This window comes from Channa argus, chromosome 1, assembly GCF_033026475.1.
Source record: "Channa argus isolate prfri chromosome 1, Channa argus male v1.0, whole genome shotgun sequence".
Lineage (NCBI taxonomy): Eukaryota > Metazoa > Chordata > Actinopteri > Anabantiformes > Channidae > Channa > Channa argus.
The window spans coordinates 2,641,990-2,770,576 of NC_090197.1; the positions used below are offsets into that span (position 1 = coordinate 2,641,990).

Consider the following 128,587-nt stretch of genomic DNA (forward strand, 5'->3'; position numbering starts at 1 on the left):
AAGCAAATGAGGTTTAAGGACGGGCAGGCGATTACATCGGACAAATTAAAGGGTATTTATATTAGTGGGTGGGGGACGAACTAGCGATAAATGAGTATAGCAGATCACACAAACATGGACAAACATGGAAGAGTGGCCAAGCAACACAAAGCAAATAAAAGGAGACAGGCTCTTTGGTCTTTGAGGTTTGATAGAAAAGGCTGAAACTGAAAAATATAAAATATGGCACTTACCAATTGTTGATGTTGTTCCTAGGGAATAAAAAGTTAATGCAACAATACTGAACATATGGCACGGCAGCCATTTTGGATAGAAGCAGGGTGAGAAAGAGAGAGAGTGTGAAAGAGATGTCCCATTAAGCTTAAGCCCTGTGGGGCATAGGACCCAGTACAAGGCACCTTCAATACAAACACAGGCTGCACAGACTAATTTCACAAATACAAACCAAGTGTCCTAAAATTAGGCAGAACTAACCAAGTTAAGTCATCCAGGACAAAAATCCTAAGGGAAACTGCTAACAGCTGGTCATATCTGGTTTTAGTTGCCAACAGCCATCTAGGCAGCCAGATGAAGGAAATGAATCCAAACCTACAAGAGCTGCCAAACTACTGTGTTGACCCAGGCAGTTCCTTAACTGAGGAAAGAAACAAGGTAAACATCCCACAAAGATGCTACAAAAAGCTAATAAAAAGCCAACATGACAAACCAAACAGTAAGCTAACATGCTAATACAATGACTGATTATAAATGCATGACATCTTCAACTCACGATAGTTACACAGGATGTGGCAGCTGGCCACACGCGACGGGCGGAAATAAATGAGGGCACGGCAGCCAGGTAAAGACTAATGTCAGGTCAAAAATGGCACCAATATATTTACATAAACAATGCAATGGAAGTGATGTTTGAGAGACAGAGCAAGAGATGGTACAGCAGCCAAACAAGATAAAAAATATTTGATTTACAGTTCATAGATCTACCTCGAAAAAAAGAAAAAGAAAAATGTGAGTCTGAGTTTTCATGCACATATGCACAGATCCACCAGTGCTCAGGTTTAATGAGATTCACAGGCGGGTCTCAAAACTACAACTGTTTCTGGTGCAAAGTCACAACGCTGCTACTTTAGAGGTTTTACTTAAATACTTTGACCAAATATGCAATAAATCTTAATCACTTCTGTGCCAGTAAACCATTTAAACTAAGCATATTTACTCAAGTCCAGAGTCCTTTGTACTCACCTGTGAAAAGAAAAGTCATGAGCCGACCTGAAGGTTTCAGGTTTCGAAGAAATCTCTGTGTTGGTTGTCTGAATGATGAGTTTATTCCATTTGTTTATTCATTTTTACTGTTTCTCAGCAAAGATTCGGACCAAAGTTTATCAGTTTGCTTGTTTTGTTATAATTTAGTTTTTCCATTCAGCTTCTATGCAACTTAATGCTTTTTGTTTTGGTTTGAATTTTCATTTTTGTAATGTGAGACTTGGATTCCACAATCTCCAACTGTGGAAACGGTAGATGAGGATGTGGTGCAGTCAGGTGGTGGTTGTTGTTGCACTCGTTGTTCATTGTGTCCTTCCAGTGGTGGTTGTGGCAGCACTGACTGGTAGGAGTCCAAGCCAGCGTCCAGTTTCAGTGCCGTGATCTGTGGAGAAGACACACTGGGAGAATATGGTGGTGGTGTGTGTTTTCTACTGAAGCGTCATCTGTTCTGTGTGGAACAGTTATCATGAGTTTTTTTGTTTTTTTTTCTTTTCACTCTTTTTCATTCTTTCCCTAAACTCTACCTCATTTTTGTTTTTTTGTAAGTTACAGATCTGTTTGTCTTTTCTGACACTCTCTCTTTTTTTTTCGCCTTCACTTTTCATAATCTTAACATTTGGAGTAATCTACTGTTTTCTATTGTGTCCGATTGCCCTGTTTTTTCTCCATTCTCTCACTGTCACTCAGCTCCTAAAGCTTAGTCCTAGTGTGCACTTCCTGCCACACTTCCAGTAAACCAATGTCAAAACTCTTAATTCTACTTTTGGACATGTCCTGTTCAAGTGAACAGCGACTCTTCTCTGTGAACTGCTCTGCCCTGTAATAACCTGTGACTGGGTCTTGAGAATGATAAACTTAGAAGGCAAAGAGAGACAAACAATTCACTTCCCCTAATATTAGTCACCATACTTGGTTTTCATACTGTCTACAATCGGACCCTGCGGGGTTCAAGTCCCTTTACTTCCCTGGTTTCCCATGGAAGTCCATGCATGGCCTTCAACACAGACGTCTCTGTGAGGGTGAGGGTATCTTTTACAAGCTCCCAATACACAAGCTTTGTGACCATCACTTAAAGTCTCTAATCACTGACACCTGTTGGCCCCTGTGTCCAACTTGGTTATTGACACTTATCCTCCCTAATCAGCTAGGAGTCACTCAATTTGATCAGATTACATCAACCAAGAATGGCAAGTTGAGCTCAACAGAATTAATTTAGGAACTTATTTACAACTCACCCAGTATCCATGTTGACCAGTGTTCATTTTTAGTTTGTGAATCTGGTGGCAGTGATCAGAGGATCAGCTGTGTTCAGTTCTCCTTCTCTACACTGATTCTTTCAGCGGAGGTTGAGGCTGGAATTTCTTTTCCAGGATGCGTGAAAACCACTGTTCACCTCCGCTCACAGATCCTGCCGACAACTTCAAATTGGAAGCAAAAGTGACAATATCTGGTCTTAGACACCTCAAGTGTAATCAATAAAGAACCTTCAACACTTATTTTCCATCTGGAAATAAGGACTCATACCTGAGGATACTTTTCATCGACTACAGCTCCGCCTTCAATACGTCATCCCCCACAAACTCACCCACAAACTGTCCACACTTGGTCTACACCCCACCTTCTGTGACTGGCTCCTAGACTTCCTGACTGGCAGGCCTCAGTCTGTCAGGATTGGTAATAGGACTTCAGCCAGACTCATCACAAACATTGGCCTCCACAGGGTTGTGTACTCAGCCCCATCCTCTACACCCTGTTCACCTATGACTGTGTCGCCTCCCACAAGGACAACATCATCCTGAAGTTCGCGGACGACACCGCAGTGATAGGATGCATTGCTGGCGGTGACGAGGCAGCCTACAGGAGGGAGGTGGCCAGTCTGGTGTCATGGTGTGGAGACGACAACCTCACCCTCAACACGGACAAGACGAAGGAAATGATAGTGGACATGAGAAAGGAGAGGAGAACGCATCAGCCACTGTTCATCCGGGAGCTTGAAGTGGAGAAGGTGAGCAACTTTAAATACCTGGGTGTCCACATCACTGAGGACCTCACTTGGACACCTCACGTCACGCAGCTGGTCAAGAAGGCCCAACAGCGGCTGTATTTTCTGAGGAGGCTGAGGAAGTTTGGCATGTCGCCTAAGATCCTCAGCAACTTCTACAGCTGCGTCATTGAGAGTGTCCTGACCAACTGTGTGGTACGGCAGCACTAATGCCATGGACCGCAAACGCCTGCAGAGAGTGGTGAAGACTGCGCAGAAAATCACCAGGACTCCACTGCCCTCTCTGCAGAGCATCTACCACCACAGAGTCCACAGGAGAGCTGCTTCCATCCTCAAAGACCCCTCCCACCCCCAGCATGGACTGTTCACACTTCTACCCTCAGGACGGAGGTACAGAAGTAGGAAATGTAGAACCTCAAGGCTGAAGAACTCTTTCTTCCCCTCTGCCATCAGACTCCTAAACAGCTGACAGGAGTTTGCAACCATGAACATAACATAACATAACATAACAAAACTGTTACACGGACACAACTGCTTACGAATCACATTTTGTATTTGCACACTAATTTTTTTCAGAACTGCACTACCTCACCTTTATTGCCTTATTGCTCTTATTTTGTTTGCTCTTATTTTTATTTAATTGTATTTTATTTTATTTCTATTTTTTGTCAACTCTCATTTTACTTACTGTGTGACATTTAGTGTGGACGGCAAAGTAAGAATTTCATTGTACAGGGAAACATGCGTTCTATCTGTGAATATGACAATAAACACTTTGAATCTTGAATCTTTGAACACTCACAATGTCTTTTAGGGTTTTATTATCTGAGTTTTAAGTCTCCATCGTAAGAAATTCTAAACATCATACATCACACATTATTTTTATAACCTTCTAAATTTAATAATTTATTCAAACTTGATTTTCCATCACAGACACAGACTCCTACATCATTCAGGTCCAGTTCAAGTGTGTTTGTAGAGCAGCATCAGTGGTGGATCTCCACCATTTTCCATTTCCTGAGGATGTTACTGTCCTGGAGTTTCTCTGGTCAGTCAGCACCATCTAGTGGACAGGTAGTAGAACTCCATCATCTGACACTGGATTTCTGAAACAGGTTCCACTGGTTTTGACGTCACCTGGGTGTTTTTTTAGACTTGTACTCTGAAGTTATGAGGATGTGATGGCGTCCTCAGATCAAATTCTCACAGACACCAGGACTGAGGAGGGACAATGAGCAGCTTCTTCTCTACACATGAAGGTGGAAAGTGTCTGGAAGTGGACCTGAAGTGAGTTCAGCAGGTGAGAATCCTACCAGAGAAATGTGTAAATGTGTGATGAACAGGATCACTGGGATCACATTGTGTTATATCACTGTTTGACTGCACAGTAGAAATGTTTCTGGATGATGATGCTCTGTTTCCTAAGATCTGTTGAATCCTTCACATTTTGATTCTTCAGAGTTTCTCTCTGAGTTAAAGGAGAGTGGATTGAGAAGGATTTGCAGGTTTTACTGTCAGTGGTTCTCAGGTAGAACCAACAGCAGTTTGATTGTAATCTGAGCTCAGAGTGTCAGAACTGGTCGGACAGCTTGGATCAAACTGGCTGAGCTGCATTTTATCCAAAACACAACCATCTTCCAACACTGAGACATACTTGGTTTGACTGAAAGCTCTTTAGCACAGTCCATGTGTGGACTGTCCCAGAGGCTGAAATGTTATGGGGAGGAGGGGAAAAGACTGTCCACATCCAACATTACTGAGGGTTTTTCATTCATGGAGCTGATTCCTGGTCAGTATCATCAATATAACTAATGTTAATAATCAGGCTTTTAATGTGAAAACAGTGCTGAGTGTGTTATTTGCTGTAGCTCTACATGGATCACGAGAACAGCACAGATGAAATCAGTGACAATAATCAGTCTGTTAACTACTAGTTCTTGATGTAGGTTCTAAGTTTCAGCACTAGAGGGAGACATTTACAAGAGGACGTGCTGATGGGGGTTGAAGGTTTTGTCCTTGTGAGGAAAAGCACACAGAGCTCAGTTAGATCTTCGTTTTCCTGAGGGGATCAGAGGATGGATTAGAGGCAGATGTGTCTGTTTTAACAAGAAGATCTTTAAGATCAGTGACTGTTTGAAGACCAGGTTTTATTTGGATCTGTGTCAGTGGCTGCATGTGGTCTCAACTGAATATTTTTGAATTAAATAAACACATTCAAATGTTTAAACCTTGACCACTGATAACAGACTGTGAGGTTCCAGAGGTCAGAAATAGAAAACACTGTTTTATCTTCCGTTAAAGGGAGTTTTTCCTCTCCACTGTTGCCTATGGCTTGCTCCAGGGGGAATTGTTGGGTTCTCTTTATATATCTTTATAATCTTGACTTTATTCTGTAAAGTGCCCTGAGATGACTTTGTTGTGAATTGGCGCTATATAAATAAAGTTGAATTGAATTGAATTGAATTTTATCTGTTTATTAGCCTTTAGTCCTCATCAGGTGACAGCTGAGGAAATGAGCAGATTCCAGCTCATTTACTAAGATAATGTAGGTCTGCTACATGATCAATGAGTGAAGTTTGTTCTATTAATGTACATGATTCAACTCTACTTTATTTATACAGCTTCAAATCACAACCACAATCATCTCAAGGCCCTTTACACAGTAAAGTCAAGACTTTAGAGAAGAAACCTCTGACACAACCAGGATCAGGTTGGTGGCTGTCTGCTTCATCCAGCTGGGGAGACAGAGACAGAGACAAGAAGTAACAAAGAAAACACTGGACAGGTTGGTAGAACCAGAAACTGAACATTGGAAACTCACAGCTGCTTCAAGGGAACATTGTCAGTGTTGTTGCTGTAAAGACTGAGCTCAGCTCCCAGCAGGTGTGGACTCTGCTATGAATCAGTGTGAGGACAGAGAGGAGGGAGTCCCTCCCTCTAAAACCACTCTGTGTGGGGGACATGAGAGCCAGACCAAAGACCAGAGGTGAGATGAGGATCTCTAACTGTCCATGACTCTTGTCCATGTCAAATCAGTCCACCATCATTATTCCCACTCACTGTCACATCTGCCACTCAGCTCCTCAATAACAGCTTAGAAGAACTAATCATCAACTACTAACTGTCTTAGTTAACAAAGAGCCAACCACTGATTAGTCAACTAAGCAACTAAGATGAGACAGCATCTTTCATCAGATTCCACGTTGATGAACAGGAGAACGTTCCTCATCCACTGTCTTCTTACTGACTTTCTATCTGCTTCTAACATTTCAGCTGCTGACAGTCTGCTCACAATTCATCTGCTTTCAGCTTCAAACTACTTTTCATTTGTCTCTTGTTTGTTTGAATCAGGATGAAGAAGCAGAGACCAGACTCTGCTGAACCCAGCTGGGTCTCTGTGAGGAGTGATAAGTCTAATGATCGTGGGATTAACTTTAAAGATGAACAACCTGCTCATGGAAGGTAAGAAATGTTTTAGTTATTGTCAGACTCACGACTCTAAGATTAGAAGACTTCTCTTGGTCCCGAGCTTCATAGTTTTTGTTACATTTTGTTAAATAAAGCAGCACATGAAACAGCACATGCTGCTTTTGCCAACCTGAGTCCAAGTCAAAGTCAATACAAGAACACAGGAAATCTGAGAGACATGCAAGCAAAATATCATAAACATAACCTGTGACATATAAGATAATGAAATAGAAATCTTCTGCTGAGCTAAGGGCGACTGTGGCACAGGAGGTAGAGCAGTTGTCCAACAATCCCAGGGTTGTTGGTTTGATTCCCAGCTCCTCCTGTCACATGTTGAAGTGTCCTTGACACTTAGTTGCTCCTGGTGAGTTCAGGTCAGCTGCATAGCAGCTCCCCCATCAGTGTGTGATTATGAGTGTGAATGGGTGAATAAGCAGCAGTGTAAAGTGCTTTGGGTCCCAGTAGATAGAGAAGCTCTATATAAGTGCAGAGCATCTAATTCACTTTCATGAACTAAAATCAGGATGGAATCAATTGCCAATAGAATCACATCTTTGTGATCTTTGGGACTATTTCCTACAAATAATATTAATGTAACTCAAAAGGAAAGTTATGATCAACAAGGAAGCTTCTCATCAGTGGTCACCTGCCACCTGCACTCGTTTCAAAGACCTTTCCTCACTACTGCATAACCAGCGTACTGGCACAGCCAAATGGAGAGCACCAAGTAAAGCTACACCACTGAGCTGGTAATGAGTTGCTGAATAACTGACTGAGCAGCAGTGTCCATGTCAGTGGTTTGTCTAAGACCCTAATCAGACACAACGGGTTTTAGTAGTTGTGTTTCTTTTCAATGAGTGAATCGCTGCTTTTGCACCTCTTGTTTCTCTGCTCTACAGGCCTCGTGATTTTTGCAGGAATGCAAGAATGTGTCCAGCTGAAAAAAGAGTTTTATAGAGCACAAACATATACAGACCAACAGTCATAGATATAGATAATAATGTTATTTTTGACACAAACAATGTCAATTTGAATACAAATAATATAATTATGTCAGTATAATGAAGTGAAAACGTAAAATGGAAAAGATCATGGTCCCTGACTTTAGTTTTTTCCTGTTTCCCCAGCTTCACTTCCTGTTTCCAGCTTTTATTTTGTAGCCCAACAGCCCTACTTCCTGTCTTTAGCCTTTTCGGTTATGTCACTGCTCATCATCAGCTCTATGATTTTAACTTCTTCCCTGCCAGTTGGTCTTTTTATGCTCCTCATGCTCTCATGCTCCTGGACATTTGGCTTCCTGTTTGGACTCTTAACTTCCCTGTTTTGCTGAACTTCTGTCTTTGGACTCTGTTTACCCTATTTTTGGTTTGAGGTTTGATTATTTACTTGTCCCTGTCCGTCAGCCTCAGTTTAACACTTTGTTTGTTTGTTCCTCCCTGTGCATTTACCTTAGCACTAGTGCAGGGGTCTCCAACACACCACTCACCAAAAGCTTAATGAAAGCTACATTTTTCTTTTACCCAATTATTACCTCATCTAAACCAACAACCTGTCTGCTAGACCCTATTCCAACTAAGCTGCTCAAGGAAGCTTTACCCTTAATAGATACGTTTGTATTAGATATCATCAATCTATCTTTAGAAACAGGCTATGTACCACAGGCCTATAAGGTAGCTGTAATTAAACCACTACTTAAAAAACCCTGTCTTGACCCAGGTGTTTCAGCCAGTTACAGACCAATATCTAATCTCCCTGTAGTTGCAAAACAATGATGTGACCACATGTTCAGGAATAATTTGTATGAAGACTTTCAGTCAGGATTTAGAGTTCATCATAGTACAGAAACAGCACTGGTAAAAGTCACCAACAATCTTCTCATGGCCTCAGATAATGGACTAGTCTCTATACTTGTTCTGTTAGATCTTAGTGCTGCATTCGATACCAACGATCACAGAGACTTTTGGAGACTCTGATGTGAAAGCACGTATTGTTCTCACTCTTCTCAAAAAGCAGTGGGTGCTGGTGTAGACCCCTCCCACATTCCAAAGCCCAGGCCCAGTCCTCGTGCAGCCCCTCACAGCTGCAGTAGGAAAACCTTTACAAGTTTTTTTGGGTTGAAATAAACTATCTGAATAAATGTTACAAAACATGAGAAGCTCTCTGCCATTTTCTTTTTGTAAGAGCAGCTCTCAGGGGAACAAAGCCAAAAGTGTCTTGAATATATAATTTAGCCCTTTAGTTTTTGTCTAGTCCAGATTCTGATTGCACCTTTTTGGTTAGTTATTTCCTTCTCTAGATCGTTTTGAACATCCACTTTGGTTTAGTATATTTTCTCCAACATTTCCCATCTATGTATTTATGTATGTGTCCTGTTTCCCTGACTTCCCAGCACAGTTCAATTTAGTTATCTTCCCTCTGTTCTGATTTACAGTTTTGGTTTAGTCTGTTGCTTTTTCTGTGTGTGGTTTCCTGTCGTCCTTGTGGAGCGATTTTCACTTGTTTTCACCACCTTAGTCCCAACAATAAAACCCCTTAACATTAAAACCTCCTCTTGCCGTCTCCTTACTTGGGTCCTAATACTCAACTCATGACAACTTGTCCAGATGAGTGATATATTCCATCCAGATTTTTGGCTGCAATGACGTAATGAGCTCAGACCTGCATTGTTACTGCCCCCAAACCAGGTTGCAATGCTGTTTTGAGCCACCAGGTGGAGCAGTGTGAGGACACTGCAGAGTTTGTTATGATCCTTACTTTCTGTCCAATCAAAAAACCCTTTGTTTTTCTGTCATTGAGCTGCATTGTGTCTGTGGTCTGTTTGCCCACTGGCTGCACACAGCAGCAGAGTCTTGCTGTTAACTGTGTCTGTTATTTAGTATAACTGCTGCTGTGCAGCTGAACCTTCATTAACCACAATATCATCAGACAATACAATCACACACATGTCTAGATTTCCAACTTTTGGTAGATTTGCACACACTGAAACAACTAGTGCACAGAACCTGTTGTATATCAAGCAAATTAAACATTTACCATCATAGTAACTTTAAAATGTAATGAATCAACAGTCTGTCCACATTCAGCCACTGTACTGCAATTTTCAGTGTTTCGCATTGGTTCACATGAAAAAATTCCATTTCACTTGTTTACTCATCCATCCAGTCATTTCTATTTTCTCCCCAGAGTTGAGCAGCAGAGCTCAGAGGTTCACAGTGATCAGTTTGCCCAGCAGCATCAACCAGACCTGGACTCCATATTTATGGTCTGTACATGTCCAATCACACTTTGACTATGAACTACATAAAACCCAGACTGAATGTTCAACAACCATTCAGGTCCTAACAGAGTCCATGCTGCTGTGTTCAGACCAGCAGGTCTTCAGACTCACAGATGAATCACATGTTGTCTTCTACCAGTTTAAATGAAATGTCCACTTCTCATTCTGTTCCAGCTGCTGGAGGACAACATTGTCACTTTTGTGAAGAACCAGCTGAAGGAGATCCAGAGGGTCCTGAGACCAGATTACCCAGAATTTTCAGAGAGTCAGAGGGAGGATGAGGAGGATGAAGAGCAGAGGAGGAGCAGCAGAGAGTCATTTGTGAAGATCACAGTGAACTTCCTGAGGAGAATGAAGCAGGAGGAGCTGGCTGACTGTCTGCAGAGCAGTAAGAGGATTTGAACAGATTTAACATGATGGAAAGAGGAAATGGAAACAGCAGGAGAGAGGTTTCCATTTCCAAACTCTGCTGTAAATATGCTGCACACATCTGTATCAGATCAGAGGCTGTTTGTCCTCCACTGATGATAAAACTGATGGAGGAAGAAAAACTCTACAGACACTTAAATGTTTAGATTCTCTGATTTTCTGAAGGATCCACTCACTGATTTCATTTCTTCTTTGTTCATTCAGGATTTCATGCTGCAGTGTGTCGACGTAAACTCAAGTCTAACCTGAAGAATAAGTTCCAGTGTGTGTTTGAGGGGATCGCTAAAGCAGGAAACCCAACCCTTCTGAATCAGATCTACACAGAGCTCTACATCACAGAGGGAGGGACTGGAGAGGTCAATGATGAACATGAGGTCAGACAGATTGAAACAGCATCCAGGAAACCAGACAGACCAGAAACAACCATCAGACAAGAAGACATCTTTAAAGCCTCACCTGGAAGAGATGAACCAATCAGAAGAGTGATGACAAAGGGAGTGGCTGGCATTGGGAAAACAGTCTTAACACAGAAGTTCACTCTGGACTGGGCTGAAGACAAAGCCAACCAGGACATACAGTTCACATTTCCATTGACTTTCAGAGAGCTGAATGTGCTGAAAGAGAAAAAGTTCAGCTTGGTGGAACTTGTTCATCACTTCTTTCCTGAAACCAAAGAAGCAAGAATAAGCAGGTTTGAAGAGTTCCAGGTTGTGTTCATCTTTGACGGTCTGGATGAGTGTCGACTTCCTCTGGACTTCCACAACAATGAGATCCTGACTGATGTTACAGAGTCCACCTCAGTGGATGTGCTGCTGACAAACCTCATCAGGGGGAACCTGCTTCCCTCTGCTCGCCTCTGGATAACCACACGACCTGCACCAGCCAATCAGATCCCTCCTGAGTGTGTTGACATGGTGACAGAGGTCAGAGGGTTCACTGACCCACAGAAGGAGGAGTACTTCAGGAAGAGATTCAGAGATGAGGAGCAGGCCAGCAGAATCATCTCCCACATCAAGACATCACGAAGCCTCCACATCATGTGCCACATCCCAGTCTTCTGCTGGATCACTGCTACAGTTCTGGAGGATGTGTTGAGAACCAGAGAGGGAGGAGAGCTGCCCAAGACCCTGACGGAGATGTACATCCACTTTCTGGTGGTTCAGTCCAAACTGAAGAACATCAAGTATGATGGAGGAGCTGAGACAGATCCACACTGGAGTCCAGAGAGCAGGAAGATGATTGAGTCTCTGGGAAAACTGGCTTTTGAGCAGCTGCAAAAAGGAAACCTGATCTTCTATGAATCAGACCTGACAGAGTGTGACATCGATATCAGAGCAGCCTCAGTGTACTCAGGAGTGTTCACACAGATCTTTAAAGAGGAGAGAGGACTGTACCAGGACAAGGTGTTCTGCTTCGTCCATCTGAGTGTTCAGGAGTTTCTGGCTGCTCTTCATGTCCATCTGACATTCATCAACTCTGGAGTCAATCTGCTGTCAGAACAACAATCAACATCTCTTTTGTCTAAACTGTTTAGACCTGATCTAAAACTTCTCTACCAGACTGCTGTGGACGAGGCCTTACAGAGTCCAAATGGACACCTGGACATGTTCCTCCGCTTCCTCCTTGGTCTTTCACTGCAGAACAATCAGACTCTCCTAAGAGGCCTGCTGACCCAGACAGGAAGTGGGTTACAGACCAATCAGGAAACAGTCCAGTACATCAAGGAGAAGATCAGTGAGAATCTGTCTGCAGAGAAAAGCATCAACCTGTTCCACTGTCTGAATGAACTGAATGATGGTTCTCTAGTGGAGGAGATCCAACAGTCCCTGAGATCAGGAAGTCTCTCCACAGATGAACTGTCTCCTGCTCAGTGGTCAGCTCTGGTCTTCATCTTACTGTCATCAGAAAAAGATCTGGACGTGTTTGACCTGAAGAAATACTCTGCTTCAGAGGAGGCTCTTCTGAGGCTGCTGCCAGTGGTCAAAGCCTCCAACAAAGCTCTGTATGTGCACATAGACTATTTCAGATTAAGTGGATTGTTGTTGGCATGACAGAAAACTAATGTTTGTAACTGGTTTCTTTGGTTTTACTGGATTATTTTTAGACTGAGTGGCTGTAACCTCTCAGAGAGAAGCTGTGAAGCTCTGTCCTCAGTTCTCAGCTCCCAGTCCTCTAGTCTGAGAGAACTGGACCTGAGTAACAATGACCTGCAGGATTCAGGAGTGAACCTGCTGTGTGATGGACTGAACCAACACCACAGACTGGAAACTCTGAGGTAAGATTAAAGCTACTTTTTTTAAAATGTATCCAATAAATTGTTTTAGTGTTTCTTTATCTGAACTTTGTTTTAACTAACTAAAAATATAATTCAGACTAAGTGGCTGTAACCTCTCAGAGAGAAACTGTGAAGCTCTGTCCTCAGTTCTCAGCTCCCAGTCCTCTAGTCTGAGAGAACTGGACTTGAGTAACAATGACCTGCAGGATTCAGGAGTGAAGCTGTTGTCTGCTGGACTGAAGCAACATCACTGCAGACTGGAAACTCTCAGGTCAGGATTCTGATTTTTGTAAACAGTCATTTGACAAGCTATCGTGATGAAGAGGTTTGCTGACAGCAGATTGTCAGCTGGGTAATGTTTTTGTTCTAACCACAGAAACTTGACGTGTTTATAAAGTAAAATTGCTCAACTATATTCAGTTGGACTCCAACATGTTTGGTCTGAAGAGAATAATCCCCACAACCAATAAAATATCAATAATTGAAGTGGACACAGATGAACTAATGGAGAGCGTTTACTTCGGACTAACTACAAGGCTCCAATGTCATTGTATTATTGCCAGAAATGAAAGGAACAAATGATGGACATTAGTTACTATAACACACATGAGATTCTGCAGATCATAAGCAGGAAAATATGTTTTCACTTGTGTAGCAAACTCCTCTGACCTCTCCAGTATCCTTGCAAAGGCAAAGAGCAGGTCCACAACCTGACTTGGTTCCATGACCCACCTTAATTCTAGTTTCTACAGTTGGCTGTTTAGTTGGTAAAAAAGGTGGAGCATGAATTTGAATGATGACATTTTATAGCCTTAATTTAGTTTATGGTTATGTCTCCAGCAAATGAATAAAGTCTGTGTGTGTGTGTGTGTGTGTGTGTGTGTGTGTGTGTGTGTGTGTGTGTGTGTGTGTTTAGTCTGTCAGGTTGTCTGATCACAGAGGAAGGTTGTGCTTCTCTGGCCTCAGCTCTGAGCTCCAACCCCTCCCATCTGAGAGAGCTGGACCTGAGCTACAATCATCCAGGAGACTCAGGAGTGAAGCTGCTGTCTGCTGGACTGAAGGCTCCACACTGGAGACTGGACACTCTCAGGTATGGACAGGTGGACAGACAACAGCAGCTCTCACACTGATTCTCTGTGTCTCTGACTAACTGAGGAACTCTGGTTCATGTTTAATGGTGAAGATGAGTGAAGGTGGATGAAGCTGATTCTGACTTTGTCTCTTCCTCCAGGGTGGATCATGGTGGACCACAGAGACTGAAACCTGGTCTGAGGAAGTGTGAGTGTGTTTTAAGTTTGATTCCTGAGAACTGAGAACAGCTGCACATGTTCCACTAGATTTGAAGCTTTCTTGACTGAAGAACAAAGATGAATTTCTGTTTTTTGTCAGTGTGGCTGGAAAGATGTTAGAATTCAATCAATCAATTTCAAATCCACAAACACAACAAAGTGAACACAGTGATCCAACAAAACTAAGAAATATATTTTATTAACAGTGGAGCCAACAGAAAGTGAACTTTGTTTCTTCTGGGTCTTTTGACTGTCACTGTGTCTTTATACAAGAGTTTTGTTACCTTCAGGTGCTGCTCGGTAACTAGTACTTCACAGGTTTGACCAATGGAAGTTGTGTTCAAGGACCCCTCACTTTCTTCTCAGTGTGTTTAATAAATCAGAGCTAAGGTGGCTTGTAGCAGAGTATGTGGTGGAGAGCATGCGGACAGAATCCTCATTAGCCACATTCAGACCAAGTTGATTCAGTCAAAGACTGAAGACTTCAGGCTCTGTGAGGAGGACACATGAATGTTTGGGTCGTCTGTGTGAGAGCACTGGCGCTGACCTGTCATGAAGAGCATTAGAAATATGTGATTTGTAGGTGATATATCAGTGTTTTACTAATTGAGGTTTTTTACTTTGAATCTTAGAGCCGATGTTTTGTGAAAGTAACACAAAAGTAACTTCAAAGTAATGATATTGTCTTAGGAGGTAATATTGTAAGTTAATGAACAGTTGGAACTAACGTGTAATATGACTTTTGAGCAGTAAGTGTCTGTGACTCAGTGCTTATTGTTGCCCTGGAACAGTACAAGAATACAGGTGAGCCCTCAAATGAAAGTGGTCTATTCAAAAGTGCCTAAAGTTCATCAGAACAGGTTTGTGTTTAGGCTGAGGTGAAGGAATTCATCCAGCTATTCACTACCTTCATCCCAATGTTTCCCCTGCTGCCTCTTCACCAGCACCTGCATAGACCTGAAGCTACAGATAGTGATGGAGCCAGTGGTTAACGGGAGCTTCCTCCTTATAGTAACAGTTGTTGTGGTTGCTGGAAATGATTGAAGTTGGAAATACAGCTTTACTGCTTAGGACACATTCATTTCAGGGACATTTACAATTAGTAATTCAGACGCTTTTATCCAAAGGTACAAGTCAGCAAAAATCAGAAGAAGTGTTTATCTTTCATGAAAGCACAAATAACTTTTTCCTAAAAAATAGATTTAAGTGCATAGGAAGATGTGGAAAAGTTCTGTTTTCAGCAGTTTTTTGAATATTGGGAGTGAGTTTTCTAAACGTGCAGAGTTTGGAAGCTCGTTCCACCATCGTGGGATCACTGAGCTGAAGAGTTTTGCTTGGTGTCTTCTGTGGGAAACCAGACGTTGTTCACTGGCAGAGCACAGTGGACGGGAGAGATTGTGGACCTGAATGAGGGAGTTTAGGTAAACAGGAGCTGTAGGCAAGAGACAGAGCTTTGAACCTGATGCAGCTACAGGAAGCCAGTGTAGAGATCTGAAGAGGGTCTAGATTAAAGCGACTGGAGCCTTCATGTAGTGAACCTGGCTTAGTCACACACAATCTATTTGTTTGACATCAACAAGGATTGATTCTCTACATGTGTGATTCATTTTGAAAAACCAATGAACCTAACATGCATGTGTTTGACTGTGGGAGGAAACTGGAGGAAACCCACACAAGCAGGGGAGAACATGCAGACTCCACACTGAAAGGCTGCAGCTGGCAGGGGATTTGAACCGGGGACCTTCTTGTGGCAGTGGTAACCGCTCAACCACCGTGCTGCACCACCTTAATTAAACAATGCATAAATTGCTTGAAGAAGTTTTGTATTTCAAATTCTAATGTGCAGCAATTTCTTCAAAGCTCAGAGATTCTCTTTATTTTAGATCCAAATGGGATTTTTTCAATTCAACTAGTCTCCACTTTACTGCAGGACAGACATTCTTGGCTTATGTCCATGTGTCAATGGCTGCTGACATCCGCAGCACCTTCAGCTCGTCTTGTAACACAGTGTCAAGGTCAAGTTGCTTCCCACCACAGATTAGTTTTATTCAGACAGTGAAAGAGAGGGGGCAGGGCTGTCAGAGAGAGGAGGGGGAGTGCAGCTGCTACCAGCTTATTGATACTGGAGAACATGGACACTCACTGGCCACTTTATTAGGTACCTGTACAATCCAACACGGCAGCTCGGCCACAAATTCCAAACATATATACAACATATACCAGTGTGTGGATATTGAAACTTTTTCAAATATTCAGTATACACATGTATTGATAAATCAATACTATTGACAACACTAATACAGACACCAGGAAAAAGTTTGCAACAGCTTTAAAACACATGAAGCTTCACTAAACACCAGGAGGAGAAAAATAGACTTCAAGTGGAAAAAAACACAGGTGTTCCAGAGTTGACTTGTGTCTAATGTGTGTATGATGTGGATTTCATTGATCCATTTCATAAAATGCTCAAGTGGATTGTTGTTCTAACTGGATTGTTGAATTTCACTTGAAATGGAGTCAAACATTCTTCACAGTTGAAGATGAAATGGAAGTTGGAATGATTTACTTTCAGTCATTGTCAGTAAAGTTGCTGATAAATCAACAGATGATAAACTGCAGCTGTTTGTGTCTTGTTCTCTCCATCAGATGCCTGTGAACTGGAACTGGACCAAAACACAGTAAACAGAAAACTACAACTGTCTGACAACAACAGGAAGGTGACACGTGTGGAGGAGGATCAGTCATATCCTGATCATCCAGACAGATTTGACTTCTGGCCTCAGCTGCTGTGTAGAAATGTTCTGACTGGTCGCTGTTACTGGGAGGTCGAGTGGAGAGAAACAGTTTATATATCAGTGAGTTACAGAAGAATCAGAAGGAAAGGAGACAGTTATGACTGTGTGTTTGGAAGGAACGATCAGTCCTGGAGTCTGATCTGCTGTGATCGTGGTTTTTACTATATCATCCACAATAACAAACAAACATCCATCTCCTCGTCCTCTGTCTCTCACAGAGTAGCTGTGTATGTGGACTGTCCTGCTGGCTCTCTGTCCTTCTACAGTGTCTCCTCTGACAAACTGATCCACCTCCACACCTTCAACACCACATTCACTGAACCTCTGTATCCTGGGTTTGGGTTCTGGTTCTGTCCTGGTTCCTCATTTTCTCTGTGCAGTGTGTAGGTGTGAGAGTGTCTCCTGTGGACAGAAACTCTGCTGACTGAAGATCAGCTGCTGAAATCAAAGTTCCCTCTGTTCACCATCACACACACTCTGCACCATTGATACTTGGACTTAAGAGAAACATTTGGATGGTTCTTTCATTACTGCCAATCATTTAGGTTGGTGTCAGGTTTGTGTTGATGATGAAGAAAATGTGTTCACTCTTGCACCAAGTCATCCATCCTGTCCACCCTGAGTGTTTGTGTTTTCCTAATTAGAACTTCAGCACTAACAGCAAAGAAAGAGAAAAAGAATGGGCAGGATGCACAGACTGTGATCCTGCCTCCGGTAGAAGTAGGAGAATAATGACCACTCTGATGTGGACGCTCGACTTGTGTGGTTAGTGTGGAGCAGAGTTGTGTTGTTGCTCCTAACTCCATGAATATATGATGTGGGACATCACAGCCTTTGACCTGCTTCAAACAGGAAAGAAGCATTTCACTTATCTAAAGAAGTGGGAAACCGTCTATTACATCTTGGTGACGAGGATGGGATGGACATTCTGCTGATCATTACCTGAGTCCAAACTGAAGGGTACTGCCGGCCCAGGAACAAACGGAGGCCTGGATCCCGCCTGATGTCAGGGACAGGTGGTGGACAGCAGATGCTCCATTCCAGCAATAAGGGAGAACAGCTTTAACCTTCATATTATGTTAAGGGTCAATTTGACCCATTTCAGTTTTCTTGTTGACCAAAGTACTAGTTATCATTTCTTTTTCTTTATGAAGTTTGTGACTTTTCCTCATCTGGGGTCATGAACTGGTGTGTAAAATATGGACACTTTGATGTGTCCTGGAATGTCTGTGCAGACTTTGTACACAAAGATGATGTTGCGGGTCATTTTGACCCGGACACTTTAATGTGGGTAGGAAGCTGTTCAGATCCAAATTCAACATGTCTCTTTTATGAACTTTTGAGGTTTTGATTGCCTAATTATTTATTTTTTGATTGCCTCATTCAGACCCAAAGAAAAAAAAAATCTTTCGAGATTGTCTCTGGAGACATTTTACATGATATCTCGTGTGATCCGATTTTGACAACTGCGACACCAGAGCTGGTCGACGTGAAAGAGACAAACTAGCTGCAATCAGAGATGTATTGGATAAATGGGTCCAAATTCTACCCTTGTTGTACAAGCATGGCCCCCATGTTACTCTAGATGAGCGCCTTGTTCCATTCAGGGGTCTCTGTCCCTTGCGACAGTATATGCCCAGCAAGCCGTCCAAGTACGGCATCAAAATATTGGCAGCCTGTGATGCAAAATCTAGCTATGCATGGAATATGCAAGTGTACACTGGAAACTACCTGGAGGAGCATCTGAGAAAAATCGGGATACGTGTGGTGATGGAGATGAGTGAAGGGCTGCTAGGTCATAACATCACTTGTGACAACTTCTTTACATTCTACCGCCTTGGAGATGAACTTCAGAAGAAAAAGCTGACTATGTTGGGAATAAGCAGAAGAAATAAGCCAAAATTTCCCAGTGAAATTCTGAAGAGGCAGGGAAGATCTCTGCATTCCTCAATATTTGTTTTCACTGAGAAAGCAACAGTAGTTTCATACTGCCCAAAGAGAAACAAGAATGTTCTTGTCATGAGCACAATGCACACAGATGCATCTCTGAGCACAAGAGAAGACAAGAAGCTACAAATGATCCTGGACTCCAACTCCACCAAAGGAGGAGCTGACAATCTAGTCACAGCGACATACAGCTGCCAGCGTAAAACAGCTCGTTGACCCTTGGTGATTTTCCATAACATTGTGGATGCGTCTGCTTACAATGCCTATGTCCTGTGGACTAAAATCAACCAGCAATGGAATGCTGGCAAATTGTATCGACACCGGCTTTTCCTGGAAGAACTGGGCAAAAGCCTTGTCACTCCCAAAATCCAGAGGCGAGCCAGGCCAGCTCGGTCCCTAGCAGCTGCAGCTGTCATTGAAAAGGTCAAGTTTGTGCCATCCAACCAATCTGCAATGGATCCAATGGATACAGGCGTAAAGAAATGGAATAGATACCAGAACTGTCCCTCCCAAAAGGACAGTAAAACAAGCACCTTTTGTGTGAAATGCAAGAATTACATCTGCAGAAAGCACAGTTACATTATGTCCATCATTTGGACAACATTGAAAATCTCAGAAAATGGGGCAAGTTAAAAAGAAAAAGGTTTTCCTTCTTCACAAACACAACTAAATAGTTCTTAGAATTAGTTCTGGAGTTTCAAATTGTATTGTATGTCTGTTTTTTAAATGTTAATCTAATGGAACATAAAGTTGCTGTTTTTAACCAGTTTTTTGACAGTTCTGAGTGGATTTAGACAGTGCAGGTCATTTTGACCCGCAACATAATCAATGTGATTTTTTCAACATACAAGGGTTAAGAAGCATTTCTTTTTAGTAATAGATCACAGAGGTTGCGTAAAGCTTGTGTGATAGCAACTGTAATATTCTTGTAAAGCCTGTGTGGTAGTGAACAATTATCTGTGTAATTCTATGTGTTCTGTCAGAAAAAGGAAAACAAGGCAAAAAGGTGAAATAAGGGAAAATAGATACATTTAAATATAGAAATACATAGATAAGTCATCTTCCGCATATGAAAGTATAATGTCTGGTTTTGGTTCCATTTGAATAAAATGGGTGTATGACTGACTCAATACAGACGAAAACATAAATAACCAGATATAAAATGACTCCTTTAGTGTCTAGTTTGCACAACACACTGTGCATACTACTGTATAGGGTAGTTGGTCAGAACGAATGTGACATACAAACTACCTGGCTGAAGGGATTCATCTGAAGTTAGTGTATGTGTGATAAGATCCAACCATACGATGAGATGGGAAGATCAGTATGAGAGAGTAAATTGTGTGTGATTGATAAGCCCATAGAAAGTTGAAGCACAAACCACAGTGAGTCTAGAAAACATGGGGAACAAAACAGGGACATTAGAAAAATGATCTGATCCTCTTACAGGCCCTGCTGAAATAATGGCAGATAAATGGGGAGAAAGTGTGATTAAGGATAATAATAATAATAATAATAATAATTCATTTTATTTATAAAGCACTCTCAAACTGCTATACAAGCAGATTAAAACCAAGAATAAAAGGTAGGATGAGAACCTCCCTGAATAAAACATCATAAACATGTAAAACATAGAAACTTATAAAACATAAAATAACACAGCATAATAAAGAAAAAGTAATGATCACTTTGCTTCGGATGTGAGCAGTGCCCAACAAAAACTCTAGCATCAACCCTATCTTACCTCAGCAAACCAAACAAATACAAAAATAAATGACAGCATGTATAACCTGAACCTCTAACCTGAAACAGGAGAATAAAATTAGTAAAACCAAACTCACCTGGTGATCAATATGTACAGAGAGTTATATATATACTTACTGTGAAACTGGAAACTGTGGCTGTTACTCACCATAAAGTAAAGTAGATGAGGAGGACGAGGAGGAGGACAATGAAGGTGACACCTACTCCAACCACCAAAATTGGTCCTTTTTAAAGTTGCAGCAAGACAAGTGAGAGTTAAGAATTAGTGACACTGGGGATGTTAAAATGCAAGAGAGAACAGTAGAGATACTGCAGTCTGAACAAATAACACATCATTTACAGATGAGCTTCCAACAACATCCAACAGCAGTATTAGAATTATTAGTTAGTTATTAGTTTTTAATACAACAAAGTACTATTACCTCTACTTTACTATGGTATTACACCAATCAGCCATAACATTATGACCACCTGTGCAATTGAATGTAACCCAGTACAGCAGCTCTGCCATACAAGGTTATCATTTGTCAGTTTGCAGGTTTTCACTGTCAGAAAGGTGATAATTCTACTGTGTGTTTATTATTGAGGTCAAAGTCGTACTGGAGTGCTGTATACGAAGAGGAGGTTCAGAGAGGGGACAGGACCACTCTGCCATGTCCCAGTGATGGGAGATCACATTGTCCAACATGGCACATCAGGTCTCTGTCCACTGTGGACAAGACGTTCACTATAACAAACGTGCAGCTCGGTGACTCTGGACTTTACCTCTGCGATGGAAAACCTGCCGCTTATCTGCATGTGTTCAGAGACTAGAAGGTCTGTGGTAGGTGAGACAAACTGAAACTACACAAAGAGACAGAAAGAAAATAAACACATTCCTTGTTTATTGATGGTGATTGTACTTGTTGTTTCTCATGCAGCTTCTTTATCAGCTTCACCATCATCAGCATCTGGAGAACGAGAGGATGAGTTTATGCAAATATTTTACGCTGTAACTGTCATTACATGTTACTTTATGGTATTTTTCTATTTAATATGTAGCAGCAAGTCCTGCATTCGGGAAAGAAAAATGCTTATTTGGTTCCTTCTGAGTAAAAAAATGTCTCTTCATTAAAATAATTTCTGGGTAAAAACCTCAAAACCGTGTTGTCATCTGCTCCCTGGCTGATACCTTTTGCACTCCAATAATTCTGACGTATCACATGGTCTAATCCAAAATGGTTGAAGCCCAGTAGCCCCCAGCTGGTTGTGTAAAGGAAAAGCATATTACTATTTTTATGGTGAGATTTTCTTTCATGAATTTTCTTATATTTCAAAATGAGCACTTACTCTGTTAAAGCAACTTTTAGACAAGAATTACTTCCTTTTTTGCATTTTACTTAAAAAATGTGCAGAAAATCACATTTGAAACAGCAGCTACAAAGGGGAATTTAGTGGTAAATCCCTAAATGTTCTTGGAGCAAAATGCGTTGTGCTAGATGGCTAAAAGGAAGCAGAGTACTGAATATGTGCTGCACAAAAGGGAACAGTTTGAAAAAATAAACACATGAAGATGGAGAAAAGTTCTTGTTTTTCCCCAATTGTGAGCAATTTACACTCATTACACATTACATTTTGTTTGTTAGAGGCAGAAGGTCGCTAGTTTGAATCCCACCCCACCAGGTGTGGCCCCGCCCAGCCACCAAGTTCCATCTTGGTGACGGCCCCAAGCCTGGACATGAATGGGAAGGTTACGGCAGGAACATGCTACATTTTGTTAAAGACATTTCAAAACTGGGTCCATCATTTCTTGGGTCAGACATTATAGGGCTGATTTGTGAAAAGCTAAAATAGTAGCTTACATTACACTGACAGTGGCTGGACCCAAGCAAACCATTAAAGTAACAATAATGAACATGAGAAAGATGCTGTACAGAGACTGAAACTCTGAAGCTGATGTGTTTGAATGACGTGGTTCATGGTGGGACACCTGGGAACATGTGTGTGAGGTTTGAGGTCATCTAGTGGCTGGATGGAGTAAGACAGGAGACAGAGACCAAATCTAACAGAGAGTGGCCACACGGAGCTGCTTTACACCAGATGCTGTTTCATACATTATCACACAGCACTATCGCTTCAAATATCTGACTGTCTCACAGAGTCTCGCGTCCTCCCCGTACAATCTGATGTCCATTATTATTATTTCTCTCTGTTGTTTCTTTTCCTGATCATTGCAGTACTGGAATCTACCGTAGATGGGGAAGGTAACTTCAGTGAGAGGAAATAAGCTGGTGTTTGAACATTTTGTCTGAATTTAGAGAGAATTCCTTTGTGTGACATCAAACTTCACACCTTCTCTGCAGGCACCACTGCTCTCAGCACTTTACACAATGACCTCCACCCTTTCCTGTGTAATGTACTGCACTTTATTATAGAAACAACACTCAACATTTATAGTCACACGCTGCTGTTGAAAAAAAGTTTATATTTGCTGCAGATGAGTGATAGTTTATGATGAACACATACTTTGACATTTCATTTAAAATGCTTTTTCATTCAGTTATGATTCTCTACTTGAATCCTTCATTGCTGCGGTTGTCGTTATTCATTTTCACGTCATGAATTCAGTTTAATCATTATCATATCTTTTAATAATTTCCCCAGAAGCATCACTGTTTCCTGCTGATACTGGAGACAGTGCATAAATACGTCTTCTACCACTTCCTGTTTATCACATATAGTCACAGTCCTGTTGCATGTTCATCTTATGTGTCCAAATGTCATCAGTCAGGACGTCTACTGCTACCTTCCTTTGGATGCTGTAATAAGGTCTGTACCTTGGCTCTCTGTGTTTCATTTCTGCACCATTTCTAACTTAGTTCTAAATTTGACTATACTTTTAACGTCACCTATTTAGTCCCACATTCACTTCTCTTTTCTCGGTCATTTCTTTTGCACACTGTAGCTGTCCTCTGGTTCACCTGCTCTACATCTGTATTACTGCCATTGTGCAATGCATTAAAAAAACATCCACAAAAACAGAAAATGTCACACTTTCAAGTGTTTCTTCAATTTTGGTAGGACCCAAAGGAGGAGAAGTAAAACAGACCATGAACTAAAACACTCTGGGGGGAAAATATAAACTAAATAACAGTGCGAGGAAACTAACTCGGTAACTAAGGGGAGGCAGACGGAAACAAACGAACACTCAAACATAAAACCAGGGCCTAACAAGCAGAGATAACTGGAGATAAAACCTAAACACTGAAACAAACGTTCAATCATTCATTAATATTATTATTGCAGATGTGAATAGGAAGGAACTGCTCTCCATACTTTGTTTCCGGGGCAGAGTCAAGTGTTTTAGTCACCAAATTCAGGTGAGAATGTGTCCTGAGGAGGACATATTGTTGGGGTGGTGCATGGAGGTGGACCCAAGTAAAAAAAGAGACAGGGAATGAGGGTAAAATGGCAAATAATAGAACTCGGGGAAAGCATGACCAACAATCACTGCAAAGGAAGGTCAAAATCCACAAAGACAAACGTGGACAAAGTGACTGACTGCAAAAAAGGCAGGAGACAATTAGTAAACAGGGTGTAACTACATAAAACAGCAAATAACACATGGTCCTAACATGAGAAGGACATGTTAGATCAGGTGGATCAGTGCTCAAAAGGTGAAGGTAGAGACTCATTTATGTTCTGTTAAACTACCCCGACATGTTTTACTTCCATGAAACAGTATCAGCTAGTACTGAACTGAGGTGGGACAAATAAAAAACAGGGCCAAGGGGGAGGGTCTGCAGTGTGACCCTCATGCTGTGCTGATAAAATGGTGTATTAATGTGGCTAATGGCAGCAGACCAGTTTATGTTGCAGATGAGTTTGATGAGATGAGTCACTGTCATTTCCCCCTCATTGGTTTCTCTTCTGTGTAAATGTAAATCACACAGTTTTTAGTTTGTCAGTCACTTCCTTCCTGTACTAAACTCCCTCTCAACATTCAGCTGGTTCATCTTGGTTATTGTCTTTTCCAGAACCTTCTCGTTTGCTTCTGTTCGCCAACTCGTCCTCTGGGATTCTGACACACTCTCTGCTACTGGTGGAGAAAGCAAAGCTTTCTGAAGCAAATATGTTGAAAATGCTTCAGTGTTTTGAAGCGTGTGACTCAGTTAAACATAGCGACATCTGCTGGTCAAATCTTTGGTTCTACATGCAAATGGCCGAAATCAATGGCCAGTTGATCAGAATACAAGAGGGATCATTTGTTTAGTAAAGTCTGTCTTATGAAATCAGATCGACAAACTTTGACTCAGATGTAGATCTGACGTTCACAATTGGTGCGACACCTTTCTGATACGCGAGTGATGTAACAAAGCTTTATTTGGGGTAGTCACCAGGGTGAAGCGAGGCTTCGACACATGTTGTCACGATACTTCTGCTTCGAAAGCCCGATGTGGGTTCAACTATAGTCTGCTCTGAATGACACATCCCTATCACCCTGGATTGTCACCCCACCATCTCAGCCCCATCATCTCCCTGCTGCACCTGCTCAGCTGCTCCGCTCGACCATTGCTGTAATTATTATTGAAAAGTGAGCTCACTTCCTCCGAAGTCGTATATTGTTTAATCCCGGCACATTTCCCCGGCCCGGGTTTCCTCATACAGCAGTTCTCCTTTCCTGCCCATTGCTCACCGTAGCTCCGCACACACCCTTCACCTTATTGGGTTTGCACTTCCTCTCACCTAAAGCATATGTGATGTTCACAACAGCCCCTCAGAGCTTTGTGCTTTGAATGAAGAAGCTTTCGAAGTAAATGATCCACTGAGCGTTTTCAGCCTGGACACAAATAGTGGGCTGATGTCTGTCTGGGTAAAAGAAGCAGGGAAGTGGTTACAAACAAACCTCAGTTGCTTAATTGCAGCTTGATGATGGTAAATGATCGAGCTGCAACAGTCATGGTTAAACCACAATGCTTTCACAAGCTTTTAAAGTGGCACACGTGAAGTTTCTGCTGCCGATTTTAGAAAAAAACCCAACGAGTTGTATCATGTTTCCACAAAGAAAGTGACACTGCTGTTGCTATGTGGTTGCTGAATGTGTGCTGAAACTGTCAGTCTAAATATACTGTGTTACTGTGTTATTACTGTGTTACTGTGTTATTACTGTGTTACTGCAGCATCTGCATTTCCCACAGATACGCTGTCAGGTTAACAGTGTGGTAGACAAAGTGCTGATAGGTCAAGGTTTGATTCCTGATGGTTAAGATGCAGCTGATTAATGAGGAGTCAGGCTCACATTAAACCAGACATGTGAAACTGAAGTCTGTCAGCTCTGTCCGACAGTGTGGATGTGAAATATTGATACAAATACGCAGGAAGAATTAAGGCAGAAATGAATAAAAAACGGAGGCAAGGAAATGTGTGAGGATCATCATCAGATCGCTCCCACTGTTCCCACCCAACTAATGTGACATTTCCTGCAACTTTGAATGTTTGAGCCGTAGCTACTTCAACAATTATCTGTTAAAACCAGCAAAAACCATTTGCCTTAAAAAAAACACTCATAGTTACTTTGAACATCTATTATACGTGACCTTGGTCACATCATCAACTCAGCACCTTTTTGTGAATTGCTGCCTCCTACTGGTGTAGCAGTGTCTGTACTGAAGAATTTTCCACAGACAGACTGATACGCTCTCATTTGTCACTGTGGGTTTTACTAGCACAGCCACAGAAAGCTCAGTTCCTGTTCTCAGCTCAGACTGTGCTGAGTGTTTGTTCAGTCGCTGTCAGGATGAAGGTGACTGTCTACAGCTGCTGGTTCTTCCTTGTTCTGGGCTCTAATGCTGCAGCAGGTAACAACAAACTAGTTATTAGTTACTAGTTATTAACTGTGGAAAATCCTCTGTTGTTATTGGTTATGTTTTTTAACAATGCTTAAGTTGTTATTAGAGCATCATCTACAAAATACAGTTTGTGTGTGTGTGCTTGCTACTTAAAGTACACACACACACACACACACACACACAAACACACACACACTAAAGGGCTGTTTCAGGGTTAAGTCTTTACCTCTTTAACTTATCTCGACGAGTCTCCTCACTTCATTGAGACTGGACGGTTTGGTGTAAAGAGCCAAAGACAAAGCACAGGCCACGCAGATAGAAGTACGTGTGTGTGTGTGTGTGTGTGTGTGTGTGTGTGTGTGTGTGTGTGTGTGTGTGTGTGTGTGTGTGTGTGTGTGTGTTGGTCTTCAGCGACTCTATTATGAGACATTCAAAAATATTTGACTAATTTTAGCTGCAGTGCAGAAGCGAGTATCTGAGGAGTCTGCTGATGGTGTCAAAGTGATAAAACTTTCAAGTTCCCAAAGTCCAACTCTTGTTATCATCAAATCTGCTGATGATTTTTGAATTAAGAGGTTTTCTCTGTAAAATGTCCCACAGAACTGACAGACTCAAACTACTTTCTCTAACCGACAGTGAAAAGAACAATTTCACTCGTCTACAGATGCTAAGAACAGATGCTAATTTCCTTTTTTCTTTTGTTTTACAGAAATAATCCAGAAAGTATTTGAGGAGAAGCAGCAGATCTCGCTGCCTTGTCCTCCCCCTGTGGATGCTAAAGTGACCTGGAGCAGAGAGACAAATGGACACAAAGAGGACATACTGACGGCTCACGACAGAGACGAAAAACACATCAATGACCCAGACAAACGATTCAGCTCGTTAGGAGACAAGTCTCTGTACATTAGCAGAGCTGCAGTGTCAGACAGTGGAACTTATTTCTGTAATAATAAAAAAGCTGTGGAACTGACCGTGATCCCATCAGGTAACATCACACTTCATCACAGTTTCATCTTTGTGGGTTTCTCCTCTTGAATCAACATTATGTCTCTGTCCTTTCCAAGTTTCATGTTTGTAAACCAAGGATAATTAAACTGAAGTAATGTTTGAGTGTTTTTCCTACTCTGTGCTATAGCGACAGTCATAGTCAGAGACATTATGTTTCCAGCTTGTCCATCCATTCATCTGTCGTGTTTATGTGAACTCAATATCACAGTAACACCTGGAAAGAATTTCAATACCTCTGGCACAAAGGTCCACTTGGAACCAGAGATGAACTGATTAGAATCAGACTCTGGGTAGAAATGCATGTAAACTGCAGTTTAAACCAGCCAATCGTACAACTATGATGCAGTAGATGTAGTTATTAGCGTTATAGTTTTTGACATCACACATACGCACAAACAATTTAGAGGAAAACACAAACATTTATTAAAAGACAGAGTTTAGCTAATTATTTGAGTCAAACAAATTGGATTTTTAGAGTCATTTAGAGGAACTGGTCCTGGCAGTGTGCAGCAAAATGTGCACTTTCTACATGCACACTGGACTTATGCTAACAATGGTTAAAATGGGTACCTACATTTTTGCACTTCCTCTTCCTCTGCTCAAGTGCAGAATGTGCAGAGCGGCGCGTCCGTCAGCTGCCGTCTCTGTGACGTGTTCAAGTGCCCAGACAAAGCTAAGAGGGAAGAAGCAGCAGTCGCTGTTTGACGTCAGCTTGGTTGGTAGAGACTGGGCACAAGGGCAACTACATAACCAGCCTGGTTCTGGTCAGAAGCCTGTAAATCCAGTTTGTTTCCACAGAATCAACATCTTGGTCCATTTGAAGAAACAGGCACCTTAGTCACCTTTTCTCTGCTTCCATATTGGTGTCTGCTTACATGTCTTTCTGTGCTAAAGTGTGTTTTTGTGCCCTGTGTCACACTGAAGGTGAAAAGCCACAACCCACAACCTCAACTGTGTCTGAATCTCTAAAAAGACAAGGAGCAGAAACCCTTTCTTCACCTCCTACTGTGGACAAAACTGATACAGTTACAACACAGAAACGACACAGAAAACATGGCAATAACAAGAATTCAAAGAGTAAGAGGAAACTCAACATCAAAACATTTTCATCCAACACCTACAGTCAGCAAAGCATTTCTACTTTAACACGGTCAAAGTTTCCTTTCAATGGAGACGGATCATGTTAAAGACCAAATTAAACTGTGGACATCTGGAATGTATTTACCGTCCATGTTTAAAATCTTTTAAAACATGATTTATGTTTCCCCCACACAGAACCACCAACACCAAAACCAACAACAAAACCAAAACCATCAACATCAACTACTACTACTACTACTAGTACTAGTACTACAATAGCTACTGCTACAACAACAACTACTACTACTACTAGTACTACAATAGCTACTGCTACAACAACAGCTACTACTAGTACAAGTACTACAATAGCTACTGCTACAACAACTTCTACCACATCACAACCAAACCCAGGTAAAACTACAGAGATTAAACTGAATTAACTGTAAAATCATTTCCACCTGCAGAGTTTGTTTCTAAGCTACTGATGCAGAATCTTGCACATCATCACACTCTGCTGTTTACTGTAGAGGCAGCACGTCAGTTGTTTTAAACTTTTACTTTGTCTATCTACAACTAAAAACCTGAAACCAGCAGCTGCTTTGATGGTTGGAGTAACTGTCCCCTTCACTGTCCTCATCATCATCATCATCACCATCGTCTACTTTACTCGGAGACGCAGGTGTAAAAGACGAGGTGAGTAACAGTGGTAGGATTTAAAATCGTACTTACAACATTAATTTGTAGGAACATTTTTTTCTAGTTTTAAAAAAGTATTTACTTTTGCTCTGTAAGTAACATGTAGATAATCTGCTTAGTGCTTTTACTTGTGTGAAAGATTTGAAGTGGTTCTTGTAGTGAAGACTATCACTGCTCGTTTGGTGTGAACATGCTCTGAACTGACATTTCCTTGTACCATGGACAGTCACTGTGCATGTGCAAGATCTGAGGTGGAGTTTGGACAATATTCCCAATGATCATGACTTTTTAAATGAAGAACCTGAGCTTGGAGGAGGTTATAAGTGCAAAGGGAGATGCAACCTTTTTTTAACCCAGTCCATGATCATTTTTGTTACTTGTGACGATGAAGGAACCATTTGAAAATAACGGGCTGCAAACTTTAAACTCAGCTGTCGAGCTGTGCTGATATTTGGATCACAGTGTCCCAGGTGTTTGACATGAACTGAAGCTAACACGTTAGCCAGCTGGGCTCCACACGTCTGCCCAATTCCCTGTTAGCACACACAACAATTCAATATACAACTCTGATCATTTTAATGGAGTAAAGCCTTATTGAGCCAGATCTTATGACAAGTTTATTTTTTTGCAGAAAATGAAGAAATATACCACGTTTATGATGATATTCAGGACGGACCTCCAAACGGTGAGAAACGAGAAGTGTTGTCCGTCAGGATCAATACTGATATAAAATGGAATCCTCCACTGTTCTCTGCCCAGAGAATGTGACATCAGACCATGTTGAGTGTAGGAGGATGGAGACGCCATCTCGTGAGGTTGTGCTCTGTCTACCTGTGTCTGCTACTGACCTACTGTGGCAACACTTTTCAGAATCATTAAAGTGAAAACAAAAACTCCAGCAGAAAGGTGGAGGATCCTCACAACAACAAAAACTTCATTGTCAAGTGACGTCAACTTCATATCGTGACAATTACCTCTCTGACCTGCTGCTCTAACTACTTATTCTTCATTTGGAAGTTTTTTAACATATGATGCCATGTTTATAGAGCACGTAGCAAAAAGCTAATTTGCTAATTTTGTGTTTTTCTTTTTCTTGTTTGGCAGCTGTAGGACCAGCCACCTTCAGCATGACACCTTTTTCAGGTACATAACGCTCCTTCACTCACCGCCTCTCTTACATTTAGAGCAGCCAGCAGTTAAAAAGCCTTTTAAAAGTCTTTTTTTCTAAATGTTTTAACAGGTGCATCAGATCAAACTGAACCCACATATTCCACCATCTGTGAATATCCACCAACGGAAATCAAAATGGGTAAAACCTGAATTGATACTAACAGTTTAACAGTTGTTGTGTTTACATGCACAACAAAAAACTACCAGGGTTCAGGATGAGAGGAAACTAAACCTGAGAGGTTGGTGCCGACTTATAATAATGATGATGTTTAAAAAGTTCAAATTTACTCTAACTGCAAAACACAATCACTTCTAGTGATGAAGCTGCAGTACATCACTTTATTCTAATCTCTCCAGACCTTTTTTATTTCTGGTTGTTTGACACTGAGCAGAACCTGAAGGACTGTGCACAGTGTGACAGAGCAGAGGCCGGTGATGTTGATGCTGTAGCTTAAAGTTAAAATCCATGTTTCCACATCACGTGATGATTGACCTGCAGCACATGTGGGGACTGATGTGCATGTGTGTTCTGGTCATTTACTCCTGATTGCACACTGTGTCTAATGTGTGTATTATTTTCAAATACAGCGACAGAGTCTCCGTACTCGTTGATCAGCGGCACTGTGGTCGATGGAAATAATAAAGGTAACTTTACTCATTCTGGCTGATTGAGTGTCACACATGAGACCAAACTGTATCAAGTGCACATTATACTAACATAACTGTGATGAAGCAGCCATATCGCCGACTCTGTGATTACTATTCTTTCTTCTTTCACAGGTCAGACCGAGCTGAACTACAGCACCTATGTTTTACTGGACAAATCCCAAACCCCTGCAAACAACCACGACCATCTTTAGTCACATCTGGATACTGTGCAGCTGTTAAGAAATGAAAATGTGAGACGTGTTAGCAGGAAAAAGCCTTTACCCTGAACTGAACATGTAAATAACTTTTGACGTTGAGTTTCGCTCCTGTTTTTGTAGCATCAACCTCATGATGCACTGAGAGAAACTGCACAGTCACATTCGTCCTCCTCACTGTCTCATGCCTGCTCACTCCCTCCTTTGTTGGAGTTTCCCTCCATCTCTACCTGCCCCGCCCGGCTCCACCCACTCCTGCACCTGCAGCTCATCACTCTCAGTATATAAGACATCCAGACGCTCCCACTCTGTCACAACCTGCAAGTCTCCACCTTTTCAGTTGCTGCTTTTCCTGCCGTCCTTTTAGACTTGTTCTTCTGTTGATGCATTTACCTGCTCCCTCGATCACCTTGTTGGCTCTGCCCCCGTCTTTTGGTGATGTGGTGTTAGATGGTTCTCCTGAAGCATTTGAACTAAACTGTAGCAGCCTCTGCTGGTCAGGTGCTGGTATTACACATCTTGTTATTTTCATGAGAAACAATGTGAAAATTCGTGCAACATGTTTCCCTGAATGTACCTGTTGTATAGAAATGTTTTATTAAATAGTTTTAAAACATTTAGTCACTTCTCTGTAAAGCTGATTGTAAGTGATGAGATCTGTAGAGATTTTGTGGCTGTTTGCACAATTCAAATAAAATGCAGATGGCCCTGATATGTGCATTAGGAGCAATAATGTTTTACATTTTGGTAGCAGTTTTCATATTTATTAATAAAGGTCAGTGCAAATTTTCAGTTGCTCATCACTGTTTCCTGTGTTGTGCTACGCTTCAGTTTATTGAAACAAATTTGTGTAACTGCTATTAAAGCTATAGTTTGTATTAGTTTTAGATTTGTTTGTTTTTGGGGGGTGGGGGGCAGTTTAGTCAGACTCTGGCAGCTGTGCAGACACAACCCTTCTGACCAATCAGATTTCATTATTGCTGTCACTGCATCATTGTAACTGTAGGATGAAGTAATGAACAAACCACCTGTTACAAATGCAGATTATCTGTAATTATCCTTTTTTTACTATTTATTATTTTAGACAATTTGAGACCATCAGGACTTAGTTTATGGAAGCTTTGTTTCACCGTGTAGAGTGGACAACACAGCTGCTGCTGACAGACGTTCGGATGAGACGTCGGGCTACAATTTAGTGTTTGTCATCATGCATCATCATGCACTGCCCCCCCACCGCCCACTCCACCCCTGCACATCATGGCACTGACTCAGGAGCTTCCTTCACACTTCTCTATTTCTATTTCTGCAAAGTAAATGTCTCCTCTGTTTTCCAGCGGTAACTCCTGTTCTCACGCTCTTAAAGCCTCGATTGCATCAGTCTCCTTCTAGATTCCTCCAGTGTCTAGAAAGTAGCACAAAGTCTTTCAAAAAACGAACACCCTCAGGTCTTATGGTCAGATTTGAGTATTTTTACCCTGTGGCTTAAATGCAGACTGATTGAGCTTTGACCTCAGTGACTCAGATTCACACAAAACGTGTTGAACCTGGTTCAAGATGTGAAGAGGTTCACTGTTCAGCTCCTACATGCAGCTGCACATAAAAGATGACTCTTTGGAGCCTTGACCCTAATTCTTGATTTACTGAAATGCAGAGATGTTAACAGTTTCAAAGTATCTGCAAAACATTAAATGTAATTTGGATTGAATTCACATGAAATGTTTAATCAGCATAAAAAATGATGACATCATCACTGGATGTCTCCCACCCACGTCCACAAATAGAGAAAAGGCCAATACACACCCAGAGTTTCCTGTTCTCAGCCCGCACACACACACAAACCGTTGTCAGACATCACTGTGATCACTGTGAGGCAGGATGATGGTGAACGTGGAGACGTGCCTGTTAGTCTTGGTTCTGGGCTGCAACGTCGCTGCAGGTAACGACAACTTTATCTTTTATCTCAGTTTTTTTCTGCTTATTTCCTCTACCTCTTCTTCAATGAAGGATTCAAGTAGAGAATCATAAATGAATGAAAAAGCATTTTAAATGAAATGTCAAAGTATGTGTTCATCTTAAACTATAACTCATCTGCAGCAAATATAAACTTTTTTTCCAACAGCAGCGTGTGACTATAAATGTTGAGTGTTGTTTCTATAATAAAGTGCAGTACATTACACAGGGTTACACAGGAAAGGGTGGAGGTCATTGTGTAAAGTGCTGAGAGCAGTGGTGCCTGCAGAGAAGGTGTGAAGGGATTTACCACTAAATTCCCCTTTGTAGCTGCTGTTTCAAATCTGATTTTCTGCACATTTTTTAAGTAAAATGCAAAAAAGGAAGTAATTCTTGTCTAAAAGTTGCTTTAACATCATTATCATCATTTTGAAATATAAGAAAATACATGAAAGAAAATCTCACCATAAAAATAGCAATATGCTTTTCCTTTACACAACCAGCTGGGGGCTACTGGGCTTCGACCATTTTGTATTAGACCATGTGATACGTCAGAATTATTGGAGTGCAAAAGGTATCAGCCAGGGAGCAGATGACAACACAGTTTTGAGGTTTTTACTAAGAAATTATTTTAATGAAGAGACATTTTTTTACTCAGAAGGAAAGATGTTTAAGATGGTGGTGAGACCAGAGATGTTGTTCGGCTTAGAGACAGTGGCACTGAAGAAAAGAGAGGAGACAGAGCTGGAGGTAGCAGAGCTTAAGATGTTGAGGTTCTCTTTGGGAGTGATGAGGATGGACAGGATCAGGAATGAGGACATCAGAGGGACAGATCATGTTAGATGTTTTGGAGATAAAGTCAGAGAGGCCAGATTGAGGTGGTTTGGACATGTTCAGAGGGGAAACTGTGAATAAATTGGTAGAAGGATGCTGAGGTTGGAGCTGCCAGGGAGGTCTAGAGGAAGACCAAAGAGGAGATTTAGGGATGTAGTGAGGGAGGACATGAAGTTAGTTGGTGTGAGAGAAGAGGATGCAGAGGACAGAGTTAGATGGAGGCACATGATTCACTGTGGAGACTCCTGAAAGGGAGCAGCCAAATATCAGCCATGATTGAACATAACTGTCTAATAGGCCTCCTGCTGTCAAAAACCCTGCTCTTAGCCACTGTGGTAGCTCAACCAATACTGCTCCTACCACGTAAGCTGATCCTGAGTAAATGTTAACCCGTTTTCCTTTTGCCCATTTCAGAGCTTCTATCATTGCTACCAATTCAGCTGTCTGTGCTGATGGCTGTTTTGTGACTGGCCCTGCACTGACAACTTCATACTGATCTTCTTTAGTCCTTCTGACCACTCTATAACCTGCTTTTAGTCCTTCTGTGCTATGCCTGAAACAACATTCATCTGTAAACACCATCTCTGCTTCGCCTTTTAGCATTTCTGTTTGGAAATCTGCTCTAGCTTTTGTCTCTATCTGCACTCTGTCTTTACACATGTGCGGTTGCCCATCCACCATATGGTCTGCAATGTTAATACCGTCGTGTGTGTATATGATATTTGGTTGGTCTAGAACTTTTAGAATTCTTTGTTGACGTGTGTTTGTCATTGTGAAAGCTGCTGAGTTTATAAATGCCATGATGCTATGTGTTGTTAACACTATCAATTGATGTCCCATCACAATGTGCCGTTTTCTGGATCAGCTTTGCTTCTCCTGCTGTGTGTCATGCATGCTGCCTGATGATCTCAAGATCATCTAACTTTTTACTAAGCCACCTCTTGTATTCTGTTGCTTCATGTACATTTTTAAGTTTTTTATTTTTATTTTTATTTATTAGTCCTGTATTAGTGTTTTTCCCTCTTAATTTCTTCCACTCTGCATAATAATTATCTAATTGCTTTCTTTTACTTTTAATTTTATCCTGCTCTATTCCACTAATAATTTGCGTCTGTGCGTCCAGCTGCAAATACTCTCAGCATTCCTCACATTCTTTAGCGCACTCCTCCTCCATGCTTACCTACTGTGTGTGTGTGTGTATGTGTGTGTGTGTATCACCTATCCTCTGTGTGATCTCCAGCTCCTCTTCTTTGTCTCCTTCTTGTGTTCAGGTCAGGCGTTTTGTATGGAATTCACCCGAGCAACAACCCTTAGAAAATAATACTCTGTGTCTTTTACTGTTTTTGTTGACACTGTAAGGTTTCAATACAGTTAGACACTTTTCTCCTTTTGAACACCATTAATTTAACTCTGGAGGATTTGGACGGAGCCTATCCCGTCGGGATTTTCCACACCCAGCCACATTGGTCCTGGTCAGGTCCCAGTCTTGGTTGCCAACCTAGCTTTTCCACATGTGACTTCTTTACATTAATTTCCTAGGATTATACTGGCAGTGGCCCAGTTGGTCAATTCGTTATATCGAGCGCTTTTTGCATGTCACAACTCTTATTCCATTTCTTTAATTTCACTTCTTTAATTCTACTTCTTTTAATTAAAATTTTTCCTTTTGCATTTGTCCCTTTTCTCCAAAGCATAAACCAATTCCTTCCCTTTTATTTAGTTTATCCAATGTTGCAGACTTTTGTTAAAAAGGTGCCTGCTTACCTTTTGTGGCTGCTTACCAGCTAGGGAAGTTATCAGGTCAGGCTTTGTTCCTCCCTCAGGGAAAACTCCCAGTCCGTCTCTGGATCACGTCGGGGTCACCAAATTGTCGCCTGCTCAAAATCAGGAGAGGACTACGACTGTCTTTTAAGATGCTTTATTCTACGATAACAATTTTAATACTATAATCTAATTAATACAAGGTACAAATGCAAAATGTACGGAGCTCCGGGTCAGAGTTCTCTTCCCTATAAAACAACACACAGTGTCAGGGCAGAAGTCTGACCAGGAGTGTGTCTCTTTCCAGGTTTTCTTCCTTATCAGGAGATGTATACATGAAGAGTTGTTTCTGTTCTTCAGTGGCCCCCTGGTCTTTCATCTGCAAGACAACTCACATACATTCTTCACCTTATATCTCACACTCCCCCACTCACTGTGCTCAGGTTTACTAATGTTTATACAACGTTCTACTCATGTTATATTCTATACACTTCTCTACGCTATAATAAGACATCTTACATATGAAACTACATTATTAATACAAGTAAAACAAAAATTATATGGTATATTCAAGTGATATTCCCCACAAGGTCAAAGGCTGTGATGTCCCACATCATATATTCATGGAGTTAGGAGCAACAACACAACTCTGCTCCACACTAACCACACAAGTCCACATCAGAGTGGTCATTATTCTCCTACTTCTACCGGAGGCAGGATCACAGTCTGTGCATCCTGCCCATTCTTTTTCTCTTTCTTTGCTGTTAGTGCTGAAGTTCTAATTAGGAAAACACAAACACTCAGGCTGGACAGTATGGATGACTTGGTGCAAGAGTGAACACATTTTCTTCATCATCAACACAAACCTGACACCAACCTAAATGATTGGCAGTAATGAAAGAACCATCCAAATGTTTCTCTTAAGTCCAAGTATCAATGGTGCAGAGTGTGTGTGATGGTGAACAGAGGGAACTTTGATTTCAGCAGCTGATCTTCAGTCAGCAGAGTTTCTGTCCACAGGAGACACTCTCACACCTACACACTGCACAGAGACAACGAGGAACCAGGACTGATCCAGAACCCAGGATACAGAGGTTCAGTGAATGTGGTGTTGAAGGTGTGGAGGTGGATCAGTTTGTCAGAGGAGACACTGTAGAAGGACAGAGAGCCAGCAGGACAGTCCACATACACTGCTGCTCTGTGAGAGACAGAGGACGAGGAGATGAATGTTTGTTGGTTATTGTGGCTGACAGAGAAACCATGATCAGAGCAGATCAGACTCCAGGACTGATTGTTCCATCCAAACAAACAGTCATAACTGTTTCCTTTCCTTCTGATTCCTCTGTAACTCACTGATATAAAAACTGTTTCTCTCCACTCGACCTCCCAGTAACAGCGACCAGTCAGAACATTTCTACACAGCAGCTGAGGACAGAAGTCAAATCTGTCTGGATGATCAGGATATGACTGATCCTCCAACACACGTGTCACCTTCCTGTTGTTGTCAGACAGTTGTAGGTTTCTGTTTACTGTGTTTGGGTCCAGTTCCAGTTCACAGGCATCTGATGGAGAGAACAAGACACAAAGAGCTGCAGTTTATCATCTGTTGATTTATCAGCAACTTTACTGACAATGACTGAAAGTAAATCATTCCAACTTCCATTTCATCTTCAACTGTGAAGAAAGTTTGACTCCATTTCAAGTGAAATTCAACAATCCAGTTAGAACAACAATCCACTTGAGCATTTTATGAAATGGATCAATGAAATCCACATCATACACACATTAGACACAAGTCAACTCTGGAACACCTGTGTTTTTTTCCACTTGAAGTCTATTTTTCTCCTCCTGGTGTTTAGTGAAGCTTCATCTTTAAACACAGGTGTTTCAATGTGTTTTAAAGCTGTTGCCAACTTTTTCCTGGTGTCTGTATTAGTGTTGTCAATAGTATTGATTTATCAATACATGTCTATACTGAATATTTGGAAAAGTTTCAATATACACGCAGGTCAGCGCCAGTGCTCTCACACAGACGACCCAAACATTCATGTGTCCTCCTCACAGAGCCTGAAGTTAAACCTCCTTCCTTTATAGACCAAATGAACTGCAGCTAAAAACTCACCTCTTCAGTCTTTGACTGAATCAACTTGGTCTGAATGTGGCTAATGAGGATTCTGTCCGCATGCTCTCCACCACATACTCTGCTACAAGCCACCTTAGCTCTGATTTATTAAACACACTGAGAAGAAAGTGAGGGGTCCTTGAACACAACTTCCATTGGTCAAACCTGTGAAGTACTAGTTACCGAGCAGCACCTGAAGGTAACAAAACTCTTGTATAAAGACACAGTGACAGTCAAAAGACCCAGAAGAAACAAAGTTCTGTTGGATCACTGTGTTCACTTTGTTGTGTCTGTGGATTTGAAATTGATTGATTGAATTCTAACATCTTTCCAGCCACACTGACAAAAAAACAGAAGCTAAATCCTGAATGAAACTCTGGAGAAATTCATCTTTGTTCTTCAGTCAAGAAAAGCTTCAAATCTAGTGGAACATGTGCAGCTGTGTTTTTAGGAATCAAACTTAAAACACATTCACATCTCCTCACACCAGGTTTCAGTCTCTGTGGTCCACCATGATCCACCCTGGAGGAAGAGACAAAGTCAGAATCAGCTTCATCCACCTTCACTCATCTCCACCATTAAACCTGAACCAGAGTTCCTCAGTTAGTCAGAGACACAGAGAAACAGTGTGAGAGCTGCTGTTGTCTGTCCATCTGTCCATACCTGAGAGTGTCCAGTCTCCAGTGAGGATCCTCCAGTCCAGCAGACAGCAGCTTCACTCCTGAGTCTCCTGGATGATTGTAGCTCAGGTCCAGCTCTCTCAGATGGGAGGGGTTGGAGCTCAGAGCTGAGACCAGAGAAGCACAGCCTTCCTCTGTGATCAGACAACCTGACAGACTACACACACACACACACACACACACACACACACACACACACACACACACACACAGACATTGACTTTATTCATTTGCTGGAGACATAACCATAAACTAAATCTAGGCTATAAAATGGCATCATTCAAATTCATGCTCCACCTTTTTTACCAACTAAACAGCCAACTGTAGAAACTAGAATTAAGGTGGGTCATGGAACCAAGTCAGGTTGTGGACCTGCTCTTTGCCTTTGCAAGGATACTGGAGAGGTCAGAGGAGTTTGCTACACAAGTGAAAACATATTTTCCTGCTTATGATCTGCAGAATCTCATGTGTGTTATAGTAACTAATGTCCATCATTTGTTCCTTTCATTTCTGGCAATAATACAATGACATTGGAGCCTTGTAGTTAGTCCGAAGTAAACGCTCTCCATTAGTTCATCTGTGTCCACTTCAATTATTGATATGTTATTGGTTGTGGGGATTTTTCTCTTCAGAACAAACATGTTGGAGTCCAACTATTATAGTTGAGCAACTTTACTTTATGAACAAGTCAAGTTTCTGTGGCTAGAACAAAAACATTATCCAGCTGACAATCTGCTGAGTCAGCAAACCTCTTCATCACGATAGCTTGTCAAATGACTGTTTACAAAAATCTGAATCCTGACCTGAGAGTTTCCAGTCTGCAGTGATGTTGCTTCACTCCAGCACACAACAGCTTCACTCCTGAATCCTGCAGGTCATTGTTACTCAGGTCCAGTTCTCTCAGACTAGAGGACTTGGAGCTGAGAACTGAGGACAGAGCTTCACAGCTTTTCTCTGAAAGGTTACAGCCACTCAGCCTGAAGTAGATTTTTATTCAGTTAAAACAAAGTTCAGATATAGAAACACTAAAACAATTTAATGGGGAAACTTTAAAAAAATACCTTTAAACTGACCTGAGAGTTTCCAGTCTGCAGTGATGTTTCTTCAGTGCAGCAGACAACAGCTTCACTCCTGAATCCTTCAGGTCATTGTTACTCAGGTCCAGTTCTCTCAGACTAGAGGACTTGGAGCTGAGAACTGAGGACAGAGCTTCACAGCTTTTCTCTGAAAGGTTACAGCCACTCAGCCTGAAGTAGATTTTTATTCAGTTAAAACAAAGTTCAGATATAGAAACACTAAAACAATTTAATGGGGAAACTTTAAAAAAATACCTGTAAACTGACCTGAGAGTTTCCAGTCTGCAGTGATGTTTCTTCAGTGCAGCAGACAACAGCTTCACTCCTGAATCCTTCAGGTCATTGTTACTCAGGTCCAGTTCTCTCAGACTAGAGGACTGGGAGCTGAGAACTGAGGACAGAGCTTCACAGCTTTTCTCTGAAAGGTTACAGCCACTCAGTCTAAAAATAATCCAGTAAAACAAAAGAAAACAAGTTACAAACATTAGTTTTCTGTCATGCCAACAACAATCCACTTAATCTGAAATAGTCTATGTGCACATACAGAGCTTTGTTGGAGGCTTTGACCACTGGCAGCAGCCTCAGAAGAGCCTCCTCTGAAGCAGAGTATTTCTTCAGGTCAAACACGTCCAGATCTTTTTCTGATGACAGTAAGATGAAGACCAGAGCTGACCACTGAGCAGGAGACAGTTTATCTATAGAGAGACGTCCTGATCTCAGGGACTGTTGGATCTCCTCCACTAGAGAACCATCATTCAGTTCATTCAGACAGTGGAACAGGTTAATGCTTTTCTCTGCAGACAGATTCTCACTGATCTTCTCCTTGATGTACTGGACTGTTTCCTGATTGGTCTGTGATCCACTTCCTGTCTGGGTCCGCAGGCCTCGTAGGAGATTCTGATTGGTCTGCAGTGAAAGGCCAAGGAGGAAGCGGAGGAACAAGTCCAGGTGTCCATTTGGACTCTGTAAGGCCTTGTCCACAGCAGTCTGGTAGAGAAATTTTGGATCAGGTTTGTCTCTAAATATAAAAAACCACCGCAATGATGTTTCTTTTTCTGACAGCAGATTGACTCCAGAGCTGATGAATGTCCGATGGACATGAAAAGCAGCCAGAAACTCCTGAACACTCAGATGGATGAAGCAGAACACCTTGTCCTGGTACAGTCCTCTCTCCTCTTTAAAGATCTGTGTGAACACTCCTGAGTACACTGAGGCTGCTCTGATATCGATGCCACACTCTGTCAGGTCTGATTCATAGAAGATCAGGTTTCCTTTCTGCAGCTGCTCAAAAGCCAGTTTTCCCAGAGACTCAATCATCATCCTGCTCTCTGGACTGCAGTGTGGATCTGTCTCAGCTCCTCCATCATACTTGATGTTCTTCAGTTTGGACTGAACCACCAGGAAGTGGATGTACATCTCAGTCAGGGTCTTGGGCAGCTCTCCTCCCTCTCTGGTTTTCAGCACATCCTCCAGAACTGTAACAGTGATCCAGCAGAAGACTGGGATGTGGCACATGATGTGGAGGCTTCGTGATGTCTTGATGTGGGAGATGATTCTGATGGCCTGCTCCTCATCTCTGAATCTCTTCCTGAAATACTCCTCCTTCTGTGGATCAGTGAACCCTCTGACCTCTGTCACCATGTCAACACACTCAGGAGGAATCTGATTGGCTGCTGCAGGTCGTGTGGTTATCCAGAGGCGAGCAGAGGGAAGCAGGTTCCCCCTGATGAGGTTTGTCAGCAGCACATCCACTGAGGTGGACTCTGTAACATCAGTCAGGATCTCATTGTTGTGGAAGTCCAGAGGAAGTCGACACTCATCCAGACCATCAAAGATGAACACAACCTGGAACTCTTCAAACCTGCTGATTCCTGCTTCTTTGGTTTCAGGAAAGAAGTAATGAACAAGTTCCACCAAGCTGAACTTTTTCTCTTTCAGCACATTCAGCTCTCTGAAAGTCAATGGAAATGTGAACTGTATGTCCTGGTTGGCTTTGTCTTCAGCCCAGTCCAGAGTGAACTTCTGTGTTAAGACTGTTTTCCCAATGCCAGCCACTCCCTTTGTCATCACTCTTGTGATTGGTTCATCTCTTCCAGGTGAGGCTTTAAAGATGTCTTCTTGTCTGATGGTTGTTTCTGGTCTGTCTGGTTTCCTGGATGCTGTTTCAATCTGTCTGACCTCATGTTCATCATTGACCTCTCCAGTCCCTCCCTCTGTGATGTAGAGCTCTGTGTAGATCTGATTCAGAAGGGTTGGGTTTCCTGCTTTAGCGATGCCCTCAAACACACACTGGAACTTCTTCTTCAGGTTAGACTTGAGTTTACGTCGACACAAAGGAGCATGAAATCCTGAATGAACAAAGAAGAAATGAAATCAGTGAGTGGATCCTTCAGAAAATCAGAGAATCTAAACATTTAAGTGTCTGTAGAGTTTTTGTTCCTCAATCAGTTTTATCATCAGTGGAAGACAAACAGCCTCTGATCTGATACAGATGTGTGCAGCATATTTACAGCAGAGTTTGGAAATGGAAACCTCTCTCCTGCTGTTTCCATTTCCTCTTTCCATCATGTTAAATCTGTTCAAATCCTCTTACTGCTCTGCAGACAGTCAGCCAGCTCCTCCTGCTTCATTCTCCTCAGGAAGTTCACTGTGATCTTCACAAATGACTCTCTGCTGCTCCTCCTCTGCTCTTCATCCTCCTCATCCTCCCTCTGACTCTCTGAGCATTCTGAGTAATCTGGTCTCAGGACCCTCTGGATCTCCTTCAGCTGGTTCTTCACAAAAGTGACAATGTTGTCCTCCAGCAGCTGGAACAGAATGAGAAGTGAACATTTCATTTAAACTGGTAGAAGACAACATGTGATTCATCTGTGAGTCTGAAGACCTGCTGGTCTGAACACAGCAGCATGGACTCTGTCAGGACCTGAATGGTTGTTAAACACTCAGTCTGGGTTTTATGTAGTTCATAGTCAAAGTGTGATTGGACATGTACAGACCATAAATATGGATTCCAGGTCTGGTTGATGCTGCTGGGCAAACTGATCACTGTGAACCTCTGAGCTCTGCTGCTCAACTCTGGGGAGAAAATAGAAACTTTAAGGAAATGTAATGACTCATAAACAAAGTGAGTAAAAAGTAAGTGTTCATGTGGACACCTTCATTTCAGGACAAATGGGAAACACTGAGTAAAAGTTGCAGTACAGTGGCTGAATGTGGACAGGGTGTATACCTGTATATCCTGCACATATTAAAAGATGTTTCTTGTCTTTTAAGCCTGAAGGTGGTAATTGAAGGACAAAAAGGTCTTGTTTGCTTTACAGGTCAGTTGCATGAACTTCTGAATGTCAGGATTCAGTTTGAAATTCTTACCTTCCATCAGCAGCTTGTTCATCTTTAAAGTCAATAGAATGAATCTTAAACCTGTCAGTCTTCGTGGAGACCGAGCTGTGTATCATCCTGATATAAACAAGTGACAAAGTATTTGAAAGCTAAAAAAGAGATGATTTCTGACTGAATCTCATTTGCAGTTTTCCTGTTTTTGGTTTGTCGCTGACTCAATACAAAGTGTTTGTGCTGTAAACGTCTGAACTGTGATAACAGTATTTGGAATCAACCTTAATAAACTGCAGATGTTATGTGACACAAACAAGACACTGAATAAAATCCAAGTCTTCAGTTCACTAAAGCTCACATGGACATTGTCTTGTCAGGGTTATGACTAAAGTCGTGTTGCCACCAACAACTGTGAAGGTGATAGAAAGGGAGATGAGCAGCTGGTCAGACTAGATCAGGCTGATCACTGTGAACCTCTGAGCTCTGTTGCTGAACTCTGGAGAGAAAACAGAAACTTTAAAAGACGACTTCACTGATTTTGAACTGGCTTCTTTTGCTTCTAGTTTGTGTAGTAGATGCACATAAATGCCATTAAACTTCCACCTGACATCACTTTATCAAAGTTTTCCTCGACTTCTACCAGAAAAACGCCTCTAGATGACATCACTTGGAGGAGCAGATTATGTCATCGTGTTGGTCAAATTATGGAATTTGTAATCATGGTCAACCTGCTTCTCCAGATGACATCATCCAAACACTTAATAATGAAAAAATCCTCTGGGTGATAAAACTCTTTTATCAGCTGGACACATTCTTGCATTCCTGCAAAAGGCCTGTAGAGCAGAGAAACAAGAGGTGCAAAAGCAGCGATTCACTCATTGAAAAGAAACACAACTGCTAAAACCCGTTGTGTCTGATTAGGGTCTTAGACAAACCACTGACATGGACACTGCTGCTCAGTCAGTTATTCAGCAACTCATTACCAGCTCAGTGGTGTAGCTTTACTTGGTGCTCTCCATTTGGCTGTGCCAGTACGCTGGTTATGCAGTAGTGAGGAAAGGTCTTTGAAACGAGTGCAGGTGGCAGGTGACCACTGATGAGAAGCTTCCTTGTTGATCATATCTTTCCTTTTGAGTTACATTAATATTATTTGTAGGAAATAGTCCCAAAGATCACAAAGATGTGATTCTATTGGCAACTGATTCCATCCTGATTTTAGCTAATGAAAGTGAATTAGATGCTCTGCACTTATATAGAGCTTCTCTATCTACTGGGACCCAAAGCACTTTACACTGCTGCTTATTCACCCATTCACACTCATAATCACACACTGATGGGGGAGCTGCTATGCAGCTGACCTGAACTCACCAGGAGCAACTAAGTGTCAAGGACACTTCAACATGTGACAGGAGGAGCTGGGAATCAAACCAACAACCCTGGGATTGTTGGACAACTGCTCTACCTCCTGTGCCACAGTCGCCCTTAGCTCAGCAGAAGATTTCTATTTCATTATCTTATATGTCACAGCTTATGTTTATGATATTTTGCTTGCATGTCTCTCAGATTTCCTGTGTTCTTGTATTGACTTTGACTTGGATTCAGGTTGGCAAAAGCAGCATGTGCTGTTTCATGTGCTGCTTTATTCAACAAAATGTAACAAAAACTATGAAGCTCGGGACCAAGAGAAGTCTTCTAATCTTAGAGTCTTGAGTCTGACAATAACTAAACCATTTCTTACCTTCCATGAGCAGGTTGTTCATCTTTAAAGTTAATCCCACGATCATTGGACTTATCACTCCTCATAGAGACCCAGCTGGGTTCAGCAGAGTCTGGTTTCTGCTTCTTCATCCTGATCCAAACAAACAAGAGACAAATGAAAAGTAGTTTGAAGCTGAAAGCAGCTGAAATGTTAGAAGCAGATAGAAAGTCAGTAAGAAGACAGTGGATGAGGAACGTTCAACGTTGGTTTTATAGGGAGGGACTCCCTCCTCTCTGTCCTCACACTGATTCATAGCAGAGTCCACACCTGCTGGGAGCTGAGCTCAGTCTTTACAGCAACAACACTGACAATGTTCCCTTGAAGCTGCTCAGCTGCTGAATTCACATCCAGTCACAGAGACTTTGGAGCTTTAGCTGGAAACACAGAGAGAAGATCAGAGAGAAATGAACAATGTAAAGTTTTATTGAACATCCTTCAAATTAGACCTTGTTATTATTCATCAAGGCTTGTGGACTATTTTCCTGTTATTTGTGCTAATTATTGTGATCAGGTCAGTGACTGTTGACATCTGTTGGTGCTGCTCAGCAGCGACTCAGGCTCGACACTCGCTCGGCTAACAGGGGATATTCTTACTATTCTTATTATCTATTTTAGTCTGATTGACTGATTGTTTTAATAGTATGAGCTTTGGGAATGGCAGGTCTAATCAAGTGTGTGTTTCTGAGACTGATTATTCTCAGACAGTTCCCGATAATCTGGACAACTTCTAACGGTGGGAGCCAGCTGCTGACCTACAGCTGTGATGCTCTGCTGGCACTCTGCCCAGTGACGTACCAGCCTTTGGTTAGAGGAGAGCAGGCCACGAGGAGTCAGAGAGATTGTTGGAGGGCAAAGAGAGGAAGAAACAGACATCATCTCAGAAGAGGAAATAAACCACTGATGCCTTCTACTTTGCTTTGACACATACACTTCCTGAAGAGGAAAGTGGATGAACTCTGAACCCTATGAATACTGTGCTTTTTTTTGTCGCTTCAATAAACAGAGTATTGTTGTTGCTGTTGACTTTGATATGGCTGATTTGGTGAATGGATGTGATTGGAATAACAGTGATTAAACCTCATGGGGTCTGAAGTGTGTACTTCTCCATCAGTGTCCTCAAAGCAAATACTGCATCTGTTGGACTCTTTCTAGGCATGAAACCATATTGCTGCTCACAAATGTTCACCTCTGCCCTTAGCCGAGCTTCCAGTACTCTTTCCCACAACTTCATTGTTTGGCTCATCAGCTTTATTCCTCTGTAGTTGCCACAGCTCTGCTCATGTCCCTTGTTCTTCAAAATGGGCACCAGTACACTTCTCCTCCAGTCCTCAGCATCCTCTCACTCTCCAAGATCTTGTTAAACAAACTAGTCAAAAACTCTACTGCCACCTCTCCTAGACACTTCCATACCTCCACAAGTTTGTCATCAGGACCAACTGCCTTTCCACTCTTCATCCTCTTCAACGTCCTCCTCACTTCACTCTTACTAATCTTTGCTTCTTCCTGCTCCACACCAGTCGCCTCTTCTACTCTTCGTTCCCTTTCATTTTCCTCGTTCATCAAATCTTCAAAGTTCTCCTTCCATCTTCCCATTACACTCCTGGCACCTGTCAATACATTTCCATCCTTATCTTTAATCACACTAACCTGCTGCACATCCTTCCCATCTCTATCTTTGTCTGGCCAACCTGTACAAATCCACCTGTCCCTCTTTAGTGTCCAACCTAGAATACAAGTCATCATATGCTCTTTGTTTGGCCTTTGCCACCTCTACCTTCACCTTACGCTGTATCTCCCTGTACTCCTGTCTACTCTCTTCAGTCCTCTCAGTGTCCCACTTCTTATTAGTTAACCTCTTTCTCTGTATACACTCCTGAACTTCATCTAACTCACTACAGAATTTCTCGTTCTCTTCTAAATCACATCCTACCTGTGGTTCATAACCACTAACAACATTGAACATCACCCATTCAACTTCCAGCTTCAGTCTCATCAACCTGTCTGATGCTCTTTTCACCTCTAGAACATTCCTCACAAACTCCTCTTTCAGGATAACTCCTACTCCATTTCTCTTCCTATCTGACCCATGGTAGAACAACTTGAACCCTGCTCCTAAGCTTCTAGCCTTGCTACCTTTCCACCTGGTCTCCTGGACACACAGTATGTCCACCTTCCTTCTCTGCATCATGTCAACAAACTTTCTATGCTTCCCTGTCAGAGTCTCAACATTCAAGTCCCTACTGTCAGTCCTACATTCTTAGCTTTCCTCTTCTCTCTCTGCCTACAAACATGCCTTCATCCTCTTCTTATTTATTCAGAGTAACAGGCCTAAACATTCTATTAATTAGTGAGTAGCTGTTTTTTCATTTGCCTATTTTAGCTTTAATACTGGAGGAAGTGATAAGTTAATATCTCTTTCTTCTTCTTCGTGGATTCAATATTTTAAATATTGAATTAGATGCTGTCGATAACTGAAATGTACAAATCTAGTCTGACTTCGTTCAACAAACTTTCAAAAGGGAAATTTAGTGTAAGAAAAGTCATAGCAATGAATGAAAAAAGGACAAAGATCTGTATTACATATGGTTTAAGTATGTTGAGTTTAGGAACCTTAACAGGTTTTATTTATGGTTAAAAGAAACCATAAATGTACAAGTGTAGTCCAGATACGTTCAACAAACTATGACGAATTAGATGCAAAAAAAAAACTTTTCTAAAAATAATTTAAAACTAAGAACAAAGATCAGTGTTACTATAGAGACTTGTAGATGATTTTTGATGCATCATAAATACAGGATATTAGCAAACGAAAAAACAGGCTAGACTGAAAAACTCTTAATCAAAATTTAGAGGTTGTTCATGCAGTGGGAGGACCAGATGTCACTAAAAGTGGTTTGAAGTGTGTCCGACAAAATTTGAGGAAGCTATTGGAATAAAAATCTGTAACACCTTATCAGTACATGTTGCATATTTTTATCCAAAAATAGGAAAAAAACAGGCTATAATATCTTATTTGTGTTTTATTCAAAATCTAAGGGTTGAGATTATATAGTAGTAGGAGGATTATGTGTCAATAAAAGTGGTTTGGACTTTGTCAGTGAAACAATAAATAAGCTATTGTGGGAAAGAATGATGTAACATCTTATAAGTCCATGTTACATGATTTTATCCAAAAGTCACCTGTATGTAATGAGTTGACTCAAATGAGTATGAAGTTGGTTCAAGGAAACGAGAAATGAGAGGAATGAGAAAAAACTGTCATTTCCCTGTGAACCATCTGCTGGCGAAAATCTTTTTAAATAACTTTACTTTAAACACAGATCGTGGGGTAAAGACAACACTTGTGCTTGATCAGAAACATTTGTACGTAATACAAAACCAATCTGGTGGAGATTAAACTGTCAGCACCACTTGTTATCTGATCTCTGCTCAACACAAACAGCAGCTTTTCACACAGACAAACCTTCAACTAGTGATTTTTACAGTCCATCAAACTGCAGCTGAGAATCTTTTACACACTGAAATTGTTACTTACCAAAGATTCACACGGAGAAAAGATCTCAGCCACAACACGGACAAAGTGAAAGTAAGAACTAAGTACTGCAAACAGGAAGTAACCAGGAAGCTTGTTCAGAGCAAATAACCGACTATTTACTACTTCCTACTTACTATATAGGATATTAAATGTTTAGTGAACTATAAAGTCTTTTTTTTCTTTGACACTAACCAAAAATGAACTCGGTGCAGTTAATTACAGGGTTTCTGACCTCAGAGATGTTTTTTTTTCTGGTTAGGCTGAAAAAGGTTTGAAATTTTAAAGTACCAGACAAAGCACACAGCAAGTATGAATGTATTTAAGGTTGTAATGTAGTAAATGTAGGTTTTGTACAATATAAAATATGAATAATAAAACCTGATCTGAAATATGAATTTATCTTATTAGTAAAATTCAGTTCCAGTTTTACCTATAGTTTTACCTGTGTATAAATACACGATCTGAGTATTTCATCCATAACTATGAAGCAGTAAACGCTGTTCTCCCGGAACCTTCGAGGAGCTGTTGTTTTCCTCCGACATCTTTATGTGTCGGAGCTCCGCTGCTTAGTTTCCTTCTCCTGCTCCATCAGTCAGTTTCTCTGTTAAACACAACATGACACTTTGAATGAGTTTCATTTCAACTTTATTCCCGTTCGGACGTTTATCTTGTCTTTTATTTGGTGTTTTCGGGGATAAAACTAATGTGAAAGCAGATAAACTAAAGTCAAACCAACATGTTCCTGTGCTTCACTCCCGGAGCGGTGGAGGGTTTCGGCGGTGTGGACCCTCGGAGCAGCCCGCTGTCAGAGATGGAGACACTGCGGGTGTAAGTTAACGAGCGACTGACGGCGGCGGTGGAGGACATCCTGGGGGTGTTCGGGAAAACTGTGGCCCGGTACCGGGAGCAGCGACAGCTGGACAGCCTGAGGTCCATGGAGGACAAGTGGAACCGGGCAGCAGGTCGCTTTGTGTCCCATAGCATCAGATGTGAGGATTTGCTGCTTTTCTTTGTCATTTGTTACAGTAAATGAAATATCTTTACGTTGTTGATGGTTTATACACAGGCACATTGTGAGGGACATTTTCACTCTTAACTTTCAGTTTGCTTTTTGTCCTCTGCCTGTCTTCAGGACCTATGCAGTCTTCTTCATGGATAAAGAACTGCCATGAAGACCCGATCCTGGGGGTCCAGCCGGACCAGAAGTTGAGGGTGAGGACTGTGGAGGATCAGAACCAGAGTTTGATCCAGCTGAAGTGGTCAACTCCTTGCTGATTGTTCTTACAATGAGGACAGTGGAGACTACTGGCCAGAGGCCGTACTGGTGCTTCACCTGTGACCGGGTCTTCAGCCAGCTGTCCTGCTTCTACAAACACCCCTGTCAGAGGAGACACCTCATCTCCACTCTCGTCAATCCCACCTGACCACCTAAAAACACGACGGGGATTCTGTAGCTTTGCAAATGAAACAGTCAACATGTGGTGGAAGTTTTCACAGGTCCACTCTTGAGGACAGAGGCTGAGTCTAATTTTACTGCTGCAGGTGTCTGGTCTGTGTGTCAGCATGTGTAACACCTGAGTGGATCTGATTGGACCTCGGTGTGTGAGGTGTCAGGTGGGTTTAAGGTGAGAGGAGCATGAAGAAGTTCACAGCTCAGCTTTGTTCTGACAGAAGAAGAAAGATTAGTTCACGTGATTTTTCTGCTGTTGATATGAAACAGATCAGAATATTGATCTTTGTCTTTTTATTCTCAGTGCAACAGATGGAAACAGGACTTTAAATTAGTTTTATAATAACTTTGAAGCATAAACCAGTTATTTTAATTACTATGACTTTACATAATTTCTCAGGACATATATTATATTTTTTATCCACTGGACTGTTTGTTAATTTATTTAAATGATTGATGATTGTTGTAATCTTTGTGTTTTCTCCCTCTTCTGTTGGGGGTTGGAAGGTGGGAGATAGAAACAGATTACTGGGCTTAGTGTTTCTGAAACATGGATGATCTACACTCTGTTCTGGACTGGAGCAGTTGGGATTAAGGGTCTTGCTCGAGGACACCACAGTGTTGCTGATGGGGGAGGATGAGGGGTCTTTTTCACTTACCCACCCATCCTGCTGGGGCTGGTGACTGAAGCAGGGACCTTCCAATCACCAGCTCACTTCTCTCACTGAAATAAGAAGATTTCAGACACAGATTCATGAAGCAGTCTCTTGGTTTGGACTCCGTCTAGTGGCTGAATCGTGATGGTAACTCTGATATCTGGGCAGTTTTTGGGCTCAGTGTTGCTGAAAGTCACTATTAACAGGCTGAATGACAGAGGTCACATACAGTTGTTGTACTGGCTGAGGCCTAATGTTTAGATTGTTACTGTTCACACTAACTAATGAAACAGACCCTGGGACTAAATGAAAATGTAACAATTGTTAAAAGCGAAAACATCAGGTCTTAAAATCAACTTATTAACTGTGACTGAAATAGATGTTTGACCTTCTACAAACAATATTTGCAACAATCTTGCAGTTTCTCCAAGTCATTAAATAGAAAAACTGAATCTTTTAATCTGTTAGTCATATAAATACAATTACAAATCATTTCTTTAAGTACTAAAGTAATTACTAAAGTCTTGCACCACCTGAGTGCTTCTACCTCTGCTCTTATATGTCCCTATGTTCCTGCCTCTTCTGGAAGAAAGTGTCCACATGAAGCCAAAGTCTGCTGGTCAAATCATTGGTTTTACATGTAAATGAGTGAAAGAAATGATGAAACAGTTGAAGTTTTATTGCTGCCATTGTTTTTGTGGTTCAGTCTCATTAAATCAGGTCAACAAACTCATCAACTCTGAGTGAGCAGAATGTGAAGTAGATGTGATGTTCAACTACAGCATGGACACATTCTGATATGAGTGAGACTTAAAGAAGCTTCATTTGGGGCAGTCACCTGATTTTTGTGTGGTGAAGTGAAGCTTAAAGACAACATGACAAGATGCTTCTGCTTTGAAAGTTGTGTGCTTCGAGTGGAACATCCCTCTTTTTGAAAAACAGTCTTTGTTACCATGTTTATGTTAGTATGTTATTACCATAAGCAAAGTGACTTGATCCTGTTTAAGGTTATTGTTCACACTAAGTAGTTATTTTACTACTTATTTTTCTTCCTGCTCTGATTCCTGCTTTTTAAAGCCACTGCACATGTTCAGTAGTGTTTCTCTCTCTGAGCCCAGTCACTGTCTGTTAGACTTTTCACTCCCAATCAGCACATTTGTCAACAGGTTTCCTCACATCACTTTCAGCTTTGTCTCTGAGGATAAAGTGGTTGGAAAGCTGCTCTCTGAATCCATCCCTGGGACTAATGATCATATTCAGCTTTTTCCTTCATCTGTTCTTCACTTTCTAAAGAGCAGAGAAGAGGCAGCTGCTCCTTCATGCTGAGATCAAGTTCAAGAAAGTTTGACTCTAAATGTTGAAGCTAGTTTTTCTTCCACCATGTTTGTTCTGTGTGAGGATACAGAGAGCAGCACACACATTCAATCCTCTGAACTGTGACCAGAGCTTTGAACCATGTTTCAATCCTGACTCATTGTTACTGCAGCTCATCACAGACTGGAGATGAAGAGAGTTCATAGAAAGATTTTTCCAAAGAGATTTGGATCATTTTGTCACTGTCCTACATTTTAACACATGATCCTATTAGCTCCTAAAAATGACTCTGATGTCACTGTATTAGAAAGAAAATCTATCTCACGTTTCTGTCGGCTGTGATCCATCCAACCATTTCCATTGATATACTTGCTGTGTCTGTGACCATTGTGTCCACAGACCAATCCAGGACTCTTCATGCTGATTCAGCTCGGTGACAAAGTCCTAACAGAAAGTCAATAATCAGTTCTTCTTTCATCATTCAGTTTTTCTGTTCTAGTAACATCATCATGTGACTCTGTTTGAAGGAACATTTGAATCTGTTACAACTTGGAGAAAGAGAAAAGTTGTAACAACCATTGATTGAATGGAACAAAAGTTCATATTTTCTATCAGCAGAATGTATTTGTTGTGTTTCAATAAAATGTAACTGTTTATTTTACATTTCATTGTTCGTGCAGAAACTTTTTGAATCATTCACATCTTTTTCTTTTCTTCATTTAACTGAGATCAGGGCTCCTGGTTATAGTTCATCAAAATTCTCCCATATTCATGTGACTTTTCATTGTCTATAAAAACTGACAGCAGGTCAGAAACACAATGAACAGATTCATCAAAGATCACACACACACACACACACACACACACACACACACACACACACACACACACACACACACACACACACACACACACACACACTCACCTGTTCTTCTTTTCTGTCTGATCCTCTGTTCTCACAGTCTTTTCTGCTCTCAGTCCAATTTTTCTTCTCAGTGGATTTAAAGTAACAACTGGATCCAAATCTCTTCCATCCTTCAGGACACAACTTCCCTTAATGTCAAACAAATGTTTAAAGACAGATTTCATGTCATTCAGTATCAGGATGATGATGATCTGTAGTGTCACTGTGTAAAATAAGATCTTAATCTGCTGCTTTTCTCTTTCAGCTTCAGTTTAGAAAGACGTTAAAACTCAGATTTTTAAGTGATGACCTGCAACAGAAATATCCACATAGAAAAATGTTCAACAAAATGTAACAACTCTAACTGAACATAAAGGCACATTTAAGTCATATCATGGAAATTAGTTTAATTCTGGTTTTTGGTTTTAATTTTTTAAACTTTTCTCATCTTTAAGTTTGTCTTTCAGCAGCTTTATTTCATCCTGTAACTGACTGTTGGTGACTGACGTGTCTTAAAAACAACATTACAACAATATGAATCCTGTCAAGCTCAATCTTGTGTATAATGATATTTGGTTATGATTTCAAAATCTTACATATTTTGTCCTGGAGCTCATTGTAGCTTTTGTTCAGGTTGTCAATCCTGGATTGAAGCTCTTTTTCTTTGGTGACTGAATTAAATGATGAGAAACACAAAAGCAAAGAAACAATGACTCTCTGTAACTGAGTATTGTTGACTGCTGTCTTTGTATTAGAACAGTAGAAAAACACTATGATAACATGGAAACATTGTGAAGTTGGATCCTGAAGTTTTACCCTGAAGCTGCTTGATGAGATGCTGTGACTGATTGTATCTGTGACTCAGGTTGTTGAGATTCTTCTCCAGATCATATTTCTCCAAAGTCACTAAAATATCTGGAGGGAAAAACCAAATCCAAACAGATCAAAACTATGAAATCATTGTGTTTTAAATACAGCATATTGAAGTTTCCTGAGCACGTTAAAGTGTCACTGTCACACTTAATAACACTAGTAACTTGTTGAAGCCACTGTTCTTTAACCTGCTGTGATAAACTCACTCAGGGAGTCGTGACTAGAGCCAACAAAGAACCAACACAAATGTCTGTAACGTTAAATACTTGTTTTTAAAGGATTTCAACTTCACCAAGTGCTGTGACTTTAAACAGAACCAGAAATCACTTTATTTCTACTGTCGTCACAAAGTAGATGTTGTTCTGTGAACATGTTGTTGTGTTGTGAACATTTTACTGAGAAATTCAATAGCAACATAAAACTATTGTAGTAATCCATAATTCTATGGATGATAGAACCCAGGGATGTAGTATAGATGGAAATAGAAGAGGACCGAGATCTGATCCCTGCAGCACATCAATGGAGACGCAAAGTAACCAAGTTCTAACAGCTCGAGCTTTAGGTGGTCACGACTTTATCCTGTGTTTCTTTGAAATGATTGGTCGTCTGTGGGTTTTTCAAAGCCTGTTTACTGATGGAACAGCCACTAAGAAGATGGAATCCACTGGATTTGAATTCTCCTCACAAGCTGACAATTGGTTGTTGCTCAGAGAGCAGCCCAGCATCTGTGGACAGTCTTTAATAATCCTATGGTTTAGGACACTGTGTGTGATGAGCCCAGAGCTGATCAGGACTAAATGATTAACAAGTTCAACAACATTCATTTGTAAGAAACATGTTTCTAACATCATTTCTAGGAGAAAATAAAACCTTCAACATTATGGAATAAAAGTCCTCACAGCGTGTGATGATCCCAGCCAGAATCAGAAGATACAGAACTCCCAGAGACACTGTAAAAACTCTGAAACTGCTGTTTCTCCCAGCTGGAAGCTTCTTCTCACTGTGTGGTTCTACAGAGACAAAATCCACAGACACATTTATTTCAGAATTGTTGGCCCTTTCTTGACAGCAGTGTTCCAGTGTTCTCATGCTATTGAATGCATGGTTATCAGTCATTGTCACAGCCACAGTTATGCTTTAGTAGGTCACCTACTACCTAATGGCACAGTTGTTAGGATCAAGATGTGAGGGGAAATGCTGACATCTAGTGGCCGTAGTCAGTCTTTGTAGAGAAGGTCGGGGTGGATATGAAGGCAACAAAACACAGGGCTTTGAATCATCATACTGATCTCCATCCTCCATCATCTCCACCTCCATGTTCTCTCTCTCTCCTCTGATATATTTCACCCTCAGATCAGAATCAGTTTGAATTTCTGTCGACATGTTGATGAAGAGCTAAAAACTAAGTGAACTTCTTTGTGACCAGTCTTCACTGTCTGTTTCTGTCTGAGTCAGGCAGCTTTGAACAGACAGCATCAAGGAAGTAGCAGCAGGACAAACCACAACCACTGACACTTTAAATACATTAGTTTCTGTCTGATCAATGCATTTGAACTAAAAAACCTAATAAACACAAAGCTAAAAGTTTTGAAACGTTGTCTCGTCCTTATGTTAAGATATAAGGTTTTCTGTTGAGCGCAGGAACAATTCGTTCACTCTGCATGTGGAGATAAAGTAAAAATCATTCTGGTCTCTTTGGCCACACAATGAAACGTTTATTTAGCAAAAGAACAGCTTTGTCGGCTCTGTCCATCCGACACGGTCAGTCATAACGTGACAACAGTTTTCTTCTTCTCATCCCTAAAAGGTGTTTACCGTAATACAGGTAATGAGAAGGTACAGAACATTTTGGGTGTAACACTACCGTATACAATGAGTAAAGAGCGCATATGATGTACAGACCTCAACACCCCCACTCATTCTTAGCTCATCAACTTAACACTTATGCACAAACATCTCAAGACTATTATATTGTCTTGATCATATGGTACAATATAGACATTCTTAAGTAACAAACATGTCTTCAGTAAACATAGACAACTTCAGTTTAGTGGCTGGTTTTGTCATTATGTCAGCAACCATCTTTTCACTTGGGCAATATTCTAGATTGACTCTGCCACTGTTGACAGTTTCCCTCGTAAAGTGGTACTTGATGTCAATGTGTTTACACCTCTGCCTGTTAACTGGGTTTCTGGCTAGTGCTATAGTACCTTGGTTGTCTTCGTACACTATGGTGCTTGTATATTCATACGAATCAATCCCTGTGAGTAGTTGTTCCAGATAGATGCTTTCCTGTATAGCTGATGCTAAGGACACATATTCTGCCTCACAAGTAGACAGTGCTACTGTTGGTTGTTTCCTTGTCTTCCATGCAATCAGACCACTGTTTTTGCTTAGACTGATACAATAACCTGATGTACTGCGTCTGTCCGTAGTGTCTGATGCCCAGTCAGCATCACTGTACACTATTAGACCCAATTTTCCCGTCTTTCTCTTAAAGTACAAACCTTGTTTTTCTGTACCCTTAAGATATCTGAACACATGCTTCACTGTGTTCCAGTGGGCTTCTGTTGGTTCAGCAAAATGTTGTGACAGTTTACTGACCACAAAACTCAGATCTGGTCGGGTGCAAGTGGACAGGTAGATTAAGCTTCCCACTGCCTCCCTGTACATTCTTGGGTTATTCATTTTCTTTGCATTTTCTGTGAAGTCTAGTTTTAGTTCACATGGAGTTTCCCTAGGTTTACAGTCTTGCATGTTAAACCTGTTCAGTATTTTTGACACATATTTTTCTTGTGACATCTTTACTCTTCCTTCTGTCTGTTCAAAATCGATCCGTAAGAAGTGTTTCAGCTTTCCCATGTCTTTCATTTTGAATTTTTCAGTGAGCATCTTCTTTACATCTTTCAGTATGCTTTCACTGTCTGCTGCTGTGATCAGATCATCTACCCATATTATTAAGATCACCTTCCCATTATTGTTCTCCCTTGTGTATACACAGTTGTCAGCTGGATTCTGTCTAAAGTTGTTTTCCACTAAGCAAGTGTGTAACATAGCATTCCAATTTCTCCCTGATTGTTTGAGACCATAAAGTGATTTCTGTAATTTACATACAAGTTTGTCACCTGTTTTTGACCTTTTTTCGTAGCCTTCTGGTTGTTCAATGTATATTTCACAGTCAATTGGTGCATGTAGGTAGGCAGTTTTAACATCCATCTTGAACTGCCTTCTGCATGACCACTCTTACACTTGTCATATCAGCTGTGGGTGAAAATGTCTCCTCATAGTCAGTTCCTGTACTTTTCACGTCCATCAATGTCCGTTTTTATTGCGTAGACCCATCTCCCTCCCACTGTCGTTTTCCCTGGTGGTAGCTGTGTGAGTGTGAAGGTTTTCCTCATAGTTCTGGGGTATGTTACATATCATTCTGTAACAAAAGTCAACACACATTTTAAGATTGTCCTCTGAGTACTCGGTCTCAAATCCCAATAGATGTGTTGGTTTCCTCCTAGTTCTTGGTGGGTTTCTTCTGATCATTTCTGTGTGTTTATCTGGGCATGTGGGCTCACTTTGTTCAGGTAAAACTTCATGAACATCCTTTCCATCTTTTTCCACCATTACATCATTTCTGTCTTGGTTTTGAACCACAGGATACACATTCTCATACCCTGTGTGCGATTCAGAAGTTTGTGTTTCCTTCTCTTCGGTCGCTTTAGTTGTAAATTTCACCAACCTGTGCTTCTGAATCTTTTCTGTGTCTGGGTAGTACACTAAGTAAGCCGGGCTGTTTTTATCATAGCCAATGAAAATACCCTGATCACATCTGGAGTCTAATTTTCCACTCTCTTGCTTGTAAGCAAAACATATAGATCCAAATTTTTGCATCTTGGATAAATTTGGCTTCTTGCCTGTGAACAACTCGTATGCTGTTTTCTTTGTGTACCTATTGTAGCACCTGTTCCTCACGTACGCTGACGTTTGCATGGCATAGTTCCATAACTTATTGGGTAATCCACTCTCTATTAGTAAGCATCTACTCATCTCATATAGAGTTCTCCAACTCCTCTCTGCAGTGCCGTTTTGATGAGGGGAGTAAGGTGCAGAGGTTTCATGCCTTATCCTGTTCTTTGTTAGCAATGTTTGGAAGTCTCGGCTTGTAAACTCAGTGCCATTATCCAAACGGATGCATTTTACTTCTCCATATGGAGGCTTCTGTCGTCTATTAGCCTTATTAGCTCAGGATAGCAATCTGCATTTTTTCGTGCGTCTTCGGCTAGTTCTTCATCATTAGCATTAGCAGGCACATTCAGGATAGTGTCTTTTAGCTTTAGCACGTGCAAATATCCTAAGAATCTTGTTTCCCAAAGCTCATACTTAGCTTCTGTGCCGTCGAAGTAAAGTTGGGGAGTCGTGATCCCGGTCGCTCGACTTGCCATTTTATCAGTTTCTCTGTTCTTGCTAAATCGGCTTCTTTATCGCGCGTAATGCGTCGCGCCAAAAATGTCCGTAAAAGAGACTCTTAAGACGTTCACTTATCTTCCACTCTGGGCCCATAACCTGTTGAGCGCAGGAACACTTCATTCATGCTGCGAGTGGAGATAAAGTAAAAATCATTCTGGTCTCTTTGGCCACACAATGAAGCGTTTATTTAGCAAAAGAACAGCTTTGCCGGCTCTGTGCATCCGACACGGTCAGTCATGACGTGACAACAGTTTTCTTCTTCTCATCCCTAAAAGGTGTTTACCGTAATACAGGTAATGAGAAGGTACAGAAACATTTTGGGTGTAACACTACCGTATACAATGAGTAAAGAGCGCATATGATGTACAGACCTCAACATTTTCACTCACTTGCAGCTCTTTATGTATTAATATCATTCTATTGGTCCAAAGCTGCTTCCTGTCTCATCACAAAGTGCAAATAACCACAGAGCAATTAAGGCAGAGTTGAATAAAAAACGACGACGGAGACAAAAAACACATCAATGACCCAGACAAACGATTCAGCTCGTTAGGAGACAAGTCTCTGTACATTAGCAGAGCTGCAGTGTCAGACAGTGGAACTTATTTCTGTAATAATAAAAAAGCTGTGGAACTGACCGTGATCCCATCAGGTAACATCACAATGTACAATATGTTGTGTAACTGTAGTAACGTGCCGATTCCTGTTGGACAGTAGTAAAGTGTTTGATCATGTAGTGACGTCCCAGTTTAGGAACAGGTCTGTCCTCTTGTTTTCTCACAGGACGAGTTCTGCTACACTGAGATGAATAATACACTTCTTTGCTTTGAACATTAATATCAGTAGATAATTCTGCTCACATGACATCAGTACATGTTGACACATTATGAAATCAATTGTTCACCAATCACTTTGCCTTTGTTGTGTACAGCAGCAGTAATATTAAATGCTACTCAAAGAGCCGTCGTCACTCTGAAATGTTCCCCTGATGTTGGAAGATCGGATCCAGCGTGGACTCGAGAAGTCAAAGGAAAAACCAAAAGTGTGTTTGGTCAAGGTCAGGACGGGCAGACTGAAGACCACAGCAGGTTGTTAGGACCCACAGAGACATTGTACAGACAGTCGTCCTCTAGCAGTTGGAGTATTTAGGACGTGAGCAGAAAGTTGGTGAAGTTGGTAACAGCTGCCATTTGGGCCTGAAATTACAGTGATGCTACTGTGAGTCGTGTAGGAACAAACTACCTCCAGGACTCGTTGTGTCATAAATAAACTTCTGTTCTATCTTCCAGCTGCGTCTGCACAGCAGTTCTTATGGCTTCTTGGAGTGTTCCTACCTCTGCTCCTCATTTTGACCGTCCTCTTCCTCACATGGAGACATACGATCAAAAGACGAGGTGAATAAAAACTGAGAGTGAAAACGTGCATCTGTGGATAAGACGTTTAATCAAAGGACAAGATGTTGTTTCAAATGTCCTCAAATAACCACTTGAACACGCAGGAGAAAAGAAACATTTACAAAATCATCACCATCCCTTATTAGTCTGTACCACGTCCACATTTGATGTTTTGATCAGAAAAGGTGACGTACTGACACTCTTGATTGACAGGAGGTGAACAAAGAGACACTGTCTACGCTGAGATAGCAGACAGACCAATGTTTGAACTGCAACAAGGTGAGAAATTTGTCGTCCCTTATTTTAAACACTGACCTGCAGCTAAAGTCGTCTGTTCCATTTGTCTTCGCTCCTCTAGTCCACATCCTGGTTCAGTAAGAAAGACACTGAACCCCATGTCTATGAAATCAAAGCTGCGGTGTCTGAATCAGTCCATCCTGCTCTGATACAGTTTTTACAGTCTGCACAGCCCTTCAAGTAATTGTAGTTATCAAATTACAATAAACAGGAAGCTAATAAACCTCTGCTCTTCTCTGATTGGTCAGTAGGGTGAGGCTCGCTCCAACACTAGAAGTAAATATCTCTGCAATGCTGCCAGTGATGTGCAGTGAATCTGTGTCACATGAGGCTGAGACAGCATCTCTACACATGGAGCAAGCTTCTATGAAAATATGTAGGAAAAACTTTTACAACATTTTGTTGTAAAATAAAAATATATAAAACATATAAGACAGTTGTGTTAACATTTAAGATTCAAATGTCAAAACCTTCTTAAACATTTATCCAATATTTGGAAAGTTTTGCTTAAACCATAATTATTATAATTTCTTTTTTAGAGACAGTTTCATAAACCATATGTGTCTCTGTGTGTCACAATTCAAACTGACTTTAAAAACTACATTTCAAGTTTTGCATCAGCTTATTGTTTTCACATGTTCTAAGAGATTTTAAAACCTCGCTCTTATCCATCAGGGCATCCAGAGCCAACGAGCGACCACTCGTCCACCAGAACAATTACATCACCTGCTGTGACAGATTCAGGTGGGATTTTCTTACATTAGAGCAAAAACAGCACAATAAATAAGGTTTGACACAGTTTTGGTGGGAAATGAAATAATACAGTGAAGTTTAAAAGTAAATGTTCTGATATTAAGTCTAAATTAAAGTAAAGTAAAATAGTGCAAAAGTTTTTTATTTATGTTTTTCTTATTGTTTTTTAATACTGAAGACAATTTTTCAATATCTTTATTTGTTACTCATGGAAGGTCAATGACAGAAATGATTTGCATTATGTTCCATATAGTGAACATGTGGTTTTAATACTTGAACAAAAAGAAAAACAAAACAGAAGAATATTTTTTTTTTAGTATCTAACCCTATTTTGAATAGTTGTTTCACATTATTTCTGTTCAACAGATGTTAAGAAAAAGAAGAAGGAGAAGAAAAGATCTGAAAATGGTTGGTTGGTCAACATCACATCACCTTTTGTCTTCCATACTCCACAGTCTTTAGAAAAGTCGAGTTCTGTTTGGAAAAGTGTGAATGTGTGTGGTCTCCCTCAGCTCTGTTGTTGGTGGCTGTGGTGGGTTTCGGTTTAATGATGCTCCTCCTGGCTGCAGTCTGTCTTTTACTGATAAGCATGAAGTGCAGGAGGAAGAACAACAGATATGCAAGTGAGTGGTCAGACATACGGAAACCCACAAGTGCCATTATCATTATTTTTTTGATCTTTTATCAGCTCCCAGTAAACTTGGGGATTTCCGGCCCCCTGACATCTGAGCCCTGTTGCTGATCCAGCCTCTGATCCCAGCTGTGTGATTTCAGGTCTGTTTTCATCTTTGAACCACATGTTTCTCTGCAGAGTACGCTGTGTTTGAGGGTCCGTCTCTGCCGGAGGAGACGATTCGCTGCGCGTCTCTGGGTCGACAGAACTGGAGGGAGAGACCCAGCAAGACGCCACCGAATTGAGACCACTAGGACATCATCTACTCCTCAGTCATCACCAGACCTGCTGCCTGATCCTGAACAGAACAATGTTTTAAACTACTGGCCTCAGTCATTGTGACTTAAATAAGAATAAAACTGATTTACATTTTGCTTAAATGTGATTTTACTTTAATACAAAAATACAGCAACAGTTCGCAACTATTTCTCAACAATGTCCTTTATTTTAGGAATCTAGGAGATTGTGTTGAAAAGAAACTTACAGATTCGGAGACGTTTTTTTTAATCAAATAACTGAATAAAATTTTGAAAAAGTGCCTCATGTCTCCGACGGTCGGAGGTTGGCGTCCGGCTCTCCCCACGTGTTGAAGTGTCCCTGGGCAAGACACTAGAGCTCGAACCGCCCATCCACATCCCCAGTGCCGCTTCTAAGCCCAGTAAAATTGCAGAGGGTTTCGTCAGGAAGGGGATGCAGCCTAAAATCAACATGCAGACCAATGATCTGCTGTGGCGTCCATGAACTTATGGGAAAAAGACAAAAGACAAGAAAAATCATAATAATAAAAGATGAAAAAATATGAGTTTAATCATTATTTGATTTCCAGAATATTTTATATATAATATATTTTATTACATTTATTACATAATTTGTCCTTCGACCCCATGCTGAAGGTAACGAGACACAAACAACAACTTCAACGACAAAAACAACACCTTTAAATACAACACCGCTAATAACCAGAACTACATCACCAAATAACTCAGGTAATAACTAAATTATACAGAGAAACCATTGAATAAAAGATGAATTTGTTACATTAAACAGGTTTAAATGACAAATTTGATTATTATTGTCGTCTACATAGGCAGCACGGTGGTAAAGCGGTTAGCACTGCTGCTTCACTGCTAGAAAGTCCCTGGTTCAAATCCCTGTGTGGCCTTTGTGTGTGGAATGTGCATGTTCTACCCAGGATAATAGGAAACAGACAATGGATGGATTTAATCCACATCAAATTTGTTGAAACACTAAACTGAATAAAAGTATATTTGTAGTATCTAGTGTAATTAAGTTGTACCTATGATAATACTGCTGTTGGATGTTGTTGGAAGCTCATCTGTAAATGATGTGTTATTTGTTCAGACTGCAGTATCTCTACTGTTCTCTCTTGCATTTTAACATCCCCACTATTAGTGTTATTACTACACTATTAGTGTCAGTAATTCTTAACTCTCACTTGTCTTGCTGCAACTTCAAAAAGGACCAATTTTGTTGGTTGGAGTAGGTGTCACCTTCATTGTCCTCCTCCTCGTCCTCCTCATCTACTTTACTTGGAGATGCAGGTATAAAAAACATGGTGAGTAACAGCCACTAACTGAGATCTAATGTGACATCAGTTTTTTGCGGTGTTTCCACCATCGGCATCAAAGGCAGCATTTTTTTTCACAGATTCTTTTGCATTCTTTGCAGAAAATAAACAAACACATCACATCTATGATGAGATCAAGGACAGATCAGTGCATCGGCCTGCAAATGGTGAGAAAAGAGAAGAGTTAAAACCACTTTTCCAGCGTCATCTCTGCCTTTCAGCAATATAGCAAATAACCAATTCATCAGTTTACATAACAGCTTGTAGTCGTCAGTTGAGAAATGAATCGAGCAGTAATTCTCATCACATTCAGTGTTTACTGAAAATAATACAGAGTGACATCAGAATCACTTTTCACAAATTTACTTTTTGAGAAACACAAGATGTAGGAAGAAGGAGCCACATACAGATGGTTGTGACAACTGAGTGAAATTCATCAATCCATTTCTTACACAGACTCAATATCACTGCTCATTCACATGGAAACGCTGCATAAATGAAAGAAAAACAGTCCCGACATTAACAACTGGGTGAAGTTTGAACAGAATGAAGAATATATTAATCAGTCACTGTGACTGGTCCTCTGTCCTCTTCCGTCTCCTGTGATTCACTGCTGAGCAGCAACAGCTGGTTCAGGTGACTCGAGGCTCCACCAGAAGTTGCTTAGTTACCAGGTTATGTGACAAATCAGGTTAAATTGTTAGTGTAACATATAAACAGCTGTTATTTTAGTGTATTCACAGTAATTAACAGTTAGACAACAAACTCACTGTGGTTAACTCGTATATCAGCGGTGTGTGACCAGTCTACAGTGTTTTAGAACTTCTTCACAATCAGAATATATAGGGGTCAAAGCCCTTAAAATGGAGGCTTCTCTTTTGTTGGAAATGGTTAAAGTTGTGTAAACTGTGACAATAGTTGGTGGATGTGCGACACAGAGAAAAAGAAATGTAACAGATTTTACTCCCAACAGAAAGAAAAACTGAAATATAAATGGTGAAATGATTATCTCTTGTTAATTATTAGGAATTTGTCTCTGAGCTGAATATAAATGAGGAGTCTTGGATTGATTTAATGACTCAATATACTTCAGGAGGATGTCAGTGGGAATGGGTGGATGGATCAGCGCTGACAGTAACATGAGACAGTTTTTATGTTTATTACACTGCCATTAGTCATTGTTAGGAAATATTAGCTGTTAAAATGTAGAACAGTGACAGATGTGACACAGCCTCTAGATGTGGAATCACGTGTAACAAAGTAAAAGTCACTGTTTGGTTGAACATGAGTCAGGATTGAAACATGGTTCAAAGCTCTGGTCACAGTTCAGAGAAAGACGAGGACTCAAACAGTTCAACTTTATTTTCCATGTCGACCCACCAGGACAGTCCAGACTCTCTGAACAAAGAACTTAAATAACCTCTTAGTGTGAACAATAACCTTAAACAGGATCAAGTCACTTTGCTTATGGTAATAACATACTAACATGAGCCTGGTAACAAAGACTGTTTTTCAAAAAGAGGGATGTTCCACTCAAAGCAGACAACTTTCAAAGCAGAAGCATCTTGTCATGTTGTCTTTAAGCTTCGCTTCACCACACAAAAATCAGGTGACTGCCCCAAATGAAGCTTCTTTAAGTCTCACTCATATCAGAATGTGTCCATGCTGTAGTTGAACATCACATCTACGTCACATTCTTTACTGAACCAAAAAAAACAATGGCAGCAATAAAACTTCAACTGTTTCATCATTTCTTTCACCCATTCACATGTAAAACCAATGATTTGACCAGCAGACTTTGTCATTTTAGTTGTGTCAAACATTTTCAAATGCTGAACCATTTTTAACACACTTGCTTCAGTGCTTCAAAAAGCTTCATTTCCACCCTGTAAGTTTTCTTACAGGCACTGACAGCTTGTGACTCCATGCACTGTAATGCTTTTCCATGAAGCAACACTCAAAGTCCAAGAAACGCCTTTAAAACATAAAACCTAACCCTAACCTGAAGCAGGACAGCTGGCTGAAGACCCGGTCACAGGTGAAGCACCAGTACGGCCTCTGGCCAGTAGTCTCCACTGTCCTCAGTGTAAGAACGATCAGCGAGGAGTTGACCACTTCAGCTGGATCAAACTCTGGTTCTGATCCTCCATAGTCCTCACCCTCAACTTCTGTTTTAATCTGAGCAGCCGACGCACCAGATTCTGGATCATTCTGGTTCAGCTGGACCCCCAGGATCCAGGAAGAAGACTGCAGAGGTCCTGAAGACAGGCAGAGGACAAAAAGCAAACTGAAAGTTAAGAGTGAAAATGTCCCTCACAATGTGCCTGTGTATAAACCATCAACAACGTAAAGATATTTCATTTACTGTAACAAATGACAAAGAAAAGCAGCAAATCCTCACATCTGATGCTATGGGAAAACAAAGCGACCTGCTGCCCGGTTCCACTTGTCCTCCATGGACCTCAGGCTGTCCAGCTGTCGCTGCTCCCGGTACCGGGCCACAGTTTTCCCGAACACCCCCAGGATGTCCTCCACCGCCGATCGTTAACTTACACCCGCAGTGTCTCCATCTCTGACAGCGGGCTGCTCCGAGGGTCCACACCGCCGAAACCCTCCACCGCTCCGGGAGTGAAGCACAGGAACATGTTGGTTTGACTTTAGTTTATCTGCTTTCACATTAGTTTTATCCCCGAAAACACCAAATAAAAGACAAGATAAACGGGGAATAAAGTTGAAATGAAACTCATTCAAAGTGACATGTTGTGTTTAACAGAGAAACTGACTGATGGAGCAGGAGAAGGAAACTAAGCAGTGGAGCTCCGACACATAAAAATGTCGGAGGAAAACACCAGCTCCTCGAAGGTTCCGGGAGAACAGCGTTTACTGCTTCATAGATATGGATGAAATACTCAGATCGTGTGTTTATACACAGGTAAAACTATCACAGTGTTTTGACTAGTGTCAAAGTGTTTTGTCAGACAAAAAGACTTTATAGTCCACTAAATATTTAATATCCTATATAGTAAGTAGGAAGTAGTAAATAGACGGTTATTTGCTCCAGACAAGATTCCTGGTTACTTCCTGTTCCCTTTATTTAGTTCTTACTTTCTCTTTGTCCGTGTTGTGGCTGAGATCTTTTCTCCGTGTGAATCTTTGGTAAGTGACAATTTCAGTGTGTAAAAGATTCTCAGCTGCAGTTTGATGGACTGTAAAAAGCACAAGTTGAAGGTTTGTCTGTGTGAAAAGCTGCTGTTTGTGTTGAGCAGAGATCAGATAACAAGTGGTGCTGACAGTTTAATCTCCACCAGATTGGTTTTGTATTACGTACAAATGTTTCTGATCAAGCACAAGTGTTGTCTTTACCCCACGATCTGTGTTTAAAGTAAAGTTATTTAAAAAGATTTTCGCCAGCAGATGGTTCACAGGGAAATGACAGATTTTTCTCATTTCCCCTTTTCTTTGTGTTGTTTCCTCGAACCAACTTCATACTCATTTGAGTCAACTCATTACATACAGGTGACTTTTGAATAAAATCATGTAACATGGACTGATAAGATGTTACATCATTCTTTACCACAATAGCTTATTTATTGTTTGACTGACAAAGTCCAAACCACTTTTATTGACACATAATCTTCCTCCTACTATATAATCTCAACCCTTAGATTTTGAATACAACACAAATAAGCTATTATAGCCTGTTTTTTCTTAATAGTTTTGACACTTATTGTCTGACATATGTCAAACCAACAGTTTTTCAGAAAGGCCTCTTCCTACCACATACACAACCTACAGATTTCTGATGACTAGCACACAACATGGCCCAGTGGCCTGTTAAACCCTGTTTTTAGACAACAGCTGTGTAATAAAGACATAGATCAGATCTAAAAAGGTCACTTTTGAGATTTAATGTAATTGTTGTTTTCTAGATATTTTAGATCAACTTTATACTGAGTCCACTCAGTACATGCACATTTTCTATTTTTGGATAAAAACATGCAACATGTACTGATAAGGTGTTACAGATGTTTATTCCAATAGCTTCCTCAAATTTTGTCGGACACACTTCAAACCCCTTTTAGTGACATCTGGTCCTCTAACTGCATGAACAACCTCTAGATTTTGATTAAGAGTTTTTCAGTCTAGCCTGTTTTTTCATTTGCTAATATCCTGTATTTATAATGCATCAAAAATCATCTACAAGTCTCTATAGTAACACTGATCTTTGTTCTTTTTTTTTGCAGCTAATTCGTCATAGTTTGTTGAATGTATCTGGACTACACTTTATTTATGGTTTCTTTTTACCATGAATAAAACCTGTTAAGGTTCCTAGACTCAACATACTTAAACCATATGTAATACAGATCTTTGTCCTTTTTTCGTTCATTGCTATGACTTTTCTTCCACTAAATTTTCCTTTCGAAGGTTTGTTGAACGAAGTCGGACTAGATTTGTACATTTCAGTTATCGCAGCATCTAATTCAATATTTAAAATATTGAATCCACGAAGGAGAAGAAAGAAATATTAACTTATCACTGCCTCAAGAATTAAAACTAAAACAGGCAAATGAAAAAACAGCTACTCACTAATTAATAGAATGTTTAGGCCTGTTACTCTTAATAAATAATAAAAGGATGAAGTCATGTTTGTAGGCAGAGAGAGAAGAGGAAAGCTAAGAATGTAGGACTGACAGTGGGGACTTTGAATGTTGGGACCATGACAGGGAAACATTGAGAGTTGGTTGACATAATGCAGAGAAGGAAGGTGGACATACTGTGTGTCCAGGAGACCAGGTGGAAAGTTAGCAAGGCTAGAAGCTTAGGAGCAGGGTTCAAGGTGTTCTACCATGGGTCAGATAGTAAGAGATATGGAGCAGGTGGAGTAGGCGAGATGTTCAATGTTGTGAGTGGTTATGAACCACAGGTAGGATGTGAGTGAGAAGAGAAGGAGAAATTCTGGAGTAAGTTAGATGAAATGATGCAGAGCATCTCCAGAGGTTAGAGATTGGTGATTGGTGCAGATTTCAATGGACATGTAGGTGAAGGGAACAGAGGTGATGAGAATATGATGGGCAGGTTTGGTCTTCAGGACAGGAACACAGAAGGACAGATGGTGGTTGACTTTTCAAAGAGGATGGAAATGGCTGTAGTGAACACTTTCTTCCAGAAGAGGCAGGAACATAGGGTGACATATAAGAGCGGAGGTAGAAGCACTCAGGTGGACGACATCTTGTGTAGACGTTGTAACCTGAAAAAGATCAGTGACTGTAAAGTGTTGGTAGGGGAGAGTGTAGCCAGACAACACAGGATGGTGGTGTGTAAAATGACTCTGGTGGTGAGGAAGATGAAGAGGACAAAGGCAGAGCAGAGGATGAAGTGGTGGAAGTTGAAAAAGGAAGAATGTTGTGTAGTTTACAGGGAGGAGCTGAGACAGACCCTCCTACTCGGTGTGTCATCAGGAAAGAGGAAAGTGGACAAGGAGAGAGGTGGCAGTAGAGTTTCTGACTAGTTTGTTTAACAAGATCTTGGAGAGTGAGAGGATGCTGAGGACTGGAGGAGAAGTGTACTGGTGCCCATTTTGAAGAACAAGGGACATGAGCAGAGCTGTGGCAACTACAGAGGAATAAAGCTGATGAAACAAACAATGAAGTTGTGGGAAAGAGTAGTGGAAGCTCGGCTAAGGGCAGAGGTGAACATTTGTGAGCAGCAATATGGTTTCATGCCTAGAAAGAGAACAACAGATGCAGTATTTGCTTTGAGGATGCTGATGGAGAACTACACACTTCAGACCCCATGAGGTTTGATCACTGTTATTTCAATCACATCCATTCACCAAATCAGCCATATCAAAGTCAACAGCAACACTAAGAGTCTGTTTATTGAAGCGACAAAAAAAGTCATTCAGCTCAATGACTTTAGCCAAGTCACTGGAGTCACACATATTCTTCCTGGGTGGTTCATGTTTGTGATGGCTTTCATCTTATCCCAGATGTTCTTGGAATTCCCAGTAGAAACTGATCGTTCCATGACGTCTTTTTGTAGCTATGATCACACTGTCACTGGGTGGAACATAAACAGCACATAAAATAATGCATCCACATTCTCTCTGTAGGTAACATGGTCTTAAACTCAGGCTCAGCAATTCAGTGTCCGGGCTGCACAGTGTCTCTCTTACCGTATGTTGTCAGCACCACCTGTCATTCAGATAGATCCACACTCCACCTCCTCTAACTTTGCCTGAGTCATCTGTCCGGTCCAAACGAATCAGGGAGAAGCCTTCTACCTCACAGATCTGGAAAAGACTGATTAGGTCACATTTCCATGAAAAACATGGATCAAGAATCACAGTATTCATAGGGTTCAGAGTTCATCCACTTTCCTCTTCAGGAAGTGTATTTGGATAAACAAAGTAGAAGGCATCAGTGGTTTATTTCCTCTTCTGAGATGATGTCTGATTCCTCCTCTCTTTCCCCTCCACCAATCTCTCTGACTCCTCATGGCCTGCTCTCGTCTAACTAACAGCAGGACATCACAGCTGTAGGTCAGCAGCTGGCTCCTGCTGTTAGAAGTTGTCCAGGTTAATGAGAACTGTCTGAGAATAATCAGTCTCAGAAACACACACTTGATTTGACCTGCCATTCCCAAAGCTCATACTATTAAAACAATCAGTCAATCAGACTAAATAGATAATAAGAATAGTAAGAATATCTCCTGTTAGCCGAGCGAGTGTCGAGCCTGAGTCGCTGCTGAGCAGCACCAACAGATGTCAACAGTCACTGACCTGATCACAATAATTAGCACAAATAACAGGAAAATAGTCCACAAGCCTTGATGAATAATAACAAGGTCTAATTTGCAGTGAAGGATGTTCAATAAAACTTAAAAAAATTTTCATTTCTCTCTGATCTTCTCTGTGTTTCCAGCTGAAGCTCCAAAGTCTCTGTGACTGGATGTGAATTCAGCAGCTGAGCAGCTTCAAGGGAACATTGTCAGTGTTGTTGCTGTAAAGACTGAGCTCAGCTCCCAGCAGGTGTGGACTCTGCTATGAATCAGTGTGAGGACAGAGAGGAGGGAGTCCCTCCCTCTAAAACCACTCTGTGTGGGGGACATGAGAGCCAGACCAAAGACCAGAGGTGAGATGAGGATCTCTAACTGTCCATGACTCTTGTCCATGTCAAATCAGTCCACCATCATTATTCCCACTCACTGTCACATCTGCCACTCAGCTCCTCAGTAACAGCTTAGAAGAACTAATCATCAACTACTAACTGTCTTAGTTAACAAAGAGCCAACCACTGATTAGTCAACTAAGCAACTAAGATGAGACAGCGTCTTTCATCAGATTCCATGTTGATGAACAGGAGAACGTTCCTCATCCACTGTCTTCTTACTGACTTTCTATCTGCTTCTAACATTTCAGCTGCTGACAGTCTGCTCACAATTCATCTGCTTTCAGCTTCCAACTACTTTTCATTTGTCTCTTGTTTGTTTGGATCAGGATGAAGAAGCAGAGACCAGACTCTGCTGAACCCAGCTGGGTCTCTATGAGGAGTGATAAGTCCAATGATCGTGGGATTAACTTTAAAGATGAACAACCTCCTCATGGAAGGTAAGAAATGGTTTAGTTATTGTCAGACTCAAGACTCTAAGATTAGAAGACTTCTCTTGGTCCCGAGCTTCATAGTTTTTGTTACATTTTGTTGAATAAAGCAGCACATGAAACAGCACATGCTGCTTTTGCCAACCTGAATCCAAGTCAAAGTCAATACAAGAACACAGGAAATCTGAGAGACATGCAAGCAAAATATCATAAACATAACCTGTGACATATAAGATAAGCAGTTGTCCAACAATCCCAGGGTTGTTGGTTTGATTCCCAGCTCCTCCTGTCACATGTTGAAGTGTCCTTGACACTTAGTTGCTCCTGGTGAGTTCAGGTCAGCTGCATAGCAGCTCCCCCATCAGTGTGTGATTATGAGTGTGAATGGGTGAATAAGCAGCAGTGTAAAGTGCTTTGGGTCCCAGTAGATAGAGAAGCTCTATATAAGTGCAGAGCATCTAATTCACTTTCATTAACTAAAATCAGGATGGAATCAGTTGCCAATAGAATCACATCTTTGTGATCTTTGGGACTATTTCCTACAAATAATATTAATGTAACTCAAAAGGAAAGATATGATCAACAAGGAAGCTTCTCATCAGTGGTCACCTGCCACCTGCACTCGTTTCAAAGACCTTTCCTCACTACTGCATAACCAGCGTACTGGCACAGCCAAATGGAGAGCACCAAGTAAAGCTACACCACTGAGCTGGTAATGAGTTGCTGAATAACTGACTGAGCAGCAGTGTCCATGTCAGTGGTTTGTCTAAGACCCTAATCAGACACAACGGGTTTTAGCAGTTGTGTTTCTTTTCAATGAGTGAATCGCTGCTTTTGCACCTCTTGTTTCTCTGCTCTACAGGCCTCGTGATTTTTGCAGGAATGCAAGAATGTGTCCAGCTGAAAAAAGAGTTTTATAGAGCACAAACATATACAGACCAACAGTCATAGATATAGATAATAATGCTATTTTTGACACTAACAATGTCAATTTGAATACAAATAATATAATTATGTCAGTATATTGAAGTGAAAATGGAAAATGGAAAATGGAAAACATCATGGTCCCTGACTTTAGTTTTTTTCCTGTTTCCCCAGCTTCACTTCCTGTTTCCAGCTTTTATTTTGTAGCCCAACAGTCCTACTTCCTGTCTGTAGCCTTTTTGGTCACGTCCATGCTCATCATCAGCTCTATGATTTTAACTTCTTCCCCGTCTATTTAAACCCGACTTTCCCAACAGTTCACTGCCAGTTTGTCTTTTTATGCTCCTCATGCTCCTGGACATTTTGTCTTCCTGTTTGGACTCTGTTTACCCTATTCCTGGTTTGAGGTTTGATTATTTACTTGTCTCTGTCCGTCAGCCTCAGTTTAACACTTTGTTTGTTTGTTCCTCCCTGTGCATTTACCTTAGCACTAGTGCAGGGGTCTCCAACACACCGCTCACCAAAAGCTGAATGAAAGCTACATTTTTTTTTTTTACCCATAGATCTCACTGAGCTAACTTCAATTATTACCTCATCTAAACCAACAACCTGTCTGCTAGACCCTATTCCAACTAAGCTGCTCAAGGAAGCTTTACCCTTAATAGATACGTTTGTATTAGATATCATCAATCTATCTTTAGAAACAGGCTATGTACCACAGGCCTATAAGGTAGCTGTAATTAAACCACTACTTAAAAAACCCTGTCTTGACCCAGGTGTTTTAGCCAATTACAGACCAATATCTAATCTCCCTCTAGTTGCAAAACAATCACATGTTCAGGAATAATTTGTATGAAGACTTTCAGTCAGGATTTAGAGTTCATCATAGTACAGAAACAGCACTGGTAAAAGTCACCACCCATCTTCTCATGGCCTCAGATAATGGACTCATCTCTATACTTGTTCTGTTAGATCTTAGTGCTGCATTCAATACCAACGATCACAGAGACTTTTGGAGACTCTGATGTGAAAGCACGTATTGTTCTCACGCTTTTCAAAAAGCAGTGGGTGCTGCTGTAGACCCCTCCCACATCCCAAAGCCCAGGCCCAGTCCTAGTGCAGCCCCTCACAGCTGCAGTAGGAAAACCTTTACAAGTTTGTTTGGGTTGAAATAAACTATCTGAATAAATGTTACAGAACATGAGAAGCTCTCTGCCATTTTCTTTTTGTAAGAGCAGCTCTCAGGGGAACAAAGCCAAAAGTGTCTTGAATATATAATTTAGCCCTTTAGTTTTTGTCTAGTCCAGATTCTGATTGCACCTTTTTGGTTAATTATTTCCTTCTCTAGATCGTTTGTTTTTCACACCCACTTTGGTTTAGTGTAGTTTCTCCAACATTTCCCATCTATGTATTTATGTATGTGTCCTGTTTCCCTGACTTCCCAGCACAGTTCAATTTAGTTATGTTCCCTCTGTTCTGATTTACAGTTTTGGTTTAGTCTGTTGCTTTTTCTGTGTGTGGTTTCCTGTCGTCCTTGTGGAGCGATTTTCACTTGTTTTCACCACCTTAGTCCCTACAATAAAACCCCTTAACATTAAAACCTCCTCTTGCCGTCTCCTTACTTGGGTCTTAATACTCAACTCATGACAACTTGTCCAGATGAGTTATTTATTCCATCCAGATTTTTGGCTTTAATGAGGAAATGAGCTCAGACCTGCCTTGTTACTGTCCACAAACCCGGTTGCATTGCTGTTTTGAACCACCAGGTGGAGCAGTGTGAGGACGCTGCAGAGTGTGTGACGATCTGAACTTTCTGTCCAATCAAAAACCCTTTGTTTTTTCTTTTTTTTGTCATTGATCTGCATTGTGAACATAATTCCAGGTCCAGGTCTGTGGTCTGTTTGTCCACTGGCTGCACACAGCAGCAGAGTCTTGCTGTTAACTGTGTCTGTTATTTAGCATAACTGCTGCTGTGCAGCTGAACCTTCATTAACCACAATATCATCAGACAATACAATCACACACATGTCTAGATTTCCAACTTTTGGTAGATTTGCACACACTGAAACAACTAGTGCACAGAACCTGAACGTTCTGTCTGAGACAGAGACATGATCAGCAATGAATCACAGCAGAGAAAGGACAGAGGCTGATTTTCATGTTCTTTAGAACTTTACTGAACTTCCCCTCTTTGATAACTGCTGATCTCTGTCACTATCAACTCTCCAGCTGTTGGTGGTAGTTTACACATAAGTCAGTGAACTGAAGACTTACACATTATCCAGTATGTTCTTTATGTTTAAGGTTGGGGTGACGTGTCCAAATATTCGATTACAAAAATACATAGATTTACAAAGCAGCAGACAGAGGAGGACAGGGATCAGTGATAGGGACTGATTTCATGTTCATTCTTCTATTCTGTTACAGTAACTGAACTGTTTACTGAGGAAATGGAGATGCACCACATTCCTTTAACTTGAATGGAACAAACTCCTGCTTTACGTCCAACTCTTGGCCTATTTTTGGGGAATAATGTCCTGCAGTGCATACTTTGAATTATTCTATTGACATATAAATGATCAATTAAAAATGTTTAATTTTTAGTAAATTAAATGTTATGTAATATTATTATGTTATATATAATATTATTATATAGAAATTGAAAAATAAAAAAAGAGCTTAATGGGAAAATAATTGATAGGTTAGTTGATAAATAAATGATCGACAGATGCAGTCTGTAAAAAGTAAAAAAATATTATAATGATCATCACAGTTCACAGTATTTATTGAGTCAAGTTTCAGCAACATACAAAAAAAACATCAACTACAAATTAGATGATAACTGTGGTTTTATGTGATTATACTGAGAGTATTTTAGTCCCAGGTTCCTTCTGGGTACATGTCAAAGTGTCTTTGGACAAGACACTGAATCCCCAAGTTGTCCTTGATGTGTGCTCCTTACTTATTTTTATTGGGGTCTACTGTGCTCTGCCAATGAACAGCATCTGCTGGTCCCATCACTACACAAAAGATCCCAAGCAGTCGCTTTGGATAAAAGCATATAACAAATGACTAATTGTAATTTCCCTTAAAGGACGACTTCAATTTTTAAATTGTTCTCTGTGGCTTTAAATGGTAAATGTTCTGCACTTATAAAGCACTTTTCTACCTATTAGCACTAAAAGCACTTTCACCTATTCATACTTACAATCACACCGATGGGGGAGCTGCTATGCAGCTGGCCAACACTCACCGGGAGCAACTAAGTTGGAGTTCAGTGTTTTGCTCAACGACACAGATGCTAAGGTTGATTCCAAATACTGTTGTCACAGTTCAGACGTTTACAGCACAAACACTTTGTATTGAGTCAGCAACAAACCAAAAACAGGAAAACTGCAAATGAGATTCAGTCAAAAATCATTTCTTTTTTTAGTCTTCAAATACTTTGTCACTTGTTTATATCAGGATGATACACAGCTCAGTCTCCATGAAGACTGACAGGTTTAAGATTCATTCTATTGACTTTAAAGATGAACAAGCTGCTGATGGAAGGTAAGAATTTCAAACTGAATCCTGACATTCAGAAGTTCATGCAACTGACCTGTAAAGCAAACAAGACATTTTTGTCCTTCAACTACCACCTTCAGGCTTAAAAGACAAGAAACATCTTTTAATATGTGCAGGATATACAGGTATACACCCTGTCCACATTCAGCCACTGTACTGCAACTTTTACTCAGTGTTTCCCATTTGTCCTGAAGTGAAGGTGTCCACCAGGTGTCCACATGAACACTTACTTTTTACTCACTTTGTTTATGAGTCATTACATTTCCTTAAAGTTTCTATTTTCTCCCCAGAGTTGAGCAGCAGAGCTCAGAGGTTCACAGTGATCAGTTTGCCCAGCAGCATCAACCAGACCTGGACTCCATATTTATGGTCTGTACATGTCCAATCACACTTTGACTATGAACTACATAAAACCCAGACTGAATGTTCAACAACCATTCAGGTCCTAACAGAGTCCATGCTGCTGTGTTCAGACCAGCAGGTCTTCAGACTCACAGATGAATCACATGTTGTCTTCTACCAGTTTAAATGAAATGTTCACTTCTCATTCTGTTCCAGCTGCTGGAGGACAACATTGTCACTTTTGTGAAGAACCAGCTGAAGGAGATCCAGAGGGTCCTGAGACCAGATTACCCAGAATGCTCAGAGAGTCAGAGGGAAGAGGAGGAGGATGAAGAGCAGAGGAGGAGCAGCAGAGAGTCATTTGTGAAGATCACAGTGAACTTCCTGAGGAGAATGAAGCAGGAGGAGCTGGCTGACTGTCTGCAGAGCAGTAAGAGGATTTGAACAGATTTAACATGATGGAAAGAGGAAATGGAAACAGCAGGAGAGAGGTTTCCATTTCCAAACTCCGCTGTAAATATGCTGCACACATCTGTATCAGATCAGAGGCTGTTTGTCCTCCACTGATGATAAAACTGATGGAGGAAGAAAAAATCTACATACACTTAAATGTTTAGATTCTCTGATATTCTGAAGGATCCACTCACTGATTTCATTTCTTCTTTGTTCATTCAGGATTTCATGCTGCAGTGTGTCGACGTAAACTCAAGTCTAACCTGAAGAAGAAGTTCCAGTGTGTGTTTGAGGGGATCGCTAAAGCAGGAAACCCAACCCTTCTGAATCAGATCTACACAGAGCTCTACATCACAGAGGGAGGGACTGGAGAGGTCAATGATGAACATGAGGTCAGACAGATTGAAACAGCATCCAGGAAACCAGACAGACCAGAAACAACCATCAGACAAGAAGACATCTTTAAAGCCTCACCTGGAAGAGATGAACAAATCAGAAGACAGATGACAAAGGGAGTGGCTGGCATTGGGAAAACAGTCTTAACACAGAAGTTCACTCTGGACTGGGCTGAAGACAAAGCCAACCAGGACATACAGTTCACATTTCCATTGACTTTCAGAGAGCTGAATGTGCTGAAAGAGAAAAAGTTCAGCTTGGTGGAACTTGTTCATCACTTGTTTCCTGACACCAAAGAAGCAGGAATCTGCAGGTTTGAAAAGTTCCAGGTTGTGTTCATCTTAGATGGTCTGGATGAGTGTCGACTTCCTCTGGACTTCCACAACAATGAGATCCTGACTGATGTTACAGAGTCCACCTCAGTGGATGTGCTGCTGACAAACCTCATCAGGGGGAACCTGCTTCCCTCTGCTCTGCTCTGGATAACCACACGACCTGCAGCAGCCAATCAGATTCCTCCTGAGTGTGTTGACATGGTGACAGAGGTCAGAGGGTTCACTGACCCACAGAAGGAGGAGTACTTCAGGAAGAGATTCAGAGATGAGGAGCAGGCCAGCAGAATCATCTCCCACATCAAGACATCACAAAGCCTCCACATCATGTGCCACATCCCAGTCTTCTGTTGGATCACTGCTACAGTTCTGGAGGATGTGTTGGAAACCAGAGAGGGAGGAGAGCTGCCCAAGACCCTGACTGAGATGTACATCCACTTCCTGGTGGTTCAGTCCAAACTGAAGAACATCAAGTATGATGGAGGAGCTGAGACAGATCCACACTGTAGTCCAGAGAGCAGGAAGATGATTGAGTCTCTTGGAAAACTGGCTTTTGAGCAGCTGCAGAAAGGAAACCTGATCTTCTATGAATCAGACCTGACAGAGTGTGGCATCGATATCAGAGCAGCCTCAGTGTACTCAGGAGTGTTCACACAGATCTTTAAAGAGGAGAGAGGACTGTACCAGGACAAGGTGTTCTGCTTCGTCCATCTGAGTGTTCAGGAGTTTCTGGCTGCTCTTCATGTCCATCTGACATTCATCAACTCTGGAGTCAATCTGCTGTCAGAACAACAATCAACATCTCTTTTGTCTAAACTGTTTAGACCTGATCTAAAACTTCTCTATCAGACTGCTGTGGACAAGGCCTTACAGAGTCCAAATGGACACCTGGACTTGTTCCTCCGCTTCCTCCTTGGTCTTTCACTGCAGACCAATCAGACTCTCCTACGAGGCCTGCTGACCCAGACAGGAAGTGGATCACAGACCAATCAGGAAACAGTCCAGTACATCAAGAAGAAGATCAGTGAGAATCTGTCTGCAGAGAAAAGCATCAACCTGTTCCACTGTCTGAATGAACTGAATGATGGTTCTCTAGTGGAGGAGATCCAACAGTCCCTGAGATCAGGAAGTCTCTCCACAGATAAACTGTCTCCTGCTCAGTGGTCAGCTCTGGTCTTCATCTTACTGTCATCAGAAAAAGATCTGGAGGTGTTGGACCTGAAGAAATACTCTGCTTCAGAGGAGGCTCTTCTGAGGCTGCTGCCAGTGGTCAAAGCCTCCAACAAAGCTCTGTATATGCACATAGACTATTTCAGATTAAGTGGATTGTTGTTGGCATGACAGAAAACTAATGTTTGTAACTGGTTTCTTTGGTTTTACTGGATTATTTTTAGACTGAGTGGCTGTAACCTCTCAGAGAGAAGCTGTGAAGCTCTGTCCTCAGTTCTCAGCTCCAAGTCCTCTAGTCTGAGAGAACTGGACCTGAGTAACAATGACCTGCAGGATTCAGGAGTGAATCTGCTGTGTGCTGGACTGAAGCAACATCACTGCAGACTGGAAACTCTCAGGTCAGGATTCAGATTTTTGTTAACAGTCATTTGACAAGCTATCGTGATGAAGAGGTTTGCTGACTCAGCAGATTGTCTGCTTTTTGTTTTAACCACAGAAATTTGAAAAACTTGGTTATAAGAAACTGAATGAGTAAATTTGCTCCACTATATTCAGTTGGACTCCAACATGTTTGGTCTGAAGAGAATAATCCCCACAACCAATAAAATATCACTAATTGAAGTGGACACAGATGAACTAATGGAGAGCGTTTACTTCGGACTAACTACAAGGCTCCAATGTAATTGTATTATTGCCAGAAATGAAAGGAACAAATGATGGACATTAGTTACTATAACACACATGAGATTCTGCAGATCATAAGCAGGAAAATATGTTTTCACTTGTGTAGCAAACTCCTCTGACCTCTCCAGTATCCTTGCAAAGGCAAAGAGCAGGTCCACAACCTGACTTGGTTCCATGACCCACCTTAATTCTAGTTTCTACAGTTGGCTGTTTAGTTGGTAAAAAAGGTGGAGCATGAATTTGAATGATGACATTTTATAGCCTAGATTTAGTTTATGGTTATGTCTCCAGCAAATGAATAAAGTGTGTGTGTGTGTGTGTGTGTGTGTGTGTGTGTGTGTGTGTGTGTGTGTTTAGTCTGTCAGGTTGTCTGATCACAGAGGAAGGCTGTGCTTCTCTGGCCTCAGCTCTGAGCTCCAACCCCTCCCATCTGAGAGAGCTGGACCTGAGCTACAATCATCCAGGAGACTCAGGAGTGAAGCTGCTGTCTGCTGGACTGGAGGATCCACACTGGAGACTGGACACTCTCAGGTATGGACAGATGGACAGACAACAGCAGCTCTCACACTGTTTCTCTGTGTCTCTGACTAACTGAGGAACTCTGGTTCAGGTTTAATGGTGGAGATGAGTGAAGGTGGATGAAGCTGATTCTGACTTTGTCTCTTCCTCCAGGGTGGATCATGGTGGACCACAGAGACTGAAACCTGGTGTGAGGAGATGTGAGTGTGTTTTAAGTTTGAATCCTGAGAACACAGCTGCACATGTTCCACTAGATTTGAAGCTTTTCTCCAGAGTTTCATTCAGGATTTAGCTTCTGTCTTTTGTCAGTGTGGCTGGAAACATGTTAGAATTCAATCAATCAATTTCAAATCCACAAACACAACAAAGTGAACACAGTGATCCAACAAAACTAAGAAATACATTTTATTAACAGTGGAGCCAACAGAAAGTGAACTTTGTTTCTTCTGGGTCTTTTGACTGTCACTGTGTCTGTATACAAGAGTTTTGTTACCTTCAGGTGCTGCTCGGTAACTAGTACTTCACAGGTTTGACCAATGGAAGTTGTGTTCAAGGACCCCTCACTTTCTTCTCAGTGTGTTTAATAAATCAGAGCTAAGGTGGCTTGTAGCAGAGTATGTGGTGGAGAGCATGCAGACAGAATCCTCATTAGCCACATTCAGACCAAGTTGATTCATGAAGAGGTGAGTTTTTAGCTGCAGTTCATTTGGTCTATAAAGGAAGGAGGTTTAACTTCAGGCTCTGTGAGGAGGACACATGAATGTTTGGGTCGTTTGCGTGAGAGCACTGGCGCTGACCTGTCATGAAGAGAATTAGAAATATGTGATTTGTAGGTGATATATCAGTGTTTTACTAATTGAGGTTTTGTACTTTGACTGAATCTTAGAGCCGATGTTTTGTGAAAGTAACACAAAAGTAACTTCAAAGTAATGATATTGTCTTAGGAGGTAATATTGTAAGTTAATGAACAGTTGGAACTAACGTGTAATATGACTTTTGAGCAGTAAGTGTCTGTGACTCAGTGCTTATTGTTGCCCTGGAACAGTACAAGAATACAGGTGAGCCCTCAAATTAAAGTGGTCTATTCAAAAGTGCCTAAAGTTCATCAGAACAGGTTTGTGTTTAGGCTGAGGTGAAGGAATTCATCCAGCTATTCACTACCTTCATCCCAATGTTTCCCCTGCTGCCTCTTCACCAGCACCTGCATAGGCCTGAAGCTACAGATAGTAATGGAGCCAGTGGTTAACGGGAGCTTCCTCCTTATAGTAACAGTTGTTGTGGTTGCTGGAAATGATTGAAGTTGGAAATACACCTTTACTGCTTAGAACACAGTCATTTCAGGGACATTTACATTTAGTCACTAAGGTGTGATGTCACTTTATTAGGTACCTGTACAATCCAACACGGCAGCTCGCACACAAATTCAAAACATATATATTGAAACTTTTTCAAATATTCAGTATAGACATGTATTGATAAATCAATACTATTGACAACACTAATACAGACACCAGGAAAAAGTTGGCAACAGCTTTAAAACACATTGAAACACCTGTGTTTAAAGATGAAGCTTCACTAAACACCAGGAGGAGAAAAATAGACTTCAAGTGGAAAAAAACACAGGTGTTCCAGAGTTGACTTGTGTCTAATGTGTGTATGATTTGGATTTCATTGATCCATTTCATAAAATGCTCAAGTGGATTGTTGTTCTAACTGGATTGTTGAATTTCACTTGAAATGGAGTCAAACATTCTTCACAGTTGAAGATGAAATGGAAGTTGGAATGATTTACTTTCAGTCATTGTCAGTAAAGTTGCTGATAAATCAACAGATGATAAACTGCAGCTGTTTGTGTCTTGTTCTCTCCATCAGATGCCTGTGAACTGGAACTGGAACTGGACCCAAACACAGTAAACAGAAACCTACAACTGTCTGACAACAACAGGAAGGTGACATGTGTGTTGGAGGATCAGTCATATCCTGATCATCCAGACAGATTTGAGAACTGTCATCAGCTGCTGTGTAGAAATGTTCTGACTGGTCGCTGTTACTGGGAGGTCGAGTGGAGAGAAAGAGTTTATGTATCAGTGAGTTACAGAGGAATCAGAAGGAAAGGAAACAGTGAAGACTGTTTGTTTGGATGGAACAATCAGTCCTGGAGTCTGAGCTGCTCCGATCATAGTTATTCTGTCATCCACAATAACAGAATAATGTCTGTCTCCTCCTCGTCCTCTGTCTCTCAAAGAGTAGCAGTGTATGTGGACTGTCCTGCTGGCTTTCTGTCCTTCTACAGTGTCTCCTCTGACAAACTGATCCACCTCCACACCTTCAACACCACATTCACTGAACCTCTGTATCCTGGGTTCAGGATCTGGTCTGGTTCCTCATTATCTCTGTGCAGTGTGTAGGTGTGAGAGTGTCTCCTGTGGACAGAAACTCTGCTGACTGAAGATCAGCTGCTGAAATCAAAGTTCCCTCTGTTCACCATCACACACACTCTGCACCATTGATACTTGGACTTAAGAGAAACATTTGGATGGTTCTTTCATTACTGCCAATCATTTAGGTCGGTGTCAGGTTTGTGTTGATGATGAAGAAAATGTGTTCACTCTTGCACCAAGTCATCCATACTGTCCACCCTGAGTGTTTGTGTTTTCCTAATTAGAACTTCAGCACTAACAGCAAAGAAAGAGAAAAAGAATGGGCAGGATGCACAGACTGTGATCCTGCCTCCGGTAGAAGTAGGAGAATAATGACCACTCTGATGTGGACGCTCGACTTGTGTGGTTAGTGTGGAGCAGAGTTGTGTTGTTGCTCCTAACTCCATGAATATATGATGTGGGACATCACAGCCTTTGACCTGCTTCAAACAGGAAAGAAGCATTTGGTCAGAAAGATTGTACATATTTAGGCCATGTGGTATATTTTGTCATGTTAAGTTCTGTCTACAATTCTTCCAAGATCTAGTAACACTTATCTAAAGAAGTGGGAAAACGTCTATTACATCTTGGTGACGAGGATGGGATGGACATTCTGCGGATCATTACCTGAGTCCAAACTGAAGGGTACTGCCGGCCCAGGAACAAACGGAGGCCTGGATCCCGCCTGATGTCAGGGACAGGTGGTGGACAGCAGATGCTCCATTCCAGCAATAAGGGAGAACAGCTTTAAGAAGCATTTCTTTTTAGTAATAGATCACAGACAGAGACAACTGTAATATTCTTGTAAAGCCTGTGTGGTAGTGAACAATTTTCTGTGTAATTCTATGTGTTCTGTCAGAAAAAGGAAAACAAGGCAAAAAGGTGAAATAAGGGAAAATAGATACATGTATAGTAGTGAGAAGTACCATCCTCAATAAATAAAGAAATTAATCAATTTAAATATAGAAATACCTAGATAAGTTCAATTCAATTCAATTCAACGCCAATTCACAACAAAGTCATCTCAGGGCACTTTACAGAATAAAGTCAAGATTATAAAGATGTATAAAGAGAACCCAACAATTCCCCCTTGAACAAGCCATAGGCAACAGTGGAGAGGAAAAACTCTTTTTAACGGAAGAAACCTCCAGCAGAACCAGGCTCAGGGTGGACGACCATCTGCCTCGACCGGTTTGGGTGAGTGGAAAGGGGAGAGAGAAAAGAACAGAGCAACAAAGCAAAAACAAATCATTGGGCAGGTTGGTAGGACCAGTAGCTGCACGCTGGAAGACACACAGCTTCAGACAAAGAGAGGGGGACAGAGAAGGACAAAGACAACTACGGGAGAGAACACACAGAATTGTGGGGTGAGAGTAGAGGAGAGATGGTCAAGAGGAGGAAAGGAGCTCAGTGCATTGGGGGGTGGGTCCCCCAGCAGTCTAAGCCTATAGCAGCATAACTATAACTAACTATAAGCTTTATCAAAGAGGAAGGTTTTAAGCCGAGACTTAAAAGTAGAAAACTCTTGCTGCAGCATTTTGGATTAATTGCAGGCTCTTTAGTTACTGGGGCATTCTGAAAGTAGGGACTTACAGTAGTCCAACCTAGAAGTAACAAATGCATGGACCAGTTTTTCGGCATCACTTTGAGACAGGAGGCTCCTAATTTTGGCAATGTTCCGTAGGTGGAAGAAGGCTGTTCTAGAGATTTGTTTTATATGTGAGTTAAAGGACAGATCCTGATCAAAAATAACTCCAAGGTTCCTTGCAGTAGTACTGGAGGCCAGACTTATGCCATCTAGAGTAACAATATGGTTGGACATCATGTCTCTGAGATTTTTGGGCCCAAATACTATGACTTCAGTTTTGTCTGAGTTTAGAAGTAAAAAATTGTGGGACCAATTTCATGTTCCAGTCTCTGTAATAAAATGTTATGATCAATGGTATCAAATGCAGCACTAAGATCTAACAGAACAAGTATAGAGATGAGTCCAGTATCTGAGGCCATGAGAAGATCGTTGGTGACTTTTACCAGTGCTGTTTCTGTACTATGATGAACTCTAAATCCTGACTGAAAGTCTTCATACAAATTATTCCTATGAAGGTGATCACATAATTGTTTTGCGACTACTTTTTCAATTATTTTAGAAATAAAGGGGAGATTAGATATTGGTCTGTAATTGGCTAAAACACCTGGATCAAGACAGGGTTTTTTAAGTAGTGGTTTAATTACAGCTACCTTATAGGCCTGTGGTACATAGCCTGGTTCTAAAGATAGATTGATGATATCTAATACAAACGTATCTATTAAGGGTAAAGCTTCCTTGAGCAGCTTAGTTGGAATAGGGTCTAGCAGACAGGTTGTTGGTTTAGATGAGGTAATAATTGAAATTAGCTCAGAGAGATCTATGGGTAAAAAGCAGTCTAACAGGGAGTGGGGCCTTATCGATGACTCTAGCACTGCTGTACATGAAGATCTATCTGTAATTTTTGGGGGGAGGATCTGGTGAATTCTTTCTCTAATAGCTACAATTTTATTCATGAAGTCATTGCTGCTCAGAGTTAAGGGAAAACTAGGCTCAACAGAACTATGGCTCTTAGTCAGCCTGGCTACAGTGCTGAACAGAAACCGGGGGTTGTTCTTGTTTTCTTCTATTAATGATGAATAATATGCTGTTCTGGCATCACAGAACTTTTTTGTACATTTTTAAACTATTTTTCCAGGCTAAATGAGATTCTTCTAAATTTCTGGAACCACTTCCTTTCCAACTTTCGTGTTTCCTGTTTTAAGTTGCGTGTTTGTGAACTATACCATGGAGATCACCTCTTCTGGTTTACTGCCTTCTTTTTTAGAGGGGCAACACTATCGAGTATTGTACATAGTGAGGCTGCAGAATTGTCAGCAATAATCTACTTGTGCAGGAGAAACATTAAGGAGACTACTTTCCATTGTATTGACAAATGGTGAAGCAAATGATGAAAGAATCATTTCTTTAAATTTGTTGACAGCTTTTTCACTTAAGCATCTGCTATAGTGGAATTTTTTCCTAACTGCTGTATAGTCCATTATTGTAAATTCAAAAGGAACAATTGGACATACAAACGGCACTGGTCTATGAAGAATATGAAGCAATTCAACCACAAGAGCCCCAAGGTGCTTATGCCATAGAAATGACACCTGGTGCAGTAAGTCCACAATACGAATGCAAAGGTGAAGACATTAAACACAATCCTTTAATAAATTATGTTAGAGACAAATCATACAAAGATGACTTGCATGAGGTTAAGCCTAGAGTACACGAATCCTACAAGTCTATCCCAGTAACTGCTACAGAACCATCAGACTGACACAGGAGAATTATACAAATATCACAGAATTGCTTGTGAAGAGTCAGCAGTTGTCTCTACTGCCACAAAGGGAAATACCGTTGTTCCATGGAGACCCTCTTGAGTTCCGATCATTTATAAAAGCCTTTCAGCATGCTATTGACTCCAGAGCAGACAGCAGTGTGGACAAGTTGTACTTTTTGGAGCAATATACTAGAGGAGAACCAAGGAATTTAGTAAAAAGCTGCCAACACATGGCTGGAAATCGTGGGTATAGAGAAGCAACAAGATAACTTCAAGACAGGTATGGAAATGAACTAAAAATTGCATCAGCTCTAATGGCAAAGGCGTTAAAATGGCCTCAAATTAAAGCTGAAGATGGAAAAGCACTAAGCTCCTTTTTTCTGTTTCTCCTGAGTTGCCGAAACACTATGGAAGATGTTGCATATATGAAAGAACTTGATAATCCGACAAATATGAGAATCATACTCTAAACTGCCGTATAAAGTCAGGGACAAGTGGAGAGCTTTTGCATTTGATATACAAGAAACCAGAGGTAGCAGAGCCAAATTTGCAGATCTGGTGAAATTTGTAGATCGGCAAGCAAAAGTCATTTTGGATCCACTGTTTGGTGACTTGCTGGACAGTTCTGCAGCTGACAAAAACCAAGGGGAGGTACCCCGAAAGACAAAGACAGATACAAAGAAAGGAAGTAGCTTTGCTGTTAGTGCTTTATCAGTTGAAAGTGAGCGATCCAGCATTCCTGAGTTCAAGCAAGATGTTTCATTTTTCAGCTCTGCCTTCACAAAACCATGTCTGCTTTGTGACAAAAATCACAGTTTAGAAGAATGTTATAAAGTGAAACCAAAAGGGGAAAAGATTGAGTTCTTGAAAAAGGCAGGTCTGTGTTTTAGACGTCTTCTCAAGGGTCACAGAAGTAAAGATTGTAGACGGAGAACGACCTGTCAGTCCTGTGCTCAGAAACACCCTGCTATGTTACATTTTGAAAGATCAGATGAGTCTGGTACAAGGAAAGTTACAGAACAAATGACAGAAGACCCAGATTCTACAGCAGTTTCCAGTGCAATGGGAACCATTAAACCAGAAACAAGTGCCTGCACTGGGGCTGGGGACGACTGCATCCTTGCCATTGTGCCAGTCAAAGTGAAGTCAAAGAAAAGTAGCAAAGTGGTGGAAACATATGCATTTATGGACCAAGGCAGCTCTGCTACTTTCTGCACTGATGCATTAGTTAGACAGTTGAACCTACAAGGTAAACAAACTGAACTTGAGCTGAAAACTACGGGTCCAAAGCAGCGTGTGGAAAGTTATATTCTCACAGACTTGGAGGTTAGTGGGATTGACAGCAGCAACTTTATTGATCTTCCTACAGTATTTACACACAGGCAGCCATTCCGGTTTCAAAAGAGAACATACCAACACAAAATTACACAGAAAAGTGGCCTTATCTCAGCAAAGTCAAGTTGCCCAACATAAATGCTGACATAGGACTTCTTATTGGAGCCAATGCTCACAAGGCATTAGAACCATGGCAGGTGATTAACAGCCAAGACAATGGACCATACGCTATAAGAACTGCACTTGGGTGGGTTATGAATGGTCCACTGAGAGAACATCCTGACAGTGTCACAGCAAATAGTGCATGTTAAGGTTGCAGTCCATCGCATTTCTGTTAGTAATATAGAACAATTACTTATTCAACAGTTCAATCAAGATTTCCCTGAGCACATAAGTCAGGAGAAGCTGGAGATGTCCAAGGATGATATACAGTTCATGGATTCTGTAAAAAGCTCTGTGTATCATGCAGATGGTCATTATTATGTTGGACTCCCTAAGAGAAATGCTCACCTCACAATGCCAAACAACAAGAATGAGCAAAACAGAGAGCTCTCATTCTCAAAAGAAACTTTAACAAGAATCCAGCATTTCATGAAGAGTATACTGATTTCATGAATCAAATAATTGACAAGGGATATGGAGTCAAGGTCCCCGAAAAGCAACTGATCCAAAACGAGGGAAAAGTGTGGTACATCCCACATCATGGGGTCTACCATCCCCAAAAGAAAAAGTTAAGAGTTGTCTTTGACTGTGCTGCCAGTTTTAAGGGAACCTCATTAAACACTGAGCTGTTACCGGGTCCTGATCTTGCTAATTCTCTTGTCTCTCTCAGACATGAGCAGATGGCCTAATGGAGACACAGAACATAATTTGGCGGAATACAAAATGACTGTACACCTGTTTGGGGCCACATCGTCCCCCAGTTGTGCAAATTTTGCATTAAGAAAAACTGCAGAAGATGACAGAAACAACTCGTCACCAACAGCTGTAGATACAGTGCTTAACAATTTTTACATAGATGACTGTTTGAAATCCGTCAGCAGTGTAACTGAAGCTGTTGCCCTGTATTCACACTTTAAAGCCCTATGTCTCTCAGGAGGGTTTAACTTGACAAAATGAACAAGCAACAGCAGAGAGGTTCTAGCAGCCATAGCAGAAGCTGATAGAGCCGTGGAAGTGAGGGCAGTAGATTTGGCACATGATGTCCTACCAATAGACAGAGCACTTGGAGTATTATGGTGCATCGAATCTGACTCCTTCAAGTTCAGGATTCAAGTAAAGGACAAGCCCTTCACTAGAAGAGGAATCATGTCAACCGTGTGTTCCATCTACGATCCATTAGGATTCCTTGCTCCATCCATACTTCCTGCAAAAATAATGTTGCAGCAGTTATGTAAAGAGAAGTGTGGTTGGGATGAGGAGATACCAGAAAGATATCCTCAGAAATGGCATCAATGGCTAAAGGATCTGAACCAATTGTCTACCTTTTCTGTGAAAAGATGCATAAAGACAGAGGACTTTGGAAATACAGCTACAGCCAAACTCCATCACTTCTCAGATGCAAGTGAAAATGGATCTGGTACTGTATCTTACCTCCAACATGCAAACGAACAGGGTCAAGTCCACTGTGCATTAATACTGGGAAAGTCAAGAGTGGCACCCTTGAAACAAATGACAATCCCACGACTGGAACTAACAGCAGCGGTCATGGCTGTGAATATAGACAAAATGATAAGAAAGGAGCTACAATTTGACTTACAAGACTCAATATTTTGGACAGACAGCACGACAGTCTTGAAATACATTGAAAATGACACCCTGCAATTTAAAACAGGTTATTCACCATGCGAGAGTCAACAACGTCATACAATGGAGATATGTGAGATCTGCAGTGAATCCTGCAGATTGCACATCATCTCACAGCTGCTCAGTTGATGAATCACCAAAGCTGGATAACTGGACCGTCTCATATACAGGAGCCAGAAGCTCTCTGGCCACATAACCCTCATCAGTTGAAGGTAGATGAAGATGATGCTGAAGTTAGGAAACCAGTAATTTCAAACCTTATTCATGCAGATGATAGTACAGATCCACTCAACAAACTCATCACATACTACTCCAGCTGGTACAAGTTAATAAAGGCAGTAGCATCGATGTTGAAGCTTAAATCTACTCTGATGCAGCTGAGCCAGAAACGGAAGAAACTGTTAGCACCAAGTGGATACAGTTATGCAGACACACACACTCTGATCATGGAGGTATTTGGGAGCGACAGATCCGGTCTGTGATAAAGATTTTAAAATCAGTCCTCAAAGAACAATGTGTCGACGATGAGTGCTTTCAAACTTTGCTGTGTGAAGTAGAAACTATACTCAATGACAGACCAATCACAATGTCATCAGATGACCCGAATGACCTTGAGGCCTTGACTCCAAATCACCTTTTGTTGCTAAAAGGACAACATGCACTACCACCAGCACCAGGACTGAAGCCGTAAGTCTGTGAACGTTACATGAGTAGTGGAATACGAGTCAAAACGTTTTGTCTGGAAGGTGTTATTCTTAAGAAAGAGCCCCAACAAGTGGCCTTTAATAAACGTGCTGCTGCCCTGATGATGTAATAATAAATAGTAAAAAAGGATAATTACAGATAATCTGCATTTGTAACAGATGGTGGGTTTATTACTTCATCCTACGGTTACAATGATGCAGTGACAGCAAAAATTACATCTGATTGGTCAGAAGGATGAGCCTCGAATTTGTGTCTGCACAGCTGCCAGAGTCTGACTAAACTGCTCCCCCCCCAAAAAAACAAACAAATCTAAAACTAATACAAACTGTAGCTTTTATAGCAGTTACACAAATTAGTTTCAATAAACTTAAGCGTAGCACAACACAGGAAACAGTGATGAGCAACTGAAAATTTGCACTGACCTTTATTAATAAATATGAAAACTGCTAGCAAAATGTAAAACATTATTGCTCCTAATGCACATATCAGGGCCATCTGCATTTTATTTGAATTGTGCAAACAGCCACAAAATCTCTACAGATCTCATCACTTACAATCAGCTTTACAGAGAAGTGACTAAATGTTTTAAAACTATTTAATAAAACATTTCTATACAACAGGTACATTCAGGGAAACATGTTGCACTGATTTTCACATTGTTTCTCATGAAAATAACAAGATGTGTAATACCAGCACCTGACCAGCAGAGGCTGCTACAGTTTAGTTCAAATGCTTCAGGAGAACCATCTAACACCACATCACCAAAAGACGGGGGCAGAGCCAACGAGGTGATCGAGGGAGCAGGTAAATGCATCAACAGAAGAACAAGTCTAAAAGGACGGCAGGAAAAGCAGCAACTGAAAAGGTGGAGACTTGCAGGTTGTGACAGAGTGGGAGCGTCTGGATGTCTTATATACTGAGAGTGATGAGCTGCAGGTGCAGGAGTGGGTGGAGCCGGGCGGGGCAGGTAGAGATGGAGGAAAACTCCAACAAAGGAGGGAGTGAGCAGGCATGAGAAAGTGAGGAGGACGAATGTGACTGTGCAGTTTCTCTCAGTGCATCATGAGGTTGATGCTACAAAAACAGGAGAAAAACTCAACGTCAAAAGTTATTTACATGTTCAGTTCAGGGTAAAAGCTTTTTTCCTGCTAACACGTCTCACATTTTCATTTCTTAACAGCTGCACAGTATCCAGATGTGACTAAAGATGGTCGTGGTTGTTTGCAGGGGTTTGGGGTTTGTCCAGTAAAACATAGGTGCTGTAGTTCAGCTCGGTCTGACCTGTGAATCAAGAAAGAATAGTAATCACTGCTTCATCACAGTTATGTTAGTATAATGTGCACTTGATACAGTTTGGTCTCATGTGTGACACTCAATCAGCCAGAATGAGTAAAGTTACCTTTATTATTTCCATCGACCACAGTGCCGCTGATCAACGAGTACGGAGACTCTGTCGCTGTATTTGAAAATAATACACACATTAGACACAGTGTGCAATCAGGAGTAAATGACCAGAACACACATGCACATCAGTCCCCACATGTGCTGCAGGTCAATCATCACGTGATGTGGAAACATGGATTTTAACTTTAAGCTACAGCATCAACATCACCGGCCTCTGCTCTGTCACACTGTGCACAGTCCTTCAGGTTCTGCTCAGTGTCAAACAACCAGAAATAAAAAAGGTCTGGAGAGATTAGAATAAAGTGATGTACTGCAGCTTCATCACTAGAAGTGATTGTGTTTTGCAGTTAGAGTAAATTTGAACTTTTTAAACATCATCATTATTATAAGTCGGCACCAAACTCTCAGGTTTAGTTCCCTTTCATCCTGAACCCTGGTAGTTTTTTGTTGTGCATGTAAACACGACAACTGTTAAACTGTTAGTATCAATTCAGGTTTTACCCATTTTGATTTCCGTTGGTTGATATTCACAGATTGTAAAATATTCGGGTTCAGTTTGATCTGATGCACCTGTTAAAACATTTAGAAAAAAAGACTTTTAAAAGGGTTTTCAACTGCTGAACCACTTCAAATCTTTCACTCAAGTAAAAGCACTAAGCAGATTATCTACATGTTACTTACAGAGCAAAAGTAAATACTTTTTTAAAACTAGAAAAAAATGTTCCTACAAATTAATGTTGTAAGTACGATTTTAAATCCTACCACTGTTACTCACCTCGTCTTTTACACCTGCGTCTCCGAGTAAAGTAGACGATGGTGATGATGATGATGATGAGGACAGTGAAGGGGACAGTTACTCCAACCATCAAAGCAGCTGCTGGTTTCAGGTTTTTAGTTGTAGATAGACAAAGTAAAAGTTTAAAACAACTGACGTGCTGCCTCTACAGTAAACAGCAGAGTGTGATGATGTGCAAGATTCTGCATCAGTAGCTTAGAAACAAACTCTGCAGGTGGAAATGATTTTACAGTTAACTCAGTTTAATCTCTGTAGTTTTACCTGGGTTTGGTTGTGATGTGGTAGAAGTTGTTGTAGCAGTAGCTATTGTAGTACTTGTACTAGTAGTAGTTGTCGTTGTAGCAGTAGCTATTGTAGTACTAGTACTAGTACTAGTACTAGTAGTAGTAGTAGTAGTTGATGTTGATGGTTTTGGTTTTGTTGTTGGTTTTGGTGTTGGTGGTTCTGTGTGGGGGAAACATAAATCATGTTTTAAAAGATTTTAAACATGGACGGTAAATACATTCCAGATGTCCACAGTTTAATTTGGTCTTTAACATGATCCGTCTCCATTGAAAGGAAACTTTGACCGTGTTAAAGTAGAAATGCTTTGCTGACTGTAGGTGTTGGATGAAAATGTTTTGATGTTGAGTTTCCTCTTACTCTTTGAATTCTTGTTATTGCCATGTTTTCTGTGTCGTTTCTGTGTTGTAACTGTATCAGTTTTGTCCACAGTAGGAGGTGAAGAAAGGGTTTCTGCTTCTTGTATTTTTAAAGATTCAGACACAGTTGAGGTTGTGGGTTGTGGCTTTTCACCTTCAGTGTGACACAGGGCACAAAAACACACTTTAGCACAGAAAGACATGTAAGCAGACACCAATATGGAAGCAGAGAAAAGGTGACTAAGGTGCCTGTTTCTTCAAATGGACCAAGATGTTGATTCTGTGGAAACAAACTGGATTTACAGGCTTCTGACCAGAACCAGGCTGGTTATGTAGTTGCCCTTGTGCCCAGTCTCTACCGACCAAGCTGACGTCAAACAGCGACTGCTGCTTCTTCCCTCTTAGCTTTGTCTGGGCACTTGAACACGTCACAGAGACGGCAGCTGACGGACGCGCCGCTCTGCACATTCTGCACTTGAGCAGAGGAAGAGGAAGTGCAAAAATGTAGGTACCCATTTTAACCATTGTCAGCATAAGTCCAGTGTGCATGTAGAAAGTGCACATTTTGCTGCACACTGCCAGGACCAGTTCCTCTAAATGACTCTAAAAATCCAATTTGTTTGACTCAAATAATTAGCTAAACTCTGTCTTTTAATAAATGTTTGTGTTTTCCTCTAAATTGTTTGTGTGTATGTGTGATGTCAAAAACTATAACGCTAATAACTACATCTACTGCATCATAGTTGTACGATTGGCTGGTTTAAACTGCAGTTTACATGCATTTCTACCCAGAGTCTGATTCTAATCAGTTCATCTCTGGTTCCAAGTGGACGTTTGTGCCAGAGGTATTGAAATTCTTTCCAGGTGTTACTGTGATATTGAGTTCACATAAACACGACAGATGAATGGATGGACAAGCTGGAAACATAATGTCTCTGACTATGACTGTCGCTATAGCACAGAGTAGGAAAAACACTCAAACATTACTTCAATTTAATTATTCTTGGTTTACAAACATGAAACTTGAAAAGGACAGAGACATGATGTTGATTCAAGAGGAGAAACCCACAAAGATGAAACTGTGATGAAGTGTGATGTTACCTGATGGGATCACGGTCAGTTCCACAGCTGTTTTATTATTACAGAAATAAGTTCCACTGTCTGACACTGCAGCTCTGCTAATGTACAGAGACCTGTCTCCTAACGAGCTGAATCGTTTGTCTCGGTCATTGATGTGTTTTTTGTCTCTGTCGTGAGCCGTCAGTATGTCCTCTTTGTGTCCATTTGTCTCTCTGCTCCATGTCACTTTAGCATCCACAGGGGGAGGACAAGGCAGCGAGATCTGCTGCTTCTCCTCAAATACTTTCTGGATTATTTCTGTAAAACAAAAGAAAAAAGGAAATTAGCATCTGTTCTTAGCATCTGTAGACGAGTGAAATTGTTCTTTTCACTGTCGGTTAGAGAAAGTAGTTTGAGTCTGTCAGTTCTGTGGGACATTTTACAGAGAAAACCTCTTAATCCAAAAATCATAAGCGGATTTGATGATAACAAGCAGTGAAACACACAATATCACCAGAGTTGGACTTTGGGAACTTGAAAGTTTTATCACTTTGACACCATCAGCAGACTCCTCAGATACTCGCTTCTGCACTGCAGCTAAAATTAGTCAAATATTTTTGAATGTCTCATAATAGAGTCGCAGAAGACCAACACACACACACACACACACACACACTTCTATCTGCGTGGCCTGTGCTTTGTCTTTGGCTCATTACACCAAACCGTCCAGTCTCAATGAAGTGAGGAGACTCGTCGAGATAAATTAAAGAGGTAAAGACTTAACCCTGAAACAGCCCTTTAGTGTGTGTGTGTGTGTGTGTGTGTGTGTGTGTGTGTGTGTGTGTGTGTGTGAGTGTGTGTGTGTGTGTACTTTAAGTAGCAAGCACACACACACAAACTGTATTTTGTAGATGATGCTCTAATAACAACTTAAGCATTGTTAAAAAACCATAACCAATAACAACAGAGGATTTTCCACAGTTAATACCTAGTAACTAATAACTAGTTTGTTGTTACCTGCTGCAGCATTAGAGCCCAGAACAAGGAAGAACCAGCAGCTGTAGACAGTCACCTTCATCCTGACAGCGACTGAACAAACACTCAGCACAGTCTGAGCTGAGAACAGGAACTGAGCTTTCTGTGGCTGTGCTAGTAAAACCCACAGTGACAAATGAGAGCGTGTCAGTCTGTCTGTGGAAAATTCTTCAACATGTCTTCATGAACATATTTCTGCTACATCACTGCACCAGAACTACACAGTCTCTGCTCTTTGCTCTTTTTGTTAGTTTTACAACACAGAACGTGGTCACACTCAGTCACAGAGAAATTACACACACATCAAACTCTAAATCAAACAGACATGAAGCAACAGCATCATTGGTTTGTTCCTCTCAGGTTAATATCTCGATCATATTTCCATTGATGCAGTCGATGAATCGCAGCTGACACGACTCAGCTCACTTATGACCCTGAATAACACTGTAACATTTAATGGAGCTGGTTGTAAAATGCTTTAAAAGTTTAAACTCAAAGTAATTTGTTTAGGTTAGTCCTGTTTTATGAGATGGACAATTCTCTGTTGTGTGTGTCTATGATCCAGATCAGGGGATCTGGGGCCAGAAGAGCTCATTCTTATCAACTGGCCATTGATTTCAGCCATTTGCATGTAGAACCAAAGATTTGATCAGCAGATGTCGCTATGTTTAACTGAGTCACACGCTTCAAAACAATGAAGCATTTTCAAGATATTTGCTTCAGAAAACTTTGCTTTCTCCAAAAGTAGCAGAGAGTGTGTCAGAATCCCAGAGGACGAGTTGGCGAACAGAAGCAAATGAGAAGGTTCTGGAAAAGACAATAACCAAGATGAACCAGCTGAATGTTGAGAGGGAGTTTAGTACAGGAAGGAAGTGACTGACAAACTAAAAACTGGTGTGGTTTCTCTGGACCTCAGTTCCACTTCCTGCCCAGGACTTTTATTTTGTAGCCCCTTTTAGCTGCTTCCTGCCTCAGGTTCATGCATCATTCTGATTGTTTTCACCTGTTCCCTGGTTCATTTATACCCCACAGTCCCCAGCCAGATCCTCCGTCTAACTCATGGACAGTGCACCTTGCTCCCTGGTTTACCTGACGTGTTTTTGGATTCCTGACTCTTCTGATTGATCTGGCCATCTATCGGACCCTGAGACGTGTGAGGGGGAGACACCGTGAAACTGCCTGTTTCTTTTCCTGGCCTAGTGGTGCTTTAGAACTCTCTGACCTTCTCCTGGAAGGACTTTAATGTTTCGAAAGAGGTATTTTTTACAGACCTAAAGTTCCTTGACATGCTGGCCATCCTCCGGAAGCAGGACCCAGACTTTGCCCGAGACCTGGCCTTACATAGCTGGAAATGTGTTGCCTACCCAGTCACCTTTCCTGTACCGAGCTCTAGGTCCATCAGCCACCAGCCGCCTCCTCTCCTGTTCCAGTCCCTGCTCTGTCCCCTGCTCCCTTTCCGTTCCTGATTCCTGCTGCCTGGCCGGGTTCTGATCCTGTTCCTGTCTCAGAGTGGGTTGACGCAGCCTCCGTTTCTGATCCTGTTCCTGTTCCTAAGCGGGTTGAAGCCGCCTCCACGTAGGCCCCCCGAGTGCTTCAGCCGTCATCGCCGGCCACCGGCCCAGCCTGAGTTTGTCCCAGACACGGACTTACTTGCTTGTTATTTCCTGTTTTATTTTCCTGTATATTCATCTATTATTTGCCATTTTACTCTCATTCTGTTTCTCTTTTTTTACTTGGGTCCACCTCCATGCACCAACCCAACAACATGTCCTCCTCTGGACACATTCTCACCTGAATTTGGTGACTAAACAGTCTTTTGAAAACACTTGACTCTGCCCTGGAAACAAAGTATGGAGAGCAGTTCCTTCCTATTCACATCTGCAATAATAATATTAATGAATGTTTGTGCTGTCAACATCTTTGTGCAACCTGAGCTGAGCTAATCACAGAGTTTGTAATATTTAAAGTCCTAATGTTGCTGCAGGGCAACTTTTAGGGGACATACGCAGAGTTTGGATCTGTATTAGTAAACCGTTACATTCTAATAACTTAATGACTAAAGGTTTGAATCGTCCATCCCCTCATCTGAACACACTGTGACTAAAACATCTGGTTTAAAGTCACTGAGAGCCACCATGTGGCTGTGTGGTGCAGCGGTCATGAGTTTTTCTTGAGTCATGAGTCGTCTTCTTCTCCTAAACTCTACTTCAGTTTTCTTTGTTTACATATTTAACATCATGTAAGTTACAAATCTGTTTGTCTTTTTGTGACATTTTTAGCCTCCAGTGTCTTTTCTTGATTTTCCTCTAAGAATTTACTTGGTGCCTTTTTTCCCATAATAATAGTTGGTTTTCATAATCTCTACAATCGGACCCTGCGGGGTCCAAGCCCCCTTTACTTCCCTGGTTTCCCATGGGACCCCGTGCACGGCCTTCAATGCAGACGTCTCTGTGAGGGTGAGGGTGTCTTTTATAAGCTCCCCTTACACAAGCTTTGTGACTATCACTTAAAGTCTCCAATCACTGAGACCTGTTGGCCCCTTCGTACAACTTGGTTATTGACACTACAGACTGGACTCTGTTTTCTTTTCCAGGGTGCATGAAAACCACTGTTCACTCTGGCTCCTCCGGTGACCACTCACAGATCCTGCCGACAACGCAAATTTGTCATGGCAAAAATGACAATATCTGGTCTTAGACACCTCAAGTGTAATCAGTAAAGAAGCAAACAATTTAAGACAAAAGATTTATATGGAACAAAGTTTGAACAACATTTCAAAAGTACTTTTCTGTCACTGTCCCCGTTTTTGGACGCTTTTGTTTAGCTTTACTTCCTGATCCTGGCTTTTATTTTGTTAAGCCCTCAGCACCACTTCCCAGTTGGTTTCTTTCTGATTGTTTTCACCTGTGCCCCCTTGTATTTATAACCAGCTTTCCCCACTGCTTGCTGCCAGATTGTCTCTCCTACCTCCCCTGTGAACTTACCTGTGGATTTCCTATAGTCTTTGGACTTTTTCCTTCCATCCACTACCTGATCTTCTTCTCTCCCTCTTGTGTTTTGGTCTGAGGTTTTATTTCCTGTTTGTTTCAGTTTTTAAGTTTTATCTCCAGTTATCTCTGCTTGTTAGGCCCTGGTTTTATGTTTGAGTGTTCGTTTGTTTCCGTCTGCCTCCCCTTAGTTACAGAGTTAGTTTCCTCGCACTGTTATTTAGTTTATATTTTCCCCCCAGAGTGTTTTAGTTCATGGTCTGTTTTACTTCTCCTCCTTTGGGTCCTACCAAAATTAAAGAAACACTTGAAAGTGTGACATTTTCTGTTTTTGTGGATGTGTTTTTAATGCATTGCACAATGGCAGTAATACAGATGTAGAGCAGGTGAACCAGAGGACAGCTACAGTGTGCAAAAGAAATGACCGAGAAAAGAGAAGTGAATGTGGGACTAAATAGGTGACGTTAAAAGTAAAGTCAAATTTAGAACTAAGTTAGAAATGGTGCAGAAATGAAACACAGAGAGCCAAGGTACAGACCTTATTACAGCATCCAAAGGAAGGTAGCAGTAGACGTCCTGACTGATGACATTTGGACACATAAGATGAACATGCAACAGGACTGTGACTATGTGATAAACAGGAAGTGGTAGAAGACGTATTTATGCACTGTCTCCAGTATCAGCAGGAAACAGTGATGCTTCTGGGGAAATTATTAAAAGATATGATAATGATTAAACTGAATTCATGACGTGAAAATGAATAACGACAACCGCAGCAATGAAGGATTCAAGTAGAGAATCATAAATGAATGAAAAAGCATTTTAAGTGAAATGTCAAAGTATGTGTTCATCTTAAACTATCACTCATCTGCAGCAAATATAAACTTTTTTCCAACAGCAGCGTGTGACTATAAATATTAACTTCCTGTTTGCAAATAATTCACATCAGATTGTACGGGGAGGACGCGAGACTGTGAGACAGTCAGATATTTGAAGCGATAGTGCTGTGTGATAATGTATGAAACAGCATCTGGTGTAAAGCAGCTCCGTGTGGCCACTCTCTGTTAGATTTGGTCTCTGTCTCCTGTCTTACTCCATCCAGCCACTAGATGACCTCAAACCTCACACACATGTTCCCAGGTGTCCCACCATGAACCACGTCATTCAAACACATCAGCTTCAGAGTTTCAGTCTCTGTACAGCATCTTTCTCATGTTCATTATTGTTACTTTAATGGTTTGCTTGGGTCCAGCCACTGTCAGTGTAATGTAAGCTACTATTTTAGCTTTTCACAAATCAGCCCTATAATGTCTGACCCAAGAAATGATGGACCCAATTTTGAAATGTCTTTAACAAAATGTAGTGTGTTCCTGCCGTAACCTTCCCATTCATGTCCAGGCTTGGGGCCGTCACCAAGATGGAACTTGGTGGCTGGGCGGGGCCACACCTGGTGGGGTTGGATTCAAACCCGCGACCTTCTGCCTCTGACAAACAAAATGTAATGTGTAATGAGTGTAAATTGCTCACAATTGGGGAAAAACAAGAACTTTTCTCCATCTTCATGTGTTTATTTTCTTTTTGTCTCTTTGTGTAGTTTCAGTTTTTCTCACCTACCACAGACCTTCTAGTCTCTGAACACATGCAGATAAGTGGCAGGTTTTCCATCGCAGAGATAAAGTCCAGAGTCACTGGAATTTGTCACTGAGCTGAATATAAATAAGGAGTCTTGGATTGATTTAATGACTCAATATACTTCAGGAGGATGTCAGTGGGAATGGGTGGATGGATCAGCACTGACAGTAACATGAGACAGTTTTTATGTTTATTACACTGCCATTAGTCATTGTTAGGAAATAGGTGTTAAAAAGTAGGACAGTGACAAAATGATCCAAATCTCTTTGGAAAAATCTTTCTATGAACTCTCTTCATCTCCAGTCTGTGATGAGCTGCAGTAACAATGAGTCAGGATTGAAACATGGTTCAAAGCTCTGGTCACAGTTCAGAGGATTGAATGTGTGTGCTGCTCTCTGTATCCTCACACAGAACAAACATGGTGGAAGAAAAACTAGCTTCAAAATTTAGAGTCAAACTTTCTTGAACTTGATCTCAGCATGAAGGAGCAGCTGCCTCTTCTCTGCTCTTTAGAAAGTGAAGAACAGATGAAGGAAAAAGCTGAATATGATCATTAGTCCCAGGGATGGATTCAGAGAGCAGCTTTCCAACCACTTTTTCCTCAGAGACAAAGCTGAAAGTGATGTGAGGAAACCTGTTGACAAAGTGAAAAGTCTAACAGACAGTGACTGGGCTCAGAGAGAGAAACACTACTGAACATGTGCAGTGGCTTTAAAAAGCAGGAATCAGAGCAGGAAGACACTAAATGCTGCTGGAGTCTGAGCAGAGTCACTGATCAAAAACTGCAAATCTGCCAGAAACTCGGAGATTTAAACTCAGTTTGAATGTTTTTATAATGAGGCGTTTGAATTGAGTTCAACACTAACATTGTCCACAGGTTCTGGGCAACAGCAGAGCTGCATGACACCAAATGGTCCTATGCTGCATATTGTGATCAACAAGGAAAATGGAGAACGAAATATGTTTCTGACCATAATAATAATCAATATTTTCTGAACTGGATATGTGAGAAATTGATTTAATTTTCTTTTTGTAAACCTTTGACTAACAATGCTCATTATCTTCCTAAAGCTTTTTTTGATCATTTGTTGTCATTTCTGATGGTGAAAGAAGCTTTGTACTGGCTGAACATGCAGGATTATCTGTTGTCGTCAAGATTTTGGTTTAAGGGTGGACCCAAGTGAAGAGACAGCAAGGGGGAGGGAACTGATTAACAGGTTTTATTGAAAAAGGCTAAAGGATTAACATAAACTCGCTCCTGAGAGGAGAACTCAAAAGAAAACAAGCCAAGTATCAAACATGAAACACGAGGATAACTAAACTGAATCATGAACTGAGCAAACCAAAACCTTGGACAGGGATCTGAAGCCTAAAATAAATCTGAATGGATAGACCAGGTAAACGCCAAACAAATTACACTGATGAGAAACATAAACCACTAAAATAGAATGAAAACATGGATATGACAAAAATCTTATAAACAGGAGCACAGGAACTAATATAGGAACTCAAGGGAGGCAGACATGAACAAACTGAACACAAGCAATGGCAAATAGAAAAACACAGAAGCATAACTAATACCTGAAATAACCAAGGCCAAACAAGTGGAAATTAACAAGAGGCTAAATCAAATCACTGAATGAAACAGAAGGCAAACCTCAAACACAAAACCCGGGAGCAACAGGCAGAGAAAATGTCCAAGCAACAAGAGTCTATGAAACATACATCCAGATGTGGGGTTGGTGAGAGTAATAACGACGACAAGGACGACAGTAACCACGATGGCAGAGACCACATTAACAACAACAAGGATCTGGCAGGGGAGTGAAGGGAAGACTGAACTTAAATAGAGGGTGGAACAGGTGCAAACAATGAGGGACAACGAGGGCAAAGCTGGGGAAAAGAACCAAGGCCACCAAGGAAGTAGGGAGAAGGGCCACAAAATAAAAGTCCACAGACAGGAAGTGCAGAGAGATCCTGACAGTTGTACAGCACTGGTGATGCAACGCTCATTCAATCAACCTTGAGCTGCTGTTATGTATGAAAAGTGCTCTACAAATCAAATACATTGTCCTTGAATGTGAACTTTTTATAAATTGACCATGTTAGATGACAAACTTTAACCAGACATTAATCAGAAAAAAACTACTTTACCCAACACATGTGCCATCAAACACTGATGTGGGGAGATGGTTGGAAAATACAAACCTGTCACTGCTCAGAGAAAGACGAGGACTCAAACAGTTCAACTTTATTTTCCATGTCGACCCACCAGGACAGTCCAGACTCTCTGAACAAAGAACTTAAATAACCTCTTAGTGTGAACAATAACCTTAAACAGGATCAAGTCACTTTGCTTATGGTAATAACATACTAACATGAGCCTGGTAACAAAGACTGTTTTTCAAAAAGAGGGATGTTCCACTCGAAGCAGACAACTTTCAAAGCAGAAGCATCTTGTCATGTTGTCTTTAAGCTTCGCTTCACCACACAAAAATCAGGTGACTGCCCCAAATGAAGCTTCTTTAAGTCTCACTCATATCAGAATGTGTCCATGCTGTAGTTGAACATCACATCTACTTCACATTCTGCTCACTCAGAGTTGATGAGTCTGTTGACCTGTTTCAATGAGACTGAACCACAAAAACAATGGCAGCAATAAAACTTCAACTGTTTCATCATTTCTTTCACTCATTCACATGTCAAACCAATGATTTGACCAGCAGACTTTGGCTTCATGTGGACACTTTCGTCCAGAAGAGGCAGGAACATAGGGACATATAAGAGCAGAGGTAGAAGCACTCAGGTGGTGCAAGACTTCAGTAATTACTTTAGTACTTAAAGAAATGATTTGTAATTGTATTTATATGACTAACAGATTAAAAGATTCAGTTTTTCTATTTAATGACTTGGAGAAACTGTAAGATTGTTACAAATATTGTTTGTAGAAGGTCAAACATCTATTCCCAACAGTAACAGCTGTAAGAAACTGAGGAAAGGTCGCTGTGTATAGTTACTTAGATTTCCCTTAACTTTCCTCTTAACTGTTAATCACATTCCAACAACAGGGTCATAATGACAGGATACATTGGACACAGGTGGATAATTACACCTGTGAAAACGTCTTGTGATCACATATTCTGACCATGAAAAAAGGCTTCTAGCTTGTGCTGTCAGATCATCTTTATTTGGTTGGTTTTAAGTTTTCTTACAGGCACTGACAGCTTGTGACTCCATGCACTGTAATGCTTTTCCATGAAGCAACACTCAAAGTCCAACAAACGCCTTTAAAACATAACACCTGGAATGTGATCTCACCTGGAGATGCAAGATGAAGTGTCAACAGCAGAAAAAACAGCTCCATGGCTGCAGTCTGACTAGTTTTAAAGATGGAAAAAAGAAAGAAAAAGCAGCAAAGCATCAGCTGGAGCTCGTCACAAGTTGATTTTTAGTCCCAGGGTCTGTTTCATTAGTTAGTGTGAACAGTAACAATCTAAACATTAGGCCTCAGCCAGTACAACAACTGTCTGTGACCTCTGTCATTCAGCCTGTTAATAGTGAGTTTCATCAACACTGAGCCCCAAAACTGCCCAGATATCAGAGTTACCATCACGATTCAGCCACTAGAGGGAGTCAAACCAAGAGACTGCTTCATGAATCTGTGTCTGAAATCTTCTTATTTCAGTGAGAGAAGTGAGCTGGTGATTGGAAGGTCCCTGCTTCAGTCACCAGCCCCAGCAGGATGGGTGGGTAAGTGAAAAAGACCCCTCATCCTCCCCCATCAGCAACACTGTGGTGTCCTCGAGCAAGACCCTTAATCCCAACTGCTCCAGTCCAGAACAGAGTGTAGATCATCCATGTTTCAGAAACACTAAGCCCAGTGATCTGTTTCTATCTCCCACCTTCCAACCCCCAACAGAAGAGGGAGAAAACACAAAGATTACAACAATCATCAATCATTTAAATAAATTAACAAACAGTCCAGTGGATAAAAAATATATGTCCTGAGAATTTATGTAAAGTCATAGTAATTAAAATAACTGGTTTATGCTTCAAAGTTATTGTAAAAATAATTTAAAGTCCTGTTTCCATCTGTTGCACTGAGAATAAAAAGACAAAGATCAATAATCTGATCTGTTTCATATCAACAGCAGAAAAATCACGTGAACTAATCTTTCTTCTTCTGTCAGAACAAAGCTGAGCTGTGAACTTCTTCATGCTCCTCTCACCTTAAACCCACCTGACACCTCACACACCGAGGTCCAATCAGATCCACTCAGGTGTTACACATGCTGACACACAGACCAGACACCTGCAGCAGTAAAATTAGACTCAGCCTCTGTCCTCAAGAGTGGACCTGTGAAAACTTCCACCACATGTTGACTGTTTCATTTGCAAAGCTACAGAATCCCCGTCGTGTTTTTAGGTGGTCAGGTGGGATTGACGAGAGTGGAGATGAGGCGTCTCCTCTGACAGGGGTGTTTGTAGACGCAGGACAGCTGGCTGAAGACCCGGTCACAGGTGAAGCACCAGTACAGCCTCTGGCCAGTAGTCTCCACTGTCCTCAGTGTAAGAACGATCAGCGAGGAGTTGACCACTTCAGCTGGATCAAACTCTGGTTCTGATCCTCCACAGTCCTCACCCTCAGCTTCTGTTTTAATCTGAGCAGCCGACGCACCAGATTCTGGATCATTCTGGTTCAGCTGGACCCCCAGGATCCAGGAAGAAGACTGCAGAGGTCCTGAAGACAGGCAGAGGACAAAAAGCAAACTGAAAGTTAAGAGTGAAAATGTCCCTCACAATGTGCCTGTGTATAAACCATCAACAACGTAAAGATATTTCATTTACTGTAACAAATGACAAAGAAAAGCAGCAAATCCTCACATCTGATGCTATGGGACACAAAGCGACCTGCTGCCCGGTTCCACTTGTCCTCCATGGACCTCAGGCTGTCCAGCTGTCGCTGCTCCCGGTACCGGGCCACAGTTTTCCCGAACACCCCCAGGATGTCCTCCACCGCCGCCGTCAGTCGCTCGTTAACTTACACCCGCAGTGTCTCCATCTCTGACAGCGGGCTGCTCCGAGGGTCCACACCGCCGAAACCCTCCACCGCTCCGGGAGTGAAGCACAGGAACATGTTGGTTTGACTTTAGTTTATCTGCTTTCACATTAGTTTTATCCCCGAAAACACCAAATAAAAGACAAGATAAACGTCCGAACGGGAATAAAGTTGAAATGAAACTCATTCAAAGTGACATGTTGTGTTTAACAGAGAAACTGACTGATGGAGCAGGAGAAGGAAACTAAGCAGCGGAGCTCCGACACATAAAGATGTCGGAGGAAAACAACAGCTCCTCGAAGGTTCCGGGAGAACAGCGTTTACTGCTTTATAGTTATGGATGAAATACTCAGATCGTGTATTTATACACAGGTAAAACTATCACAGTGTTTTGATTAGTGTCAAAGTGTTTTGTCGGACAAAAAGACTTTATAGTTCACTAAATATTTAATATCCTATATAGTAAGTAGGAAGTAGTAAATAGACGGTTATTTGCTCCAGACAAGATTCCTGGTTACTTCCTGTTCCCTTTATTTAGTTCTTACTTTCTCTTTGTCCGTGTTGTGGCTCAGATCTTTTCTCCGTGTGAATCTTTGGTAAGTAACAATTTCCGTGTGTAAAAGATTCTCAGCTGCAGTTTGTTGGACTGTAAAAATCACAAGTTGAAGGTTTGTCTGTGTGAAAAGCTGCTGTTTGTGTTGAGCAGAGATCAGATAACAAGTGGTGCTGACAGTTTAATCTCCACCACATTGGTTTTGTATTATGCACAAATGTTTCTGATCAAGCACAAGTGTTGTCTTTACCCCACGATTCATGTTTAAAGTAAAGTTATTTAAATAGATTTGCGCCAGCAGATGGTTTCTCATTCCTCTCATTTCCCCTTTTTCTTTGTGTTGTTTCCTTGAACCAACTTCATACTCATTTGAGTCAACTCATTACATACAGGTGACTTTTGAATAAAATCATGTAACATGGACTGATAAGATGTTACATCATTCTTTACCACAATAGCTTATTTATTGTTTGACTGACAAAGTCCAAACCACTTTTATTGACACATAATCTTCCTCCTACTATATAATCTCAACCCTTAGATTTTGAATACAACACAAATAAGCTATTATAGCCTGTTTTTTCTTAATAGTTTTGACACTTATTGTCTGACATATGTCAAACCAACAGTTTTTCAGAAAGGCCTCTTCCTACCACATACACAACCTACAGATTTCTGATGACTAGCACACAACATGGCCCAGTGGCCTGTTAAACCCTGTTTTTAGACAACAGCTGTGTAATAAAGACATAGATCAGATCTAAAAAGGTCACTTTTGAGATTTAATGTAATTGTTGTTTTCTAGATATTTTAGATCAACTTTATACTGAGTCCACTCAGTACATGCACATTTTCTATTTTTGGATAAAACATGCAACATGTACTGATAAGGTGTTACAAATTTTGTCGGACACACTTCAAACCCCTTTTACTGACATCTGGTCCTCTAACTGCATGAGCAACCTCTAGATTTTGATTAAGAGTTTTTCAGTCTAGCCTGTTTTTTCATTTGCTAATATCCTGTATTTATAATGCATCAAAAATCATCTACAAGTCTCTATAGTAACACTGATCTTTGTTCTTAGTTTTAAATTATTTTTAGAAAAGTTTTTATTTTTTTTACACCTAATTCGTCATAGTTTGTTGAATGTATCTGGACTACACTTGTACATTTATGGTTTCTTTTAACCATGAATAAAACCCGTTAAGGTTCCTAAACTCAACATACTTAAACCATATGTAAGACAGATCTTTGTCCTTTTTTCATTCATTGTTATGACTTTTCTTCCACTAAATTTCCCTTTTGAAGGTCTGTTGACCGAATTTGGACTAGATTTTCAGTTATCAACAGCATCTAATTCAATATTTTAAATATTGAATCCACGAAGGAGAAGAAAGAGATATTGACTTATCACTGCCTCCAGTATTAAAGCTAAAATAGGCAAATGAAAAAACAGCTACTCGCTAATTAATAGAATGTTTAGGCCTGTTACTCTGAATAAATAAGAAAAGGATGAAGGCATGTTTGTAGGCAGAGAGAGAAGAGGAAAGCTAAGAATGTAGGACTGACAGTGGGGACTTTGAATGTTGGGACCATGACAGGGAAACATTGAGAGTTGGTTGACATGATGCAGAGAAGGAAGGTGGACATACTGTGTGTCCAGGAGACCAGGTGGAAAGGTAGCAAGGCTAGAAGCTTAGGAGCAGGGATCAAGCTGTTCTACCATGGGTCAGATAGGAGGAGAAATGGAGCAGGTGGAGTAGGCGGGATGTTCAATGTTATATAATGTTATTGTAGAGTAGAGTTCATCCACTTTCCTCTTCAGGAAGTGTATGTGGTTAAGCAAAGTAGAAGGCATCAGTGGTTTATTTCTTCTTCTGAGATGATGTCTGATTCCCGCTCTCTTTCCCCTCCACCAGTCTCTCTGACTCCTTGTGGCCTGCTCCCCTCTAACCAAACCTAACCAAAGGCTGGTACGTCACCGGGTGGACTGAGCAGGACATCACAACTGTAGGTCAGCAGCTGGCTCCTGCTGCTAGAAGTTGTCCAGGTTATCGAGAACTGTCAGAGAATAATCAGTCCCAGAAACACACACTTGATTAGACCTGACATTCCCAAAGTTCATACTATTAAAATAATCAGTCAATCAGACTAAATAGATAATAAGAATAGTAAGAATATCTCCTGTTAGCCGAGCGAGTGTCGAGTCTGAGTCGCTGCTGAGCAGCACCAACAGATGTCAACAGTCACTGACCTGATCACAATAATTAGCACAAATAACAGGAAAACAGTCCACAAGCCTTGATGAATAATAACAAGGTCTAATTTGCAGTGAAGGATGTTCAATAAAACTTTACATTGTTCATTTCTCTCTGATCTTCTGTGTGTTTCCAGCTGAAGCTCCAAAGTCTCTATGACTGGATGTGAATTCAGCAGCTGAGCAGCTTCAAGGGAACATTGTCAGTGTTGTTGCTGTAAAGACTGAGCTCAGCTCCCAGCAGGTGTGGACTCTGCTATGAATCAGTGTGAGGACAGAGAGGAGGGAGTCCCTCCCTCTAAAACCACTCTGTGTGGGGGACATGAGAGCCAGACCAAAGACCAGAGGTGAGATGAGGATCTGTAACTGTCCATGACTCCATGTCAAATCAGTCCACCATCATTATTCCCACTCACTGTCACATCTGCCACTCAGCTCCTCAATAACAGCTTAGAAGAACTAATCATCAACTACTAACTGTCTTAGTTAACAAAGAGCCAACCACTGATTAGTCAACTAAGCAACTAAGATGAGACAGCATCTTTCATCAGATTCCATGTTGATGAACAGGAGAACGTTCCTCATCCACTGTCTTCTTACTGACTTTCTATCTGCTTCTAACATTTCAGGTGCTTTCAGCTTCAAACTACTTTTCATTTGTCTCTTGTTTGTTTGGATCAGGATGAAGAAGCAGAGTCCAGACTCTGCTGAACCCAGCTGGGTCTCTATAAATAGTGACCGGTCTATGGGTCATGGCATTGACTTTAAAGATGAACAATCTGCTGATAAAAGGTGAGAATTTAAAACAGTATCTTGATGCTCAGAAGTTCATGCAAAAGGCCGATGTTTTGTCCTTAAATTCCCACCTCCAGCATGAATCTCTACAATCTTCCACATTCAGCCACTGTACTGCAAATTTCAGTGTTTCCCATTTTTCCGGAAATGAAGAAATCCACTGCTTGTTCACATTCAATTTCCATTTCACTTGTTTATTAATCCATCCAGTCATTTCTGTTTTCTCCCCAGAGTTGAGCAGCAGAGCTCAGAGGTTCACAGTGATCAGTTTGCCCAGCAGCATCAACCAGACCTGGACTCCATATTTATGGTCTGTACATGTCCAATCACACTTTGACTGAATGTTCAACAACCATTCAGGTCCTAACAGAGTCCATGCTGCTGTGTTCAGACCAGCAGGTCTTCAGACTGACAGATGAATCACATGTTGTCTTCTACCAGTTTCAATGAAATGTTCACTTCTCATTCTGTTCCAGCTGCTGGAGAACAACATTGTCACTTTTGTCAAGAACCAGCTGAAGGAGATCCAGAGGGTCCTGAGACCAGATTACCCAGAATGGCCAGAGAGTCAGAGGGAGGATGAGGAGGATGAAGAGCAGAGGAGGAGCAGCAGAGAGTCATTTGTGAAGATCACAGTGAACTTCCTGAGGAGAATGAAGCAGGAGGAGCTGGCTGACTGTCTGCAGAGCAGTAAGAGGATTTGAACAGATTTAACATGATGGAAAGAGGAAATGGAAACAGCAGGAGAGAGGTTTCCATTTCCAAACTCTGCTGTAAATATGCTGCACACATCTGTATCAGATCAGAGGCTGTTTGTCCTCCACTGATGATAAAACTGATGGAGGAAGAAAAACTCTACAGACACTTAAATGTTTAGATTCTCTGATTTTCTGAAGGATCCACTCACTGATTTCATTTCTTCTCTGTTCATTCAGGATTTGATGCTGCTGTGTGTCGACGTAAACTCAAGTCTAACCTAAAGAAGAAGTTCCAGTGTGTGTTTGAAGGCATCGCTACAGCAGGAAACCCAACCCTTCTGAATCAGATCTACACAGAGCTCTACATCTCAGAGGGAGGGACTGGAGAGGTCAATGATGAACATGAGGTCAGACACATTGAAACAGCATCCAGGAAACCAGACAGACCAGAAACAACCATCAGACAAGAAGACATCTTTAAAGCCTCACCTGGAAGAGATGAACAAATCAGAAGAGTGATGACAAAGGGAGTGGCTGGCATTGGGAAAACAGTCTTAACACAGAAGTTCACTCTGGACTGGGCTGAAGACAAAGCCAACCAGGACATAAAGTTCACATTTCCATTGACTTTCAGAGAGCTGAATGTGCTGAAAGAGAAAAAGTTCAGCTTGGTGGAACTTGTTCATCACTTCTTTCCTGAAACCAAAGAAGCAGGAATCTGCAGGTTTGAACGGTTCCAAGTTGTGTTCATCTTTGACGGTCTGGATGAGTGTCGACTTCCTCTGGACTTCCACAACAATGAGATCCTGACTGATGTTACAGAGTCCACCTCAGTGGATGTGCTGCTGACAAACCTCATCAGGGGGAACCTGCTTCCCTCTGCTCGCCTCTGGATAACCACACGACCTGCAGCAGCCAATCAGATCCCTCCTAAGTGTGTTGACATGGTGACAGAGGTCAGAGGGTTCACTGACCCACAGAAGGAGGAGTACTTCAGGAAGAGATTCAGAGATGAGGAGCAGGCCAGCAGAATCATCTCCCACATCAAGACATCACAAAGCCTCCACATCATGTGCCACATCCCAGTCTTCTGCTGGATCACTGCTACAGTTCTGGAGGATGTGTTGAGAACCAGAGAGGGAGGAGAGCTGCCCAAGACCCTTACGGAGATGTACATCCACTTTCTGGTGGCTCAGTCCAAACTGAAGACCATCAAGTATGATGGAGGAGCTGAGACAGATCCACACTGGAGTCCAGAGAGCAGGAAGATGATTGAGTCTCTGGGAAAACTGGCTTTTGAGCAGCTGCAGAAAGGAAACCTGATCTTCTATGAATCAGACCTGACAGAGTGTGGCATCGATATCAGAGCAGCCTCAGTGTACTCAGGAGTGTTCACACAGATCTTTAAAGAGGAGAGAGGACTGTACCAGGACAAGGTGTTCTGCTTCGTCCATCTGAGTGTTCAGGAGTTTCTGGCTGCTCTTCATGTCCATCTGACATTCATCAACTCTGGAGTCAATGTGCTGTCAGAACAAAAATCAACATCTCTTTTGTCTAAACTGTTTAGACCTGATCTAAAACTTCTCTACCAGACTGCTGTGGACAAGGCCTTACAGAGTCCTAATGGACACCTGGACTTGTTCCTCCGCTTCCTCCTTGGCCTTTCACTGCAGACCAATCAGAATCTCCTACGAGGCCTGCAGACCCAGACAGGAAGTGGATCACAGACCAATGAGAAAACAGTCCAGTACATCAAGAAGATGATCAGTGAGAATCTGTCTGCAGAGAAAAGCATCAACCTGTTCCACTGTCTGAATGAACTGAATGATGGTTCTCTAGTGGAGGAGATCCAACAGTCCCTGAGATCAGGAAGTCTCTCCACAGATAAACTGTCTCCTGCTCAGTGGTCAGCTCTGGTCTTCATCTTACTGTCATCAGAAAAAGATCTGGACGTGTTTGACCTGAAGAAATACTCTGCTTCAGAGGAGGCTCTTCTGAGGCTGCTGCCAGTGGTCAAAGCCTCCAACAAAGCTCTGTATGTGCACATAGACTATTTCAGATTAAGTGGATTGTTGTTGGCATGACAGAAAACTAATGTTTGTAACTGGTTTCTTTGGTTTTACTGGATTATTTTTAGACTGAGTGGCTGTAACCTCTCAGAGAGAAGCTGTGAAGCTCTGTCCTCAGTTCTCAGCTCCCAGTCCTTTAGTCTGAGAGAACTGGACCTGAGTAACAATGACCTGCAGGATTCAGGAGTGAAGCTGTTGTCTGCTGGACTCAAGCAACATCACTGCAGACTGGAAACTCTCAGGTCAGGATTCGGATTTTTGTAAACAGTCATTTGACAAGCTTTCGTGTTGAAGAGGTTTGCTGACTCAGCAGATTGTCTGCTGGGTAATGTTTTTGTTCTAACCACAAAAACTTGACTTGGTTATAAAGTAAAGTTGCTGAACTATATTCAGTTGGACTCCAACATGTTTGGTCTGAAGAGAATAATCCCCACAACTAATAAAATATCAATAATTGAAGTGGACACACTTGTGTAGCAAACTCCTCTGACCTCTCCAGTATCCTTGCAAAGGCAAAGAGCAGGTCCACAACCTGACTTGGTTCCATGATCCACCTTAATTCTAGTTTCTACAGTTGGCTGTTTAGTTGGTAAAAAAGGTGGAGCATGAATTTGAATGATGGCATTTTATAGCCTAGATTTAGTTTATGGTTATGTCTCCAGCAAATGAATAAAGTCAATGTCTTGTGTGTGTGTGTTTGTGTGTGTGTGTGTGTGTGTGTGTGTTTAGTCTGTCAGGTTGTCTGATCACAGAGGAAGGCTGTGCTTCTCTGGCCTCAGCTCTGAGCTCCAACCCCTCCCATCTGAGAGAGCTGGACCTGAGCTACAATCATCCAGGAGACTCAGGAGTGAAGCTGCTGTCTGCTGGACTGGAGGATCCACACTGGAGACTGGACACTCTCAGGTATGGACAGATGGACAGACAACAGCAGCTCTCACACTGTTTCTCTGTGTCTCTGACTAACTGAGGAACTCTGGTTCATGTTTAATGGTGGAGATGAGTGAAGGTGGATGAAGCTGATTCTGACTTTGTCTCTTCCTCCAGGGTGGACCATGGTGGACCCCACAAAGTAAAAAGAACATGTGAGTGTGTTTTAAGTTTGATTCCTGAGAACACAGCTGCACATGTTCCACTAGATTTGAAGCTTTTCTTGACTGAAGAACAAAGATGAATTTCTCCAGAGTTTCATTCAGGATTTAGCTTCTGTTTTTTGTCAGTGTGGCTGGAAAGATGTTAGAATTCAATCAATCAATTTCAAATCCACAGACACAACAAAGTGAACACAGTGATCCAACAAAACTAAGAAATACATTTTATTAACAGTGGAGCCAACAGAAAGTGAACTTTGTTTCTTCTGGGTCGTTTGACTGTCACTGTCTTTATACAAGAGTTTTGTTACCTTCAGGTGCTGCTTGGTAACTAGTACTTCACAGGTTTGACCAATAGAAGTTGTGTTCAAGGACCCCTCACTTTCTTCTCAGTGTGTTTAATAAATCAGAGCTAAGGTGGCTTGTAGCAGAACATGAGGACAGAATCCTCATTAGCCACATTCAGACCAAGTTGATTCAGTCAAAGACTGAAGAGGTGAGTTTTTAGCTGCAGTTCATTTGGTCTATAAAGGAAAGAGGTTTAACTTCAGGCTCTGTGAGGAGGACATATGAATGTTTGGGTCGTTTGCGTGAGAGCACTGGCGCTGACCTGTCATGAAGAGCATTAGAAATATGTGATTTGTAGGTGATATATCAGTGTTTTACTAATTGAGGTTTTGTACTTTGACTGAATCTTAGAGCCGATGTTTTGTGAAAGTAACATAAAAGTTACTTAGGATGTAATATTGTAAGTTAATGAACAGTTGGAACTAACGTCTAATATGACTTTAGAGCAGTAAGTGTCTGTGACTCAGTGCTTATTGTTGCCCTGGAACAGTACAAGAATACAGGTGAGCCCTCAAATGAAAGTGGTCTATTCAAAAGTGCCTAAAGTTCATCAGAACAGGTTTGTGTTTAGGCTGAGGTGAAGGAATTCATCCAGCTATTCACTACCTTCATCCCAATGTTTCCCCTGCTGCCTCTTCACCAGCACCTGCATAGGCCTGAAGCTACAGATAGTAATGGAGCCAGTGGTTAACGGGAGCTTCCTCCTTATAGTAACAGTTGTTGTGGTTGCTGGAAATGATTGAAGTTGGAAATACAGCTTTACTGCTTAGGACACATTAATTTCAGGGACATTTACATTTAGTCACATATCTGTTATGTCACTTTATTAGGTACAAGTGTACAATCCAAGAGCTCAGTCAGAAATTCGACTTTGACAGTTAGAATTTCTCAGTTTTTAAGTGGAAACCGTCAGAAAGGTGATAATTCTACTCTGTGTTTCTTGTTGCATTATAAGAAGAGGTGATTCTAATGTTTTGTCCCCCTCATTCATTTTAAATAGGTTGGTTAAAGCGTATCTCCAACATATACCAGTGTGTGGAAATTGCAACTTTTTCAAATATTCAGTATAGACATGTATTGATAAATCAATACTATTGACAACACTAATACAGAAACCAGGAAAAAGTTTGCAGCAGCTTTAAAACACATTGAAACACCTGTGTTTAAAGATGAAGCTTCACTAAACACCAGGAGGAGAAAAATAGACTTCAAGTGGAAAAAAACACAGGTGTTCCAGAGTTGACTTGTGTCTAATGTGTGTATGATGTGGATTTCATTGATCCATTTCATAAAATGCTCAAGTGGATTGTTGTTCTAACTGGATTGTTGAATTTCACTTGAAATGGAGTCAAACATTCTTCACAGTTGAAGATGAAATGGAAGTTGGAATGATTTACTTTCAGTCATTGTCAGTAAAGTTGCTGATAAATCAACAGATGATAAACTGCAGCTGTTTGTGTCTTGTTCTCTCCATCAGATGCCTGTGAACTGGAACTGGACCCAAACACAGTAAACAGAAAACTACAACTGTCTGACAACAACAGGAAGGTGACACATGTGGAGGAGGATCAGTCCTATCCTGATCATCCAGACAGATTTGAATACTGGTCTCAGCTGCTGTGTAGAAATGTTCTGACTGGTCGCTGTTACTGGGAGGTCGAGTGGAGAAGAGGAGTTTTTATATCAGTGAGTTACAGAGGAATCAGAAGGAAAAGAAACAGTGATGACTCTTTGTTTGGATGGAACGATCAGTCCTGGAGTCTGATCTGCTTTGATGATGGTTACTCTGTCAGCCACAATAACAGACAATCATTCATCTCCTCGTCCTCTGTCTGTCACAGAGTAGCAGTGTATGTGGACTGTCCTGCTGGCTCTCTGTCCTTCTACAGTGTCTCCTCTGACAAACTGATCCACCTCCACACCTTCAACACCACATTCACTGAACCTCTGTATCCTGGGTTCTATATCTTTCCTGGTTCCTCGTTGTCTCTGTGCAGTGTGTAGGTGTGAGAGTGTCTCCTGTGGACAGAAACTCTGGTGACTGAAGATCAGCTGCTGAAATCAAAGTTCCCTCTGTTCACCATCACACACACTCTGCACCATTGATACTTGGACTTAAGAGAAACATTTGGATGGTTCTTTCATTACTGCCAATCATTTAGGTTGGTGTCAGGTTTGTGTTGATGATGAAGAAAATGTGTTCACTCTTGCATACTGTCCACCCGGAGTGTTTGTGTTTTCCTAATTAGAACTTCAGCACTAACAGCAAAGAAAGAGAAAAAGAATGGGCAGGATGCACAGACTGTGATCCTGCCTCCGGTAGAAGTAGGAGAATAATGACCACTCTGATGTGGACGCTCGACTTGTGTGGTTAGTGTGGAGCAGAGTTGTGTTGTTGCTCCTAACTCCATGAATATATGATGTGGGACATCACAGCCTTTGACCTGCTTCAAACAGGAAAGAAGCATTTGGTCAGAAAGATTGTACATATTTAGGCCATGTGGTATATTTTGTCATGTTAAGTTCTGTCTACAATTCTTCCAAGATCTAGTAACACTTATCTAAAGAAGTGGGAAAACGTCTATTACATCTTGGTGACGAGGATGGGATGGACATTCTGCTGATCATTACCTGAGTCCAAACTGAAGGGTACTGCCGGCCCAGGAACAAACAGAGGCCTGGATCCCGCCTGATGTAAGGGACAGGTGGTGGACAGCAGATGCTCCATTCCAGCAATAAGGGAGAACGGCTTTAAGAAGCATTTCTTTTTAGTAATAGATCACAGAGGTTGCGTAAAGCTTGTGTGATAGCAACTGTAATATTCTTGTAAAGCCTGTGTGGTAGTGAACAATTGTCTGTGTAATTCTATGTGTTCTGTCAGAAAAAGGAAAACAAGGCAAAAAGGTGAAATAAGGGAAAATAGATACATGTATAGTAGTGAGAAGTACCATCCTCAATAAATAAAGAAATGAATCAATAAATAGATACATTTAAATATACAAATACATAGATAAGTCATCTTACACATATGAAAGTATAATGTCTGGTTTTGGTTCCATTTGAATAAAATGTGTGTATGACTGACTCAATACAGACGAAAACATCAATAACCAGATATAAAATGACTCCTTTAGTGTCTAGTGTGCATAACACACTGTGCATACTACTGTATAGGGTAGTTGGTCAGAACGAATGTGACATACAAACTACCTGGCTGAAGGGATTCATCTGAAGTTAGTGTATGTGTGATAAGATCCAACCATACGATGAGATGGGAAGATCAGTATGAGAGAGTAAATTGTGTGTGATTGATAAGCCCATAGAAAGTTGAAGCACAAACCACAGTGAGTCTAGAAAACATGGGGAACAAAACAGGGACATTAGAAAAATGATCTGATCCTCTTACAGGCCCTGCTGAAATAATGGCAGATAAATGGGGAGAAAGTGTGATTAAGGATAATAATAATAATAATAATTCATTTTATTTATAAAGCACTCTCAAACTGCTATACAAGCAGATTAAAACCAAGAATAAAAGGTAGGATGAGAACCTCCCTGAATAAAACATCATAAACATGTAAAACATAGAAACTTATAAAACATAAAATAACACAGCATAATAAAGAAAAAGTAATGATCACTTTAAAGTGATCCACAGTCCACAGTCTGTGGTGCACTTAGGTTCTCAGGCAGAACGTTCCAGGGCCGTGGAGCAGCTGCTGAGAAAGCTCGGTCCCCCATTGTGTGGAGTTTGGTTCTGGAGGGGTAGAGGAGATAAGTGTTGGTGGAGTGAAGGTGTCTTGTTGTAGTTTGTGATGTGAGGAGATCTTTCAGATATTGTGGGGCATTTCCATAGATGCACTTGTGGGTAAGTAAACAGAGTTTACATTTACATTACATTTACATTTAGTCATTTAGCAGATGCTTTTATCCAAAGCGACTTACAAGTGAGGTACAAGGCAGCAAAAATCTAAGTCAAGGAGAAAACATCAAAGCAAAGTCCTGTCAGAAAAGTGTTCATAGTTCACGAGATGCAAGTGCAAGAGAGCAGAAAGTTTTTTTTTTTTTTTAAAGATTTAAGTGCATAGGAAGATGCGGAAGAGTTCAGTTTTCAGCAGTTTTTTGAATATTGGGAGAGAGTCAGCTGAGCGTGCAGCGTTTGGTAGCTCGTTCCACCATCGTGGGATCATTGCGCTGAACAGTTTTGCTTGGTGTCTTCTATGCGGTGCTGGGACCACCAGACGTCATTCGTTGGCAGACCGCAGTGGGCGAGAAGGATTGTAGACTTGAATGAGTGAGTTGAGGTAAGCGGGAGCTGTCGAGTTAACAACCCTGTAACCAAGAGACAGAGCTTTGAACCTGTTGGAGTTTGTTAAATTTTCTATTATATTTTCTATTATATTCTTTGTGTTATTATCATTATGTGAAGAATAGTAAGTCACAAGACTCACATAGTCAACTTGGTATAATGTATATATTCTATGCTACATTCCTTCTTAACTAGTTTACCCTTGGGACAGAGCAGGATGTGCATCCTGTTCTGTAAATCTTCTAGTTTAGGACCTGTAGAGCAGGACATAAATCCTGTGTCTACATTCCTTCTTGTGTGAGACTATCTGGTTGTTCAGTAACCAGATGGTTTGACCTAAAGAGAAGTATTGTATACATGAAATGTCCAATCACGTGAAGGCATACCCTTCTCTGTTCTGTCCTGTTTACAATAAAAAGAGCTTGCAAGGGGATACTCTTTGGAGTGGCTGTGTTCGGGTGAGTGCAACTGTCACTGAGACCCGCCGGCTCCCCTTACAGCAAGTAAAAGACAAAGTCGACTTCTGTGTTTATTTCACTGTTGTAGAACTGTACTTCCTGGTGTAATCAGCGCTGTTGTGGTTATTAGAACCCAACATTATTTGGTCCTTCGAGCCGGATTCCAAGAGACGACAGTCATCGAGGAAGAAGAACGACGCACCGAAGTCTGTCGACAGCCGGACGTCTAGGAACGCCCGTTAAAAGACCCAGGACGTGAATTCGTGGCTGGGCCGGTGTTTTTACTAGTCCAATCCTCCCTCGTTGAGTGTCGGCCAACTGAATCCCGGAAGACAGTTCCAGTGAAATTACACGGTGAGTGATCAGTGTGACTGTTGAAAATTATAAAAAGGGTAAATCTCTGCCGAAAGAGAGAGGAATTGAAAAATAAAATAAAAATAGGTTAATCTCCGCCTAAAGAGAGAGGAAGTGAAAAATAGAACCTAAAATAAAATAGGTTTAAATAGTCGAAGAAAAAAATAAAGCGCGTATAGAGTGTGAATGAAAGGCATATGTGAATGTGTGTGTGACTGCCACTTGTGTGGACCTCACCTCAGAAGGAAACCTAACGGTGTCAACAGGATTCTTGAGGTTGATGGTAAACACAAAGAAGTGGATTTGGAATAGGTCCGGATAAGGCGCTTTGCCTGAACGGACAAAAGGTTGTCATAATGGGGAACGGAAAAAGTAAGCCTGCCTATGAGGGGGATGCAAAATATATGGATAAATTCAAACCAGGCAGCACTAGTTATTTACCAAGATGGGGTAAGAAACATCAGTTTAATGGTAAATTAATTGTTGCAAATTGTCAAACTTTAGTAGAAAAGCTAAAAATTGAAATATGCACTGCACGCGCGAAAGATAAAGACCGGTTGGAGAAAGAATTAAATTGTGCACAGCTGTGGTTAGACCAGGCAAGAAAGAGGAAGTTATGCTTAAATATGGAAAGAGAACGCAAGGCAACTGCGCTGCAGACAACTGCACTTGTGGAGTCGGATGAAGAAACAGAAATTGTTTCAGATGCATACCGACAACGTAGGGAACATGAGAGACAGCGTAGAGAAGATGAGAAGCAGCTCCAATTGACAAAACAAGTTCAGAGAACAAATGAAAGAACTGAAGAATCATCTAAATGTAGCCCGGTATCAAGCCGCACCAGACTAAAAGTTAAAAAACCTGTAACGAATTTGGTAGCTTCCATGATACCTAAAACTCAATCTTTATATCCAAATTTAGAAGGAATTAAACAAAATTCTGGAAGTATAAAGTATGATGGAGAATGTGATGGGTATGGCCCTGTACCTTACCCACCACTAGGGGAAGTAGCAAATCCACACTTTGGTATAGACCAAGATCTGGAGCGAACCATTCGTGTCTATCGCCCCTGGACAGATGCTGAATGCACTGAAGCTTGTAAAAGTTTAGGAAGCCCATATGCAGATGTAGATTTGTGGGTGACAAATCATAGACTCCTTGTGCAATCTTACAATTTAGATGGCTATGAAGTAGAACAAACATTCAAAAAATGCCTTACTTTTAATTGGGGGAGAGTGAAGGGTCCTTATACAGGAAATAATGCACCTGGAGTAAAACTCGCAGCAGGGGCCGCAGCCTTGCAGGCTCAGACACAGGGGGTGTACGACCGAATGAGGGAAGCATTTAGACAAACTCCAGATTATGCTAAAATCTCTCAATGCAGACAAAAGGACTCAGAAGATGTATATGAGTATAGAGGCAGACTTGAAGAGATTTTTAGACAACATAGTGGAGATTCTGGAGCAGATAAGACAGTGTTGAGAGAATCAGTACCGGGACTTAAAGCTTCCAATCAGATTATATATGTTAAATCAGCTAATGGACTAGTAAATCAACATCACATATCCAAACCAATATGGTTCAAAGATCAAAACACTGGAGAGTCAATTCAAGCTTCTGTTGTCATTTGTCCAGACTGTCCTGTTAATCTCTTAGGGAGAGATCTTCTTTCCAAGTTAAAAATCTCTATAGTCCCCACAACGTTAGGCATGATTGCCTTAGGGAAAGGAGAAGCAGTAGACACATTAGCAATGCAAGGGACAGGAGAACCACACTATTATTGGACTCTAGATTTACCAACACCCGATCCCACTAAGACAGGACAACAGTTGTTAGAAAAACTTAGCCAACAGCAGGAAGGAGAGTTTTTAACCATGAAACCAGAAGACATGCATGTCACATTGAAATATAAAAGTACACCAGGCCCAGATCCATCCTATGACAAGGAGGTGCAGAAATTAGGCCCACAGCGTATAACCTTGAAGTCAATTTACACTGATGGGAAAGGGAGAGCAGGATGCACTGTGCATCTCTCACCACAAGCCTTTAAGCTGTTTAATGTGCAGTATTCCACACCCCACTTGTCTCTTACTACACCTGTAGGGACAGACTGGGAGGAGATTGGCCCATTTATGATGAAAGCCACCCATATTGCACAGTGGAAAAAGTTATCAAACGGGTGGGAAACGTGTGCATTAACAGGCACAGTGTTTAAAAAAACCTTAGGATGGGTAATAACAGCATCGCCACATACTCATCTAGATGACCCAAACTTTCAAGATGCTGAATGATACACAATTCAAGCTAAAGACAACCCTGATCTTGCAGAAGTCCCAGACACATTTTGGTCAAAAGGCAAAACCGATGTAGGCCTCATGACCACAGCAACACCTGTAACCATTAAACCAAAATCAGATTACAGGCCTAGAGTACGACAATACCCACTGAAGCCTGATGCTGAGGAGGGAATTAAACCAGTGATCAGAGACATGATTGAGGCAGGGATAATAGTTGAGTCACCTCAAGCTCAATGTAACACTCCTATATTTCCCGTGCGAAAGGCAGACACAGATATTTGGAGGATGGTACAAGACCTAAGAGCAGTAAATCAGGCAATTGAAAGCCGTGCACCTTGTGTACCAGACCCACATACTCTGTTGAATCAGTTAAAACCTGATAAGAAATGGTTCACAGTAGTAGATTTGAGTAATGCATTTTTCTCTATTCCTTTAGTAAAAGAATCACAGGGATGGTTTGGTTTCACCTATCAGGGGAAGAAATACACGTACACTAGGCTACCGCAAGGGTTCTGTGATAGCCCTACGATTTTTTCAGCTGAAATACAAAATTGCCTGTCTGATTTTCCAATACCAAAACATAGTCAAGTATTGGTATATGTAGATGACATTTTAATCGCCTCTGATACTTCAGAAAACAATAAACTCACTTCAATAGCACTGTTTAAACATCTAGCTAAAACAGGAAATAAAGCATCTTTGTCAAAACTACAATGGGTAAAACGAAAAGTTAAATTCCTTGGTCATGATCTCTGTGGGGAAGGGCGAAGCATAACCTATGACAGGAAACATGCCATCCTCACAGCCCCAAAACCGGAAACAAAACAACACATGATGCAATTCTTAGGATTGTGTAATTATTGCAGACTGTGGATCCCAAATTATGCCCAAAAGACACAGCCAATGCTGGACATGATATATACTAACCCTATGGCAATGACTCAGAAGGTAGTATGGACACCTGAGGGTGAAGAAGCGTTGACAGAATTAAAGCAAGCACTAACTGGAGCTACTGTGCTAAGCTTACCGAATTACAGCAAGCCTTTTGTGCAAACTGTTGATTGCAAAGGCAATTTTATGACCTCCATGCTTGCACAAAATACCGGAGGCAAATTGAAACCTGTAGCTTATTACTCCAAACGTCTTGATCCTGTAGCAAGTGCACTACCTCATTGTGTTAGAGCAGTGTGTGCAGCAGCTCAAGCAGTACACTGCTCATCTGAAGTTGTGTTATTCCATCCATTGACCCTCCTTGTACCACATGCTGTAGACATTTTGCTGACACAAACAAAAATGACTTTCTTATCACCAGCAAGACATTTATCTGTTTTGTCTACTTTGATGTTACAACCTCACATAACTGTTAAAAGATGCAATATCCTGAACTCTTCTTCACTCATTCCTACTGAAGAAGATGGCAACACACATAGCTGTATAGAACTAACTGAAGAACAATGTAAGCCTAGACAAGACTTACAAGACTTCCCTTTGCAGACAGGGGAGACATGGTTTGTTGACGGTTCATGTTCAAAGACAAATACAGGCCAAACTCAGACAGGATTTGCTGTAGTGACAGATGATAACATTGTGCATGCAGGAAAATTACCATCACATTTGTCAGCTCAAGCAGCTGAAATTATTGCACTTATTGAGGCATGCAAAGCTGCTAGTGGAAAGTGTGTAACTATTTATACTGACAGTCAATACGCCTTTTCCACATTACACTATTTTGCTGCACAGTGGTCACGTAGGGGTATGACAACCTCCACAGGCAAACCAGTGGAACTTGCTCCTTTGTTAATAAAGTTACTGGATGCACTGTTGCTACCAAAAAGAATAGCGGTGTGCAAATGCTCAGCGCACACAAGAAACACAGACCCTGTAACAAAAGGAAATGCTTTTGCAGATAAAATAGGTAAAGAGGCGGCTACAGGACTGCATGGCACACACGTACTGACACACATTGACAACAGCACAGTGGAAGAACCAATCTCCACTGATGTTTTGAGAGACATGCAAAAACATTCACCTGACAAAGAGAAACTAATGTGGTTGAAACAAGGGGCTACTATTCATAATGACACCTACTACATTAACAACAAGCCCATCCTTCCTAAAAACCTTTTTAAAACAGCAGCTATTTTGAGCCATGGGCCTTGCCATGTCTCAACAGGAGGGATGATAAGAATGTTAGAGCAGCATTTCTATGCATATGGATTTAATATTTATTGAAAAAACTTTTGTAGAGCCTGTCTTACATGTTGTAAGCACAATGCTCAGGGGAATGATAGACCAAAGAGAGGGAAATTCCCACAAGCAGAACATCCATTTCAGTTTCTGCACATGGATTTTATTGAATTAAATAAATGCAACAACTATAAGTACTGTTTAGTGTTAATTTGTCCATTTTCTAAATGGGTAGAGATATTGCCAAGTAAAAATGCGGATGCATTGACCGTAGCTAAAGCTCTGTGCAAATGTATCATACCTGATCATGGCATACCACAAAGACTGTACAGTGATAATGGTCCTCACTTTGTGAATGAGGTAGTCAAAAGAATAGCAGACAATCTTGGAATAGAATTAAAAAAACCACTGCTCATACCATCCACAAAGTGCAGGGTTAGTGGAAAGGACAAACGGCACTGTAAAGCTAAGGTTAAGAAAAACCATGGAGCAGACAGGGAGAACGTGGGTTGAATGCATTGATCTTGTTAAATTGTATATGAGAATTATACCAACAGGGAATGGTCTAACTCCATTTGAGATTATTTATGGTCGACCATTTAAATTACCTGTATTTATTGATGATGACACAAAAGCTGAGGCAGAACATACTTTAGCAGATTGGATGCTTAAGTTATTAAGAAGTAAAGAAGTCATGAGTGCAAATAATCTGCCAGATAATGTGGTATCCTTGCAGGACAGCCAAATTGAACCTGGAGATCTGGTGCTGATTAAAGTCATCAAAAGGAAGTGCTGGTCCAACCCTCGCTGGGAGGGACCCTACAAAGTCATCCTGTCCACACCAACTGCTGTGAAGATTGAGGAGAGAGCCACCTGGATACATCGTAGCAGTGAGAGTGACCTCACTGGCCTGCGTCGAGTAGCAGTGGAAGTCCGGCTACAAAGGGTGGGAGGAAACTCCTGCTCTCAAACCGGTGAAGAAATCAGCTGATCTGCGCTCACTAATCATGGCCATGTGGTGGAAACTCATTCTGGCTACATTCCTAGCAGGTACACTCTTAGTATTTTCCCAGCAGGAGCAGAAACAGAGACGATCGAAGAGATGGACACACATACACACAGATGACTGGGACTGGATCAACACTGACTCAAAACATCCATGGGAAACTAACACCTGGTACCGGTATATGAAGACCTTGGCTATGTCATATAACAAATCTAGCTGTTATGTATGCTCTGTAATGCCACACTCTTCAACACAATCATCGCTTGTTGCACTAGCCATGAATTACACTCAAGCAGTATGCTTTGCTAATTTAGCAGCTAAAGGGTATCAGAGTAATAAGCTGCCTGTAGAGGGATATTATCATTGGATTGCGGAAGGACAAACTGATGCGTGTAGGGGAAAGAACATAACCACCACTAATGGTGTTACAACATGTAATAGTTCTCTACCATGGCAACTCACCACGTTTATTAATAAAACTGTTTGTACAAACATGTTTATGGTCAATTTAAACTTAACTGTGAGAGGCCGTGTTTCCCCTCAAAAGGTATTCATAGACCGAAGTAGGTTACCTAATTGCAACTCGAAGAATAAAACAAGAGGGTTCGCATTGTGTTTTTCCCAAAACCGAGGTTCGGTCCCTGTAGGTAGTCTTACTACAGATCTTTGTTGTTTACATCACCCTTCTATTCCTAAATGGGGTCCAGGAAGCTCAAAGGGGAATTCTAATGGTACGTTTTTAACTGAGGGAGGTTGGTGGATATGTGGAGCTAACACGTACGCCACCCTATTAGGGTAACAGATCACACATTTTTTATTGAGAAAGAGACAGAGCCAACATTAACTGAAACGACAGGCCGGAGACGAAGATCGCTCAGACCCATATTTAAGCCCCATGATTCTGTCTGGGGAAGCGATGTTCCAGATGAGTTTAAACACCGATCAGAGGGGGGAAGATTTATTCTCGCATTATTTCCACATGTAGGAGTGGCAAAAAATGCGTTGAGACTAGAAACTGTTGATTACCGATTTCAAGTGTTTGTGAACCAATCTGTTAAAATTGATGAAGGTCAAAACAGGGAAATAGATGCCTTAAGACTCATGAGCCTTCAGAATAGGATGGTATTGGACCTCCTGACTGCTTCTGAAGGAGGAGTCTGTGTGAAATTAGGAACAGCTTGTTGTACATACATACCTGATGAAGTAAACACAAACATTTCAGATGCTATGAATGTGTTGAAGGATTTACAAAAGGTAATGTCCCAAGACCATATTTCAACGGAACCAAATTGGTTGTCATGGTTTCTGTCTGGGTCTTGGTGGCAAATGTTGTTAAAATTTTTAACTCCATTTTTGATTATGTTACTTGTATTTTTCCTATTCTTTGCTTGTATTGTGCCTTGTTTAAGATCTATGGTGTCTAAGATGCTTAATCAGACTTTTTCTGTTTATGTGCTGTTACAAATAATGGGTATTGAAGAACCAAACTTCAATGAATCACAATAACTAGATAAAGCTAGTTAAAAGGATGTGTGATATGTGATAACTATGTTATGGAAAATGACACTGGTACTGAAAATAGGAAACTAAGTGGTACTCATGTAGAAAATAACATAACAGTTTTCACATACTGATAAACAGGAGGGAATGTTGGAGTTTGTTATATTTTCTATTATATTCTATATTATATTCTTTGTGTTGTTATCATTATGTGAAGAGTGGTAAGTCACAGGACTCACATGGTCAACTTGGTGTGATGTATGTATTCTATGCTACATTCTTTCTTAATTTAATCCACATTCCTTCTTGGGTAAGAATATCTGGTTGTTCAGTAACCAGATGGTTTGACTTAAAGAAAAGTAATGTATGCATGAAATGTCCAATCACGTGAAGGCATACCCTTCTCTGTTCTGTCCTGTTTACAATAAAAAGAGCTTGCAAGGGGATACTCTTTGGAGTGGCTGTGTTCGGGTGAGTGCAACTGTCACTGAGACCCGCCGGCTCCCCTTACAGCAAGTAAAAGACAAAGTCGACTTCTGTGTTTATTTCACTGTTGTAGAACTGTACTTCCTGGTGTAATCAGCGCTGTTGTGGTTATTAGAACCCAACAACTGGAAACTCTCAGGTCAGGATTCAGATTTTTGTAAACAGTCATTTGACAAGTTATCGTGATGAAGAGGTTTGCTGACTCAGCAGATTTTCAGCTGGGTAATGTTTTTGTTCTAACCACAGCAACTTAACTTGACGTGTTTATAAAGTAAAGTTGCTCAACTATATTCAGTTGGACTCTAACATGTTTGGTCTGAAGAGAATAAGCCCCACAACCATTGAAATATCAATAATTGAAGTGGACACAGATGAACTAATGGACAGCGTTTACTTCGGACTAACTACAAGGCTCCAATGTCATTGTATTATTGCCAGAAATGAAAGGAACAAATGATGGACATTAGTTACTATAACACACATGAGATTCTGCAGATCATAAGCAGGAAAATATGTTTTCACTTTGTAGCAAACTCCTCTGACCTCTCCAGTATCCTTGCAAAGGCAAAGAGCAGGTCCACAACCTGACTTGGTTCCATGACCCACCTTAATTCTAGTTTCTACAGTTGGCTGTTTAGTTGGTACAAAAGGTGGAGCATGAATTTGAATGATGACATTTTATAGCCTAGATTTAGTTTATGGTTATGTCTCCAGCAAATTAATAAAGTCAATGTCTTGTGTTTGTGTGTGTGTGTGTGTGTGTGTGTGTGTGTGTGTGTGTGTGTGTGTGTGTGTGTGTGTGTGTGTGTGTGTGTGTGTGTGTGTGTGTAGTCTGTCAGGTTGTCTGATCACAGAGGAAGGTTGTGCTTCTCTGGCCTCAGCTCTGAGCTCCAACCCCTCCCATCTGAGAGAGCTGGACCTGAGCTACAATCATCCAGGAGACTCAGGAGTGAAGCTGATGTCTGCTGGACTGGAGGATCCACACTGGAGACTGGACACTCTCAGGTATGGACAGATGGACAGACAACAGCAGCTCTCACACTGTTTCTCTGTGTCTCTGACTAACTGAGGAACTCTGGTTCATGTTTAATGGTGGAGATAAGTGAAGGTGGATGAAGCTGATTCTGACTTTGTCTCTTCCTCCATGGTGGACCATGGTGGACCACAGAGACTGAAACCTGGTCTGAGGAAGTGTGAGTGTGTTTTAAATTTGATTCCTGAGAACACGGCTGCACATGTTCCACTAAATTTGAACCTTTTCTTGACTGAACAAAGTCAAATGTTTCATTTAAATTTGAAGAACAAAGATGAATTTCTCCAGTGTTTCATTCAGGATTTAGCTTCTGTTTTTTGTCAGTGTAGCTGGAAAGATGTTAGAATTCAATCAATCAATTTCAAATCCACAAACACAACAAGTTTTCCCGTTTGCTTAGAAATGATTACTGCTGTCATGGAAAGGGGAAACCTGGTTTCTCCAGGTAGATTTCTGTTAGAGAAGGCAGATTTGGCTGCAGAACATGTAACACAGTGTCTCATAGAGGTCAAGTTGCTTCTCACCACAGATTAGTTTTATTCAGACAGTGAAAGAGAGGGGGCAGGGCTGTCAGAGAGAGGAGGGGGAGTGCAGCTGCTACCAGCTTATTGATACTGGAGAACATGGACACTCACTGGCCACTTTATTAGGTACCTGTACAATCCAACACGGCAGCTCGGCCAGAAATTCGACTTGAAATGGAGTCAAACATTCTTCACAGTTGAAGATGAAATGGAAGTTGGAATGATTTACTTTCAGTCATTGTCAGTAAAGTTGCTGATAAATCAACAGATGATAAACTGCAGCTGTTTGTGTCTTGTTCTCTCCATCAGATGCCTGTGAACTGGAACTGGACCCAAACACAGTAAACAGAAAACTACAACTGTCTGACAACAACAGGAAGGTGACACGTGTGAAGGAGGATCAGTCATATCCTGATCATCCAGACAGATTTGAGAACTGTCATCAGCTGCTGTGTAGAAATGTTCTGACTGGTCGCTGTTACTGGGAGGTCGAGTGGAGAGAAAGAGTTTATATATCAGTGAGTTACAGAGGAATCAGAAGGAAAGGAGACAGTGAAGACTGTTTGTTTGGATGGAACAATCAGTCCTGGAGTTTGAGCTGCTCTGATCATGGTTACTATGTCTGGCACAACACCAGTCATTCTTCTCCTCGTCCTCTGTCTCTCACAGAGTAGCAGTGTATGTGGACTGTCCTGCTGGCTCTCTGTCCTTCTACAGTGTCTCCTCTGACAAACTGATCCACCTCCACACCTTCAACACCACATTCACTGAATCTCTGTATCCTGGGTTTGGGTTCTGGTTTTGTCCTGGTTCCTCGTTGTCTCTGTGCAGTGTGTAGGTGTGAGAGTGTCTCCTGTGGACAGAAACTCTGCTGACCGAAGATCAGCTGCTGAAATCAAAGTTCCCTCTGTTCACCATCACACACACTCTGCACCATTGATACTTGGACTTAAGAGAAACATTTGGATGGTTCTTTCATTACTGCCAATCATTTAGGTTGGTGTCAGGTTTGTGTTGATGATGAAGAAAATGTGTTCACTCTTGCACCAAGTCATCCATACTGTCCACCCTGAGTGTTTGTGTTTTCCTAATTAGAACTTCAGCACTAACAGCAAAGAAAGAGAAAAAGAATGGGCAGGATGCACAGACTGTGATCCTGCCTCCGGTAGAAGTAGGAGAATAATGACCACTCTGATGTGGACGCTCGACTTGTGTGGTTAGTGTGGAGCAGAGTTGTGTTGTTGCTCCTAACTCCATGAATATATGATGTGGGACATCACAGCCTTTGACCTTGTGGGGAATATCACTTGAATATGCCTTATAATTTTTGTTTTACTTGTATTAATAATGTAGTTTCATATGTAAGATGTCTTATTATAGCGTAGTGAAGTGTGTAGAATATAACATGAGTAGAACGTTGTATAAACATTAGTAAACCTAAGCACAGTGAGTGGGGGAGTGTGAGATATAAGGTGAAGAATGTATGTGAGTTGTCTTGCAGATGAAAGACCAGGGGGCCACTGAAGAACAGAAACAACTCTTCATGTATACATCTCCTGATAAGGAAGAAAACCTGGAAAGAGACACACTCTCGGTCAGACTTCTGCCCTGACACTGTGTGTTGTTTTATAGGGAAGAGAACTCTGACCCGGAGCTCCGTACATTTTGCATTTGTACCTTATATTAATTAGATTATAGTATTAAAATTGTTATCATAGAATAAAGCATCTTAAAAGACAGTCGTAGTCCTCTCCTGATTTTGAGCGGGCGACAATTTGGTGACCCCGACGTGATCCAGAGAAGGACAGGGAGTTTTCCCTGAGGGAGGAACAAAGCCTGACCTGATAACTTCCCTAGCTGGTAAGCAGCCACAAAAGGTAAGCAGGCACCTTTTTAACAAAAGTCTGCAACATTGGATCAACTAAATAAAAGGGAAGGAATTGGTTTATGCTTTGGAGAAAAGGGACAAATGCAAAAGGAAAAATTTTAATTAAAAGAAGAAGTAGAATTAAAGAAGTGAAATTAAAGAAATGGAATAAGAGTTGTGACATGCAAAAAGCGCTCGATATAACGAATTGACCAACTGGGCCACTGCCAGTATAATCTTAGGAAATTAATGTAAAGAAGTCGCATGTGGAAAAGCTAGGTTGGCAACCAAGACTGGGACCTGACGAGGACCAATGTGGCTGGGTGTGGAAAACCCCAACGGGATAGGCTCCGTCCAAATCCTCCAGAGTTAAATTAACGGTGTTCAAGAGGAGAAAAGTGTCTAACAGTGTCAACAAAAACAGTAAAAGACACAGAGTATTATTTTCTAAGATTTGTTGCTCGGGTGAATTCCATACAAAACACCTGGCCTGAACACAAGAAGGAGACGAAGAAGAGGAGCTGGAGATCACACAGAGGATAGGTGATACACACACACACACACACACACACACACACACACAGTAGATAAGCATGGAAGAGGAGTGCGCTAAAGAATGTGAGGAATGCTGAGAGCATTTGCAGCTGGACGCACAGTGGACTGAGACAGTCAAGCAAATTATTAGTGGAATAGAGCAGGATAAAATTAAAAGTAAAAGAAAGCAATTAGATAATTATTATGCAGAGTGGAAAAAATTAAATGGGAAAAACAGGTAAGGAAATACAGGACTAATAAATAAAAAAAATAAAAAAATAAAAACTTAAAAATGTTCATGAAGCAACAGAATACAAGAGGTGGCTTAGTTAAAAGTTATATGATGTTGAGATCATCAGGCAGCATGCAGCAATGGCATCTTTGGTCTCAAAGACAAAAGTACAAAAGAGGGAGACTGCAGGGAAGAAACTGCAGCAGGAGGAAAAGGAGGGGTCCTGCCCTGCCTTTCACCCCTGCCCCGTATCCAAGAGAAGGAACCCAGATACAGGCCCCCATGATGAAAATTACTGTTAATAGCACAAGGAGAAGATGTAGGTCTGAAGATAGAAACATTAGGACGATTACAATTTTTGGGGAAATGATCACACATGGAACAAGCCCACCACATAGCACACCAAAAACACAGGGGGGATATTATTTGATTTATACCCCACTTCTGAGTGGGGTCCTTATCCAATGCACAGAGGTCACGGTCCTGCAGCGTATGGCCCAGGACCACGTAGAGGTGGGTTCCAATATTTTGGTGGTAATCAGGGTAAATCCATATCCTGGTCGACAACTACAAGGCCAGGGCCCTCCCATCCGCGGCAGAGGAGCATCTTGTGGTCGAGGAACACACATGGCTCCCACCCCAGCCGTAGCTCCTAGTGGACAGTTCTGAAGCTCTGATGGTGCCCACAGGAACCCAGCCACATGGGAACAGCAGACCCCATGTTGGCACTGATCTTCATCTCAAGACACCATGGTCGTTTTAGACCCGACCATGAGCAGGCTGCAGTCTTATTAGACTCATTGCGTATGCAGCTATGGTCCACATCAGTAACTGAATTAGGGTTCTGTCCTGCTATACCACCAATTACATTTCAACTGAAAACATACACTACTATTTGGCAACCTCAATACCCACACAAGCCAGCTGCTCGTGAGGGAATTAAATCAACCATAGAAGGGCTTTGCATTGTCTCCTGGACTGTTCAATCATGCACTGAAAACGTTGTTGAAGGACTGTCCTTTACCTAAAGGAGCGGTTCTTGTACAATATGTTGATGATCTGTTATTAGCAGCCACTACAGCAGATGTTTTCCTTACAGCCACCAAAGCTGCCGTCCTCCACCTTTTACAGGCTGGATTTAAGGTCAGCCGCTCAAAATTGCAGTGCTGCCGAAAGGAAGTTATGTTTTTGGGAAGAATAGTAACCTCATT

The 128,587-nt window shown here is 41.2% G+C and overlaps 5 protein-coding genes, 3 long non-coding RNA genes and 2 pseudogenes across 23 annotated transcripts; 7 read left to right on the forward strand and 3 right to left on the reverse strand.

The window, feature by feature from the left end:
* The first annotated feature begins 4,428 nt into the window (after window positions 1-4,428).
* Window positions 4,429-18,298, forward strand: LOC137100117 (NLR family CARD domain-containing protein 3-like). Its single transcript, XM_067477747.1, has 9 exons — window positions 4,429-4,562; window positions 5,884-6,248; window positions 9,914-9,992; window positions 10,182-10,395; window positions 10,641-12,438; window positions 12,809-12,982; window positions 13,628-13,801; window positions 13,943-13,989; window positions 16,647-18,298. Exons 2-9 carry the CDS (start codon window positions 6,160-6,162, stop codon window positions 17,180-17,182), a joined length of 3,111 nt encoding a protein of 1,036 aa, XP_067333848.1. The 5' UTR covers window positions 4,429-4,562; window positions 5,884-6,159; the 3' UTR covers window positions 17,183-18,298.
* LOC137102240 (piggyBac transposable element-derived protein 4-like) lies at window positions 17,527-19,826 on the forward strand (annotated as a pseudogene).
* Window positions 19,827-19,945: 119 nt separating this feature from the next.
* On the forward strand, window positions 19,946-21,929 carry LOC137100228 (uncharacterized). The gene is made up of 2 exons (XR_010910870.1): window positions 19,946-21,329; window positions 21,427-21,929. It is a non-coding gene; the product is annotated as an uncharacterized lncRNA (long non-coding RNA).
* A 4,258-nt stretch (window positions 21,930-26,187) lies between these two features.
* On the forward strand, window positions 26,188-32,154 carry LOC137099899 (hepatitis A virus cellular receptor 1-like). 10 transcript variants are annotated; one of them, XM_067477332.1, is made up of 12 exons: window positions 26,189-26,343; window positions 27,044-27,319; window positions 28,267-28,419; window positions 28,618-28,682; window positions 28,779-28,833; window positions 29,014-29,115; window positions 29,750-29,803; window positions 30,223-30,261; window positions 30,359-30,427; window positions 30,877-30,933; window positions 31,069-31,187; window positions 31,275-32,097. In XM_067477332.1, the coding sequence occupies exons 1-11, from the start codon at window positions 26,283-26,285 to the stop codon at window positions 31,146-31,148; spliced, it is 1,011 nt and encodes a 336-aa protein (XP_067333433.1). In that variant the 5' UTR covers window positions 26,189-26,282; the 3' UTR covers window positions 31,149-31,187; window positions 31,275-32,097. The 10 variants fall into 10 exon arrangements, with proteins under 10 accessions (XP_067333479.1, XP_067333433.1, XP_067333443.1 ...); XM_067477342.1 differs by having other exon boundaries at window positions 29,017-29,115; XM_067477378.1 differs by lacking the exon at window positions 28,267-28,419 and having other exon boundaries at window positions 26,188-26,343; window positions 31,275-32,154.
* Window positions 32,155-35,837: 3,683 nt separating this feature from the next.
* LOC137099861 (NLR family CARD domain-containing protein 3-like) lies at window positions 35,838-48,271 on the reverse strand. Of its 4 annotated transcripts, none has more exons than XM_067477211.1 (12): window positions 48,202-48,271; window positions 44,934-45,040; window positions 44,646-44,756; window positions 42,571-42,649; window positions 42,168-42,381; window positions 40,119-41,922; window positions 39,830-40,015; window positions 39,572-39,745; window positions 39,302-39,475; window positions 38,482-38,655; window positions 38,294-38,340; window positions 35,838-37,258 (listed from the first exon to the last, which is right to left on the reverse strand). In XM_067477211.1, the coding sequence occupies exons 3-12, from the start codon at window positions 44,753-44,755 to the stop codon at window positions 36,732-36,734; spliced, it is 3,489 nt and encodes a 1,162-aa protein (XP_067333312.1). In that variant the 5' UTR covers window position 44,756; window positions 44,934-45,040; window positions 48,202-48,271; the 3' UTR covers window positions 35,838-36,731. The 4 variants fall into 4 exon arrangements, with proteins under 4 accessions (XP_067333312.1, XP_067333341.1, XP_067333321.1 ...); XM_067477240.1 differs by having other exon boundaries at window positions 39,842-40,015; window positions 48,202-48,269; XM_067477220.1 differs by lacking the exon at window positions 48,202-48,271 and having other exon boundaries at window positions 44,934-45,369.
* An 11,278-nt stretch (window positions 48,272-59,549) lies between these two features.
* On the forward strand, window positions 59,550-60,925 carry LOC137100195 (uncharacterized). Its single transcript, XR_010910863.1, has 4 exons — window positions 59,550-59,926; window positions 60,226-60,294; window positions 60,670-60,711; window positions 60,816-60,925. It is a non-coding gene; the product is annotated as an uncharacterized lncRNA (long non-coding RNA).
* Window positions 60,398-65,389, reverse strand: LOC137100176 (uncharacterized). Its single transcript, XR_010910851.1, has 3 exons — window positions 64,966-65,389; window positions 62,433-64,822; window positions 60,398-61,718 (listed from the first exon to the last, which is right to left on the reverse strand). It is a non-coding gene; the product is annotated as an uncharacterized lncRNA (long non-coding RNA).
* Window positions 65,390-69,492: 4,103 nt separating this feature from the next.
* On the forward strand, window positions 69,493-85,727 carry LOC137100107 (NLR family CARD domain-containing protein 3-like; annotated as a pseudogene).
* Window positions 85,728-88,274: 2,547 nt separating this feature from the next.
* LOC137100008 (hepatitis A virus cellular receptor 1-like) lies at window positions 88,275-93,319 on the reverse strand. 4 transcript variants are annotated; one of them, XM_067477565.1, is made up of 9 exons: window positions 93,085-93,319; window positions 92,110-92,385; window positions 91,010-91,162; window positions 90,629-90,811; window positions 90,347-90,448; window positions 90,073-90,141; window positions 89,567-89,623; window positions 89,330-89,448; window positions 88,276-89,241 (listed from the first exon to the last, which is right to left on the reverse strand). In XM_067477565.1, exons 1-8 carry the CDS (start codon window positions 93,143-93,145, stop codon window positions 89,369-89,371), a joined length of 981 nt encoding a protein of 326 aa, XP_067333666.1. In that variant the 5' UTR covers window positions 93,146-93,319; the 3' UTR covers window positions 88,276-89,241; window positions 89,330-89,368. The 4 variants fall into 4 exon arrangements, with proteins under 4 accessions (XP_067333676.1, XP_067333657.1, XP_067333685.1 ...); XM_067477575.1 differs by having other exon boundaries at window positions 88,275-89,448; window positions 90,347-90,445; XM_067477556.1 differs by having other exon boundaries at window positions 88,275-89,448.
* A 12,957-nt stretch (window positions 93,320-106,276) lies between these two features.
* On the forward strand, window positions 106,277-113,574 carry LOC137100160 (NLR family CARD domain-containing protein 3-like). The gene is made up of 8 exons (XM_067477800.1): window positions 106,277-106,383; window positions 106,618-106,696; window positions 106,863-107,076; window positions 107,322-109,119; window positions 109,222-109,395; window positions 109,883-110,056; window positions 110,198-110,235; window positions 112,067-113,574. Exons 1-8 carry the CDS (start codon window positions 106,337-106,339, stop codon window positions 112,591-112,593), a joined length of 3,051 nt encoding a protein of 1,016 aa, XP_067333901.1. The 5' UTR covers window positions 106,277-106,336; the 3' UTR covers window positions 112,594-113,574.
* The last annotated feature ends 15,013 nt before the right edge of the window (window positions 113,575-128,587 follow it).

What these genes read in the sequence shown, in the direction of transcription:
- LOC137100117 (XM_067477747.1), top strand. Translation starts at nt 6,160, where the DNA reads ATGAATCAGTGTGAGGACAGAGAGGAGGGAGTCCCTCCCTCTAAAACC. An exon ending in AGCCAGACCAAAGACCAGAG is followed by an intron (nt 6,249 to 9,913) that starts GTGAGATGAGGA and finishes TTTTCTCCCCAG; the next exon opens with AGTTGAGCAGCAGAGCTCAG. An exon ending in GGCTGACTGTCTGCAGAGCA is followed by an intron (nt 10,396 to 10,640) that starts GTAAGAGGATTT and finishes TTGTTCATTCAG; the next exon opens with GATTTCATGCTGCAGTGTGT.
- LOC137099899 (XM_067477296.1), top strand. Translation starts at nt 26,283, where the DNA reads ATGAAGGTGACTGTCTACAGCTGCTGGTTCTTCCTTGTTCTGGGCTCT. An exon ending in CACATCACAACCAAACCCAG is followed by an intron (nt 28,834 to 29,013) that starts GTAAAACTACAG and finishes ACCTGAAACCAG; the next exon opens with CAGCTGCTTTGATGGTTGGA. An exon ending in ACGCAGGTGTAAAAGACGAG is followed by an intron (nt 29,116 to 29,749) that starts GTGAGTAACAGT and finishes ATTTTTTTGCAG; the next exon opens with AAAATGAAGAAATATACCAC.
- LOC137099861 (XM_067477211.1), bottom strand. Translation starts at nt 44,755, where the DNA reads ATGAAGAAGCAGAAACCAGACTCTGCTGAACCCAGCTGGGTCTCTATG. An exon ending in GGCTGACTGTCTGCAGAGCA is followed by an intron (nt 41,923 to 42,167) that starts GTAAGAGGATTT and finishes TTGTTCATTCAG; the next exon opens with GATTTCATGCTCCTTTGTGT. An exon ending in ACTCTCAGGTCAGTTTACAG is followed by an intron (nt 39,746 to 39,829) that starts GTATTTTTTTAA and finishes AATCTACTTCAG; the next exon opens with GCTGAGTGGCTGTAACCTTT.
- LOC137100008 (XM_067477556.1), bottom strand. Translation starts at nt 93,145, where the DNA reads ATGAAGGTGACTGTCTACAGCTGCTGGTTCTTCCTTGTTCTGGGCTCT. An exon ending in CAATAACAAGAATTCAAAGA is followed by an intron (nt 90,812 to 91,009) that starts GTAAGAGGAAAC and finishes TCCCCCACACAG; the next exon opens with AACCACCAACACCAAAACCA. An exon ending in ACGCAGGTGTAAAAGACGAG is followed by an intron (nt 90,142 to 90,346) that starts GTGAGTAACAGT and finishes ATGTTTTAACAG; the next exon opens with GTGCATCAGATCAAACTGAA.
- LOC137100160 (XM_067477800.1), top strand. Translation starts at nt 106,337, where the DNA reads ATGGGTCATGGCATTGACTTTAAAGATGAACAATCTGCTGATAAAAG. An exon ending in ACCTGGACTCCATATTTATG is followed by an intron (nt 106,697 to 106,862) that starts GTCTGTACATGT and finishes ATTCTGTTCCAG; the next exon opens with CTGCTGGAGAACAACATTGT. An exon ending in TGCAGACTGGAAACTCTCAG is followed by an intron (nt 109,396 to 109,882) that starts GTCAGGATTCGG and finishes GTGTGTGTTTAG; the next exon opens with TCTGTCAGGTTGTCTGATCA.